Source organism: Saimiri boliviensis, chromosome 1 (genome assembly GCF_048565385.1).
Source record: "Saimiri boliviensis isolate mSaiBol1 chromosome 1, mSaiBol1.pri, whole genome shotgun sequence".
NCBI classification, from domain to species: domain Eukaryota; kingdom Metazoa; phylum Chordata; class Mammalia; order Primates; family Cebidae; genus Saimiri; species Saimiri boliviensis.
The window spans coordinates 126,815,407-126,919,583 of NC_133449.1; the positions used below are offsets into that span (position 1 = coordinate 126,815,407).

The 104,177-nt window shown below is 47.2% G+C and overlaps 2 protein-coding genes across 6 annotated transcripts; one reads left to right on the top strand and one right to left on the bottom strand.

The window, feature by feature from the left end:
* Positions 1-1,467: 1,467 nt before the first annotated feature.
* Positions 1,468-66,576, top strand: FER1L5 (fer-1 like family member 5). Its single transcript, XM_074403641.1, has 52 exons — positions 1,468-1,712; positions 4,722-4,774; positions 5,386-5,477; positions 6,099-6,207; positions 8,238-8,292; positions 8,801-8,910; positions 10,729-10,857; positions 12,487-12,549; positions 13,273-13,323; positions 17,979-18,009; positions 19,384-19,499; positions 19,726-19,849; positions 20,297-20,349; positions 21,238-21,306; positions 26,067-26,110; positions 26,206-26,288; positions 26,363-26,457; positions 27,703-27,831; positions 30,722-30,899; positions 45,451-45,575; positions 46,436-46,536; positions 47,047-47,224; positions 47,302-47,457; positions 48,886-49,017; positions 50,224-50,387; positions 50,680-50,794; positions 51,519-51,621; positions 52,212-52,375; positions 52,471-52,638; positions 52,848-52,983; positions 53,122-53,199; positions 55,034-55,215; positions 55,437-55,598; positions 55,888-55,992; positions 57,024-57,170; positions 57,251-57,413; positions 57,561-57,586; positions 59,435-59,695; positions 59,953-60,072; positions 60,586-60,747; positions 60,957-61,048; positions 61,450-61,620; positions 61,824-61,972; positions 62,222-62,361; positions 63,846-63,934; positions 64,197-64,292; positions 64,493-64,634; positions 64,872-64,971; positions 65,047-65,240; positions 65,418-65,527; positions 66,100-66,247; positions 66,352-66,576. The coding sequence occupies exons 1-52, from the start codon at positions 1,628-1,630 to the stop codon at positions 66,574-66,576; spliced, it is 6,273 nt and encodes a 2,090-aa protein (XP_074259742.1). The 5' UTR covers positions 1,468-1,627.
* A 764-nt stretch (positions 66,577-67,340) lies between these two features.
* Positions 67,341-102,800, bottom strand: LMAN2L (lectin, mannose binding 2 like). 5 transcript variants are annotated; one of them, XM_074403630.1, is made up of 10 exons: positions 102,590-102,800; positions 100,647-100,765; positions 99,526-99,606; positions 96,822-96,939; positions 95,937-96,019; positions 75,665-75,697; positions 74,434-74,595; positions 74,228-74,342; positions 69,625-69,744; positions 67,341-69,283 (listed from the first exon to the last, which is right to left on the bottom strand). In XM_074403630.1, exons 4-10 carry the CDS (start codon positions 96,829-96,831, stop codon positions 69,141-69,143), a joined length of 666 nt encoding a protein of 221 aa, XP_074259731.1. In that variant the 5' UTR covers positions 96,832-96,939; positions 99,526-99,606; positions 100,647-100,765; positions 102,590-102,800; the 3' UTR covers positions 67,341-69,140. The 5 variants fall into 5 exon arrangements, with proteins under 5 accessions (XP_074259731.1, XP_039330221.2, XP_074259726.1 ...); XM_039474287.2 differs by lacking the exon at positions 99,526-99,606; XM_074403625.1 differs by lacking the exon at positions 99,526-99,606 and having other exon boundaries at positions 67,341-69,199; positions 102,590-102,787.
* Positions 102,801-104,177: the final 1,377 nt, after the last annotated feature.

The window sequence follows — 104,177 nt, forward strand, 5'->3', positions numbered from 1 at the left end:
ACTTCTAGGAAGCACTTTTTCTTTTTGAATCTGCTGCACTAGAAAGTGGTCAGCACCGCCAGGCGCAGTGGCTCACGCCTGTAATCTCAGCACTTTGGGAGGCCGAGGCAGGTGGATCACGAGGTCAGTCAAGAGATCAAGACCATCCTGGTCAACATGGTGAAACCCCGTCTCTACTAAAAATACAAAAAATTAGCTGAGCATGGTGGCGCGTGCCTGTAATCCCAGCTACTCAGGAGGCTGAGGCAGGAGAATTGCCTGAACCCAGGAGGTGGAGGTTGCAGTGAGCCGAGATCGCACCATTGCACTCCAGCCTGGGTAACAAGAGTGAAACTCCATCCCAAAAAAAAAAAAAAAAGAAAGAAAGTGGTCAGCACCCTGATCACTGATCCAGCATTTCAGCCTTTGAACCCCAGTCATCTCTTAGAATGCGTGGTACACTTACTGCTAAGTAGTTTCATTAATTAATAGATAGTTCTTAAATATTCTTTGCATGTATGTATGTGGGGTTTGTTGTTGTTGTTGTTGTGTTATTGTGACAGAATCTTGCTCTGTCACCTAGGCTGGAGTGTGATGGTGTAATCTTGGCTCATTGCAGTCTCCGCCTCCCAGGTTCAAGCGATTCTCCTGCCTCAGTCTCCTGAGTAGCTGGGATTGCTGGCACATACCACCACGCCCAGCTAATTTTTGTATTTTTAGTAGAGACGGGGTTTTGCTATGTTGGCCAGGCTGTTCCCAAACTTCTGGCCTCAAGTGATCTGCCCGCCTTGGCCTCCTAAAGTGCTGGAATTAACAGGCATTAGCCACCGCTCCCAGCTTTTAAATATTCATTAGTTTTCATTCTAACTATTGGATAAGATGTAATTTATACAATATTCAACTCTAAAGCCGAAAAAGCCTTGCTGTGGACAATAAGCGTTAAATGCCCTAGCTCCATCTTCATGCACAGAGCCTTGACAGCCATAAAGACAGCCACAGCAAAACTGCATTGGCTTCTTCGACATTCCATATGAGCTAATTAATTCAAAAGCTAATTACCCTTTGTCAAAGAGGGACTCAAATCTAAACTTAGTTGTTTGTTACTAAAAAGGAGGCTTCCACATTTCCCTGAGACTTCATAGAAACAGCCCTCGATTTTCCTATCCCTTTTCTCAGATCACTTCAGTGTTTTCTTATTTTCTCATCTAAATTATGTGACTTTGGCAATGATTCACTCCAGACAACTTGCTTATACAAAGAGAAAGCATCAGCCTTGTGTCTGATCTTGAAATCAAAAGGACAGCAAGGAGGGCAGGAGTGGGGTGGGAAAAAACAAAACAAAACACCACACACCAAAAAACAGCAGAATAGGACAAAAGAGAAAAGAGGTGATGAAAGCAGCCAGCTGTTGTTGTTTCTACAGACCCAGTCACCTAAACCCGGTTCCTCCTCCCTCCTCTCTTTCCCATTAATTCCTCTCCAGAACCAAGAACCCTCACTTTTGTGACATTCTCTCTGTTGCTAAGCAACAGACAGGAATGGGGCTCCATTTACCCCAGGATCCCTAGGAGAAGCCTTGGATTGAGGAGCTCCAACAGGGAAGCTGTGGAGCTGCAAAGAGAAGGAGGGAAGAAAGTAGATCTCCAAGATGCTGCGGCTTGTTGTGCAGTCGGCCAAGATTGACCCACCACTGGCCCCTCTACCCAGGCCCTGCGTGTCCGTCGACTTCAGAGGTGAGAGCCTCCCTGTGTTCACGTGGGAGAGAGGATCCCCAAGAGGCAACATGCATTCAGTGAAAAAATAGGTGTATGGCACTACGTAAAAGATGTTCTGTGTAACGCAAAGTGGACAATTAGAGGTTGTCCAGCTCTCTCAAAACTTATTGCTATAATTTGATTGCAACTTCTCTGCCTCCCACTTTTCCTGGGGAATGGCTATGGAAAAAAAGAGAAGACTAGTACTTCTGGATCTTCTTCTACGACCTAAAGATGTGCCATAAATTAAGGTTTAAGAGAAAAGTCCCTGCTTCCTCAGATTGATGTGGGAGTTTAAAAACATGTGTACAGCTACAGCTCTAAGTACAACTTCTAGTAAAAACTGCTTGATCATATTAGTTCCGTTTGCAAGAGCTTTACAATCGACAAAGCCTTTCCATATGTACAATGATGTTTGCCCCTCACAGCAATTCCAGAGGTATATGAAGCAAGTTTTATTGTCACCACCTTTTTTTTTTTTTTTTTTTTTTGAGATGGAGTCTCACCCTGTTGCCCACGCTGGAGTGAACAGTGCCATCTTAGCTCACTGCAACCTCCACGTCCCAGGTTCAAGTGATCCTCCTGCCTCAGCCTCCTGAGTAGTTGGGATTATAGGTGTCTGCCACACACCCAGCTAATTTTTGTTATTTTTTGTAGAGACAGGGTTTCACCATGTTAGCTAGGCTGATCAGAACTCCTGACCTCAGGCAATCCACCTGTCTCTACCTCCCAAAGTGCTAGGCTTATAGGCATAAGCCACCACACCTGGCCCATTTTTTTTTTTTAAGATAAGAAAAAAGAGGCCGGGTACAGTGACTCACACTGGTAATCTCAACACTTTTGGAGGTTGAGACAGGCAGATCACTGGAGGTCAGGAGTTCGAGACCAGTCTGGCCAACATGGTGAAACCCTGCCTCCACTAACAATACAAAAATTAGCTGGGTGTGGTGTTGTGCACCTGTTATCCCAGCTATTTGGCAGGCTGAGGCAGGAGAATCTCTTGAACCCAGGAGGCAGAGGTTGCAGTGAGCCAAGATTGCACCACTGCACTCCAGCCTAATCAACAGAGCAAGATGAGATGCAGTCTCAAAAAAAAAAAAAAAGAAAGAGAGAGAGAGAGAGAAAGAAAGAAAGAAAGAAAAAAAAAAAAGGTAGAGAAAGAGGCCGGGTGCGGTGGCTCACCCCTGTAATCCCAGCACTTTGGGAGGCTGAGGCGGGCAGATCATGAGGTCAAGAGATTGAGACCATCCTGGCCAACATGGTGAAACCCCATCTCTACTAAAAATACAAAAAAAAAAAAAAAATAGCTGGGCATGGTGGTGCGCACCTGTAGTCCCAGCTACTCGGGAAGCTGAGGCGGAAGAATCGCTTAAACCCAGAAGACAGAAGTTGCAGTGAGCTGAGATTGCACCACTGCACTCCAGCTTGGCAACAGAGCAAGACTCCATCTCAAAAAAAAAAAAAAAAAAAAAAGAAAGAGAGAAAGAAAGAAGGGTGAAAGTCTATAGGTGGAGATACAGGATGATGGATACAGGCAAATAGGTTTTACAGGGAATGTCAACAGGGAGAAAACCAGGCCCAGGAGAAAAAAGGACCCAGTAGTTCCTACAAGAGATGTGAATAAAGAGTGAAATTTCTTTATTTTATTTTTTGCTGTTGTTCTGTGAAACTATGCTTATTGAACATAGCAACATTCAGAGATTGAACATTTGGAACTCCAGGTTCACAAGGTGATACATGCTGATGTCCTCAGTCTGCAGGTTTCAAGATGAGCTGTGAGAGTTTAGGATGTATTTGCCCTGATTGACTAATTTTACAGTTAGCCAGGCAAGGAACTAGCAGTTCTTCTCTGATTCTGAGCCATCTGCCCCGCCACCTCATGAGCACCATCTTTCTCATTCCAGAAATATCTCCCACAAAGATATCAAAAACCCAGAACCCTGGTTTCACCTACAGATTCTTATGATTACATGTTTATGTTTGATGCTTTGTATTCCTTTTGTCCTTCCCAGCCTTTTCCTTCATATGCCATCCACTAACCTGCTCTGCTTCTCACTATTTGGAGGAGTTTTAACCTGTTATGGATGTTTCAGAATGTCTTTGTTAGGGTACACTGGGCTTTGCTCCGGCAATAAATAAACCCTTAGGTTTCAGTGGCTTAACAATGAAAGTTCACCTCTTGCTTACACCAAGTCCTGCGTGGATGGTATTGGTCAGACAGCTCTCCTAGGTAGCTCCTACAAATGATAGTTTAAGGACTAGCCAGCCACTTACACCTTGTGGCTGCAAAGTCAGAAGGTCATGAGGGTGGCTGTGAGGAGAGGAGAGAGGAGAATGAAGAATCTCATGGAAATTAAGAACCAGACCTGGGAGTGGCAAATATACCCACATCCCATTCATCAGAGTGAGTCACGCAGCTCGACTTAGCTGCAAGGCACTGAAAACTAATACTCTAGAAGAAAATGAAATGGGCTGGGCATGGTGGCTTTTGCCTGTAATGCCAACAATTTGGGAGGCTGAGGCAGGCAGATTGCTTGAGTCCAGGAGTTTGAGACCATCTTGGGTGACACAGTAGAACTGTCTCTACAAAAAATACAAAATTTAGCCAGGCATGGTGGCCTGTAGTCCAAGCTACGTGGGAGGTGGGAGGATGGCTTGAGCCTGGGAGACAGAGGTTACATTGAGCCCAGATCATGCCACTGTACTCCAGCCTGGGTGACAGAGTGAGACCTCATCTCACAAAAAAAAAAAAAAAGAAAGAAAAAGAAAAACAAAGAAAATGAAATGAACATATAGCATTATCTGTCACACAGTGATAAAATCAAGAAATTCTGAATCCCCCCCAAGAAAGAAAGAAGTGATACGATATCACACCTGCCAATGTAGACTTGAAGTTTTCTTAGAGTGTCCTACTTCTCTTTACCCCACTCCAACCCAGACATTGAAATATTTCCTAACATCAATGCCAGTCCCTTGGTTTCTTTGCAGATGTCAAGAAAAGAACTAGTGTGGTGGAAGGGAATGAACCCGTGTGGAATGAGGTAGACACAAGGGCAAGCCCAGAAGAAGAAATGACAACCCCAACAGCAAGGGGGCAGGGATGGGGTCCAGGCAGCTACTCGGAAGTCTAGGGAGAGGATGGGCAGCCTCAAAGGCTTTCCTCAAGGCCGAGGATCTTGGCCTGGCGTAGTAGTCTCTGACCTGACAAGGCTGTGAAGGCCACACCTGCCCACAACTGTTCTTGGCCCTTCTCCCCAACCCTGGGGATGGACCATGGTATGGCCTATCAACTAGTCCAACTGGGCCATCTTGATGTTCCTAGAAGCCTGAAGCAGAGTGGAGGCTCCCTGTGCAGGACTCCTTCTGATCTGCCATCCCACCATGCTACCCCTCACCCCATTCCCAGTCCCCAAACCCTTAATTCCCAACATGCCCATGATACTGCAGTTCAAGTCACAGAAGCCCAGGTGGGATGCCCACACCTTGGTGAAAAGTAGCAAACGCCACCTCCTGAGGAAATTAGACATGAGGGAGGTTCCTCAGTCTTAGAGAAATGCAGTGCCAGTCCATTCCCCACGTCTTTCCTCATTTTCTAGAAACATGGGATGGGAAGGGCAGAGGAAGGATGCTGACCTCTCTATGCCCCCCACAGACCCTAATCTGGCACCTCTGGAACCGCCCCCTGGAAAATGACTCCTTCCTGCAAGTCATGCTTCAGGACATGGGCTCACAAAAGAAAGAAAGGTGAGGCAGAGAGAGACAGGAAGAGCCTAGCTCCTGCCCAACGCAGCAGCATGTTATGTGACCCTTGTCTCTAATCCGTAACTCACTCAGATGAATGACTGGAACCCACTCCGGCCAGCTAAAGGGAAAAAAGAGAGGCAGTACTAAAAGGGTAGCCAAGGCAAGACTGCAAATCAGCTGGGACAGGATCTTGGGAACCCAGCAGCAGCTCTGTCCATCTGAAGCCATGGATCTCAAATTTCTGCTTCTCTTTACCCAACCCCGGCTTCTTATCACAGTCTCTTCTACTGCCCAGCTGAGACTCACATGCCCTGAGAATGAGGCTATGCCATCCCAGGTCAAAATTCCTAGGACAGAGAATCCTATTGGCCCAGCTCTAGCCAGGTGTTCACCCCTGGTACAATCAACTGTTACTTGCCTAGAAGCCCCAAGACAGTTCCCAGAGCCAGGAGCCCTGGGCCCTGTGGTGGATGCCCAGCCCCACTGCATTCTTCTCCAGCCTCTCTCTGAGGACAGCACACCCCTGGTAGGAAACTGCCTCTAACTAAAGCCCTGCCTGGGAGAGAGGAGGACACCCTTTCCCCTGGCTCATGAACTCACACCTGCTCCTTATCTCCCTAGGTTCATTGGCCTAGCCACAGTACTGCTCAAGCCGTTGTTGAAACAACCAAGTGACGTCCTTTTTGTGAAGGACTTGACCCTGCTCAACCATTCTATGAAGCCCACAGATGTGAGTCAGGCCCAGGAAGGCCCAGGCATGGTGGCTGGAGGAATGGGGGCAGCTGGTGAAGTGCCCCACACCACGAGAGTGCTTCCTGCCCTGGGCCCCCATCACACTGCCTTCCTCTCCTGACCCCCACTCTTGCTGTTATCAGCAAATGAATTGATCACCTTCCGCAGGGAGTCAAGCACTGTGCTAGGCCCTATGGTACAAAATCGCGTGAAGCCCACAGTCTGTTGGAGTAGGCTGCACTCCAAGCGGCAGGCGCTCCAGCACACACGGGACAAGGTTCAGTAAAGCAAGGCCACTGGCTCAGATCAGGAGGGAGCGAATGATTCCTCTCAGGAGGTCATGGACAGCTTTACAGAGACGGTGATGTTTAAGACATATGGAAATGTAGAAAGACCACCCAAATGAGAACAAGTAAAGGCTAATTTATTCAGAGCTTGTGCTAGCAAGGGACTTGGCCGTCATCATTTGTGTTTTGGCAGAGACTCAGAGGCAGGCAGGGGAATGGAAGAGCTTCATAATGGAAAGAAGGGAAGGCTGCATGTGTGCCCTGATTGGAGGCTATGGGGGAGCCCAAGGCAGGCTAACTAGAAATGGGGCCTCCCATGTGATCAGTTAGAGGGGCATGTTTGGCTCTCTCTAATTGGTCCTAAGTTGGAAGTAAGAACAAAAATTAAGGCAGCTGTCAGTCATTAATCAGGTCCTGGCCATTCGGAGCTGATCGTTATTGTTTGGCTTCCTGGATTATTGCTAGAGACAGCAGTCTAACCTCCTACCAGTCTGGCTCAGAGCAGGTTTGCTTCCTAGGCTGGTTACTGTAAATAACAGGTTGATTTCCTGGGCTGGTTGCTGCAGATATCAAGAAAAGAACTAGTGTGGATCTGAATTAGTTTGTTTTGTTTTGTTTTGTTTTGTTTTTGAGACAGAGTTTTGCTCTTGTTGCCCAGGCTGGAGTGCAGTGGCACGATCTTGGCTCACCACAACCTCCACCTCCCAGGTTCAAGCAATTCTCCTGTCTTAGTCTCCTGAGTAGCTGGGATTACAGGCATGCACCACCACACCCGGGTAATTTTGTAGTTTTAGTAGAGACCAGGGTTTCTCCACGTTGGTCAAGCTGGTCTTGAACTCCCAACCTCAGGTGATCCACCCACCTCAGCCTCCCAAAGTGCTGGAATTACAGGCGTGAGCCACCACGCCTAGCCTGAGTCTTATTTTATATGTAGTTTGGTCATTGTCCATTTGTATACAGATAGTCTGTGACTCACAATTGTTGACTCGTGGTCAACAATATTGTGTGGTTTATCAGGATGTGATTCATAAGTCAAGGAGCTTTCAGTCTGTCAGTCGAGTTGTAAGGAGGGGCATGAGTCTTCCCATTGGACAGGAGAGGAAGACCAGCCCAGCAGGGGCATAAAGTGGGTGGAGCAGGAGGCAGGGTGAGGGAGGTTGTGCTGTACTGTTGGCACATGGTGGGGGTAGGAGTAGGGGTGGGAGAGCTGAGGCTGTGTGGGTTGTGTGGGCTAGAGGTGAAAGGCCTTGTGGTCCACACTGGTGAATTGTGACTTAACTTTGATCATTTAGACACTTAGGGGTCTGGAGGCTGGGTAGGTAATGGGAGCACATGAAGGAAGGAGCTCAGTTAGAAGGCAGGAGTGTACAGGGGCTCCCATATGAGCTCATGAGGTGCTGGGCTAGGGGAAGAGCTGCTAGCATCTGTGTTCTGGGCTCAAGTCACCTCTTCCTCTCCTCCCCATCCTTCTGCATCCTCTTCTGCCACCATCATCACCATGTGGCTGCTTTATTCAGCAAACATCCCCTCCACTGTAACTCATTGCTCTCTTCTCACCCCTTTATAACCTCCCTCCACCCAGATTGTGCAGAGGCCAAATAGTGTGGCCCCATCCCATGGCTAGCATCAGGCCCCACACCAGGAGGACCAGATGTGAACCCAACCAGGCTGCACAGGGCTTGAGTGCTCCGTCCAAGGATGGCGGGGTCTGGCTTACAGCTCCCCTGCCTTTGTCTTGCAGTGTACTGTCACCCTACAGGTGGCCTACATAAGCAACCAGAATATTGAGAAAACAGGTATGTCCTTCCCTGGAGCTTACCCTTAAGGGCTTACCCTGCCCCATGCACAGTTGGATGGGTTCTTGGAGACCTTCAAGACCCAGTCCTTGAGGCCTACAGAAGGAATGTGACCAGGCTAGGGTCCCTGGAAGCTACAAGGTCTAGAGGCCAGCTCTCCAAACATCTGGCTGAGGCCACCCCAATATGCCCATTCATCATCTCTAGATATAAGACCTGTAAGATATAAAACATAAGTCTCCAAGAGGCTGCAGAGAGGTGAGGATGGTCATCTCCAAAAGCCCCAGTGTGTGGAATGGGGTCCAGGGATCTGTAGTTCCTGAGGGTGGAGGAGCCCATTTCAATGTTCTAGGGTGGACACGTGTCCCTGTTGTGGCCTCTTGGTCACGCTTTTAGTCAGGAGATGGTCATTGGGACAGATGACCAGGTAAAATGATGGAACGGGTAAAATGCCTTAAACCTCCTGGGCCCCAGGCCTCTGAGCCCACCCTGGACTGTGTCTCTCCAGGAGCTGAAGACCTCCTGGGCATAACGGCAAGAGAGACGGCCAGGCAGAAACTGATGGTCCCTGGCTCCACCGGGCACCGGGCTCTGTCCTCAAAGCCTCAGCACTTTCAGGTGAGGACTCTCCAGATTGCAAATTCATGTGACCCACCTGACACCCTTGTTTGCTGTGTTCCAAGGTCATCCTCACCCCTTCCCAAGGTCGTGGTAGAAGGGCAGAGCTTCAGACCCAGCTTCGGGCCCTCAGATCCTCGCCATATCCCCTGCTCCTCCCATGGCCGTTCAGGAAACTTCTGCCTGTAGCTGAAGCCACGTAACTCCAGTGAGGCAGTAGGAGGGTCAGTTGTGCACTGGCAGGCCCTGGTACCTGCTAGGAAAGCAGCACAGATGACAGGGATCCTGCCCTCCCAGAGCCCTCGGGTTGTTGGCAAAACAAAGTGGGGCACAGACAAAGTTAAATTAACTGCACAGGAGAGGCTGGGGACTGTCTGATCTGAGGGGACCTATGGGAAAGTCCACATTTCCATGTGAATTCAGGAACCCTCATCCCACGGCTTATCAACTTCCCTCTGGCTTCTAGCCTGAGGCCTAACATTCCTGCCATAGTTTTACCTGCTCCCCAGCCTGCTCCTTGCCCAGGAGGCTGGGAGTCTCCTGGACCACTTCTCTTCCTGCATCCAGGCAGTGGCCAAGTCCTAGCGCTTATCATCACCCAGCTGCTCCCATTTCTCCCTCACCACTTCCGTTCCCTGGCCTGAGCCACCACCATCCATCCCCTGGACCACATCAGTAGCTTCTGAACTCCCAGCCTCCAGCTCTCTGTCCATTCTTCAACCAAAGTGGCCTTTCAAAAATGTCACTCTTTTGTTTTGTTTTGTTTTGTTTTTTTAAGATGGGGTTTCACTATGTTGGTCAGGCTGGTCTCGAACTCCCAACCTCAGGTGATCTCCCGCCTTGGCCTCCAAAGTGCTTGGATTATAGGCATGAGCCACCACTCCCAGCCTGTTTTGTTTTTTTTGAGGCAGGGTCTTGCTCTGTCGCCCAGGCTGGAGTGCAGTGGTATGATCTTGGTCCACCGCAACCTCCCCTCCCAGATTCAAGTGATTCTCTTGCCTCAGCCTCCTGAGTAGCTGGGATTACAGGTGCACACCACCATGCCTAGCTAATTTTTGTATTTTTAGTGGAGACGGTCATGGGGTTTCACCATGTTGGTCAGGCCGGTCTCCAACTCCTGACCTCATGAACCACCCACCTCAGCCTCCCAAAGTACTGGGATTACAGGCGTGAGCCACCTCGCCTGGCCAAACAAGTCACTCTTATCATGCCAAGCACCTTCTTCAAAAGCCCCAGTATCCTCCGCACGAGATCCAGTTCCTTTTATTGCTTCCAGGCCCTAAATAACCCAAGTCTGTCTCTCCAAATCCATCTCCTCCTAGCCTTCTCCAGTGGATTGTCTCTTTACTGTGGCTAGAGCTAGAATGTTTTCTTTCATTTTCTTTTCTTTTCTTTCTTTTTTTTTTTTTTTTTTTTTTTTGTTGTTGTTGTTGTTGAGACTGAATCTTGCTCTGTTTCCCAGGCTGGAGTGCAGTGGCATGATCACAGCTGACAGTCTAGACCTCTGGGCTCAGGTGATCCTGCCTACCTCAGGCTCCCAAGTAGTTGGGACAATAGGCATGCACCACTATGCCCAGCTAATTTTTTGTTTTTTTTTTGTAGAGACGGGGTTTTGTCATGTTGCCCAGTCAATCTGGTCTCAAACTCCTGGGCTCAGGCAATCCTCCCACCGCAGCCTCCCAAAGTGCTGGGATTACAGGCAAGAGCCACTCACTGCACCTCACCTAGAGCATTTTCTTATCAAAACAATTTTGTCCCACCTCGGAGAAGGTGGGGCCAAGGCCTTCAATATCAGCTCCCCATGTGTTCTCCTCTTAGGTTCGAGTAAAGGTGTTTGAAGCCCGACAGCTCATGGGCAACAACATCAAACCAGTGGTGAGGGTGTCCATTGGAGGCCAGCAGCACCAGACACGTATCAAGATGGGAAACAACCCTTTCTTTAACGAGGTGGGCTGAACAGGGCACATCAGGCAAGGAGCCAGCCAAGGGGTGGGCATTCCCAGCGGGAAGCTGGCAAGCTTGCTCCTTGACTAGGGTATCTTCATGTGTTTGTTCACAAGCATTTACTGAGGGCCAAGCACTGAAAATACAGAACAGAATAATTCAGAGCTCTGCATCTGAGGAAGTGGTGAGCTGGTCAGGGCATAGCTCATGAACCTGTAAACAATTACAGTGGAGCAGATAGTGGTTGATCGAGGTTTGGGGGCATTGTTATTGGAATCTTGAAGCACAGACCCAGACCACATACATCCCATTGCTGCTGGAGCCTCAAATTGTAGCACTGTCTGATACACAGTAGGTGCTCCATAAATACTTGTTGAATTAATTAGTAAAGGAACAAATAAAAGATAAAAGCAGAGTGGAAGCTGGGAGGAGGAAGTGAGTAATGAGGCTGCGGGTGGTGGAGAGGACTCAGTAGGGCTCCAGCAACTCTGAAGGAAGATTTTACCAGGAAAAGACAGACAGGATGAGAAAAGATAATTCAGGAAAAAGTCATGGTGTTTTCAAAGCCCTAGAAGCAAGCAAGCCGCAGACTTGACAGCAGAACTATTGCTATGTGTGTGGCTTGAGGAGACTGGTTGGAGGGGAGCCTAAAGTGTGGGCGGGGTCCCATCCTAGACAGCACTTAGGAGCCATGGAGGACTTAACAGGGGAGTGACAAGCCTAGGTTTGCATTTGGGAAAAGGGTTTCTGGCTGCCACAGAGAGCAGAGACAGAGTGGACTGGCAGGGCAATCTAGAAGAAGATGTGAGCTCAAATATCCATCCTGGGCAGCTAGCTAGGCCCTGAGTTCTCCAGGGATCTCCTAACCTTCCCCATTCTGGGCAGAAAACTCTCCAGGAGGCTGGGCACAGTGGCTCACACCTGTAATTTCTAGCACATTGGGAGGCCCTGGTGGCTGGATCACTTGAGGTCCGGAGTTTGAGACCAGCCTAACCAATATGGCAAAACCCTGTCTCTTTTGTAAAAATACAAAAATTAGCCAAACGTGATGGCAGGTGCCTGTAATCCCATCTATTCAGGAAGGTGAGGCAGGAGAATCATTTGAACCTGGGAGGTGGAGGTTGCAGTGAGCTGAGATTGCACCACTGCACTCCAGCCTAGGTGACAGAGCAAGACTCCGTCTGAATAAATAAATAAATAAATAAATAAAACCCTCCAGGAGCTCAGGAGGCCTCTGCTTCTGAAGTGTAAGAGTAGTAGTGGCACAAGTTGAGTATCCCTTGCCCAAAATGCTTGGTATTAGAAGTGTCTTAGATTTCAGATTTTTTTTTTTTAGATTCTGAAATATTTGCATTATACTAGTTCAGCATTCATAATATGAAAAGCTGAAACCCAGAATGCTCCAGTGAGGATTTCCTTTGAGGGTCATGTTGGCACTCAGAAAGTTTCAGATTTTGGAGCATTTTGGATTTCAGATTTTTGGATTAGGAATACTTAACCTGTACTTACAAAGCCATTAAGAGGGTAAAGTTGTGGGAAGAAGCACATTATTCTGAGTTTTCAGGTTTACTGAGTGCTTGTGTGAAGTAGTGGAAGAAATCATCCACTCTACCCCAATTCTTTCTGCCTCAGATCTTCTTCGAGAATTTTCATGAGGTTCCTGCAAAGTTCTTTGATGAGACCATCTTAATCCAGGTGAGGAGCCAAACTGGTCCCCAGCAAAGTGTGTTTTTTGTCCCACTTCAATACTGGGAACCATTGCAACTTCCAGCCTTAGAGCCAGGGTCACTTCAAATTGTCTTCTGACCCCCGTCACTTTCTTCAGCCCTTTGCACACAGAATCCTCATTCATTCAACAAACATTACGGATTCCCAACTGCCAGGCCCTGAACTGGGTGCCAAGGTGAACAAGGCTGCCTCTTCCCATATGCTAGGATTCTCAAGCCACCAAAGGCCCCTCCAAATGGAATACTCTGTTCCTTAACCAGAGGGAGCCCAGTAACAATGGTGAACATGTGGTTACCAAGTGCCTACTGTGTGCCCAGCACAGGGCTAAGGAGAACAAAGAGGCCTCTTCTTTTGAAGAGTTTACATGTTCTTGGGAACAAAGGCATAGAGGAAACAACCAGGAGAGCATGTAATGGATAAAGTTAAGTGTAACACCTTGCTTTGGGTTGCCTTGGGGCAAGGAAATTGGCCTCTCTGATCAATTTCCTCATCAGTAAAATGGAACTAAAAATCTGAACATCACAGTGTTCCTCTGAGAGTTAAATGAGAAAACCCATGTGCAAGTGTCCGCCATTAGGAAGCATTCAAGACATTGGGAGATCCTGGATGGGCCTTTGCTATTCCTCTTACAGGAGTTGAGGGAAATTGGGATTGTGAATAATTAAAATATTTCCAGGAACTTCCTTGCAGGTGGTAAACTCCTCAGCAATGAGATACAAAGCAGAGATCGGGAGATTTCAAGTGAGTACTGTACATGGTAAGAGATTTGGTGAAACAGTTATAATAGAGACCCACACTGGGCTCCATGCCCAAGTCTAGGGGAAAGGACTTGGATTTACATACAGAAAGATCCAGACTTGAATCCACCTACCAACTGGGTGACTTAAACAAGTTATTCTGAGCCTCTACTTCCTCATCTATAAAAGGGGGATAATAATATACTCAATCTGGAGGTGATTGTGAGGATTAAAGTATATAACATTTATGAAAGCTCAGAGCGCCTTGTTGAATTCCCTATACCCATAATACTGTGGACACAGTTCAAATCTCTGCCTCCAGAAAGTAAAAGCAAAGGAACCAAAAGGTCAACCTACATGTTAGAGAAACTCGGAAAGATTGCTGCCTGTGAGGGCAGAGTGATAAGATGTGATTTAGAAAGACAGGCTAAGAGATTGGGAGAGTTTACAGTTATGATGGGCTAAACTAAGATTCTCCAAATCCAAAAGGTAGGTTGCTAGGTTAAATACGGGATGCCTGGTTACACTTAATCTTAGATAAACAAAAAATACATTTTTTTTTTGTTTTTTTTTGTTTTTTTTTGTTTTTTTTTGTTTTTTTTTTTTTGAGACGGAGTTTTGCTCTTGTTACCCAGGCTGGAGTGCAATGGCTCGATCTCGGCTCACCGCAACCCCCGCCTCCTGGGTTCAGGCAATTCTCCTGCCTCAGCCTCCTGAGTGGCTGGGATTACAGGCACGTGCCACCATGCCCAGCTAATTTTTTGTATTTTTAGTTGAGACGGGGTTTCACTATGTTGACCGGGATGGTCTCGATCTCTTGACCTCGTGATCCACCCGCCTCAGCCTCCCAAAGTGCTGGGATTACAGGCTTGAGCCACCGCGCCCGGCAAAAAATACATTTTAAATATAAGTATGTCCCAAATATTACAAGGCTTCTCACCAAATATTGCAGGGGACATATGTGTATTAACAAAGTAGTAATTGTTTATCTGAAATTTTAACTGGGCATCTTCTATTTTTTATTTACCAAATCTACAATGTTAGCAAAGGGGCACCACCGTTGCAAAAGGCAAAACTCACACACACACACACACACACACACACATGCACACTCAAGAAAAAAAAAACACAGAGAGAGAAAGAGATTCTAGAAATTTTAGATGGTAGGAGGTAAAAAATGTTGTGCTCTTGACAAAGGCCATTGCATGATTTCCAGACAATGACCAACGACATAAACTGACCAAGTTATAAAGGTCAGAGAAAACCTGAGCTTGACTGAGCTTCCTATTTTTTCTTTTTGAGACTGGATCTTGCTTGTCACCCAGGCTGGAGTGCAGTGGTGCGATCATGGCTCACTACAGCCGCAAACTCACAGGCTCAAGCAATCCTCCCACCTCAGCCTCATAAGTAGCTGGGACTACAGGTGTGCGCCACTGCACCTGGCTAATTTTAAATTTTTTTGTAGTGAATGGGTCTCACTATGTTACCCAGGCTGGTCTAGAACTCTTGGGCTCAAGCCATACTCCTACATCAGCCTTTCAAAGTGCTAGGATTACAGGCATGTGTCTATCACACCCAGCCAAGCTTTTTTTTTTTTTTAATATTTCTTTTTATTTTGATATCATGAACTCCCATATCATCACTCAACTTCACCAGTTCACAGTCAATTATGTTTTACCTACACCTAGCTCCCTTCCCCTTTACAACTGGATTATTTGGAATCAAATCTCAGGCATCATATCATTTTATCTTTCTACATTTCAGTATGTATTGCGAAAACAAGGATTTTATTAAGCATAACGACATACAATTATCACATCTAAAAACCTTTCTAATTCCTAGGTAGAATTAAATGCCTAGTCAGTTCAAATTCCCGTAACTGTTTTACATTATTTCTTTTACAGTTTGTTTAAATCAGGAATCCAGGGTGGGTGCGGTGGCTTAGGCCTGTAATCCCAGCACTTTGGGAGACTGAAGCGGGTGGATCACCTGAGGTCAGGAGTTCTAGACCATCCTGGCCAACATGGTAAAACCCCGTCTCTACTAAAAATACAAAATTAGCTGGGCATGATGGCACATACCTGTAATCCCAGCTACTCAGGAGGCTGAGGCAAGAGAATCATTTGCACCGGGTGGCAGAGGTTGCAATGAGCCAAGATTGTGCCACTGCACTCTATACTCTAGCCTGAGAGACAGAGAGAGACTCTGTCTCAAAAAAACAAAAACAAGGGCGGGCGTGGTGGCTCACACCTGTAATCCAAGCATTTTGGAGGCCAAGGCGGGCAGATCACCTGAGGTTGGGAGTTCAAGACCAGCCTGACCAACACGGTGAAACCCCGTCTCTACTAAAAATATAAAAAAAAATTAGCTGGGCGTGGTGGTGGCACGAGCCTGTGGTCCCAGCTACTTGGGAGGCTGAGGCAGAAGAATCACTTGAACCCAAGAGGCAGAGGTTGCAGTGAGCCGAGACTGGGCCACCGCACTCCAGCCTGGTGACAGAGCAAGACTCCATCTCAAAAAAAAAAAAAAAAAAAAAAAAAAAAGAAAGAAAAAGAAACAAACAAAAACAAAAAACAAATTAGAATTCCAAACCAGGTCCATTCATTACAAGTGGTTAATATGCATTTTAGTTTCCTTTTACTCTGTTGGTTTCCTCTGTTCTCCCCACCTCCTCTTTTTCTAAAATTTGCAACTTATTTGTTAAAGAAACTGGGTAGTTGGACCTGTAGCATTTTCTCCAGTCTGAACTTTGCTGATTTCATCTTCAGGGGATCGTTTTGCATTCTCCCACCCCATTTCCCCATTTAAAGCTTAGATCAGTCTGGGCCAATTAGTTGGCAAAGTGACTTCAGCAGAAGGCACAGAATGTCTGTTGGTTCTCTTTTTTTTTTTTTTTTTTTTTTGAGACAGAGTTTCGCTCTTGTTACCCAGGCTGGAGTGCAATGGCGCGATCTTGGCTCACCGCAACCTCCGCCTCCTGGGTTCAGGCAATTCTCCTGTCTCAGCCTCCTGAGTAGCTGGGATTACAGGCACGCGCCACCATGCCCAGCTACTTTTTTGTATTTTTAGTAGAGACGGGGTTTCACCATGTTGACCAGGATGGTCTCGATCTCTTGACCTTATGATCCACCCGCCTCGGCCTCCCAAAGTGCTGGGATTACAGGCTTGAGCCACCGCGCCCGGCTCTTTTTTTTGTTGTTAACAGCTATTGATGACTACCTGGATTTGTTGCTTTGTTAGAGGTAACTGAGTTTTTGTTCTGTTTTATTTATTTTATTTTATTTCATTTATTTCATTTTATTGAATGACAGAGTCTTGTTCTGTCATTCAGGCTTGGGTGCTGTGGTGCGATCTCGGCTCACTGCAGCCTCCACCTCCTGGGTTCAAGCAATTCTCCTACCTCAGCCTCCCGAATAGCTGGGATTACAGGTGTGCACCCCAACACCCGGCTAACAGGTGTGAGCCACTGCACCCTGCGGTGTATGTTTAACTTTTTAAGGAAATTTTCTAAAAAAAATTTTTCCAAAATTCCAAACAGGCTCTGTTATTGTACATGCCCACTAGCAGTGTATTAGAGTTTCAGTTGCTCCACATTCTTCGCAGTACTTGATCTAGTCTATTTTATTCATTCTAATGGTGTGTAGTAGTATTTTATGGTGATTTTAATTTAAACCTTCCTAATGACTAATAATGTTGAGCATCTTTTCATGTGCCTGTCATCCGTATATTTTCTCTGGTGAAATGTCTGTTCAAATCTTTTGCTTGTTTTCATTGGATTGTTTGTTTTCTAACTATTGACATATGATTAGCAAATATTTTCTTCCAGAATATGACAGCCCTTTCATTTTCTTAACAGTGTCTCTCAAAAGCAGACATTTTTCTTTTCTTTTTTTTTTTTCAGATATATATATATATATATATATATATATATATATATATATATATATTTTTTTTTTTTAGAGACAGGGTTTCACCATGTTGGCCAGGATGGTTTCGATCTCTTGACCTCATGATCCGCCCGTCTTGGCCTCCCAAAGTGCTTTCTATTACAGGCGGGAGCCACCGCGCCCAGCCGAAAACAGACATTTTTCATTTTTATGAAATCCAATTTATCAGGCTTTTCTTTGATGGGTTGTGCTGTGTTGCTGTGATAAGAACACATTATGGGTGGCTATAATGTTCCGTGGCAACTTGTCCCACATACATCACTTCCATCCCAAGCCACATTCCTCAAACCGAGGTAGGAAACTATCTCCAAGAGGAAAGATAAAACCTGTAGTTTCTTTGTCAACTCCTACCTCTTACCTTTACCATCCTCTTCCCCCAGAACTGGTGAATCCCTTCCCTGACCCAGGGGTAGGGTAGAGTCAGGGCTGTGTTGGTCGAGAGGGTGGCACAGCACAGCGTTAAGGACCTTTTCCATGCAGGCTTTCTCACTGACTGGTTGTAAGACTTTGGGCACCTCTCTCAAACTCAGTATCTTTTTCTGCAGATTAGAGGGGAAAATGGGCCTACCTTCCAGGCTGCTATAAAGATGAAAGGAGTTAGGGCAGAGAACATGCTCAAGCACCAGCAGCTAGTAGTATTCTCAGGTTAGCTGGTATTACAAATATTGGCTAGAGGCCCTAACTAATCCTCACTCCACTCTTGTCTTTTCAGACAGATATTGGGTTTATCTACCATTCTCCAGGTAGGTAACATTTATGGCAAATATTTATGTCTTCTGAGAAAAATCAGGCCAGGGGTCAGAATACCTTAAAATCCCCATATGTCTAACACATAGGTGGAGGGGAATATTAGAGGTTGTATTTTTTTATTTTTTATTTTATTTATTTATTTTTGAGATGGAGTTTTGCTCTTGTTACCCAGGCTGGAGTGCAATGGCACAGTCTCGGCTCACCACAACCTCCGCCTCCTTGGTTCAGGCGATTCTCCTGCCTCAGCCTCCTGAGTAGCTGGGATTACAGGCACGTGCCACCATGCCCAGCTAATTTTTTGTATTTTTAGTAGAGATGGGGTTTCACTATGTTGACCGGGATGGTCTCGATCTCTTGACCTTGTGATCCACCCGCCTCAGCCTCCCAAAGTGCTGGGATTACAGGCGTGAGCCACTGTGCCCGGCCTTAGAAGTTGTAAATTATTTTCTGTATTTGATAATATTTTACTGTACATTGTGGTATTTTTATTTTATTTTATTTTTTGAGATGAAATCTCACTCTGTCGCCCAGGCTAGAATGCAGTGGCACAATCTTGACTCACTGCCAGCTGGGTTCAAGCGATTCTCCTGTCTCAGCCTCCCGAGTAGCTGGGATTACAGGCATGCACCACCACACCTGGCTAATTTATATATTTTTAGTAGAGACATGGTTTCACCATGTTAACCAGGCTGGTCTTGAACTCCTGACCTCAGGTGATCCGCCCGCTTGAACCTCCCAAAGTGCTGGGATTACAGGTGTGAGCCACCATGCCCGGCCTGTTTTACTTTACATAGATATATAATATATATTATTGTAATAAAAGGCTAGCATTTGACCCAAAAGTATGTCCTGAGTTTTTCAGAGAAAGATACTATATATATATATAATAATATATGTATAATATATATATAATAATATCTTTCTCTGAAAAACTCAGGACATACTTTTGGGTCAAATGCTAGCCTTTTATTACAATCCTGGCGTAGACTTCTATTTTTTGAGGCCAGTATTGGGAGATTAAAGTTTGAGTGGAAGTTTCCACCTTACCTGGCTATAACATACACACCAGGTTGAGGAAAATGCTTGCCTCTACAGTGTCTGGTTCCAGACCAGGCCATAGTGCGAACAGTAGGTTCCCAAGGCATAAACAGGGGTCCCTGTTTCCTAGAGGCAACAGCTGGTAGCCTTGTGAGCACACTATCATTGCTTCATAGTGTGAGTGACTCCCCTTTTTCTCTGCCGCTGGATAGAAAACAGAATGCCTGAGACATATTTCCACCTCCCCCTCCTCCTTAAACAAAGACTGCTTTCAGGGGAGAGGGAAGGAGACTGGAGGCGGATCTCCCATGGCCCTTCTGCCTCACCAGGTCACACACTCCTAAGGAAATGGCTAGGCCTCTGCCAGCCAAATAACCCCAGCAGTGGTGTGAGAGGCTACTTGAAAGTCACCATCTGTGCCCTCGGTGTGGGAGATCAGGCCCTGGTGAGCTGCCCCTAATGCCCCAGGAAACTTTCCTGGCTGCCTCCTGGGGGTACCCCTGGGCCCCACCCTGGACATTGACCATCACATCTCTCCTTTGTCTGCTACATCACTGCAGGGTTTGTCCCATCCCCACTGCATCAAGTGGGAGGTTGGGGAAGCAAAGTCTGGTGGCTTTGCCTGTGACCTTCCCAGGACCTTGACCATATCAGCTCTCTGGTCTTTACAGGTAGATCAAAAGTTGCTCTATGGGGCTGATGACAGTGATATTCAGATCTTCAAGTCAGCGGCAGTCCCGATCAACATGGCTTACTTACAGTTCTTCATCTACTGTGCAGAGGACCTTCACCTCAGTTAGAGTCTGGGTGCAAGGGAGGGAGCAGCCCTGAGGTTCCCTACACAGTGGTACCCTGGATCCTCATGGAGTTTCCTCATTCCTTTTCACACTAAACTAAGATTTGGGGTTGGGGGACAGAGTGAGACTGGAATGCCCCAAGACTTGTCCTGTGGAGGTGCCATGGACACCCTTTCAAATGGGCCTCACACCCACAGCCTGTCTATGATGGCCAGATGCAGACTCAAGGCTCCCCATGTCCCCCTACCCCATCCCATTGTGTGGAAGAAGAAGGGGCACAGTGGTAACTAGAGACAGGTCTGCCCAGGGGGCACCCCTCTAAATTGTAGAGGAGGGTTTCCAGTTGCTCTATCCTATTTCAACTGTTTTCAGTTGTTCCACCCTATTTCCTCCTCCTGAAAAAATATGCTGCTGGCTCAGATGTCTTTTAACTTCTTGTTCATAGAGAAACACCAGTCAGTGAATCCTCAGTTGGAGGTGGAACTAATTGGGAAAAAGGTAAGTGTAGAAATTTTCTGAGACCTAGAGAGATTGGCACCTATAAAAAGTAGTGTGGGCTGGGCAAGGTGGCTCATGCCTGTAATCCCAGCACTTTGGGAGGCCGAGGCAGGTGAATCACAAGGTCGAGAGATCGAGACCAACCTGGTCAACATGGTGAAACCCCGTCTCTACTAAAAATACAAAAAATTAGCTGGGCATGGTGGCACATGCCTGTAATCCCAGCTACTCAGGAGGCTGAGGCAGGAGAATTGCCTGAACCCAGGAGGTGGAGGTTGCGGTGAGCCAAGATCGTGCCATTGCACTCCAGCCTGGGTAACAAGAGCGAAACTCTGTCTCAAAAAAAAAAAAAAAAAGTTTAATTAGGTCAAGTATCATTAATTCGAGAAAGATGTTCAGGAAAAAAAAAATAAGAAAAAAAAATAAGGTCAAGTATCACTTGGTTTCTTAGATACCACTGATTAAAAATGAAGTCAATTGATGGTTTTAAAAGAGGTATGCTGCTGCCATTAAAAAAACATGCTGTGTTTTTGCCCTTTTTTGGTGGGGGGGGATCCTAGAATTTATCTAACAAAGTCTATGTGTATATACTCATATATTAAGGCTAATAGCCCTATATCAATTTAAAAATGAAGTCTACTGAAAGCTGACTTGGAAAAATATGAGGAATCTGAATGTGGCAAACACTTCAGATAAACACACAAAGGACTGATGCTATTGCTGCTGAGAAGTTGTACAGGTGTCTTGAGAGCAGGGATTAGCCCAGGCACCTCTGTGCTGTAGACAGTATCTGCTGGGGGTGGGGGCTGGACAGGAATAGCTGGAAGGTGAGGCCAGTGGAGGGAGGCGGGGGCAGGCTGACACCAACACTGCTTTGGGACATTCCAGCTCAGGACACACATGCAGACCCAAACTGACAACCCAATATGGAACCAGATCCTGACCTTCCAGATTCAGGTACAGTGCCTCCATCATGCCCGCCCTTCTCCTACATCCCCCAACGTAGAAGGGAAGTTTGGATGTTTGTGTCGGGGTGAAGACAGAAGGTGGGAGCCAAGAAGCACATCAAGGGGGACTCTGCCTGATAGGGAGCATGAGGAAGCCCAGAACATACTGTGGAAAACTTTACTTTTTACAGCTTTACTGAGGTATCATTGACATATAGTGACTTGTACATATTTAAAATGTACAATTTGGCTGGGCACGGTGGCTTATACCTGTAATCCCAGCACTTTGGGAAGCTGAGGCAGGTGGATCACTTGAGCTCTTGAGTTCAAGACCAGCCTGGCCAACAATGGTGAAAACTGACTCTACTAAAAAGATAAAAATTAGCCGGCCGTGGTGGCATGCATCGGGGGGTGAGGCAAGAGAATTGCTTGAACCCGGGAGGTGGAAGTTATAGTGAGCTGAGCCCAGGTAGTATCACCGACTTATCTGAGCAAACACTTCAGCTAAGTAGGTGATAACAAACAGCCTGTTGACAAAGTTGGAGCCACTGCACTCCAGCCTGCACAACAGAGGGAGACTCAGTCTCAGAAAAATAAAAAATAAAAAAGAAAGAAAGAAAATGTGTAATTTGATACATTTTTAAATATGTACACATCCAGGAAACCCATCATCACAATCAACATAATGAATATATCATCCCCAAAAGTTGCCTAATGCCCCTTGGAAATCCCTCCCTGTGATTCCCATTCCACCCCCTCTCATCCCCAGGCAACCACCAATCTGCTTTCTAGTTATTACTTATTACCTTGCATTTCCTAGTATTTCATAGAAATGGAATCATTCAGTAAGTACCCTTATTTGTCTGACTTCTTTTACTCAGCATAATTATTCTCAAATTCATCCATGCTGTTGCTGTCTATCAGTGATTCATTCCTTTTTGTTGCTAATATTTCATTGTATGGATGTACCACAGTTTGCTTATCCCTTCCCTTATTTAAGAACATTTCCAGTCTGGGGATGTTACAATGAAGCTGTAAACACTTGTGTACAACCCTTAGTGTAGACATATGCTTTCCTTTCTCTTAGGTAAATATGTACACACAGAATGACTAGATTCTGTGATAGGTGTATGTTTAACTTTATCCAGTATTAAGCAATGAATGGGTCATACAACTGAACTCTCTAGATAACTTAAATGTGCCCTTTTACCCACACATAAAAACAAAACCAGGCCGGGTTCAGTGGCTCACACTTGAATCCCAGCCCTTTGGGAGGTGGAGGTGGGTGGATCAGCTGAGGTCAGGAGTTAGAGACCAGACTGACCAACATAGAGAAACCCCGTCTCTACTAAAAAAATACAAAATTAGCCAGGTGTGGTGGTGCATGCCTATAATCCCAACTACTTGGGAGGCTGAGGCAGGAGAATTGCTTGAACCCGGGAGGCAGAGGTTGCAGTGAATGGAGATCACACTATTGCACACCAGCCTGGGCAACAAGAACAAAACTCCATTTCAAAACAACAACAAACAAACCCCTTTAAAGACACATTTTAAATGATAATATGTATTTTCTTATCTTCTCAGCAACGAGCCTTGAATATAATTAGAGCTTTTTGTTGATGGCCTGGAGCCATTGTGAGAGCATAGTTATTATCCTGGGCTATCTGCAGTACCAGACTGTTTCTACACTAAGTGGCTTCAAGCTGCCCTTTGTGGGGTTCTGTAATCTGATTTTGACCATCTTTCAGTCTGTCTCGGTCACCTGTCAGCTGTTGTGGATGACAGTTCTCTTGAAGGTAGAGCCTTACTGGCTTTTGACTCTTAAATCAGGCTTCTAAGAGCTGTGTGTAAAATAAGAGCACAGTTCCGAGAGATAACTTGAGCTCTCTCATAAGTGCAGGCATGCAGAAATTTGTGTGACATGGATTTGGCAAGCCAGAAAGTGTTTTGCTTTCTCATACCTGACGTTGTGAAATACGAAATTAGCTAATGAGCTCCCCTTCTCTGTCCTGTGAATTCCCCTCCTTGCTGCTTCTAGTAGCTTCCCAGTCTGCCTCCTTGTGAGTCATGATTTTCAACCATTCCTCATGATCCCTGCCTCCTTGGATTATTTTATATACTCTGAAAGTAGGAAGACATTTCAGAGGAGGCCTAGTCCATCCCCCATCCTTGCCAAGCTCCCTCCCGCCTTTTCCGGCCTGTGGTGAGGGCTCAGATGCTCTGTGGCTCCTCATAGCCTTGGGAAATCCTTGTGTTCATCCTTTTTTTTTTTTCCCTGAGACAGAGTTTCACTCTTGTCACCTAGGCTGGAGTCCAATGGCGCAATCTCAGCTCACTGCAACCTCCGTCTCCTGGGTTCAAGCTATTTTCCTGTCTCAGCCTCCCGAGCAGCTAGGACTGCAGGTGCCTGCCACCACACCCAGCTAATTTTCATATTTTTAGTAGAGATGGGGTTTCACCATGTTGGCCAGGCTGGTCTTGAACTCCTGACCTCAGGTGATCCACCACCTTGGCCTCCCTAAGTGCTGGGATTACAGGTGTGAGCCACTGTGCCCAGCTGTGTTCATCTTCTTACAGGCCAATGGCACAGGCTGGGCCAGGCGTCGTGGCTCACGCCTGTAATCTCAGCACTTTGGGAGGCCGAGACGGACAGATCACCTGAGGTCAGGAGTTCAAGACCAGCCTGGCCAACATGGTGAAACCCTGTCTTAAAAAAAAAAAAAAAAAAAATTCAGCATTGGCCGGGCATGGTGACTCACGCCTGTAATCCAAGCACTTTGGAGGCCAAGGCGGGCAGATCACCTGAGGTCGGGAGTTCAAGATCAGCCTGACCAACATGGTGAAACCCCATCTTTTTTTAAATTTTAAAAAATTAAAAAAAAATAGATTAAAAAAAAGAAAATGGAGAGCTGAGAGGTTTCCAGCCATACCCCAAGAACTGCCATAAGAAGAGGCCTCAGCTCAGAGGATTGAGGATTTAGGGTCCCCACTCTGGCCTCAGTCCAGCAGCTCTATTTTACACATGGACACATGGATTTTTTTCTTGTATTGCTTTTTCTTTCTTTCTTTCTTTTTTGAGACAGTTGCCCAACCTGGACTGCAGTGGTGCGATCTCAGCTCACTGCAACCTCCACCTTCTGGGTTCAAGCCTCCCGAGTAGCTGGGACTACATGTACGCGCCACTATGCCCAGCTAATTTTTTTGTATTTTTGGTAGAGACGGGGTCTCACTATGTTGCTCAGTCTGGTCGTGAACTCCTGGTCTCAAGCAATCCTCCCACCTCAGCCTCCAAAGTGCTGGGATTACAGGCATAAGCCACCATGCCTGGTCTCTTTTCTTTCTCTTTTTAAAAATAATTGAGGAAACCATATTGCAGAGTGCAGATAGGACACAGAAGCTTGGGTTGGAATCCTGACTCCGCCCCTTACTATGTGACTTTGAGCAAGTCCCTCTGCCTCTCTAGGCCTCATTCCCCATCTCTTTATAGGGACAATCACAGCCTTCACAGGATTACAGCATAGTGGTTAGGAGCTCTGAGGCTTCAGCAACTGCATGTAGTATAAGAAATTCAGGAACTCAACCTCTCTGTATCTCAGTTTTCTCATATGAAAATGAGAATAAGAATAGCACCTAGTTTATGAGGTTTTTGGGAGCGCCCACCCAGCTCGTCTATGGAATTTATTTAGCACAAGCCAGGGGCAACAGACACCCTCCTAAAGCAGTAGCTATTATTTACTCTTTGGGGAGACAAAGAGTAAATAATAATATACAGTAAATAATAATATAATGTCCGCCACAGTCAGGGCGGACCCAGGTCTCTGAGAGGCCTGAAGCTTATGCAATTAAGGGACTTTTTTTTTTTTTTTTTTTTTTTTTTTGCTTTTTGAAACAGGGTCTCTCTCTGTCACCCAGGTTGGAGTGCAGTGGCACAATCATGGTTCACTGCAGCCTCAACCTCATGGGCTCAAGCAGTCCTCCTACCTCAGCCTCCCGAGTAGCTGGGACTATAGGTGAGTGCCACCACACCCAGCTAAGTTTTGTATTTTTTGTAGAGAGAGGATTTCATCATGTTGCCCAGACCGCTCTAGTGATCTGCCCACTTCAGCCCCCAAAGTGCTGGGATTACAGGTGTGAGCCACTACGCCTGGCCGGGGGGCCATTTTAAGGATGAAAATACAAAATGATTATGTGACAAGTTCCAGGCCCCACCCAGAACCTTGCAAGGGACCCATTCAAATGGGAGGCCCAGCTGGGCAAGGTGGCTCGCATCTATAATCCCAACATTTTGAGAGCCTGACACAGGAGGATTGCTTGAGCCCAGGAGTTCAAGACCAGCTTGGGCAACATAGTAAGGCAGTCATCTCTATTAAAAAAAAAAAAAAAAAAAAAAAAAATTACTTTTAAATTAGCCAGGCTTGGCAGCACGTGCCTGTAGTCTCTCTCAGCTACTCATGAGGCTGAGGTGGGAGGATTGTTTAAGCATGAGAGGTGTAGGCTGCAGTGAGCTATGATCATGCCACTGTACTCCAGTCTGGGCGACAGAGACCCTGTCTCAAACAAAACAAAACAAACCCCCAGAAAACAAATAAGAGGCCCTAAAGCCAAAGCTCCACTCACTGGGTGGTAAATCCAGCTTTTCTATGGTGCACTGGTATCTGAGCCAGGACTTGGATCCACACCTCCGACTCCCTACCTGCTCTTAAAATCTCCACGAGGACCAGCCCATGCGAATATACACCCATTGCTCCTCTCTCCTTCCCACCCCCGCAGCTACCCTGCCTCTCCAGCTACATCAAGTTCAGAATCTTGGACTGGTAAGCAACCTGGTGGAGGCTGACGCACACAGGGAAGGAGGAAGGAAATGAGAGCTGGGCCGGGGCTTCAGCCTGTGGAGTGTGTTTCTCCCCAGCCACAGGAAGGACTGCCCAGATGAGATTGGGACTGCCAGCCTGTTCCTCAACCAGATCTCGTCCACCGGAGAAGAGATTGAAGGCAAGCAAAGCCTCAGGCCCGCTTCCCATGCCCCTCGTCCTGCGCTGGACTCCTCTCACCCTCTCTCCTTTCAGGAGTGTACTCTGGCTTCCTGCCCTGCTTTGGCCCCAGCTTCCTGACTCTGCACGGGGGGAAAAAGGCCCCTTTCAGGATCCAAGAAGAAGGCGCTGTAAGCTTCTCTCGTCAGCTCTAGGAGGAGGTAGAACCGCCCCATGTAAAGCACTGAGGTCTGGGACGTGCCCTGAGAGCCCGGCCCTGGTTTCTCTCCCCCGTGGTCTTACGGAGGACACGAAGCCCGTCCATAAGCAGCCACGTGCATGTGGGACAGGTGTGGGGCCACAAGAAAGAGGCAGACGTTTCTGTCTCCGTCTAAGCCAGTTCGAGTTGGGTTTCTGGCATTTCCCGCCACTCCTGAATAACCCGGTGCTTCCTCACGCTTGCCTGTGCTGTGTCCTCTGTCCTGTGCGCCCTTCTCACCTACTGAAAAGGGGCAGGGGGCCCTGATGGAAAAGATAAGGTTTCAGTTTAGGAAATGCCTAATCTGGGCCAGGCGCGGTGGCTCACGCCTGTAATCACAGCACTTTGGGAGGCTGAGGCAGGAGGATCATTTGAGACCAGCCCGGGCAACATGGTGAAACCCCATCTCCACTAAAAAGAAAAAAAAAAAGGTTTACCTGGGCGTGGTGACGCACACCTGGAGTCCCAGCTACTGTTCCTTGAGGAAGGGGCTTTAGGAGATGACCACGGGTAAGATTTTCAGCAGGTGGGAAGGGCGCGAAGAACAGAGGACACACGGCACAGGCAAGTGTGAGGAAGCACGGAGTTATTCAGGAATGGCGGTAAATACCAGAAACTCGATACAAACTGGCTTAAACGGAGACTAGAACAAGGCTGGATAGGATGCTGAGGAAGATCAAAAGGCACCGTGCTTCGAGGCCACTAGGAGGCTCTCACTTGCTGGCCCTCGCCTCATTTCCTCCTCCCTCATTCAGGCCTCTGGCCTGGGAACTTCATACGCAGCCTGCAGCAGAGAAGGCCAGGGAAGCATTCTAATTGGTCTCCTTAGGTCATGTGTGCTCCCCTTGGACCAATCACTGTTGCCGAGGAGGCAGGGCAGGCTGATTGGCCAGGCGGAAGCACAGACTCATCACAGTTCCTGCCCAGCCGGAAGCTCTGTGGGAGCTTGGTCCTTGATGCGGTGGGCCGGCGCCTAGGGTGCAGAAGAGGGCTCAGTGCCCACAGGTTTCCTGGCGTGCAGGCATCTGAGGTGTCTGGAATTCTTCTCTGGGATTGTGGTTGGAGTCAGCCCCAGGCCAGCAGTGACTGGACAACCTTGTCTTTGCCTCAGGGGTTTCAAAGGAGATTGGCCTGTTCTTTTTCTCTCATACCTTTGTTTTCCTCTCACTTGCCCCAGTGTATTCCTGACTCTGTTAGGGATGGTTTAGCTTATCGAGGCCGAGTCTTCCTGGAGTTAATCACCGAAATCAAGTTCCATCAAGACTTCAGGATAAAGGATCTCTCCCATGAAGTGACCAGGATAGAGGTAACTGCGGGAAACAGGTAACCCAGGGGAAGAAAAAGAGCCCTGTCTGCCCCTGATCTACTGTGGATCCCAGTTTCTGGCCGTGGCCACAGGCTGTTGGGTGTGTAAGGATGCTTAATCAATTGGTCTGATTATATACTAAGCCCCTACCGGTGGCTTCGTGCTGCATCAAATCCCAGGTGGTTAGGGGATCCTGATGGAAAAGATAAGGTTTCAGTTTATGAAATGCATAATCTGGGCCAGGCGCGGTAGCTCACTCCTGTAATCCCAGCACTTTGGGAGCTTGAGGCGGGAAGATCACCTGAGCCCAGGAGTTTGAGCCCAGTCTGGGCAATATGGTGAAACTCGTCGCTACTAAAAATAAAAAAAAATTAAGGCTGGGCGCGGTAGCTCACGCTTGTATTCCCAGCACTTTGGGAGGCTGAGGTGGGCGGATCACGAGGTCAGGAGATGGAGACCAGCCTAACTAACACGGTGAAATCCCATCTCTACTAAAAATACAAAAAATTAGCTGGGCGTTGTGGCGCGCGCCTGTAGTCCCAGCTACTCCTGGGGGCTGGACTGAGGCAGGAGAGAGAATAGCTTGAACCTGGGAGGCAGAGATTGCAGTGAGCCCAGATTGTGCAACTGCATTCTAGCCTGGGCGACAAAGCCAGACTTCGTCTCAAAAAAAAAATTTAGCTGGGCATGGTGGCACACACCTGTAGTCCCAGCTATCCAGGAGGCTGAAGCAGGAGAATCGTTTGAATCGGGGATGCAGGGGTTGCAATGCAAGAATAGGACAGAGGTTGGTAACAGAAACAAGAGGAGCTCATTCGATGGACAGGAGGCCCAAGATCAGGCCACTACCTTCAGCCTGGGCAACAGAGCAAGACTCTGTCTCAAAAAAAAGAAAGAAAGAAAGAAAGAATTGTCTAATCTGGTTCAGGCACAGTGGCTCACACGTGTAATCCCAGCACTTTGGGAGGCCTAGGTGGGTGGATCACTTGAGGTCAGGAGTTTGAGACCAGCCTGGCCAATATGGAGAAACCCCATCTCTACCAAAAAAATACAAAAATTAGCCAGGCATGGTGGCTTGCACCTGTAGTCCCAACTACTCGGGAGGCTGAGGCAGGAGAATCACTTGCACCCTCAAGGTGGAGGTTGCAATGAACCAGGATTATGCCACTGCACTCCAGCCTGAGTGAGTGAGTGACATTCATGCCCTGAGTGACTGGGTGACAGAGTGAGACTCCATCTCAAAAAAAAAAAAAAAAAAAGAATGCCTGATATGGTTAAGGAGAAATTGTGTTAATTCATGACCTAGTTTCTCAGGGCTTTGTAAAACAATCTAAGGGATTTGGGTTTCTTCCTGAAGCTAGTGGAGGGCTACTGAGGCAGGAAGGGGCAGAAGGAACAGTAACAATAGACTGGAGGAGAGTAAGTTGGGGCCACCCAGTCAAGAGAGACAGGGATACAGCCTCGTTGGTAGAGAGCTGGAGAGGAGGTGAGTAGGTTTCAAAGACCCTTTGGAAACAGAATGGTCAGAGCCAGTCATCAACAGAACATAAGAAGTGAGGCTGACTCCCCTCGCTGAGACCCATTTTCTGCCGTGGGTGACAAGGTGGTCAGGGGTGCAGTGCAGCAAGGTGGGCTCTCTAAAGAAAGGCAGGTGTGAGGGAGATGAGGAACTCCATCTCTGACATGTGTTGTGAGACATCAGTATAGACCAGCTCTGGAGCCTGCTAGACACATGGATGTGACATCAACACCAAGGTTTAAACCTGTGGTGGGGGAAGAAATTGCTCAAGGAGAGTAGGTAGAATGAAAGGAGAAGGAAGCTATAGAACAGCAGTCTAAGAAGCAGGCGAAGGAGGAGAAGGGGTTTGCAGAAGAGGTTGGAAAGGAGAGTTGCAGAAAGGAGTGATCAGCAATCTTGAATGTGGCAGAGAAAAAGGGTGAGGACTGAAGGTATCTGCTGGTAATATTAGGAAGATGTCAGTAGCCTTGGGTCAGGAGAGAAGCTAGGCTGCCATAGATGGGAGGGAGAGGTAGGAGCCAGTGCACAAAGACAAAGCTTCTAAGAAACCTGATTGAAAAGCCAGGCATGGGAGGCTGAGATAGGAGGATCACTTGAGCCCAGGAGTTTGAGACCAATCTGGGCAACATAAACCACATCTCTAAAAAATAAAAATGAATTTTTTTAACTCAGAAGCAAGAACAGGTGGTAGCTAAATAGAGGCTCAGATGGCAGAAGAAGAGTTATTATTTTTTAATAGGGGAAACCTGAGCTAGTGAACAGACTGGGGGAATGCAAGAATAGGGCAGAGGTTGGTAACAAACAAGAGGGGCTGATTCGATGGACAGGAGGCCCAAGCAAGCACCTGGTCAGAACAACCGAAGCTGGGGGGGATAGTGGGCAGCTGGAGCAGGAAGTGGGAAGGTTCAACCTTTCTGGGAATATGGAGAGAGAAAGAGAGAGAGAGAGAAAGAGAGAGAGTGTGTCTGTGTGTGTGTGTGTGTGTGTGTGTCCTCAGCTCTATACCCCACCCACACTGTTTCTTCTGAGGGAAGGGGTTTAGGCAAAAAGGAAGAAGCATCTATACTTGGAATGGAATGGGGATGGGGTGGCCCAACTTAGAGCCTACCCTGACAAGGGAGGAGACCACTACCTACCCCGCCACCTGATTTCAGAAAGGGAGGCTGACTGGGTGGAGGGGCTAGGTGATGGAAGTCCTGGGAGGAAATTCCCTGGATCAGCCTGGTGCAAGGGAGCCTATGAAGGTCTTTGAGAGGGAAAGAAGGGAAGATGGCTTTGAAAGAAAGAGAGTACCTCATCCTTGCCTCCCTGCCTGTCAATATAACCCTTGGCTTATGTACTGGGGATGGGGGTGGGTGGTTATTGTTTTAGAAGCACCAGAACCGCCAGAAGTATGGGCTGTGCGTCATCTTCCTCTCCTGTACCATGATGCCCAGCTTTAAAGACCTGATCCAATTCGAGGTCAGCATCGGTCACTATGGGAACAAGATGGACCTGAATTACAAGCCTCTAGTCTCAAGCACACAGTACAGCCCAGTGATACATGATGGTAATTGTCAGACTCAGGCAAAGAATAGAGAGCAGCCACTGCATCCAGGCCCTATGCTAGGCTCTCTCAGGGGTATTAGCTCATGAAAGAGTCATAGGCATTATTTGCCTGTATTTCACACATGAAAAAATGAGGTTCAGGGAGGTGAAATCACTTGCCAAACTGTAGCTAGCTGGTGGTGAACCCAAGAGTCGAAACTAGGTATTGACATGAAGTCCTTCCTACATTGCTTTCCACACTACAACTTCTCCAAACCCATCTTTTCCCCTACTACTGTGAACCACCCCCATCCATCTGTCCTCCAACCACCAATGCATGAATCCATCTATTTTTTATCCATCCATTCAGCCACTCAACCCCCACCCACCCACTTACCCAAACATCCAACCAACTAACCTTCCAGCCATTCATTCACTCATCCAGTACCTACTTATTGAACACCTCTATTGAGCACTATAGAGCAGCGGTTCTCAGAGAGCAAACCCTGGGCCGGCAGCATCAGCATCACCTGGGAACTTGTTAGAAATGCAGATTCTTGACCCCACACTAGATCTAGAGAATCTGATAACCTGGGGAAGAGGCCCCACAGTCTATGTTTTATCAAGCCCTCCAGGTGACTGGGGAGCATGCTTCACTTTGAGAACCACTGCTGCAGAGCATTACGGTCTCACTTTCATCTTTTTTCAGCTTTACCATCTCATCACCCATTCTGAGCCTTTCCGTGCATCCTACTTCCCTACCTGTCTTTTTTTAAAGCTTTATTGAGATATAATTCACAAACCATACAATTCTCCCATTTAACTTTGTACAATCGTTTTTCAGTATATTCAGAGTTGTACAACCGTCACCACAAATTTTAGAACATTTCCTCACTAGAAAAGGAAACCTATGCCCATTGGCATTCAGCCCCCGCTTATCTCCCACCTCCCCAGCCCCAGGCAACCACTAATCTATTTCTGTGATTGTAGATTTTCCTATTCCAGATATGTAACATATGGAATATATAATATGTGGTTCTTTGTGAATGACTTCTTTCACTTAGGGTGATCTACTTGATTTTTGTATTATGAAATATATACACAAAAGGCATATGAAATGTGTATGTGTAGTTTAAAGAAGATTAATAAAATGAGGGAGACTGAGGTGAGAGGATCACCTGAGCCTGGGAGGTGAAGGTTGCAGTGAGCCAAGATCAAACTGCTGCACTCCAGCCTGGATGGCAGAGCGAGACCCTGTTTAACCAAAATATAAATAATAATAATAATAAAATGAGTGCCCATGAACTCAGCACCCAGCTTAAAATATAGAAAACTATCCGCATCTTTGAAGGGGTCTCTGTTTACTCTTTCTAGGTCCCTTCACCCAAGAAGTAACCATGACCCTAACTCTTGGATTCATCATCTTGCTTTTCTTTTTAATTCTTCACCTATGAATTAAATTCTAAACATCATGCTGTTTTTACATTTTACATAAATGGACTTTTTCCATCTGTATTCATCTGTCTTACATTTTCTGCTCAGTATTAAACTTTGTATGTGGGTTATGTGTACTGCAGTTGATTTTCACTTCTGCATATATTCCACAGTGTGCTTTTACCGCAAAGTATTGGTGTCTGTAGACATTTAGGTTGTATCTTTTTTGCTATTACAATAATTCTGTTATAAACATTCTTGTGCATGTCTCCTGATTACAAATCTAAGACTTCCTCTAAATTATATACCTAGGAATGGAAGAGAAACTCAAAGCAAAAGTGATTATACCAAATTACACTCTCCTATGTGTGGTATGAGAATTCCTGTTATTCTGCATTCTCACCAGTACTTGATATTGCTCAGCGTGGTTTTTTAAAATTATTATTATTATTTTTTTGAGATGGAGTCTTGCTCTATTCCCCAGGCTGGAGTGCAATGGCATGATCTCAGCTCATGGCAACCTCCACCTCCTGGGTTCAAGCAATTCTCCTACCTCAGCCTCCTGAGTAGCTGGGACTACAGGTGTGTGCCACCATGCCCAGCTAATTTTTGTATTTTTAGTAGAGATGTGGTTTTGCCATGTTGACCAGGCTGGTCTCAAAGTCCTGAACTCAGGTGATCCGCCCACCTCAGTGTCCCAAAGTGCTGGGATTACGGGTGTGAGCCACTACCTTTTAAGTTTTTCCCAATCTGGTAGATGTGAAATGGTATCCCACGTGGCCTTAATTTGCATTTTTCTGATTATAAATGAGGGTTGGGCATCTTTTCATATGTATACAGACAGTTGTTTTTCCTTATCTGTAAAAAAACCTATGTATATCTTTTATCCATTATTACATTTGGCTATATGTTTCTTATTTATTTGTACATTATTTGTTCCAGGAAACAATCTTTTACCAAGATGTATGTTATAAATATGAAATATATTCTCCAAGTTTGTGAAGTGGTTTTTTATTCTTTTAGTAGCAACTTTTTTTTTTTTTTTTTTTGAGACTGAGTCTCATTTTGTCACCCAGGCTGGAGTGCAGTGGCACGATCTTGGCTCACTGCAATCTCCACCTCCTGAGTTCAAGCAGTTCTCTGCCTCAGCCTCCAAGTAGCTTGGATGACAGATGCCCACCACCATGCCCGGCTAATTTTCATATTTTTAGTAGAGACGGGGTTTCATCATCTTGGCCAAGCTGGTCTTGAATGCTTGACCCCATGATCCACCTGCCTCAGCCTCCCAAAGTGCTGGGATTACAGGTGTGAGCCACCTTGCCTGGCCCTTTTTTTTTTTTTTTTTGGAGACAGGGTCTCACTCTGTCACCCAAGCTGGAGTGCCACTTCTCAGCTCACTGCAACCTCCACCTCCCGGGTTCAAGTGATTCTTATGCCTCAGCCTCCCAAGTAGCTGGGACTACAGGCATGTGCCACCATGTCCGGTGATTTTTGGTATTTCTTTTTTTAGTAGAGACAGGATTTCACGACGTTTGCCAGGCTGATCTTGACTCCCGGCCTCAAGCTATCCACCCACCTTAGTCGCCCAAAGTGCTGGAATTACAGCTGTGAGCTAACACACCCAGCCTAGACTTTGTATTTTTAAAATTTGTTTTGTTTTGTTTTGAGATGGAGTCTCACTCTGTTGCCCAGGCTGGAGTGCAGTGGCACAATCTCAGCTCACTGCAACCTCCACCTCCTGGGTTCACTTGATTCTCCTGCCTCAGCCTCTGGAGTAGCTGGGACTACAGGCCTTTGCCATTATGCCCAGCTAATTTTTGTATTTTTAGTAGAGACGGGTTTCACCATATTGGCCAGGCTGGCCTTGAACTGCTGACCTCAAGTGATCTGTCCACCTCAGCCTCCCAAAGTGCTGGGTTTACAGGCATGAGACACTGTACCCCGCCTATTTTTAAATTGTTTATGGAGATAGGGTCTCACCATGTTGCCCAGGCTGGTCTTGAACTCCAAATGATCCTTCCACATCAGCCTCCTAAAGTGCTGGGATTACAGGCATGAGCCATCATATCCTGCGTATTATTTTGTTTTGAGGTATTGTTTACAAAAAATAAAATGCACAGGTTTAAAATGTACTGTTTCAGCCAAGTGCGGTGGCTCATGCCTGTAATCCCAGCACTTTGGAAGGCCGAGGAGTGTGAATCACCTGAGGTCAAGAGTTTGAGACCAGCCTAACTAACATGGTGAAACCCTGTCTCTACTAAAAATACAAAAATTTGCGGGGCATGGTGGTGAGCACCTGTAATCCCAGCTACTTGGGAGGCCAAGGCAGGAGAAATCTCTTGAACCTGGGAGGCAGAGGCAGTGAGCTGACATGACACCGTTGCACTCCAGCCTGGGCGACAGAGACTCCATCTCAAAAAATAATAATAATTAATAATAAAACAAAATATACTGTTTGATAATCTTTGACAAATACAACTGTGTAACAACCATGGGTAGAGATTTCCATCACCCCAGAAAGCTGTTGTGTGTTCTTTTTCAGTCAGTTCCCTCTGGGGCAATCATTGTGATATTTAAATAGATTCCATTGGCTTCTTTTACAACATCATATAAATGAAATCATACATACAGTACTCTTCCTGTGGCTTATTTTGCTTAGTGTGGTGTTTTAGAGATTCATCTGTGTTGTGGCATAGACCAATATTTTCCTTTTTATTTCTGTTAGTATTTCATTATATAATTATGATAGTTTATTCATTCACCTGTTTGTGAACATTTGGATTGATTCAAGTTTTGGAGTATTATGAATAAAGTTGCTATGAACATTCTTGTACAAGTCTTTTATAAAGATGTGCTTCCAGTTCTCTTAGGTAAATACTTAGAGATGGAATTTGGTTTTATAGGAAAATGCCTAACACTTTCAAAAGTGGCTGTACTATTTTACACCCCCATTGTAATGTTCGAGAGCTCCATTTGCTCCACATTTCTTCCAACTTGTGATATTTCTATGCTTTTTCATTTCAGTCATTCTAGTGGGTGCAAAGTTACACCTAACTATAATTTTACCTTGCATTTCTTTATTTCTTTTCTTTCTTTCTTTTTTTTTGAGACAGTCTCATTCTGCCACCCAGGCTGGAGTGCAGTGGCATGATCTGAGGTCACTGCACACTCCACCTCCTGGATTCATGCAATTCTCCTGCCTCAGCCTCACAAGTAGCTGGGATCACAGGCTCCCACCACCACACCTGGCTAATTTTTATAGTTTTAGTAGAGACAGGGTTTCGCCATGTTGGCCAAGCTGGTCTTGAACTCCTGACCTCAGGTGATCCACCTGCCTTGGCCTCCCAAATTGCTGGGATTACAGATGTGAGCCACTGCGCCTGGTCCGACCTTGCATTTCTCTAACCACTAATGATGCTGAGCATCTTTTCCCGTGTTTATTGGCCATAACTTTTTTGTTTTTGTTTTTGTTTTTGTTTTTAGATGGAGTCTTGCTCTGTTGCCCAGGCTAGAGTGCAGTGGCGCTATCTCAGCTCACTGCAACCTCCACCTCCTGGGTTCAGGTGATTCTCCTGCCTCAGCCTCCCAAGTAGCAGAGATTACAGGCGCCTGCCACTGTGCCTGGCTAATTCTTGTATTTTTTTTTTTTTTTTTTTTTAGAGGGAGTTTCGCTCTTGTTACTCAGGCTGGAGCGCAATGGCGCGATCTCGGCTCACCGCAACCTCCGCCTCCTGGGTTCAGGCAATTCTCCTGCCTCAGCCTCCTGAGTAGCTGGGATCACAGGCACGCACCACTATGCCCAGCTAATTTTTTGTATTTTTAGTAGAGACGGGGTTTCACCATGTTGACCAGGATGATCTCAATCTCCTGACCTCGTGATCCACCCGCCTCAGCCTCCCAAAGTGCTGGGATTACAGGCGTGAGCCACCGCGCCCGGCCCTAATTCTTGTGTTTTTAGTAGAGACAGGGTTTTACCATGTTGGCCAGGCTGGTCTCAAACTGCTGACCTCATGATCCACCTGCCTTGGCCTTCCAAAGTGCTAGGATTACAAGTGTGAGCAACCGTGCTGGCCAACTTTCTTTTCTTTTTTTAAAAAAATTTTAGGCCAGGTGCAGTGGCTTATGCCCCCATACCCAGCTAATTTTTATATTTTTAATAGAGATGGGGGCAGGCTGGTCTTGAACTCCTGACCTCAGGTGATCCACTTGCCTCAGCTCCCCAAAGTGCTGGGATTATAGGCGTGAGCCACCACGCCCAGCATATCTTTATTACACATTTTGGAATTGGTTTGCTAATATTTTGTTGAGCCTTTTGCATCTATGTTTATGAATAAAATCTTATTTTGTTAGTAATTTATTTAGTGATGTAATTTACATACCACAGAATTCTCTTGTTTTGTAGTCACTCCCCTGTTCCTACCCCCAGGTCCACACAACTACTAATCTACTTGCATCTCTGCGTATTTACTTTTCCTGGATATTTCATATAAATGAAATTATACAATATGTCATCTTTTGCATCTGGCTTTCTTCACCTGGCATAATGTTTTCCAGGTTTATCCATGGTGTAGCATATATCAGTACTCCACTCCTTTTCATTGCCAAATAGTATTCCATCATATGGGTGTACCATCCATCATTTGTTAATCCATTCATCAGTTGATGGACATTATTTCCACTTCTTAGCTATTAAGAATAAAGCTACTAGGCCAGACATGCTGGCTCACACCTGTAATCCCAGCACTTTGGGAAGCTGAGGCAGATGGATCACCTGCGGTCTGGAGTTCAAGACCAACCTGACCAACATGGAGAAACCCTGTCTCTACTAAAAATACAAAATTAGCCAGGCATGGTGGCAAGTGCCTGTAATCCCAACTACTTAGGAGGCTGAAACAGGAGAATCGCTTGAATCCGGGAGGCAGAGGTTGTGATAAGCCAAGATTGTGCCATTGCACTCCAGCCTGGGCAACAAGAGCGAAACTCCATCTCAAAAAAAAAAAAAAGAATAAAGCTGCTGTGAACATTCATATACAAGTCTTTGTGTGGACATATGCTTTCATTTTTCTTGGATGGATACTTAGAAGTGGAATGGCTTTTTTTTTTTTTTTTTTTTTTTTTTGAGATGGAGTTTCACTCTTGTTACCCAGGCTGGAGTGCAATGGCATGATCTTGGCTCACTACAACCTCTGTCTCCTGGGTTCAAGCAATTCTCCTGCCTCAGCCTCCCAAGTAGCTGGGACTACAGGCGTGCGCCACCATGCCTAGCTAATTTTTGTATTTTTAGTAGAGACAGAGTTTCACCATTTGACCAGGATGGTCTTGATCTCTTGACCTCGTGATCCACCCATCTCAGCCTCCCAAAGTAGGAATGGCTTTTTAAGAAACTGCCAAGCTTTTCTTTTTTTTTTTTTTTTTTTTGAGACAGAGTTTCCCTCTTGTTACCCAGGCTGGAGTGCAATGGCGCGATCTCGGCTCACCACAACCTCCGCCTCCTGGGTTCAGGCAATTCTCCTGCCTCAGCCTCCTGAGTGGGTGGGATTACAGGCACGTGCCACCATGCCTAGCTAATTTTTTCTTAGTATTTTTAGTAGAGACGGGGTTTCACTATGTTGACCAGGACGGTCTCGATCTCTCGACCTCGTGATCCACCCGCCTCGGCCTCCCAAAGTGCTGGGATTACAGGCTTGAGCCACTGCGCCCGGCCGAAACTGCCAAGCTTTTCTAAAGTGACCACACCATTTTATATTCTCCCAGCAATGCAAGATGATTTCAGTTTCTCATCCTCATCAATGTTTGTTACTATCTGTCTTTATTTATTATAGTAGGCACACAGTAGTAGCTCATCGTTGTTTTAATTTTCATTTCCTGTAATGACACTGAGCATCTTTTCTCTTTTTATTTAATTAATTAATTTATTTACTTTTTGAGACCGAGTCTTGCCCTGTGGCCCGGGCTGGAGTGCAGTGGTGCAATCCCAGCTCACTGCAACCTCTGCCTCCTGGGTTCAAGCGATTCTCTTGCCTCAGCCCCACCAAGTAGCTGGGACTACAGGTGTGTGTCACGACGCCCAGCTAATTTTTGTATTTTTAGTAGAGATAGGGTTTCACCATGTTGCCCAGGCTGGTCTCAAACTTCTGGGCTCAAGCAATCCACCCACTTCGGCCTCCCAAAGTGCTGGGATTACAGGTATGAGCCACTGCACTTGGCCTATTTTTATTTTTTATTTCTTTTTTTTTTTTTTTTTTTGAGACGGAGTTTCGCTCTTGTTGCCCAGGCTGGAGTGCGATGGCGCGATCTCGGCTCACCGCAACCTCCGCCTCCTGGGTTCAGGCAATTCTCCTGCCTCAGCCTCCTGAGTAGCTGGGATTACAGGCACACGCCACCATGCCCAGCTAATTTTTAGTATTTTTAGTAGAGACGGGGTTTCACCATGTTGACCAGGATGGTCTCGATCTCTTGACCTCGTGATCCACCCGCCTCGGCCTCCCAAAGTGCTGGGATTACAGGCTTGAGCCACCGCGCCTGGCCTATTTTTTATTTCTTAAGACAGGGTCTCACTCCAACACTGAAGCTGGAGTGCAGTGGTATGATCATGGCTCACTGCAACCTCCACTTCCACGGCTCATGTGATCCTCCCACCTGATGACCAAGTAGCTGGGACTACGGGCATACACCACCACATATGGCTAATTTTTGCATTTTTAGTAGAGACGAAGTTTCTCCATGTTGTCCAGGCTGGTCTTGAACTCCTGGGCTCAAGCAATCTGCCCACATCGGCCTCCCAAAGTGCTGGGATTACAGGCATGAGCCACCTGCTTGGCCACATCTTTTCATGTGCTCATTAACCATTCATTTACCTTCTTTAGTGGTATGTCTGTTCAAATGTGTCACCTGTTTTTAAATTGGGTTGTTTCGAGGGCCGGGCGCGGTGGCTCAAGCCTATAATCCGAGCACTTTGGGAGGCCGAGGCGGGTGGATCACGAGGTCAAGAGATCGAGACCATCCTGGTCAACATGGTGAAACCCCGTCTCTACTAAAAATACAAAAAGTTAGCTGGGCATGGTGGTGCATACCTGTAATCCCAGCTACTCAGGAGGCTGAGACAGGAGAATTGCCTGAACCCAGGAGGCAGAGGTTGCGGTGAGCCGAGATCGCGCCATTGCACTCCAGCCTGGGTAACAAGAGCGAAACTCTGTCTCAAAAAAACAAAACAAACAAACAAAAAAATTGGGTTGTTTCTCTGGCCAGGCGCGGTGTCTCTTGCCTGTAATCCCAGCATTTTGGGATGTTTCTCTTATTCTTGAGTTGTAAGAATTCACTATATATTCTGAATACAAGTCCTTTATCAGATACGTGATTTGCAAATAGACTGTGGCTTGTCTTTTCATTTTCTTAGTTGTGTCTTTTGAAGTGCCAATATTTTTAATTTGATAAAATCCGATTTATTTTTTCTTTTATTTATATTTTTTTAATTTATTTTATTTATTTATTTTTTTTTTTGAGACAGAGTTTCGCTCTTGTTACCCAGGCTGGAGTGCAATGGCACGATCTCGGCTCACCGCAACCTCCGCCTCCCGGGTTCAGGCAATTCTCCTGCCTCAGCCTCCTGAGTAGCTGGGATTACAGGCATGCACCACCATGCCCAGCTAATTTTTTGTATTTTTAGTAGAGACGGGGTTTCACCATGTTGACCAGGATGGTCTCGATCTCTCGACCTTGTGATCCACCCGCCTCGGCCTCCCAAAGTGCTGGGATTACAGGCTTAAGCCACCGCACCCGGCCCTATTTTTTCTTTTATGATGTTATATAAGAACTCTTTGGTTAGCCCATGATCATGAAGATTTTTCTCCTGTTTTTTCTTCTAAGTTTTATAATTTTAGCTGGGTGTGGTGGCTCACACCTGTAATCCCAACACTTTGGGAGACTGAGGTGAATCACTTGAGCTCAGGAGTTTGAGACCAGCCTGGGAAACATGGCGAGGGCCTACAAAAATTTTTTTTTGAATTAGTGGGGCATGGTGGCACACACCTATAGATCCAGCAACTGAGGAGACTGAGGCAGGAGGATCACTTGAGCCCTGGAGGTCAAGGTTATAGTGAGCCATAATCACACCACTGCACTCCAGGGTGGGCAGCAGAGTGAGACCCTGTCTCAAAAAATTTTTTTTACAATTTTGGTTCTTACTCTTATCTGTGTGATTCATTTTGAATTCATTTGCATGTGGATATCCAGTGTTCAAGCACTATTTGTTAAAAAGGCCACCCTTTCCTTATGTGTTTTCTTAGATTACATGTTAAAATACTTATTCTGTTCCATTGTTTAATTTTCTACATCAGAGACTCCATTTATAGTTGAGTGATTCTCCTTGGTTTTATCTGTATCTGTCATTTTCTCCCTGATCCTTTTTTGACCCATTCTTTCCATTTCATTTTGGTCACTTTTCGTATTTCTTTTTTTTTTTTTTTTTTTTTGAGACGGAGTTTCGCTCTTGTTACCCAGGCTGGAGTGCAATGGCGCGATCTCGGCTCACTGCAACCTCCGCCTCCTGGGTTCAGGCAATTCTCCTGCCTCAGCCTCCTCAGTAGCTGGGATTATAGGCACACACCACCATGCCCAGCTAATTTTTTGTATTTTTAGTAGAGACGGGGTTTCACCATGTTGACCAGGTTGGTCTCGATCTCTCGACCTCGTGATCCACCCGCCTCGGCCTCCCAAAGTGCTGGGATTACAGGCTTGAGCCACCGCGCCCGGCCCACTTTTCGTATTTCTATCCTTATTTCCATGCCCTAGAATTGTCTGCAGCGGCTAATCTCCTCCTGTGGACTACTTGTGTTACCTTCCCATCTCTGTTGTTTTTGTTTTTTCTTCTACTTGTTTTCTGAGGTTTGCGGGCTCACGTTGCCTCATGTGTGTCCTGAGCTCCTTCAGGGAGTGTATTTTTGCTGGCAGTTTCTAAGATCTGCTCCTACTCAGCGTGCTTCCCTCTGTCTGTCTTGCTCATAACGTCCCCCAGGTGGCTGCTGCTGCTGCGCTTCACCCGTCGGCTTCGGTGGCTATCACAGTTGCTTTTGGCAGTCCTTAGGTGTATTTTTAGTCTGCAGATTATATTTGTCTCCTTGTTTTGCTGAAAATTGAGTTATTTTCCTTCTCCTTGTTGCTTTTGTAAGTTCTCCAAGAGTAGGAGAGGAAAATTGCTGTTGTATATCCTTGTACTAAGAGCCCCAGGCATGCATCTCTGCTTATTTATCATTCCAGTCTTTCACTCAAAGGCCAGGATCTGAAACTGGTGGCTTCCAAAAATTCTGGAAAATTATATTTTCCCTTTGAAAATTGCCTCTTCTCCTCTGTATATCCTTCTGGAACTCACTGTGTCCTCTGTGGACCTTCTCATTCTGTCCTTCAATTTTTTCTTTTTTTTTTTGAGTTGGAGTCTGGCTCTGTCACCAGACTGGAATGCAGTGGCATGATCTCGGCTCACTGCAACCTCCAGCTCCCGGGTTCAAGCAATTCTCCTGCCTCAGCCTCCTGAGCAGCTGGGATTACAAGCACATGCCACCATGCCCAGCTCATTTTTGTGTTTTTAGTAGAGACAGGGTTTCACCATGTTGGCCAGGATGGGCTCAATCTCCTGACCTCGTGATCCTCCAGCCTCGGCCTTCCAAAGTGCTGGGATTACAGGTGTGAGTCACCGCTCCCAGCCTGTCCTTCACATTTTTAAATCTCTTCCATATTTTTCATCTTGTCCTCTCTCTGGGCTGCATTCTAGATTATTTCTTCTAGATCTCTGTAGAAAGTCCTTAGGTGACTATTCTATTTAAAATTACTCGGCATCTCCCTTTTTTCCTTCCCCACTTTTCTTCTTAGCATTTTCCATCTTTGACACACTGTTTTTTACATGATTTTGGGAATTTTGTCCCACTATTTTTTAATTTCTCAAGTAAACTTTCAATTCAAGTAGAACATACCTATGGAAAAGTACACAAACCAAAGTGTCAAGCTCTGTGAATTATCACAAAGCAAACATGCCCATGTAATGGCATGCAGATCACAGAGCAGCAGCACTCCAGAAGCCCCTATGCCCACCCCACCCCACCAAGGCAGCCACTCCTCGTCTCCATGGCATGACCATAGTTGACTACAGCCTTGAACTCCTGGCCTCAGCCTCCCAAAGCACTGGGATTACAGGCAGGAGCAGGCAGGAGCCACCATGCTCTGCCTCTTTAAAAAAAAAAACCAAAAGCCAAAACAAAAAAAGCTTTATATAAAAAATCATATTGTGGCTGGGTGTGGTGGCTCACACCTGTAATCCTAGCACTTTGGGAGGCTGAGGTGGGTGGATCACTTGAGGTCAGGAGTTTGAGACCAGCCTGGCCAACATGGCGAAATCCCGTCTCTACTAAAAATATACAAATTAGCCAGGCATGGTAGCACATGCTTGTAATCCCAGCTACTCAGAAGGCTGAGGAAGGAGAATTGCTTGAACTGGGGAGGTAGAGGTTGCAGGGAGCTATGATTGCACCACTGCACTCCAGCCTCTGGGAGTGCTCCATCTCAAAAGAAAAGAAAATATCATATTGTGTGTATTCTTTTGTATCTGGTTTCTTTTGCTCACCATTCTATTTGTGCAATATGTTCACAGATCTAGATGACATATAGTCATAGCTCATTCGCTGACTGCTGTGTATTATTCTATTGTGTAAATGTACCATAATGCATTTTATCCTTTCTGCTACTGAGATTTTTGAGACTTTATTTATTTATTTATATTTATTTATTTATTTAGAAGGAGTCTTGCTTTGGCCCAGGCTAGAGTGCAGGGGTGCAATCTTGGCTCACTGCAACCTGTGCCTCCCAGGTTCAAGCGATTCTCCTGCCTCAGCCTCTCAGGTAGCTGGGATTACAGGCACCCACACCACGCCTGGCTAATTCTTTTTTTTTTTTTTTGGAGATGGAGTCTCACTCTGTTGCCCAGGCAAGAGTACAATGGTGCCATCTCAGCTCACTGCAACCTCTGCCTCCTGGGTTCAAGCAATTCTCCTGCCTCAGCCTCCTGAGTAGCTGGGATTACAGGCATGCGCCACCATGCCTGGCTAATTTTTGTATTTGTAGTAGAGACAGGATTTCACCATACTGGCCAGGCTGGTCTCGAACTCCGGACCTCATGATGCTCTTGCCTTGGCCTTCCAAAGTGCTGGGATTACAGGCGTGAGCCACCGTGCCCAGCCAAGAGATCTTTTGAGAGAGATTTTGACTGTTTCTAACTTCTGGCTATTATAATGAGAGCTGCTATGAACATTTTCTTCCATGTGTCTCAGTGATGCTATATATTTGCCCTTCTCTTGGGTGTATACCCAGGAGTGGAGTTGATGGGTTAGGAGTGTGTACACTAGTTCTTAGCTGCTCACTTTCTTGGAACTTTGTGGGCATTCTCTGAGGTCTGGCTAAAATTTCATTCTCCAGAGAGGATTGGCCTTTGCTTCTTTCAGTTTCCTGGGGCACTGCCAAGCAGGGACCACTTTATTTTTATTTATTTATTTATGACTATTTATTTTATTGATTGGTTGAGATAAGGTCTCACTTTGTCACCCAAGCTGCAGTGCAGTGGCATGATCATGGCTCGTTGTAGCTTCAAACTCCTGGGCTCAAGCCCACCGCAGCTTCCTGAGTAGCTAGGACTACAGGTATGAGTCGCCATGCTTGGCTAATTAGAGACAGGGTCTCACTGTGTTACCCAGGCTGGTCACAAACCACTTGAGACCACTTTAAATTAAATTTTTTGTTGGACATTCTTCAGGCTACACAGATAACATGAACTCTGAATGCCAATGTCCATGAGGCGCCACTTGCCACAAATTTTCGGAAGATTTTCTTCCCGCTCCACCCAGAGAGCCACACTGGAGACAGCCAAGCTTTCCCAGTCCCTTCCTGTGTGATGGCTCAGTTCTTAAACCCCAATCCCAAGGGCTTAGGGCTTGGAGCACCTGCTCTGCATGGTGTATTACTATTGTAACAAAGTACTACAAACCGGGTGGTTTAGACAACAGAAACTAATTCTCTCACAGGTCTGGAGGCCTCAAGTTCAAAGTCAGAGTGTCAGTGTTGATCCCTGCCGAGGGCTCTGGGGAAAATCTGGCCACAGCTCCCTCCTGGCTTCTGGCAGTTGCTGAGGTCCTTGGTGTTCCTGGGCTCGCAGCTGCATCCTGCCAGTCTCTGCCTCCGTCCCATCATGGGGTCTCCCTCCTCCTCACACAGTGTTGTCCTCACTGTGTCTCCCTTCTTATAAGGACATGAGTCATTAAGGGCCCACCCTGCTCCAGTATGACCTCATCCTAACTCATTACCTCTGCAAAGACTCTCTCTCCGAATAAGGCCACAGTCTAAGGTCCTGGGGTTTGGGACTTGAGTACGCCTTTCCAGGGGGACACAACTAGCCTGTAGCACGTGGGTCCCTGTTAGACTGTCCACCCTGATCAGCCCTAGGCTTTCTCTTCTGCCTCTTGGTCTCGCCGTTGCCAAAGAAAAGCACAAGTTCTCCAAGAAATTTGGAGAACAAAACTCAGCTTTGGCTTTCGCTTGCCTCACAAATTTTCTGCATATTAAATGTTTATTTTCTGTGGATTTCTGCCTCTAAGGCCTACTCAGCAGCAGTGCGGTTCGGAATCCTTTATGTTTGGTCTCACTTCCCCCTCATTTCAATGAGGCACAGGGTGAGGGAACCCAGTCTGTGGCACCCATCAGTGGTGTCTATCTACACTTGCTCCCCCTCCCCACATCCCACCCAGATGTCTGCCCTGTGCCCCTACCCCTGGCATCTCACCAGAGATTCAGAACCCAGGGCTCCAGAGCTAGGCGCTTGTGTTATGACTGCCTGGCTGTGCCACCTCAGGGAAACTGCTTCCCATTGCTAGCCTGGATTTTCCCACTGTAAACTGGGGACTCTGGAAGACCATGTGACCATGAAGGGTCAAAGTGCACACATCCTCAGTTGGGCCCCAGCCCAGCCTCCCAGCTGGAGGGGTCCAGTTAGCATTGCTAGCAGATCGCATCTTTGAGGCTGAAGTGGTCCGGGGTTGGAGGGGACACAGTGAGAAGAGGCCTCCCAGAATCCCTCAGACACTCCGTTTGTCTCTGTGTCTCAGGGAACATCTACCATTATGTGCCCTGGTATGACATCAAGCCTGTCGTGGCTGTGACCTCCAACTGGGAGGACATCGGCTTCCGAATGAACTGCCTTAACCTCCTCCACTTCACTCGGGACCGCCTGGTGAGTGGTGTGGGAGCTTATGCAGGGAAGGGTTCAGTGTGGCTGGGAGACTTGGGAAACTGCATTACAGTGGCAGGAAACTGGTCACACAGCTCATTCATGCATTCATTCCACACTGTTGAGAAGAACGTGCCAGAAGCAGGGCTAGGCACTGAAGAATCAAAGATGATTAAACACAGCCCCGTCCTCACTGTCTAGGGAAGTTGGACATGCAGGCAGTGACCATGCAGTACAACTAGGGCTATGATGGAGACGCAAGTACCAAGAGCTATAGGGTCAGAGAGAGAAGGTAGGGAGAAGAGAGGAAGAGAGGATAGTCAGAGGAGGTGTGCACAAAAGAGATGACACATCAGCGGGGTTTTGAATAATGCCTAAGAGTTTATTAGGAGGTAGGTGGGGGTAGAAGGGAATAACATGTGTAAAGCCATGGCAATGTGCTAGTTTTTGAAGTTCGGCAGGGCCGGGGGAGGTGACATGAAGATAAGGCCATAGAAGCTGGAAGGAGTGAGATCACAAATGGTCTCAAGGGCCTGTTGGGAGTGTAGGTCTCGGAAGCCACCTGGGGCTGGCATCTCCAGCATGACTTTCTCAGTCCTATGTGGAGGTCAGGGCTCTGCACTGCTTCCCAGTCTTACCCCATCCCGCTTCTTGCCACTTGTTTCTTCTGTTGGGTAGCAGGAAAGGTGTCGGGGGTTTCTAGCCTCGGGCCTGTAGATAACCTTGAACTGATATCATCAAGTTATCCCTCAAAGGTCCCAAGGTCCTGGCTGAAAACATCTTGGGCCAATCAGACCTGTGAGCTGCCCAGCTGGGCTCCATGTTAAGGCAGGCTCTCTTACCGTTTCTCTCCTGCTGGGCAGAAAGTCAACCTGGACACCCTGAAATCCATTCGGAATCCGAAGGACCCAGCTCTGCTCCACCAGTGGGAGAAACTGCTGAGGGAGCTGGCGGAGGACTGCAAGTAGGAGTGGGGGCACTCCTGGAGTGCTGGCCTGGAGCTGAGCTACATTGAGGCCCGGGGGCTCAAAGCAGTGTCCTGAACACCTTCCCCCACCACCTCCTCAAGGAAGAGCACTGCTCAGACCTCTCCCCAGCGAGAAACCCCAACAGTTACTTCTCTGTTCCCATTCAGGCCCCTTGACTGCCCCATCAGAATGGTCCCTGCTGACCCACACCCATGCCCAAGGCGCCTGCCAAGCCAGCCTGTCCCCTTCCTCCAGACAAGCCTGTACAGCCCCATCTTCCTGCAGGGGCTGGGAGGATGGGAGAGGGCTGGATGAGAACTCAGGGCCAGATGCACAGCAAGCAGGCTTCCTATGGAGCTATGGGGAGGGCTCCTGGGCCAGGTCAGCAGTGGATGAGGGCAGGATGTTGACGCCAGGAGGGACATGCTGGCCTAAGGCAGGGCAGGGATGGTGACACTGGGGGGCAATAGAGAGATCCAGCCCCTGCTACCCTGTCCCGGCCACAGGCACCCTCTGCCCTGCATGACCGATCAGCCCAAAGCCACCAGTCTGGACAGGAAGAGGTGGCAGCTCCGCAGCCTCCTCCTGCAGGAACTGACCCAAAAGGCCAAGCAAGCCAAGCCCAGGGACATGGTGGCCACGGTGGAGGACTGGCTGTACCGCCTCAACGCTGTGCTCCCCGAGGTGGGTTCCACACACACTGACCCAGAGCAGGGATCGAAGCCAGCCACGTAGGGCCTGATAATCTCCCACCTCGGCAGCCCCAGATGGGCCTCCCTGACGTGATGATTTGGCTGGTGGCCAAGGAGCAGCGAGTGGCCTATGCACAGGTGCCCGCCCACTCCGTCCTCTTCTCCCCAGCAGGGGCTCTGCACTCCGGCAGGCTCTGTGGGAAGATACAGACACTTTTCCTACAGGTGGGAATCGGGGTCCTCAGGGGAGGACAGGGCCCAGAAATGCCCCCAGGGGAGGTCCTGAATTCGCAGGGCAGTCCCCATGGGGCCTGTCTCCCTGGTCCCTTAACCACATGGAATCGGGTTGAAACAGTCCCCAGAGGAAGAGAGGGGTCTGCAGCTGACAGTATGTGGGCTGATGCCAAGTCCATGTACCTCTTAAATGTTCCCCAAATCCACCTCCTCATTGGGTGTGGTGGCTCACAACTATAATCCCAGCACTTTGGGAGAGTGAGGTGGGTGGATCACCTGAGGTCAGGAATTCAAGACCACCCTGACCAACATGGCTAAAACTCATCTCTCCTAAAATACAAAAAATGAGGCGGGCATGGTAGCACATGCCTGTAATCCAAGCTACATGGGAGGCTGAGGCAGGAGAATTGCTTGAACCTGGGAGGTGGAGGTTGCAGTGAGCTGAGATTGCAACACTGTGCTCCAGCCTGGGTGACAGAGCAAGACTTCATCTCAAAAAAACAAACAAAAGAAACAAATCCACCACTTCTGTCATCCTCATGGATGCCACTTGGTCCAGCCCCTTATCATTTCTTCCCTGGACCATGGCTGGGTGATCTCTAGTCATGGTCTATAAGGTTTGGCACCAGCCTAAACACCCTGACCACCATTCTTGTGACCCCCCCCAGCCGTGACAGTGGCCTCCCTGCTTCTAATTCTCCCAGGGGGGATGTGGGGGCCACTCCCTCCCTCCTCAGAGACTCCCTGACTCCCCACTGCCTCTTGAAGGTGCCACCTTGCTGGCCTGGCCCCAGGCCCCTGTTCTACATGCATTCTCTCTGGCCCATACTCTCAACAGTAAGGACACTCTGCGCTTTCCCCAGCCCCAAGTATACCTGCCCTTTGGCCTCTCCACCAATGTGCAAGGCTCCTTCCATGCCCTCCAAAGTCCTTCACATCCTGCAACAGCCCCTGAAACAAGAATCCTGGCTCTGCGTGGCCCCAGGCCAACTCCTGACCATGCCCAGGCCTTGGTGTACTGCTCTATAGAATGGGCCTGGCAATTACAATGCCCTCCTCATGGTGGGATGTGAGGATTCTGGCCTACAAGCCACACTGGGCAACTGGCACAATGCCAGCACACAATACCAGTTAATAACAAGCACACAAGGAATGTCCATCAGTCCCATTATCGACATCCCCACCACTCCCCCTGTGAGGCACTCCCAGCCTCTCTGCTTCATGGCTCCCAGGGTGGAGCCACCATGCCCTGGAGGGCAGAACTCCATGCCATTCACTTATAGCTCCAGCACTCAGCTCAGTGAGGGCCCCACTCCCAGGGCTCGGGGGAAATGGGCAGGTGTGGCCCACTGAAGGGGTGATCAGGGTGGTGTTCAGGGTGTTTAGTGCCCCTGTAGGACCAATCGGCCTCTGGCTCAGTACCCAGAGGGTGAAGGACAGAAGGATGTGCTCCCAGCCCACCTCCGGGTCTGCATGTGGCTTGGCAATGTCACACACAGCAAGGACCTGCAGCTGCTCCGCCAGGGTGACACAGCAGTGTATGCCGAGATGGTGAGTGGTGAGCAGGGGCCCAGGGCAGCACGTGGGGGTGGGGTGGTGGCCTTGCAGGAAAGAGATGGCCTCCCTGCAGTGCATTTGGCCTGAGGAGGGAGGGTGAAGCTGCAGCAGCCCTGCACTGAAGAGGGAGAAAAACATTCCTGACCAAATCTGATAGAGGAGGAAGAGACTAAAGCAATCTTGGACACTGCCAGCTCAGGTCTCTTGTTGATCCTCCATACATGTGTGGTGACAAAGGGGATGACTGAGTGGCTTTTAGGACCTGGTCCCCATCTCGCGGATGTAGGTTTACTGAGAGCTTTCTCCCAGTTCATCAACAGCATGTGAAGTGAGCAAGGCTCTGACTTGCAGGGGCCTCATCCATCACCAACGGGGCAGCCTGGGACGCCTGCAGGCCCAGCAGGGTCCCACGAGGCCTAGAATGGTAGAGGAACAGGATCTGAGGCATCTGCCTACAGAACCATCAGCCTGGGGAGGAGGCAGGTGGTGGTCAGGGACTGCTCTAGAGTCAGATGAGGGGAGATGTCCTTGTCTTCCTGGGGGAGGAGGTAGCTCAGGAAGCCAGGTGGACAGCAGAGGGGAAATAAGGTTTGAGTGTCAGGCTTTTTCACTTACTGAATGAAAACAGTGTCTAAGTTGTACATGTAGATGGATACATCATAATATGTCTAACCAGCTCCATAGGTCTTGGAGGCACAGAGGCGGAGAGGGGTTCAGGGCAGGGGGCTGGGAGCAGGGCCTGTGTGTCTCAGCAGACACCGGAGGACTGGGCTGGTACCTTTGATGCCAGCTGCCCACTCTCATCACTGCAGACCCTGGGGACCCCAGCCCTTCTACACCACTTGACCACCATTGCCACCTCTGGGCCTTTTCATCCATACTCCCCCTGCTGAGCACACAATCCCTGTTCCCTCCCCCTCACCCCAGCCCCTCTCCACCTCTTTGCCTCCAAGCCCTACATAGACGTCTCTGTCCACACATGCAGCGGCCACCCCACTCTGCCAGCTGAGTAACCAGGGCAGGGTTGACCTCTGAGCCTCAGTGCTTTCACCTGTGCAATGGGGACGTGGCCCTTTCTTGCCTGGCTGCCACATTTTTAGAATGCCCCTGTAGCACAGAGTCAGGGGGCTCAGGGCAGGCCCATGTCCCTGCACACTGTGCTAGAGAAGGCAGCAGCCCTAACAAGCTTCCCTCCTCTAGTATGAGAATCAAGCCAAGCATAAAGACCAGTGGGGACAGCAGGGGCTATATCGCTGCCCCAACTTCTCGGATGTCATGGGGAACAAGACCCTCCCCATGACCGATTTCCAGCCACCCCTGGGATGGCACTGGCAGGACAGCTGGACAGTGGACCCTCAGAGGAGGTAAGGCTGGAGGGGGCAGGCCCCACTGGAGGAGACACTTTTCACGTGGGAGGGCCAGTCTCCAGCAGCCCAGAAAGATGGGTGCCCAGCCCCTGAGCCTGGTGCCAGAGAGCCAAGGCGCACCAGGCCGAGGGCCCTGCCCACCACCCTGTCCTGGAAGCCAGGCCCTGCTGGCTCTGCCCTTCCCAGACCAGGTGGAGATGTCAGGTATGGGAATGCCTGGCCAGCACAGGACACCTCCCTGGGCTGCTCAGGGAGGTGTCCTGGGAACTTGGGGTCTTGCTACCCCCAGACTCCTCCTGGACATAGACATCAACAAGAGCCAGGTGTTGGAGGAAGTATATGAGAACCAGGTCCGCGATGCCAGAGGCACCTGGGGGCCTGCCACCATCCCAAACACAGACGTGGTGAGCAGGGCTTAAGCTGCCTCAGGGGTTGGGGGTCAAGCAAGGCCACCAGGTGGGCCACCTTGGAAGCTGGGGGATCCCAGTGGAAAGACCTATGGTCTGAGCTCTATGCCATCCCAGGGGTGGCTGGAAATCCGTCATGGGGAGGGTCTTATTTCCTCAGGCCCTCTCTCTCAGCACTGATGGGGTGAGGGGTTTGCAGAAATATCTTATATAAGACTGAGAAACAACAAAAGAGAGGTAATGGTTCCTCCTAGGCCTCCTTCAAAGGTGTTGCTTACCCCGAAGGAGAGAATCTGCCTGTGGTAGGCTAACCCAGCACTGTCCAGTAGGACTCTCTGTGATGATGGAAATGTTCTGTATCTGCAAATGTGGCTACTGAGCACTTGAAATGGGGCACTAGTGAGATGAAGGAACTAAACTTTGAATTTTAACTCATTTAAGTTAGAACAGCCCCAGGCGGCTGGTGGCTACTGTATTGGGCAGTGTAGGTTTAACTGATCTCAAAAGCATGAGGAGGAGGAGTTTCCAGCAGGGAAAGGCAGGTCCTTGGTGTATATTCAGTGACGGCTCAGGTTTCCGGAATGAGGTGTGGCAAGCACAGTCTGGCCCAGAGAGGGAGGCCGCTGCGGCCACAGCAGACATGCACACAGGTGTGGGAAGAGGGAGGGCGACCTCCTCCCAGTTCATGTGCCCCTTGCGCACCCTCTCTGTCCTCCTGCAGAATGGACAGCCCATGGATGCCCGGGAGAATGTGAAGTGCCCCCAAGGCTGGCACTTTAAGAAGGACTGGGCGGTGGATCTAAACCATGCAGTGGACAGTAAGGGTCAGTCGTTTGGTCAGGGTTGGGATCGGGAGAGACCAAGGCCTCAAAATCATAGCAGCCAGCCGGGTGGGATCAGAGCAGCCAAGCCCTCAGTGGGATAGGCCTGAACTCCTGGAGTCCCTGGCCTCCAGAGCTGGGTCTCCAGCATTTCCCTACACATGGGCCCCAGTTTTGAGACAGCATAGGCCCTCAGTGCATCCTGAAGCCAGGCCCAGAGCAAGGCGTGGCAGATGCTGGTGAACAGAAGGCTGTCATGTGGCGGCTGAATTCACCCACAGCAGCTCCAGGGCGGAAGTGATGATGAACTGTAAGTCTCAAGGCCTGGGCTCAAGATGCAAGCTTTGCTGCTTATGGGCTGTGTGGCCTTGCGGGAGTCACAGGACTTCTCTGAGCCTCACCTGCCTCATTTGTAAGATGGGCAGCTGGGCCCAGGTCACTCAGGTGACACAGCGTAGCCACACCCTCCTTTCCACACCTCAGGGCCAGAGAGACCTGGATGTTGCAGCTCTAGGGCCCATCTCCCGGGTCTGTCCAGGCCTCCCAACCTGCAGACACCCGGGGACTCAGAGGCCATGGTCCCCCAACTGCAGGCTGGGAGTATGGAATGGACATCCCAACCTCAGGCCAGCACCAGGTCTGGAGCCCGGTAGAGAAGACCTACCACTCATGCCGCCGACGGCGCTGGGCACGTGTGCGCTTCCGGAATCATGGGGACCTGAGCCCTGAGCAGGAGACCCTCTCTTTCCTGAAGCTGGTGAGGGGCCTACGGGCAGGGGCCCTGGCTGGAACTGACGGCAGGGCTGCCTTGGCTTCTGCAGGAACATGACCCTGCTCTCCTCCCCACCACAGGGCCCGGCCAAGGGCGAGGAGGAGGGCTGGGAGTACGGCACCTTCGGCTCCAGGTTCCACCTCAACCCTCAGCCGCAGAGCAAGTTCCGCCGTCGCTGCTGGCGCCGCAGGCTGGCCCCCAACAAGGACAAGGGCATCGCGCCCATATTTCTCCTGGAGGGGTCCTTGGTAAAGCCTCACAGGCTGGGTAACACCTGCCTGTAACCCCTCCTTCCAGAAAAGCCGGGGCCTGAGCTGGCTGGGGCGCTGACTGTGGAGGAAGGGCCCCTGCTCCTCCGGCTTTCGAGGGTGGTGGTGTGAGGGAGGATGGCTGGGCTTGGGCTAGAGGAGACAGGAGCAGCACCCAAGAGCCTCAGGGGAGACTGTCCTGGGTACAGGCTATGGATGTGAAATATGCTGGGAAGGAGGAGGACAGCAAGACATGGCCATCACGTCTGGACAGACAGTTCAGGGACCCCCTGAGGCAGGACACCCAGCCCCCCAACATGCCCTTCATCTACTGCACCTTCAATAGTAAGCACTGACTTGGGAGTCTGCTTGCATGGCCCCAGGCCAGAACCCTAGGGCAGGAAGTGGGGAAGGGGTGGGGGCAGTCAGAGGGGGTCTCTAGGGTCCTGGGGCAGGTGACAGGCATGCTTCCTCTTTCCCCAGAGCCCCACTACTACCAGCTCTTCTGCTATATCTACCAGGCCCGGAACCTGGTGTCCAACCAGATCCTGACATTCCAAGGTAGGTGGCAGGCAGCCTTGTGCCCAGTCCCTGGGTCTGGTGTCATAGCCACTCAGCAGTGTAAACAGAGGCAGGGATAAGGGTGACAAAAACGTAGACCCTTCTCCCAAGCAGCTCATGGCCTGGTCTAGGGAAAAGACACAAGGCTGCTCTTGAGGCGCGACCCCAGTGCTGTGGAATAAGAGGGAGCTGAGAGGGCTCCATCCCAGTGGTGGCCACTTAGCTGGGCATGGAAGAGGGAGGAGCTTGGCTGTCAGTACTGGTAGGGCATGAGGGCAAGAGAGCGAGCGACATGCTTGAGAACCATGTGCCACTCATGTTTGGACAGAGGTGGAGGGGCCAAGAGGGCCTGTGCGGAGGAGGGCCTGTCCTCGGTCCTGTGAGGATGCCCCACTAAGTTTCAGGAGACAAGCCATGTGCTCCAGCCTGGTCGTCAATGTTGTTTGTAGGGAGTGCAGACAGTAGGTAGCAGGGCTCCAAGGATGTCCCCTGGGCCCGTGTCCCTTGGGCTTGACCATCCATATCGAGAGGGCCATGTGACACTCCCTGATGCCAGGCCACTTGCTGCTGTGATGAAAGGGCAGCCACAGGGGCAGGCAGTGGTTCATGCCTATAATCCCAGCACTTTGAAAGGCCAAGACAGGAGGATCACGAGGTCAGGAGTTCAAGACCAGCCTGGCCAACATTGGACACCAGGTTCCGGGCCTGGTGAAACCCCATCTCTACTAAAAATACAAAAATTAGCCAGCCATGGTGGTGAGCACCTGGAATCCCAGCCACTCAGGAGGCTGAGACAGATTTGCTTGAAACTGGAAGCTAGGCCGGGCGCAGTGGCTCACGCCTATAATCCCAGCACTTTGGGAGGCCGAGGTGGGTGGATCACGAGGTCAAGAGATCGAGACCATCCTGGTCAGCATGGTGAAACCCCGTCTCTACTAAAAATACAAAAATTAGCTGGGCATGGTGGCGCGTGCCGGTAGTCCCAGCTACTCGGGAGGCTGAGGCAGGAGAATTGCTTGAACCCAGGAGGCGGAGGTTGCGGTGAGCCGAGATCGTGCCATTGCACTCCAGCCTGGGTAACAACAGCGAAACTCTGTCTCAAAAAAAAAAAAAAAAAAAGAAACTGGAAGCTGGAGGTTGCAATGAGCTGAGATCTTGCCATTGCCCTCCAGCCTGGGCAAAAGAGCAAAACTGTCTTTAAAATAAAAAAATAAAAAGGCGAGGCCGGGCGCGGTGGCTCAAGCCTGTAATCCCAGCACTTTGGGAGGCCGAGGCGGGTGGATCACAAGGTCGAGAGATCGAGACCAACCTGGTCAACATGGTGAAACCCCGTCTCTACTAAAAATACAAAAAATTAGCTGGGCATGGTGGCGCGTGCCTATAATCCCAGCTACTCAGGAGGCTGAGGCAGGAGAATTGCCTGAACCCAGGAGGCGGAGGTTGCGGTGAGCCGAGATCGCGCCATTGCACTCCAGCCTGGGTAACAAGAGCGAAACTCCGTCTCAAAAAAAAAAAAAATAAAAAATAAAAAATAAAAAATAAAAAGGCAGCCACAGGTGGCCTCATCCCTATAACTCCTCCAGAGGAGCCCTTGCCCTCCATCTCTGTGAAGCCCAGGTCTCAACCCTGGGAGGCACGCAGAACATGTGGATGGGACCAGATGATGCCTGGTGCTCTGCGGCTGACTCTAAGGAGGCCTCTGGCCTCTGGGACTCAGTGGCTGCCCTGCCCGACCCTCCTGGGCTCCACTGGGTCCAGTGGCTGCAGCAGCAGAGGAGAGGAGAGCCCCCCTTCCCAGCTCAAGACACTATGCTCTCCTCCCCTACCCCTCCAGGACCCTTCATTCGGGTGGTCTTCCTGAACCACAGCCAGTGCACCCAAACCCTAAGAAGCTCTGCAGGCCCCACATGGGCCCAGACACTCATCTTCCAGCACCTCCTTCTGTACGAAAACCCACAGGACACCAAAGAGAGCCCACCACTTGTGGTGCTGGAGCTGTGGCAGCACGACTCCTGGGTAAGGCAGACTGGGCAGAGCAGGAAGAAGAGTACCCACCTTGAAGAGTGGGAGAGGGGATTTATTTTAGGGGAAAATGTATGGAAAGTGCTCCCATGAGGCCTGACGTGTAGAGAACCATGGAAACTTACCTGCCAGCTATCGCCTCTGCCTTGAGAAGCCCAGGTGGAGCTGGGCCCTGCCAGCTTGGCCTCCATGCTTTGTGAACTTCCCCCATCCAGGGCAAGAAGAGCTTGTGGGGACGGAGCATGTGGCCCCCGGTCGTCTGGCTGGATCTCCAGGACCGGATCCTGCCCCCCATGAGGTGGCACCCCCTTGTAAAGGAGTTGGGGAAGGAAGAGGGCGAGATCTTGGCATCCTGTGAGCTGATCCTTGAGACTGAGGTATTCGGAGAGAGGGTCTGGCTGGGAAGTGTGGCACTGAGCACCCCTCCCCAACCCACCCCCAGCCAGTGGGGCCAACTCTACCCCATCAGGAAATGCCAGGGGGCCCAGGATCCAGCGCTGTGGGCTTGGCGATGCTATCTGCCCAACCTCTCCCCTAAGTCCCCCTCCCAGCCCCTACCCACAGGGCTCTGGGATCTTGATGAGGCCTCTGAGGGACCTGCTTGAGGTGGAGGTGAGGGCAGCAGAACCAGTCCAGAGGACCTCATGCTCCCTACCCCTCTGCCAGAAGCTCAGAGAGAAGCAGCTGCCAATCTTAAGCATTCCCTGGAAGAATGGGGCATACACACTCCCCAAGAACATCCAGCCCACGATAAAGAGGATGGCCATTGAGGTGCTGGCGATATGGGACGGGAACAGTGGGCAGGGCAGGTGGGGGTAGGGGTTTGGAGTGTGCTGCAGCTTTGCTGGTCCTCCTTGACTACAGGATCCAAAGCTCGCACCCCAAGAAAGACTACCTGGGAGGTGGAGGGAGACAGGAGAGAAATTAAGGGGCTCTGCTGTAACACTGTGTATCATTTAACTGCAAACCTCTGCAGTGCGTAGGCAAAGGGCTGTAGCATGCGTGATCGCATTTCGGACTCACGCTGCCCCCGAGTAGTAGGAACTACTTTTCAGAGAAGAAAATGGAGGCTCCGAGAGACAATGCATTCCATACACAGTAGGGACTAAGTGACAGGGTTGTTTAGGCCCAGCCCTGTCTGACTCCAAATGCCAGGATGTTTCTCACCTCTCTTCTGAGAGTAGCATGGGGGGTCCTCAGGACCTGTGTGCCCTGCTGCAAATTTGGCAAAGAGTACAAGGTGGTCAGGCCTCTGGGGACTGGAGGCTTCCCCAGGATCAGGCAATTTGGCTGATTCCTGCTTTGGGCCCTGAGGCGGCCCTCCCGAGTCAGGGTGCAGCTATTTCCAGGCAGGGTGCCAGGTCACTGAATGGCTATGGGGTCTTCAATGAGCTAGATGGCATAGGGCCCTAAGAAATCCAGGTACTTCTTACTTCTGGGGGCCTCAGAGGCAGTTGGCCTCAAGAACTTATGCCTGAGAACTGATGAGGCCAGACAAAGCAGTGGGTGAGGAGGGGCAATGCCTGCAGGCTTTGGGGGTCAGTGGAGGATACAGCCAGTGGCCAGAGGGCATCTCCCTCATGGGTGGGGGGACACCCGTCTTATCCCAGAGGACAAGCACTAAATCCCTCATGGGATGGGGAGGCCTTGTGTGTCCTGAGACGCTGGCTTCTCTGCAGCCCCATTCCCTGGCCCAGCAGGCTCCTGCTGTACCACTGTTGCCCCTCAGCCCCCTTCTCTGGCCAGGACCCCATTACAGAGGTGCTGCCTGCCCCTTCTCCTGCCCTCCTTGGTTCTGGCAGATCCTGGCCTGGGGTCTTCGGAACATGAAGAAGGCAAGCTCCCCTCGTCTCCTGGTGGAATTCGGGGAAGAGTCCCTGAAGACAGAACCCATCAGGGACTTTCAGACCAACCCCAACTTCCCTGAGTCGGTCCTAGTCCTCATAGTGGTAAGAGGCCTTGGGGAAGGGGGTGGGCAGCCCTCTTCTTCTCTGGGTCTCACGCTTCCCATGTCTCCTCGGGGCTGCAGCTCATGCCAACAGAGGAGGCTTACGCACTGCCCCTCGTGGTGAAGGTGGTGGACAACTGGGCCTTTGGCCAGCAGACCGTGACGGGCCAAGCCAACATCGACTTCCTCCAGCCCTACTTCTGTGACCCCTGGGCTCCGGACTACGTGCACCCAAAGCTTCCAAGTACGGCCCTTCCTCCATGCCCTTCCCCAGGCCTCATAAGTGAGCCCACAGTGGGAGTGAGGCAGGCCCTGCTCCCCTGTGGGGTTGGCACCTCCTCCTCAGCCCTCTCCCTGTCCTGAGACTCATCCCTGCACTCTCTCCGCACAGCACTGTCTGAGAAGAAGCACCAGGACGTGAGTAAGGGCTGCAGGGCCACCTCCTCCCACACTGCTGACGGGGCATAACTCTTGGGCCTAAGAAGGCTGTTCATTAAACAGAGTCCTGATACCTGTGCCCAACTTCGAGGCCTACCTCGCACTGCAGGGTCCTTAGCCTGTAGGGTCTCTGTAGGTCTCTCAGCCTGACTGCACATTAGAATCACCTCAGAGGTTTTTTTTTTTTTTAACTTTTAAATCTTTTTTTTTTTTTTTTTTTTTTTTGAGATGGAGTTTTGCTCTTGTTGCCCAGGCTGGAGTGCAGAGACTCGATCTCAGCTCACTACAACCTCCACCTCCCAGGTTCAAGCGATTCTCCTGCCTCAGCCTCCTGAGTTGCTGGGATTACAGGCGCAGGACACCATGCCCAGCTAATATTTTGTATTTTGTATTTGTAATAGACATGGGGTTTCATCATGTTGGCCAGGCTGGTCTTGAACTTCTGATCTAAGATGATCCACCAGTCTCGGCCTTCCGAAGTGCAGAGATTTAAGGTATGAGCCACTGTATCTGGCTTTAAATCTTAAAAAAAAAATTTCTGGCCCAGCGCATTAGTTCATGCCTGTAATCTCAGCACTTTGGGAGGCCAAGCTGGGTAGATCACCTGAGATCAGGAGTTCGAGACCAGCCTGGCCAACATGGTGAAACCCCGTCTCTACTAAAAATACAAAAAAAAAATTAGCTAGGTGTGCCGGCACATAATTGTAATTCCAGCTACTTGAGAGCCTGAGGCATTAGAATCATTTGAACCCCAGAGATGGAGGTTGCAGTGAACCAAGATCACACCACTGCACTCCAGCCTGGGGTGACAAAGCAAAGACTTCCATCCTGCTCCCCTACCTAAAACAATTTTTTTTTTAATTTTCTTTTCTTTTCTTTTTTTTTTTCAAATAGAGATGGGGTTTCATCATGTTGGTCAGGCTGGTCTCAAACTCCTGACCTCGTGATCCTCCCGCCTCAGCCTCCCAAAGTGCTAGGATTACAGACATGAGCCATGGTGCCCGGCCATAACAATTTTTTTTTTTATACAGATGGGGATCTTGCTACGTTGCCCAGGCTGCTCTTGAACTCCTTAGCTCAAGTGATCCTGCCACCTTGGCCTCCCAAAGTGCTGGGATTACAGGTGTGAGCCACTGCACCCAGAGTCACCTGAGAGTTTTAAAACTCCTAAGGTTAGCTGGGCATGGTGGCACGTGCCTGTAATCCCAGCTACTTGGGAGGCTGAGGCAGGAGAATTGCCTGAACCCAGGAGGCGGAGGTTGTGGTGAGCCGAGATCGCGCCATTGCACTCCAGCCTGGGTAACAAGCGAAACTCCATCTCAAAAATAAATAAATAAAAAATAAAAATTTGGCCGGGCAAAAAAAAAAAAAAAAACTCCTAAGGACTAGGCCACTGATCTATTCCATCACAGTTGCTCGGGTAGGGCCCAGGCATCAAAATTTTTTCCAAACCCTCTCACAAAGTTGACTCCAATGTGCTCTCAAGGTTCCCAACTAGCACCTGCCAAACTTGAATGTGCAGGAATCCTCCAGACATCAACACCAAAAGCAGACTCTTAATAGGTCAGGGTGGGGCTTGAGGTTCTGCATTTCTGAGCCCCTTCCAGAATCCAGTCTGTAGCTACGGGCAATGAAGATGAACTACGTGTCCCCTCCTTCTTGCCCCCTCGATCCTATGTCTAAAGACCCCTGAATTAAAAGGTCTATGTGAAAGGCAAGGGCAAGGGCACCAGGGAAGCCCCAGCCTCGACCCGCCCCGCCTCCTCCATGAAGTCAGAGCCCATGAGTGAGCTATGGCTTTCCCCTGCTCACCCTCTCCTTTTTCAGTTCCTAGGCTACCTCTACGAAAAGTTCTGGTTCAAGTCCAGTAAAGCAGAGGTGATGGAGGCTCAGCCCCAGGGAATAAGGAGCAGCCCTAGTCATTGCAGGGAGGGGGTGGGGGATGCTGCCCCTGCTCAAGGCCAGAATGATCCTCTTCCCTGCCAGGATGAGTATGAGCATGAGGTGGACTGGTGGAGCAAGCTGTTCTGGGCCACAGATGAGCACAAGTCCCCGAAGTACAAGTACAAAGACTACCACACCCTCAAGGTTTGAAAGAGGGAAGAACACTGAAAGAGGGATGGAATAAAATCTTCCACTGGAGGAGGCCAGCAGAGTTAGCCTTGATTGCTCTGGGAAGCACCAAATGGGGGGAGTTCCAGCAGCCACCCTATCTAAAGCACACAGTGCTGGCCCCAGGGCCACTGACTGCTAGATGCTTTGGAGCGAGCTGGGAGCTAGTGCTCCCTCCATCTCCTAATCCTGGGAATGGTCCCCACCAGCCAGGGTTCCACACACCCCTGCAGGTGTATGACTGTGAGCTGGAGGCTGTGCCAGCCTTCCAGGGCCTGCAGGACTTCTGCCAGACCTTCAAACTCTACCAGGAGCAGCCCAAGTTGGACAGCCCCGTGGTAGGGGAGTTCAAGGTGTGTGTCCGCCCCAGCTCAGCTGCCCGTCTCCTTGTGCCCCTTGTGTCCCCAGAAGACTAATAAAAGCCCTGGCTCTGTCTGCTCATTGTGAAGATGGAGCAGGGCTTGAGAAAGTTCTGGGAATGGAGGAGCAGAGATTCGCCTCCACAGGGACTTGGGGAGAGCTCCCCTTCCCCGCCCCACTCTGGCCTATGCTGGTCTCCCAAGGCCACAAAGCCACAGAGAGCAAGCCCGAACCTGAAGGGATAGATGGGCTGAAATGAGTCCACAGTGGTACAAATGGGGAACTCACCTAATGTCTGCGGTTCCTTTGCCAACATCCCCCTTCAGCCTAGTGGTCTCTGCTGAACACCTTGCTGTACCAGCCTCCACAGTCCTCAGGGCCTTCTATCCCTGCTACCCTCAGCCCAGCCCTCTCTCTCCTGAACATGGACTGGGGCACTTCCTGGAGGGCTTTACAGAGCTGGCCAGCACTGCCAGGCTGGGACCCCAACACCCTCCCTCTGCCAGGGCCTTTTCCGCATCTACTCCTTTCCTGAGAATCCAGAAGCCCCAAAGCCCCCGCTCCAGTTCTTGGTTTGGCCAGAGAGAGAGGACTTCCCCCAGCCGTGCTTGGTGCGAGTATACGTGGTGCGAGCCATCAACCTGCAGCCCCAGGACTACAATGGCCTGGTAAAGAACAGTCCCTGCCCCACACAGGTACCCCACACTCCCCTCTCAACCAGTCTCTGGGGGCCCCCTCCGACTGCTGACACCCAGAATGTCAACTCCCCACAGGCTCCTTATGTGCAAGGGGCTTGTTTCCACCCTGTTCCCACCCTCCCTGACAAACCTGGAGGCTCCCCAGTTCCTATCCTTCCCCAACTTGTATCTGACCCTAGTGTGACCCTTATGTGATCCTGAAACTGGGGAAGACACAGCTTGGCAACCGGGACACATACCAGCCCAACACTCTGGATCCCATCTTTGGCACGTGAGCTGCCCCAACCCCCAAGACCTCTTTTCCACTCCCACCCACACCACCCTGGGAGTCGACTGCAGAAGGCACACAACTCTGGCACTCCTGTCCAGCCTCCAAGTTCCCACCACAGCGTCTTACACATCCTGGTGCTCAACAGATAGAAGACAAATGCATGGGTGGGCCGGTTCTACCCTGGTTCTCACTCAGCTCAGAGCCCAACACCAGGGCTGTCCAAAGTCATTTTCAACTGTAACCAGGGGATGGCAAATGGCAGAAGGCAGCCTACTCCATGCTCTGCTCTCCACAATCTCCATGAACAAACAAGGGACCCATGGGGCCAAGACGCCAGTGAGGGAGCAGGGCATGGAGACATGGTCCACAGCCTCTGCAGTCTCCAACACTCTCATCCCTAGGATGTTTGAACTCACCTGCAACATCCCCCTGGAGAAAGACCTAGAGATCCAGCTCTACGACTTCGACCTATTTTCACCTGATGATAAGATAGGAACCACAGTCATCGACCTTGAAAACCGACTCCTGTCTGGCTTTGGAGCTCATTGTGGGCTCTCCAAATCCTACTGCCAGTGAGAGTGGGTCTGTAAGGGAAGGGAGTGGGGTGGGGTGGAAGAGTGAGCTCACAGCTCCCTTGGGACAAGCCTGCATCCTGGGCAGGAACCAGGGCCCAGACCTGCCCAGTTTCCACCCAAGTGGTCACCTGTGGTCACCCTGCAGCTCACAGCGGCAGGACCCAAACCTCCAGACCACTACCTCTCAAATCGCCCCACAGGTCAGGGCCCTTTAAATGGCGGGATCAGATGCCCCCAAGCTACCTCCTAGAACGATATGCCAAGAGGAAAGGGCTGCCTCCGCCTCTGTTTAGTCCTGAGGAAGATGCTGTTTTCTATAATGGGAAAAAATTCAAGCTGCAAAGCTTTGGTGAGCAGTATAGAACACTACCAGAAAGCAGACACAGGCCTCTGGAAACTGTCAGGCTCCAGAATGGAAGAGCTGCAGACTTGGGGGAGAAAGGGGAGGACAAGGAAAGAGCTCCCTGGAGCCAGAGGGCAGCCCACCCACTTCCCCATCACTCCTACCCAGGCTGCGGTGCAGAGGATGAGAGCCTACCTAGGAGATAGGAAGGCTAATGACCTCACAATCCCCTCCTTCCATCTCCCTCCAATCCAGAGCCCCAAACCCCTACTCTTCATGGTTTGGGACCCAAGAAGGAACGCCTTGCACTGTACCTCCTGCACACCCAGGGGCTGGTACCTGAGCATGTGGAGACCCGCACGCTGTACAGTGACAGCCAGCCAGGCATTGACCAGGTATGAGACTGGAGGGGCCACTCCTGCCACCTATAGGAGGAGCTAGATCAGGAGATAGAGAGGCCCATCCATCCAGGACATGGCCCACCATGAGAGGGGAAGGACAGGTCAAACATTTGTAATGTATATGCACAGAAGACAAGCATGCTGTGCACATTAATAAGCAAGAAGTTCTGGTGTTGTCACTTAGAATGGAGAATTTCAGAGCTGGAAAGGTCATCTACAAGAATCATAGGCACCAGCTGTGGCAGGCACTAGGGAGCCGACCAGTCAATGTCTCCATGGTCTTAAGTCTCTCCCAAGGGGTGGGAAGGTGGTGCTCAGGTCAGACGGTGCAGACGTGACAACGCCAATTCTGGCTGTTAATTACAGGATGTGTCTTCCCCATGGCAAGGAATCCCAAACAGAAATAAAAATCCCCAAAGATACCTAATTATCATGTACTCCGCAGTCACCATAATGGCTCATTTCATTCTCTAAACCTCTCAAGCTGACACCACATTCCAGACACAAAATCCTCTGCTGGGCAAAATTTTTAAAAAACCATTCTCTGGCCACACGTGGTGGCTCATGCCTATAATCTCAGCCTGTCAGAGGCCGAGGCAGGCAGATTACTTGAGGCCAGGAGTTTGAGACCAGTCTGGCCAACATGGCAAAACGGCTTTACTAAAAATATAAAAATTAGCTGGGCATGGTGGCGGGTGCCTGTAATCCCAGCTACTCAGGGAAATTGAGGCATGAGAATCGCTTGAGCCTGAGAGGCAGAGGTTGCAGTGAGCTGAGATTGTGCCATTGTACTTCAGCCTGGGTGACAGAGGGAAACTCTGTCTCAAAAAAGCAAATAAAATAAAAAAGTATTCTCATTAAACCTGTTTTTTTAAATGAGGTCAACTTCAAAGTAATATAATTAGGTCAGATAGTTTGAAAGGCAAAATATATTTGTCTATTCTTCAAATGGTTGCAGTTCTGCCCTTTTTCTTTCTTTTTCTCCTCCTTTTTATCCCTTACCTTCTTTCTTCTATATGTGTAGCTAACTTAATACCCTTGGGTTGTAGTTCCTAACATAAAATGACCTGAAAATCTGGACTGGTATCTAGTTTCCTCATACTTGAGGCTATCAAGCAACACCAAGCTGCTTGATAAATGAAGCCCCAAGCCCAATCTGGAGCCCCATCCAGACAGGCCATCTAGCATGACCTGGGGAGTGGCAGTCACCCTCTAGACCTGTCGTAAGTGGAGTCCCAGTACCGCCATCAGCTTCAACGCCATCATGTCCCAATCTCACTGCACTACTCTCTCAGCCAAAAGAAAGGGGGAAGCTGGTGGGTGGTCACCTGTAGCCTCACAGATCTCTCTATACCCCACTCCTTGCTGTTGGGAACACAACCTCAACAGACCTCAGAACCTGGGACAGGGAACCCCAGGCCAGCCTGCTGAGAACAGAGCCTAGCAACCCCCAACCAGCCAATGTATCCTGGCTCTAGGGAAAGGTGCAAATGTGGGTGGACATCTTCCCCAAGAAGCTGGGGCCTCCTGGCCCCCAAGTCAACATCAAGCCCAGAAAGCCTAAACGGTGAGTCACATCTCACTTCCCAACTGTTGCAGTTCACAGTTCAGCCTCCCCCCAGGGCAGGGCAACACTGTCCTCGGGTACTGAGCTGCAGTAATTCATTTCTCTACTGGGAAGAGAGGAAGCTCTGCTGGGAGCTTTCTTCCCCTGAATTCCCCACACTGAGCAAGAACTCACAGGGCAGCCTCCCAGGACTCTCTGCCCTCACTGAGGCTGCAGCTGGGGAGCTCCTCCTCAGCAAAGCCTCAGAGCCCAGTGGCCGCAGGTATGAGCTGCGCTGCATCATCTGGAAGACTGCCAATGTGGACCTGGTGGATGAAAATTTTAGTAAAGAGAAGACAAGTGACATCTACATCAAAGGGTAAGGAAGAGGAGTCAGGCTCCAGCAAGGCCCCTTGGTTCCCCAGTTCCATCATCCTGCTGGCACAGCCCAGTCCTGAATGGAACACCTTTCCACCTATACTTGTGCCTGGCATTGGCTGGGCAGCCCTTCCCAGGGAGCTCCAGCTGGGGGATGGGGACAGTGCACATGAGCCGCAGGTGAGAGGACTCTGGCACCAGGTGGTTATATGGGCTGGAGAAGGACATGCAGAAGACAGATATCCACTACTACTCGCTAACTGGGGAGGCCAACTTCAACTGGCGGTTCATCTTTAAAATGGACTACCTGGCGACAGAGCACATGTGTGTCCAGAGCCAGAAGGTAACAGGCCTGGGGCGTCAGGGGCGACAGACCACACATGAACAGACTCAGGCTCCTGGAGCTCCTCCCCCAGACCCTCCAAGGGCCTGCAAGCTGTCCCAGAACATCAGAAACATGTCCTCAGGTTGAAACCCTCTTCCTTGATAGTCCATCACTGCTGGGAGGAGGGCCACTAAGGGGTGCAAGGAAAATGTCCAGGAGACAGGTCAGTAACATGCCCTTCCACTCTTCCTCCAGGATTACATATGGAGCCTGGATGCCACATCAATGAAGTTCCCAGCCCGACTCATCATCCAGGTCTGGGACAATGACACCTTCACCCCCGACGACTTCCTAGGTGAGGTCCTGACATAGGGCTTGTGACCACAGGACAGGGAGGTCCTTCTTACTGATGTCATTTTTCTGGGCTCAGGGGTCCTGGAGCTGGATTTGTCTGACATGCCCCTCCCAGCTCGGCACGCCAAGCAGTGCTCCATCAGGATGATGGACGCTAACCCCAAGTGGCCCTATTCCCTTCGATACGAGCACGTCTCCCTCTTTAAGAAGAAAACTGTGACTGGCTGGTGGCCTTGCCAGGTCCTCGATGGTGACAAATGGCGCTTGTCGGTAGGAGCTGGGGAAGGTGTCTATTGATTAGCACTGCTATGCGACATGTTCTGTCTCTAACAGACATCTAGAGACCTAGTTAAATCCCTTTTGCTTTCTTGATCCCGGGAAGAGGTCCTAAAACCACCCAGCTCCTTTGTCCAAACTCAACTTTACCCCTACCCATGGTGTTCCTAGGGCAAAGTGAAGATGACCCTGGAGATTCTGTCAGAGAAAGAAGCTTTAATCAAGCCAGCCGGGCGAGGCCAGTCGGAACCCAACCAGTACCCTACACTTCATCCTCCTCTGTAAGGGTCCTTGGGGCAAATGCACCAGATCTTTCTTGCTCCTCAATGTGTATGGGGTGATGACTAGTGGGCCCACAGTGAAGAGGTGGTAATTACTTCCCACCCCACAGCTCCGTACTCAGTTACAATCAGTAAAGAACAGACTTGGGGTGACAGTAGGGGTAAGCAGAGGTTTTTTGTTGTTTTTGTTTGAGACATTGTCTCACCGTGTCACCCATGTTGGGGTGCAGTGGTGCAATCTCAGCTCACTGCAACCTCCACCTCCTGGGTTCAGGCAATTCTCCTGCCGCAGCTTCCCGAGTAGCTGGGATTACAGGCGCCCGCCACCACATCCAGCTAATTTTTGTATTTTTAGTAGAGGCAGGATTTCACCATGTTGGCCAGGTTGGTCTCAAACTCCTGACTTCAGGTGATCCACCTACCTTGGCCTCCCAAAGTGCTGGGATTACAAGTGTGAACCACCGCACCCGGCCCAGAAGATGCTTTTTTAAAAAAGAAAGCTTCTTGCATCTGATTACTTGTCCTGAAGGTTCTCTCTGCCATTCTCTGATATCTCCCTGGTTCCTGGACAGACGCACCAACATCTCTTTCATGTGGTTGCGATCACCAGTTCAACATTTCTGCTATGTTTTCTGGAAACGGTATCGCTTCAAATTCGTAGCCTTTATGGTCATATCGATTATAGCACTTATGCTGTTCAACTTTATCTATTCGGCTCCGGTGAGTGCAGCCATGGGGGCAGGGACAGAGGTGGTCTCGGGATGGCTCTGGGGAGACAGTCTTCACATTGCCTCCCCAGGCTAACTGTTGTCTGTTCTCTCTAGCACTATTTGGCCATGAACTTGATCAAACCTCACCTTCAGCTGTATCCTCCCATTAAAATATTCAATATCATCACTTCGGTAAACACCAGCAATGCCAGCTCTTCCATCCTTCCCACCCAGGATCCAAACCTAAAGCCTACAATGCACCATGAATGGAAACTCCACCCAGGTCCCAGGAATCACCTGAGTGACATTTTCCCAGAACTTCCAGCCCCACAAGACTAATTTGCCCATGCTGCCTGGCTTTCCTCCTGCTACCAACAGCCCTCCCCTTAGGCTGCCTACCAGTTCTTTGTTTCTGTCTTCTAGGATATATGCAAGGTGCTAGGAATATTCTGGCTATTGTGTTCAGAAATCACTTCCAACAAGAAGAGCAGAGCTGTAATTTTCCACTGAAATAAACAAGTTTTATAACAGAGAGCCACCTTGTAATTTGGGGCACTGAAGACAACATGAAAGGCTGAAAATGTCAGCCCTTCAGACAAGATTCACAGGGACAGGACTGATGTCATCTTTATGTACCAGCTCTAGTCCACAGGGTCTCTTCATGCTAAGAGGCTCTGAATCAAAGGGCAAAGGAGGGAAAGGGTGACCGTGAGAAGTCGCCCTTATGGGTAAGCAGCAATCCGAGGCACCGACTCTCACCCCTAGCATGCATGCACAGAACAGCCCTACCATGGACCAGGCGTCTCCCTCCTCTAGCACACAGCTGGGATGACATTGTTCAGGACAACATTCCGCCCATTCATGATGGGAAATACTTGTTTCTAGAACAAAAAGCCGAAGCATGACATCCTATGCCAGGTCAGGTGGTTTTCTTGTACTAAACATTTCTCTAAAGGACCCCAAGGCAGATGGGGACTGCATTTCATGTCTTCCCTGCCCTCTTTAAAAAGCCTCAAGGTACTTATGAGCTGGAATCAAACACACCCCACAGGTTCCATCTCTCTCACTCTGCCCTTCCCCTTCCACCTGCACTGCTGCCTTGGTCATCTCAAGAGCCTACCTAGGTCCTTCCCACAGGTTCATATAATCTCTCCTTGAACTCAAAAAAGACAAAACCACCATTTTCTTTTTCAGTTCTCTCTGCTCCCAAGGCCAAGTTCTAGGTCACAGTTTGTCCTTTGACACCCTGGAGCCATCCTACTATGGGGGGGAGGTGGTAGGAGGATGCTTCATTTCTGCCCCACCTGAATCCCACCTGCAGGAGAGCACTGCAGCCTGTGCTATTTAACTAACTGCAAGGGAAGAAAAGAAAGCCTGAAGAGACAGAGACCTGTGCCTAGCCAAGGTGATCCTCTTTTCTTCTGAGCTGAGCTGAGGGCTTTTCCAACCCAGAAGAAGGCAGAGCAATGGTTGATAGGCTTCAAGCTCAGAAAAAAGGTCTGAAGTTTCCCCAAACCCACTCCTAGAAGAAACGACACTGAATCAGAAGCTCATGTTTGGTTCCATCAGCGATTTTAAGAATTTCATTTAGGCTACAGAGGTCCATAGGAGGACTGAGAGTTCCAGGTCTTCCAAGGAGACTCTCACCTGTAACCAATTTAATCCCAGGGCAGTAAAGTGAGCAGCATGTAACCCCTTGTCAGATAAGGCAGTGGAATAAGGGTTGACACACAGACCACAGCACTCAGACTGTGCTGCTCAATGACAATGAACTCTTCCAGGCACAGATGATGAGGGTCTGTTGCTCCCAGACTTGGAACATGAAAACAGCAACTATTTCTTGTCCATTAAGAAAAAAAAAAAATAGTCAAATTTCTTCTTTGGACAGTATCCAAGCCCAGGATATAAGAAGAAAGCTTCCTTACACTTTCAATACTCAAAGTGGGATTCCAAAAATCGTAACTATAAACCATGCAGCTAAGCAGGCTCTAGCAAGTCCAGAAACATCTCCACATGGTCAGACCACATGACAAATGTTGCTTTTGGTATCTAACCTGGAGCTGGTCAGTTTCACAGTTAATCCATGGCATCCATGATGTCTTCCAGGCTTCTCTTGATTTTTATACCAACTTTTAGCCAAACCTGACTGAGGACCCGAAGAGACTTGATTGGGAAGGCCATGGACACACCAATAGACCCAAGACCCATGCTAGAGAACAGAAGCTGGAACAGTGATCCAAAGCGAAAAGACCTCTCCCTAGGGCCACCTAATGAAGGCCAATGAAACCTACGTGCACTCTGCAGCCCCAGGCCCCAACAGAGAGGCATCCAAATGCCTTTCCCAGCTCAGGTTGCACATAGAGAGGACAATGAATGGAGTGAGAAAGAACGGCGAGGCAGAGAAGAAGTTTCCATCCTGGTTTCCAAAGAAAGCTCCTCAGGTAGGCAGAGGCTTAGGTAAAATGCAAAACCCAATGAATGGATGGCCGGAAGGTATGTGGTGTTACCAGTGTTCAATTCTTTGTGGATTCAAAAATGAAGTAGAAGGTCCCTCTGAGCCAAACAACAAGGCAGCCTGGGCTATGCAATTCTGTTCTGTGATTTTGGTATCACAACGGCATAAATTATCTTCATGCCTCTTTGTTCCCACATGGAAGTACTGCAGGGAAAGGCACATCACAGAGCATTGCCCTGGGGTGGGTGGCTTCCCAGACCAGAGTTAGATGTCCCCATACATGACCATGGGGATGCGGGGTCCCTGCATTCAAAACTCCAGTGACAGAATATAGTCCCCAGCCAGCTGCTAGAGACAAGAACATCATCCAGGCTGTGTGTTCAGGCCAGTGCCTGCTCCTTCCATACCTCATAGGTGACAGTCACAGAAGTGGTGGCAGCAGGAGGGCTCAGTAGAAGCGCTTTCGGCTCTGTTCCTGCCATTTGTTGTAGAGTATGATACCAATGACTATGGCAAACACAGAAAATACCAGAGAGAAAAAGACGATGAGGAAGAGGGCCAGGCCACTCAGGGGCGGCAGTGGAGCTGTCACTGAGGAAGCAAGAGAGAAGCAAGTCAGAAAACAGGGAGCCCACCGAGTAGGGAAGGATCAAACTACAGGCCATCTAATCCCCAGTTTCTGACACCTATTTCTGGGAAGCCAGAGTTTAGACTCCCTCTTTCCAACTTAGAAACAAAGCAGCCTTCCTGCTACTCATCTGTATTTTCAACACAAGGGGAAAGGCAGATGCAAGCGCTCCCTACTCTTCAGAGGAAGCACACAGAACAGAGACTGCCCTGTAAGCTGTGGATGCAAGGCCCCTCAGAAGCCATGCAGCATTGCAAGCTCCTCCCCAGCTATGGGACCACTTCCCAGGGGACCCTGTGCTCACTCTCAGGCAGTTTCATATTGTCCACTGAGGGCAAGAACACATCTCGATGGAGCTTCTCCTCTTCTGGGGTTCTCTCCACTGTCAGCTCAAACAACTTCAGGGAAATGACATCATGATTATCTAAAGAAAAATGGAACAATTTGAAAAAGAGGTATGTTTCTTGAAGTCAGTATCTTAGTTCAAGCCTCTGATCCACAGCTACCAGCAGTGACCTTGAAAAAAAATGGAAACCTCTCCATTTCTCAACTAAAAATAAGGACGGGGAAGAAGGCATATTCTATGTTCTTCTGTATTTAAGTTTTTATGAACAAGCATGCATTACCTGTATAGAAGATCCCTGACTTAAAATGGTTTGACTTACAATTTTCCAACTTTATGATGGTGTGAAAGTAATCTGCACTCAGCAGAAACCATACTTAGAATTTTGAGTTTTAATCTTTTCCTGGGCTAGCAATGTGTAGTACAACACTCTGTACTGAGGCTGGGCAGCAGCTGTGAGCTGTAGCTCCCAGTGAGCCATACAATCGCAAGGGTAAACAACTGATACAACATAATGTACTGTATTCAATATATTATTTCAGACATTCAACACTTTGCTATAAAATAGGCTTTGTATTAGATGATTTTGCCCAACGGTTGGCTAATTTAAATGTCATAAACACATTTAAGGTAGACTAAGCTATGATGTTGGGTAGAATAGGTGTATTTAATGCATTTTCAACTTACAATATCTACAACCTAAAATGAGTTTATTGGGACTTAATGCCATTGTACGTCAAGAAGCATCTGTATAATTAAAAAATTTAGAGGGCCGGGCGCGGTGGCTCAAGCCTGTAATCCCAGCACTTTGGGAGGCCGAGGTGGGTGGATCATGAGGTCGAGAGATCGAGACCATCCTGGTCAACATGGTGAAACCCCGTCTCTACTAAAAATACAAAAAACTAGCTGGGCGTGGTGGCGCGTGCCTGTAATCCCAGCTACTTAGGAGGCTGAGGCAGGAGAATTGCCTGAGCCCAGGAGGCGGAGGTTGTGGTGAGCCGAGATCGCGCCATTGCACTCCAGCCTGGGTAACAAGAGTGAAACTCCGTCTCAAAAAAAATTTTAGAGATAAAACAAGAATTAAATCCTGTATGTTAAACCTTCTAGCACAGTAAGAAGAGACACAGTAAGACTGCAGCTTTCCCACTGGTGAAGATCACACACACATGCACAACAGGAAAGGGTCTCATGGCAGCTGTTTAATGGGCTATGGGCAGGGCACAGCTACGGCCATGGAATACACTGCCCTTCTGGACTATGCCTGTTTCTCTGTGGCTCCTTCTAATTGTGACTCTTAATCTCCCTAATAATTACTGGAGAGAAAATCAAGCAGTTAGGGACTAGATTTCTCTCTTTAAAGTATCATTATAAACTCATACATTTAAGCATATCTGATGTGTTGCAATGCACTGAGGTTAGAATCTTATTGATGCTCAACTCACCTGTCTTTGTCCAGTAGGAACCTATTCAGTTTCGCTCCTGAGTCCCTTTACATAAACCCAGAAGTTTTTTTGTTTTTCTGTTTTTTGGTTTTTTGAGATGGAGTTTCCCTCTTGTTGCCCAGACTGGAGTGCAATGGTACGATCTCAGTTCACAGCAACCTCTGCCTCCCAGGTTCAAGCAATTCTCCCATCTCAGCCTTCAAAGTAGCTGGGATTACAGCCATGTGCCACCACACCTGGTAACTTTGTATTTTTAGTAGAGACGGGATTTCTTCATGTTGGTCAGGCTGGACTCAAACTCCTGACCTCAAGTGATCCGCCTGCCTCAGCTTCCCAAAGTGGGGGGATTACAGGCGTAAGCCACCACGCTGGTAACTTCCTTTGCTTTTCTGGGAAGTTCCAACTCACAGATTTCCTACCTCAGACCTTGTATCAGCTATTTTTAAGGACGCTATAGTTCCTTTTATTTGGAATTGGTATTAACAGACCACAAATCTGAGTACTAGGGGTGCTCATTGCTACTAGGTTGGTTATTGACTGCGGCCTGGACCTCTGGTCATTTATATTAGGGAAGCATCCACAGCTGCTTGGATTGATACACTCTTTAGCAGATTCTCAGGTAGTAAAAAACTGGATTCATCTTCTCTTGGAAAAATGTTAACTTTCAGAGCTCAGTTTAAACCATGAGACAGGATAGGCTGGATGCTGTGGCTCACGTCTGCAATCCCAGCACTTTGGGAGGTCAAGGGGGGTGAATCACGAGGTCAGGACCATCCTGGCTAACACAGTAAAGCCCCATCTCCACTAAAAATACAAAAAAATTAGCCGGGCATGGTGGTGGGCACCTGTAGTCCCAACTACTCAGGAGGCTGAGGCAGGAGAATCGCTTGAACCCGGGAGGTGGGGGTTGCAGAGAGCCGAGATCACACCACTGTACTCCAGCCTGGGTGAGAGAGTGAGACTCTGTCTCAAAAAAAACGAAACAAAACACCATGGGACAGGATAAAAGGCCAGGGCAATGCTCTCCATGCAATGCAGGGCATTAAAGCCTGGGACAGCTGGGAAACATCCTAACTTTCTTGGCAGTTTTCAACAACCCACTGCACAAGTGAGAAGATGGCAACAAGAAAGACCTCAAAGGAAAGAAATAATTTGCATTTGGGATATCCTATGGGTAGAGAACACAGACTTACTAACCTGGGTATTCTCACTGAAGACCTAGGGCAAAAAACTTAGAATAAACAAAAAATTATTATCTCCTGCCATTTCTGACAGTTGGGAACTTTCAAGTAAAAAGTACTTCAGAAGGTTAACTCAGAAACCTGTAAGCTCAAAGGAAAACATGTAGTCATATAATGATTATATAGCAAAGATCTCCAGCCTGTGCCTGCTATCCCCCTGCCGAGGCTAGATTTGTCCCACAGGTATGGCCCGCTCAGTACTTAGAACCCAGTTGCCAAAACTAAATTCCCTACATGACAAAAAGCAGATCAATGGTTGCCGGGAATCCCAGGAGGGGAGGAATATTACTAAGGGGGATAACAGGGCTTTTGGCAGGTGATGGAAACATTCCCTATCTTAATTGTGATGGTGACTACATAGGTGTAAATATTTGTCAAAACTCTTCAAACTGTATTCTTCTGTTGTATGGAAAGCATACTTCAATAAAATTGATTTTTTAAAATCAGATACCAGAGTTTTAAAGGTCAGCAGATTGCATTTTAAAAATCCAGATTTCTAGCTTCTCTTGAAAAACTGGAAGATTTGGCCTCTGAGCTGATATTTCCTTTTAGCTACAATGGCTGAAGCTCACTAGCTGTCAGCTGTTTCAGATGGGTATCTGCCTTTCCATTTTGCCACAAGAAAGTTCTATTCCAAACTAGCTTTATCCAGAACAAATTAATCAAAAGAAACAAAAGTTCAGTTCTCGGCCGGGCACAGTGGCTCACGCCTGTAATCCCAGCATTTTGGGAGGCCGAGGTGGGCGGATCACCTGAGGTCAGGAGTTCGAGACCAGCCTGGCCAACATGGAGAAACCCCAGCTCTAAAAAAAAAAAAAAAAAGTTCAGTTCTCTTTCTCTTCCCAAAAGACGTTACGATTCGGGCTAAAGCAAAGAAAGTGTATAAACGAGATAGTAAGAATCGGGCACAAGTAGAAAAAGAAACCAGAGGACACAGAAAAGGATAAGAACCAGGTGCTGTTAATGTCACATAAGTCAAGAAGGCAAGAGTTGCCGGGCGCGGTGGCTCATGCCTGTAATCCCAGCACTTTGGGAGGCCGAGGCGGGTGGATCACGAGCTCAAGAGATCGAGACCATCCTGGTCAACATGGTGAAACCCCGTCTCTACTAAAAATACAAAAAATTAGCTGGGCATGGTGGGGCGTGCCTGTAATCTCAGCTACTCAGGAGGCTGAGGCAGGAGAATTGCCTGAGCCCAGGAGGCGGAGGTTGCGGTGAGCCGAGATCGCGCCATTGCACTCCAGCCTGGGTAACAAGAGCGAAACTCCGTCTCAAAAAAAAAAAAAAAAAAAAGGCAATAAGGAGGACAAAGATTGAGAACGAGAATAGAGTACTGAACATGGCAAGGAAGCAGAATGACCTTTCATGAGAACGGTAATATAATAGCAAGGTAGAGCACAGGTCTGAGGGCAGCATGCTAAGGAGGTGGACAGCTAGGAAACAAAAACATCTGTACATACAACACATTCAAAAGTTTCAGCAAAATGAGAGTCTGGGGTCAGAAGAGGGATGGCAGAGTCAAGGAGAAGCTTTGCTAAGGAAGGGGAACGAGGAACATTAGTGGGTGGATGGAGAGGAGCCTAACAGCAGACATTAGAAAGCAAGGAACTCACAATACAGGATAGAAGAGCCAGCTTAATGAAGGGGCAAATGCTGCTTTCTATTGGCACCAACCATCTTCTAGTAACAACTATACTAGGAAAGCCTGGGCCTGGGCTTTTTAAGGAATGTGGATATAAGAATGCAGAAAGAGAAGCAATCTTGGGGCACCTGCTTCCAGAGCACTGCTCCTCTGGTTCTCCCCTGTGAGAAGCCTCACTGAGCCCTGGGTATTGAGAAGAGGCCACAGTCAGGGCAAATAAAGAGTGTGTGTGGCAGTACCTGAGAGATCCCCAGTGATGGAGGAAGTGCCAAAGTAGTAGCCACGGGGCAGGCGGACTCCGGGCACTTCAATACAGTCCCTCCACTCATGCTTGCCATCAATATCCATCATTATCTAGAATAAAAGGGGAGATAAATCAGGGTCAGGCCATGGGAGCAAGAGCAACACAGCCCATACCACCATCTGGTCTGGGACAAGGACTCACCGTTAAATGCCTCTTGACATAGCGAATCACAAGGAAGGTGTCGTAATGAAGATTGCGGACAATGGCTGTGCAGCCTCCCAGCTCTGTAGGCCGCCCATCCCGCTCATGATCATAGCTGAGGGAGCCGTTGTTCACCATGGCTGAGATGTAGGGGAATACCCGCTGGGAAGCAGGGGGAAAAGCAGATGCTAAGGAAGAGCACGTAGGAACGCCTGTACAAACAGCAACAGGAATTCTGCACATACAAGTTGAGCCCCTTACAGCAGACCAGGTGGCCACTTGGCCTCAATGACAGCAGCCCCTGAGAGCCCACATTCAGATGGCCCCCCAAGGGAAATGGGCCCAGGAAGCAACTACACTTGGTATTTGCCTTCAGTAATTCTCTTGGCTCTTGAACTGGGGTGGGCCTGAAATGGCACCCCTAAGACACTGGAGTCTGACTTGAATGCTCCCCAAGGTCATCATTTGGCATTTATAAACTGCCTAATACTATATGTACCTATCTCCCCAACTGCCACATGAGCTTCTTGAAGAAAAAATGCATTCATTATACGTCTTCACATGTCTGCACTTCAGCCCCATCTCCTCCCAATCACGGTTCTGCACACAGTGGGTATTCTGAAAATACCTGTTTGAGCAGGGAAATCTTTCCATTCAGGATAGCTCTTTTCAATTCTAAAATTCTAGAAGCATATGAGGCTAAATTGATTAGAACTCAGAAAGAACACAGAATGGGGTTGTTGGATGGGCTCAGCCAGTCACAATGACTGTCCTTAGTCAAGACTTTCCAGTCCACTTAAGCCTCCTCCACATATAACTTCTTCCAATAATAACAATAATAGGGCAAGGTTCTCCCCTAACAGGGAGAAAACTGCAGGTTTCTCCATAAACCACTCATGTTCCCATCAATTTCAGAGGCCCTCTCTCCCCAACAGAGTTGTAGGAGCAATCCTTCCTTCGAAATGGTGAGCTAATCATTCCAGAAAAACCCCAATGCCAAGGTAGTGTAGAGAGGCAGGGTGGTGAAAGGAAGGGGAAACATGAGGCATGCGAGTCCTTTGGGGAGTTTCTGTCCCTTTGTCCCACACAGTCAACATGCAAGGTGGAGATGCGGTCGAGACCAGAGACTGGGGACTCCTGACACAACAACCACATGGACTTGAAACGGCAACAAATGTTGGATAGACACAAGGGAATGAGGGATGCTCATGATGGGTCAAGAACTGAGTACCTGGACTCCTGGAGAATATCGCCTCTTCTGGGCCTGAGAGAGTCCAGCAGGTTATGATAAAAACAAGATAGGGCACAGAAGACAGGAGACCAAGTCAGAGAGACACAGCCACAGAAGAGCTATGACCCAGCTTTGTTGGATGAACCAACTTAAATTCCCAAACAGAATTTTAGGGTCCCTGAAGGGCATTCGTGAAGTCTTTGCACCCCTCAAGATGATAGGCAAAACTATATGCACAGAAGAAGCTTGTATGTTTTTCTGAGGAAAGGGTCTGTTACTACATCAGATTCCCCTAGGAAAACCACTCTAACCCATGGAGCATCCTGAAGGCACTTTATAAAACACATAGCAGTACGCTGTCTAGGCATGCCCCATTTATGTCTCTGGGAGTCAGTCTCAAGTTTATCTGCACCTAGCCTACTATATTTCTATAGCAAAGGGAAAGAAGAGACAAACAAAGCTAAATTCTTCCAAATTCAAAATGTCCTTTACTATCCAAGATCCCAGGATACAGCTCATGCCCAGAAGACCAAAATCCTGCAACTTGAGAGACTATGAAATTAATTCGAATCCAGAGGGATCATTAACCCTTGAACTGAGCCTTATGGTCATATATTTCCAAATAACTATTGTCATTCTAACCTACAACACATGGGCAAGGAAGAAGCTCCTTGGGGGCATTGTAGAATGACAGATTTAGAAGAATCATCAGGCATAAGGCTATCAAGCTCTGCTCCAGGAAACAGCCGCAGTTCTAAGCCATTAGCAACAAGAGGTACCTACACAAGCTCAGCTCAGTTCTGTCTTGTGGGACAGGTAGGCGAGGGTACAGACCTCAAAGCTTTCAGGGTGAACTACTACAAGCCAGGTACTGTTCCAGATGCTTAGGGTCCAATGAGAAACAAGACAGACAGGTATCTGCTCTCATGGAACTAAGATTACAGCGGAAGAGACAACAAACAAGTAAATAAAATTATTTCAGATAGTTATAAATGCTATGATTAAAAATAAAATAGGTAATGCAAGAGACTGGTGAGGGAACCTCTCCCTGAGGAGGCAACCCCTGAGCTGAGACTCAAGTAGTTAGAGGGAGTCCACCGAATTTGAGCGCACAAGAAGCATGAGGGGGATACACTCAAGCAACTGGAAGCCAGATGAATCAGAATCACAGCTCATGAGAAGAGGCTGCAGTGAGGTAAGGCAGCAGCCACAGCACTGGGTGCCATGGGCCACAGCCAGGAGTTCAAGAACGCAGTGGAGCTCCCCTGCTGTCTTCCTCTTACACCACTGGCAGAATGCATACAGAACACAGAAACACATGACATCAATCAGTGTAGAATTAAATTGGCATAAAGCTACTCTTCAACAACTACCATTCAGAACAAGGAAACAATGAGAATGTCATCAGGCAGTTTACAGAAACTGGCATCTGAGAGAATGCTCAAAATTTCAGTGACAATTAAGGAAAAGGGATTAAAAATGCCCTGTAGAGCTCTGATGAACCCAAGACTTGCTTTACTCATCACCTCCAGTAACCTGGATTAGAAGTTTAAGTTGCAACCTCCTGTGTTAGCTTGCTTAGAAAATAAATAAACAAATAATAAAGAGACAGCAATCCTTAGCCTAAGGGTGCATTACTCTTCCCAAGGCTGTATGGACTCAATTCCAGGTAATAGCCAGAGGCAAACTGGGCCTTGGGATCACCTGAAGAAGACTGTTAACTATACATATACATGGGTCCCTCAGTCAGAGTCTCATTCAGTAGAGCTAGACTGAGGTGCACGATTATGCTTGTTTGTTTGTTTGAGACAGTCTCTCTCTGTTACCCAGGCTGGTGTGCAGTGGGGCAATCTCAGCTCACTGCAACCCCGCCTCCCAGGTTCAAGCAATTCTCCTGCCTCAGCCTCCTGAGTAGTTATAGGCATGCGCCATCACGCCCTGATAATTTTTGTATTTTTAGTAAAGATGGGGTTTCACCATGTTATTCAGGCTGGTCTCAAACTCATGACCCACCTTGCCTCCCAAAGTGCTGGGATTATAGAGGCCCAGCCAAAACTATGTATTTTTAAAAAGCACCACAGAAGACTGTGATGTGCAGCCAAATTGAAGAAACACTTCACCAGACAGGGAGCCCTACAGCTTTGCAGCTAGACAGAATCTGTCTACTTCAGCAACACACGTTGGCCTTCAACTTTTAACCTCACATTACTGTAAGTCATTAAATGCCATCTTATTTTCTACTCTTAGTCAAGAGTTCTTGAAGTATGTCTTAGATAACCACTAATTTCACACAGCAGCAATTTTGTTTTTCCCCTAGAAAGCAGCCTATAAGTTAGAACCAAAGGCTGAAGAATCACACTGGTTCAGGCAAGGTGATAGTTTCATTCCTAATTTAAGAGTCACCAGAAATGAGAAACTCTCACCTATTTTTTTGAGACAGAGTCTTGTTCTGTCACCCAGGCTGGAGCGCAGTGGTGCGATCTCAGCTCACTGAAACCTCTGCCTCCTAGGTTCAAGTGATTCTCCTATTTCAGCCTCCAGAGTAGCTGGGATTACAGGAACCCGCCACTACGCCCAGCTAATTTTTGTATTTTTGGTAGAGATGGGATTTCCCCATGTTAGCCAGGCTGGTGTTGCTCTCTTAACTATGTGATCCACCTGCCCTGGCCTCCCAAAGTGCTGGGATTATAAGTGTGAGCCACAGCGCCCGGCCTATTTCCAACTTTTTGTACTACAAGATTACTTTTTTTTTTTTTTTTTGAGACGGAGTTTCGCTCTTGTTACCCAGGCTGGAGTGCAATGGCGCGATCTCGGCTCACCGCAACCTCCACCTCCTGGGTTCAGGCAATTCTCCTGCCTCAGCCTCCTGAGTAGCTGGGATTACAGGCATGCACCACCATGCCCAGCTAATTTTTGTATTTTTAGTAGAGACGGGGTTTCACCATGTCGACCAGGATGGTCTCGATCTCTTGACCTCGTGATCCACCCGCCTCGGCCTCCCAAAGTGCTGGGATTACAGGCTTGAGCCACCGGGCCCGGCACAAGACTACTTTTTAAAAAGTATTTTTTGAAGACCTCTACAGGGTAACTGTACCTTCAGCATATCTTCATGGAAAAGACATCCATTAGATTGTGGATTTATGGATTGTAGGCTAAAATTACAAATGGCCTCTGTAATTAGGGAGACCTGAATTCTTGTTTTTTTTTTGAGACGGAGTCTTGCTCTTGTTGCCAGGAGTACAGTGGCACAATCTCGGCTCACCACAACCTCCACCACCCAGGTTCAAGCAATTCTCCTGCCTCAGCCTCCCAAGCAGCTGAGGATTAAAGGCATGTCCCACCATACCCAGCTAATTTTATATTTTTAGTAGAGATGAGGTCTCGGAATCCCAACCTCAGGTAATCTGCCCACCTCGGCCTCCCAAAGTGCTGGGATTACAGGCATGAGCCACCGCACCCAGCCAGGGAGACCTGAGTTCTAACTGCAGTTATGTCACTCAGAGCTGTGTAACCTTGGGTGGATTACATCACCTCTTTGAGATTCCATTTCTTCACTGTAAACAGGGAGAACAATACAAACCTCACAGGGTTCATTATGAACATGAAATGAGATATGCAAAGCATTTAGTACAATGTCTGGCATTCAGGAGGCAGTCAATAAACATTCAATCAGTGACTAATGTATTTCTAGATACAAGTATTATTCACAGGAACTCATACATATATAAGCACAAAGTCAAACACAGATTTTTTTTTTTTTTTTTTTTTTTTTTTTTTTTTTTTTTTTTTTGAGACGGAGTTTCGCTCTTGTTAACCCAGGCTGGAGTGCAATGGCACGATCTTGGCTCACCGCAACCTCCGCCTCCTGGGTTCAGGCAATTCTCCTGCCTCAGCCTCCTGAGTAGCTGGGATTACAGGCACACGCCACCATGCCCAGCTAATTTTTTGTATTTTTAGTAGAGACGGGGTTTCACCATGTTGACCAGGCTGGTCTCGATCTCTTGACCTCGTGATCCACCCGCCTCGGCCTCCCAAAGTGCTGGGATTACAGGCTTGAGCCACCGCGCCCGGCCCTTTTTTTTTTTTTAAATAGAGATAAGGTTTCACCTTGTTGGTCAGAGTGGTTTCGAACTCCTGACCTCAGGTGATCCACACACCTCGGCTTCCCAAAGTGCTGGAATTACAGGCGTGAGCCACCACGCCTGGCCGGAAAACACAGATCTTCTAAAGCACGAATTCCCAGAACACTGGCTGCCATTAACCATTAATATTTCCAAAAACATTTTGGAAAGTATTAGATTTGTTTTCTTTTTATTACCTACTAAATATTAAAATACAATAATGACAGAACAATAATCAATAAAAAACATCATTTTATAAAATGATACTTTAACACCAAAAGATGAGAGAGAACCATGTAATTTCACAATGCAACAACTGAATACGTTTAGCACTTATGAAAAACAACTTCACTATTATGATTTTTGCACCAGCGAAAACTCTGTTACCAAACAATACACTAGTAAATGGGAACCACTCTTTAACAGTAGTGTTTTCCATTTCAAACCATACCACAGTCTAGTAAGCTGACCGTATGCTTTCTGGAAACCAGATGCGAAGAAAAGAAGGGTGGGAGGGGAGAAGAAGACAGAACAGAACTAAAATGTTTGCAAAATGTCCCTTAGGAATCCACTGAATGGTGTGAATAATAGCGTTTATTGAGCACTTACTCTGTGCCAGGTACTGAACTCAGTGATGAGCACATTTGCATTTATTTAATTTTCACAATCCTATGAAGTAGTATCAGTACTCCTCATTTCACAGGTTAAAAAAACTTGCCCAGGATAACATAGGCATTAAGCAATAAAATCAGGATTTGAAACTAAGTAGTTCAGCTCCAGACCCCTGACTCAATCACTGGGATACACTGCTTTCAATCTCTCTCAATATGGAAAAATGTTTCATATGTACTGTTTTTTTAAAAATCAAGTCTAAACAGCATGTACTCTGAAGCACAAAGAGAACACTGCAAAATAGTTCCAGATTAAAGGGGAGGAGAGATGTAATAACTGAATACAACACAGTTTCTTTCATTATGACGGACATATCGAGACAACTGGTGAAATATGAGTAAGGTGCGCAGATTAGATAATGGTATTGTTATAAATGTTAACTTCCTGATTTTGGCCCAGGTGAGGTAGCTCACACCACTTTGGGAGGCCAAGGTAGGCGTATCACCTGAGGTCAAAAGTTTGAGACCAGCCTGGCCAACATGGCAAAACCCCGTCTCTGCTAAAAATACAAAAAAATTAGCCAGGCATGGTGGTGCACACTTATAATTCCAGCTACTCGGGAGGCTGAGGCAGGAGAATCACTTGAACCTGGGAGACAGAGGTTACAGTGAGCTGAGATCAAACCACTGCACTCCAGCCTGGGTGACAGTGGGACTCTGTCTAAATAAATAAATAATAAATAAATAAATAAATAAATAAATAAATGTTAACTTCCTGATTTTGATCACTGTGCTGTGGCTACATAAAAGAATTTTTTTTTAAACACACACACACACACACACACACACGCAAAGTATTTAGGATTAAGGAGGCATCATGACAGCAATTTACTCTTAGTTCAGAAAAAAAGACACACCAGCACAAACAGACACACAAGACACACACACGCAGACACACACACAAGAGGTTAAAGAAAAGAACGGCTGGGTATGGTGGCTCACACCTGTAATCCCAGCACTTTTGGAGACAGAGACAGGACTGCTTGACCCCAGGAGTTTGAGACCAGTCTGGGCAACATGGCAAAATCCTGTCTCTACAAAAAATTAGATGGGCTTGGTGGCATGCACCTGTAGTCCCAGCTATTTGGGAGGCTATCTATTGAGCCCGGGAGGTTGAGGCTACAGTGAGTTGTGATTGTGCCACTACACTCCAGCTGCCTAGGTGAAGAATAAAGCCTGTCTCAAAAAAAAAAAAAAAAGTTAAATTTTTAAAAAAAGGACAAAGCAAATGCAGTAAAACATTAACATTTTTGGAAATCTGGGTGAAAGACATTCCAAAATTCTCTGTTGTACTTCTTCCCCCGCAAAGAGCCAACTAGATCTGTTGTATTCTTATAACTTAAAGTATGAAATTATTATCAAATAAAGATTAATCTGAATCTAGTATTTATCATACTCTCAATTTTTCTTTTTTTCTCAATTTTTCTATATATCTGTATATTTTCAAAATTTTTAAAAGGTTTTAAAAATATTTACATGACGCAATGCCTTTGATTTTAAAAAGATGTTTGTACACTTTTGTTCTCTTTTCAGCATTTTCTGATTTTTCTGTAATGTATATAAAAATAATTAACAAATGCCTTCTACTAGATACTACTAGATGTGAAGCACTCCCACTACACCTCCATTTCATCCTACCTAGGACCACTAGCAGAACACACTGTCACTTCCACAGGTAGACCTGTCACTTTTCAGACTTTCAAAGCTGTGTAAGCTGCTGTTCATACAGTCATCTTCATCCAGCTCTTTATACAGAAATCTGGACAAAGAGGAGACAATATCCATTCTATTTAAAGTGAAAAGAAGATCAGTGAGATTCTTTGTACGTTACTAGGCAGCCTGAGAAGGCCCTCGCTCAGTAAGCCCTCAGACTCCCATTAAACTATACTAGGGACTCTGTCCTAGGACTCACAGCTTCTCAACTGGAGGACACAGAAAAGTGGCACTTCCAGGTCTAGAAGATCTTCATATACCTGAATATCATCACAATCTCTTAGGAAACTCACAGGCCGGGCATGGTGGCTCATGCCTGTAATCCAAGCACTTTGGAGGCCAAGGCAGGTGGATCACCTGAAGTCAGGAGTTCAAGACCAGCCTGACCAACATGGTGAAACCCTGTCTCTGGGAAAAAAAAAAAAAAAAAAATTAAAAAAAAGAAAAAAGAAACTCATGGAATAATTTTAACCTCATTTATCTTAGTTGTGACCCTACTAGAGCAAACTCAAATCAAGTAATTTGAGGACTTCAAAAGAGTACTCCAAAATCTAATTTTAGGAGACTAAATTAGAGGTGTGCCCTAACCACTAACCTTTATAACCTACTCACCCAGATTACAAATACCAAGTTTTAGAAGACAGCCCATTATGTATGTGTTAATTTCACTGCTGACCATCATTCTGACAGTAGGTCAATACTTTTTGTTAATGAGAAGAGCCATCAATTCTATACAGAAGGGATCTTCAGATCTCCTAAAATCATGTCAACTCCTATATGTACGAGCCTCTTTCCGTGGGTCCAACACTTTAATCAGAGTCTCAAAAGGGTCAAAACCCAAAGAAAAGTAAAGAATTAACCTAGAGATAAGCATCTTCTGGAGCACTGGTCCTTACTTTCTTCCTCTCTCCCTCTTTCACTGTCTCAGAAAAGAAATATATGTAAAATTCTCTGCCAAAAGTAAAGAGACCATATTGGGATCAGTGTCTTGATCAAGACAAAGACTTGAGGGGGGCCGAGCGTGGTGGTTCATGCTTGTAAACCCAGCACTTTGGGAGGCCAAAGCAGAAGGTAACTTGAGTCCAGGAGTTCAAGACCAGCCTTGGCAACATAGCAAGACACCATTGCTACAAAAAAATAATTTTTTTTCTTTTTTTTGAGACCAAGTCTCACTCTGTCACCCATGCTGGAATGCAGTGGCACAATCTCAACTCACTGCAACCTCCACCTCCTGGATTCAAATGATTCTCCTGCCTCAGCTTCCCAAGTAGCTGGGATTACAGGCATGTGCCACCACGGCCAGCTAATTTTTGTATTCTTAGTAGAGATGGGGTTTCACCATGTTGGCCAGGCTGGTCTTGAACTCCCGGACCTCAAGTAATCCACCCACCGCAGCGTCCCAAAGTGCTGGAATTACAGGTGTTGGCCACTGCACCCGGCCAAAAAAAATAAAAATTAACGAGGTATGATGGCACACCTGTAGTCCCAGCTACTCAGGAGGTTGAGGCAAGAAGACTGCTTAAGCCTAGGAGTTCGAGGCTGCAGTTAGCTATCATTGTGCCACTGCACTCCATCTTGGGCAATAGTGCAAGACTGTCTCAAAAGGAAAAAAAAAGAGACTTGAGAAAATGTTTTTCTAACTGAATGGCATGGTACTGTTAATTTTCTTCCAGTTCAAAGGAGGTAAAACCAATCATCACATCAAAAAAAAAGTACGGCGAGTACCTCAAACACGAATCCCAAGTTGGCTAAATCTAGGAAGACCAGAAGGCTGTTCTCCCCAATCTCTAGCTGCTTTTTGCCTCCCCAGGAGTGAGGCCCAAACATATCACAGAAAAGAATGAAGGCCAAGATTGCAATGGCTGCACTCTGTGCTCTCATTCAGGAAGGCCTCTTCTCATTCATTACACTCTGATTTCAACGAAAACACATTGTAGCTCCAAGATTGCTACTGAGTTGCCTGCAAACCTTTCACCAATATCTGGGTTCATGTGAGAAAGTGATGATCATCAGCAATGACTTGATAGTGACAAGAAAAGACATTCAGGTTATTTTTATCTCTTTTTAAGATTTTTTTTTTGTAGAGACAGGGACTTGCTATGTTGCCTAGGTTGATTTCAAATTCTTGGACTCAAGTCATCTTCCTGCCTTGGCCTCCCAAAGTGCTGGGATTATAGGCATGGGGTATTATGCCTAGCCGCAGGTCATCTTTTAATCAACATTAAAAAAATAACTACAATCCGAATCACAGCACCAAAAAAACAAATAAATAAATAAAATAAAATTTTAAAAAATTTTTTAAAGAAAAAAATAACTACAATACTGCGATATAATTCACAGACCACACAACTCACTTAAAGTATATAATTTAATGGCTTTTAGTATATTCAGAGTTAAGATGATTACTACAACCAATATTAAAACATTTTCATCACCTGATACAGAAACCCCATGCCTACTAGTAGTCACTCTGCTCATATCCACCCCACATCACTCCAGCCCTAGAAAAACACTAATCTACTTTGTCTCTACAGATTTGCCTGTTCCTGACATTTCATATGCATGGGATCATACAATATGTGGGTCTTTTGTGACTGGTTTCTTTCACTTAAAATAATGTTTTCAAGGGTCATCCATGTTGGCGCATATACCAATACTTAAATTTTTTTTTTTTTTTTTTTTTTTTGAGATGGGGTCTTGCCTCCCAGGCTGGAGTGCAGTGGTGTGATCAAGGCTCATTGCAACCTCAAAGTCCTGGGCTCAAGTGATCCACCCACCATGGTCCCCTAAAGTGCTGGAATTACAAGTATAGTATAAGTCACTGTGCCTGCAATTACTCCAATCACTTCCACTTTTTTTTTTTCTTTTAACAGTCTTGCTCTGTCACCTAGGTTACAGTGCAGTGGCAATCACAGCTCACTACAACCTTGACCTCGCTGACTCAAGCAATCCTCCTGCCTCGGCCTGCCAAGTAGCACCACAGGCATGTGCCACCATGCCCGGCTAATTTTTTTGAATTTTTTTTGGTAAAGATAGGGTCTCCTATGTTGCCCAAGCTGGTCTAAAACTCCTAGGCTCAGGCAATCCTCCCATCTCAGCCTCCCAAAGTGTTGGCATTATAGGCATGAGCCACCACACCCAGTGACACTTAATTCTTTTCAATGCTGACAATTCCATTGTAAGAATGTATCACATTTTGCTTATTCTCTATTCTAGTGGTCCTCAACCTTTTAGGCATCAGGGACTGGTTTGGTGGAAGACGATTTTTCCATGAACCAGGAGTAGGGAGGAATGGTTTTGGGATGATTGAAGCACATAATATTTATTGTGTACTTTATTTCTATTATTATTACATTATAATATATAATGAAATGATTATACAACTCACCGTAATGTAGTATCAGTGGAAATCCTGAAGGTGTTTTTCTGCAACTAGACAGTCCCATCTGGGGGTGATGGGAGACAGTGACGGATCATCAGGCATTAGATTCTCATAAGGAGAAACCTAGATCCTTGGCATGCTCAGTTCACATAGGGTTTGCACTTCTACGAGAATCTAGTCCCACCACTGATCTGAGAAGAGGCAGAGCTCAGGCAGTAATGACAGCAATGGAGAACAGCTGTGTTTCTTCACTTGCTCACCCACCACTCACCTCCTGCTGTGCAGCCCAGTTACTAACAGACCTTGGACCCGTATCAGTCCGTTGCCTGGGGGTTGGGGACCCCTGCTATAATCAGTTGATGGACATTTAAGTTGTATCCATTTCTTGGCTTTTACGAACAATGCTGCTATGGACATTCACATAAAAGTTTTTGTGTAGGCCAGGCACAGTGGCTCATGCCTGTAATCCAAGCACTTTGGGAGGCCAAAGCGGGCAGATCACTTGAGGTCAGGAGTTCGAGACCAGCCTGGCCAACATGTCGAAACCCCATCCCTACTAAAAATATAAAAATTAGCCAGGCGTGCTGGCATGCACCTGTAATCCCAGCTGCTTGGGAGGCTGAAGCAGGAGAATCACTTGAATTTGGAGCCGAGATCATGCCAGTGCACTTCAGTCTGGGCAACAGAGTAACACTCCATCTCAAAAAAAAAAAAAAAGTTTCTGTGTAGATGTTTTCATTTCCCTTAGGTACATACCTATGAGTGGAAATGCTAGATCAAACTTTTAGTGGAAATGTCAAACTTTTCCAAAGCAACTGCACCATTTTACATTCCCACCAGCAGTGTAGAGGGTTCCAATTACTCCATATCCTTGCAAACATCTGTCACTGTCTTTTTTATTTTAGCCATTCTAGCAGGTGTAAAATAGTGTCTTATGGTTTCAATTTGCATTTCCCTGATGGCTAATGATTCTGAGCCTCTTTTCACGTTTCTTGGCCATTTGTATTATCTCTTTTGGGGAAATACCTATTAAGATGTTTTGCCCATTTTCTAATTTGGTTGTCTTATTAATGAGTTGTAATAGTTCTTTATGTTTCAAACAAATCCCTAATAAGATATGATTTGCATATATCTTTTCCCATTCTGTGGGTTATTTTCACTTCCTTAATGATGTCCTATGAAACATATAAGGTTTCAATCTTGATGAAGTCGAATTTATCCTTTTCTTTGGTTGCTTTTGCTTTTAGGGTCACATCTAACAACTGCCTGATCCAAAGTTAAGAAGAATCAATTCTATATTATTTTTCTAAAAGTTTTATTTTATTTTATTTTTTTTTTAGACAGAGTCTCGTTCTGTTGCCAGGCTGGAGTGCAGTGGCGGGATCTCGGCTCACTGCAACCTCTGCCTCCTGGGTTCAAGCAATTCTCCTGCCTCAGCCTCCTGAGTAGCTGGGACTACAGACACATGCCACCACACCCAGCTAATTTTTGTATTTTTACAGGGTTTCACCATGTTGGCCGGGATGGTCTTGATTTCTTGACCTCATGATCCATCCACCTTGGCCTCCCAAAATGCTGGGATTACAGGTATGTGCCACCGTGCCCAGCCAAAAGTTTTATAGTTTTAACTTTTACATTTAGATCTCTCATCCATTTCAAGTTAAATTTTCTGTGTGGTGTGAAATAGGCGATAACTTCATTATTTTGCAAGTGGAAAATAAGTTGTTGAAAATAGTTGTTGAAAAGATGATTCTTTCCCGCACTGAATTATCTTGGCACTCTTGTTGAAAATTAATTGATTAAATGTGACAGTTTATATCTAGAATCTCAGTTCTATTCCACTCATCTATATGTCTATCCAGATGCTAGTAGCACACTGTCTTTATTACTGTAGCTTTGTAGTAAGTTCTGAAATCAGAAAGTTTAAGTACTACAATTTCATTCTTCTTTGCCAAGATTAATTTTGTTATTCTGAGTCCCTCGAATTTCCATATGGATTTTAAGATCAGCTTGTCAATTTTTGTAAAGAAGCCAGCTAAGTTTTTGAGAGGTAGGGACTGCATAGAGCAATGTGGGGAGTACTGCCATCTTTACAATACTAAGTCTTCCAATCCACGCCATGGGACATCTTTCCATTTACATGGATCTTCTTTAATTTATTCCAATAATTTTTTTTTTACTTTATTTCATTTTTGACACAGGGTCTTGCTCTGTCACTGAGGCTGTAGCGCAGTGGGGCAATCATAGCTCACCGCAGCCTCAATCCTCAACCTCTTGAACTTAAGAGAACCTCCACCTCAGCTTCCTGGATAGCAGGCATCACCCAGCACACTAGGCTAATTTTATTTTTAGTAGAGACAAGGTCTTGCTATGTTGCCCAGGCTCATCTCAAACGCCTGTCCTAAGGCGATTCTCCCACTTCAGCCGTCCCACAAGTGCTGGGATTACAGGTGTGAGTTACCACACCTGGCTCCAACAATATTCTGTAATTGTCAAAGTTTTTCTGTTAAATTTACCTCTAAGTATTTTATTCTTTTTGATATTAGTGCAAACAGAGTTATTTTCTCATTTCATTTTCAAATTGTTCACTGCAAATATATAGAAATAAACCTTATTTGCTGGGCACGGTGGCTCACGCCTATAATCCCAGCACTTTGGGAGGCAGAGGCAGGTGGATCACGAGGTCTGGAGTTTGAGACGAGCCTGACTAACACGGTGAAACCCCGTCTCTACCAAAAATACAAAAATTAGCCAAGAATGGGGGCACATGCCTGTAATCCCAGCTACTCAGGAGGCTGAGGCAGAAGAATCACTTGAACCCAGGAGGCAGAGGTCGCAGCGAGCTGAGACCATGCCACTGCACTCCAGCCTGGGCAACACTCCAGCCTGGGCAACAGAGTGAGACTGTCTCAAAAAAAAAAAAAAAAAAAAAGAGAGAGAAATACACCTGATTTTTGTATACTGATCTTGTATCCTGCAACCTTGCTAATTTCATTTAGTAGTTCTAATGGGTTTTTGTGTGTGTATGTGTGGTTTTCTTAGGATTTTCCATATTGTCATCTGCAAATAGAAACAGTTTTACTTCCTTTCCAATCTGGATGTCTTTTATTTCATTTTTATGTCTACTTGCCCTGGCTAGATCCTCCAGTATGATATTAAACCGAAGTGATAAGAGTGAATATCCTTGTCTTATTCCTGATCTTAGATTATTCAGTTTTTTACCATTAAATGTGTTAGCTGTGGGTTTTTCTAGCCAAGCACAGTGGCTCACACCTGTAATCCCAACACTTTGGGAGGCCGAGATGGACAGATCACCTGAGGTCAGGAGTTCAAGACCAGTCTGGCCAACATGACAAAATCCCATTACTACTAAAGATACAAAAATTAGCTAGGCATGGTGGCAGGCGCCTATAATCCCAGCTACTCAGGAAGCTGAGGCAAGAATATTGCTTGAACCCAGGAGGCGGAGGTTGTAGTGTGCAGGGATCATGCCACTGCACTCCAGCCTGGATGAGAGCGAGACTCTGTCTCAAAAAAATAAAAATAAAAAATAAATGTGTGTGTAACACACACATACTCATACACACATACAAACACACACACATTAGTTGTGAGTTTTTCATAGATGCCCTTTATCAGGTTGAGGAAATTCTCTTCTATTCTTAACTTGTTGAGTCTTTTAATTATCAAGAGATACAAAATTTTGTCACTTTTTCTCTATCTATTGAGATTATTATATATTTTTTGTCCTTTAGTATATCACTATGGTATATTATATTAATTTTCAGCTGTTAAACCACATTTCAGGGGCCGGGTGTGATGGCTCATGCCTGTATCCCAGAACTTCGAGAGGCCAAGGCAGGCGAATCACCTGAGCATAGAAGTTTGAGACCAGTCTGGACAACATGGAGAAACCCTGTCTCTACAAAAAATGCAAAATTTAGCCAGGTGTGGTGGCGCATGCCTGTGGTCCCAGCCACTGGGAGGGAGGCTGAGGTGGGAGGACTGAGTCTAGGAGGTGAAGGTTGCAGTGAGCAGTGATCATGCTACTGTACTCAAGCCTGAGTGATAGAGTGAGATTCCATCTCAAAAACAAACAGAAAAACCAAACTTGAATTCCTGGGATACAAACACTTTCTTGTTCATGGTATATAATCCTTTTTATCTGTTGTTAGATCTAGTTCACTAGTATTCCACCAAGGATTTTTTGTCTGTATTCATTAGACATACTGGTCTATAGTTCTCCTGTGATGCCTTTGTCTGGCTTTGGTATCAGGATAATACTGGCTTCACAGAATGAGTTAGTGTTCCCTCCTCTTATATTTTACATAAGGTTTTAAAAAAATTGGTATTAATCCTACTTTGTATGTTTGGTAAAATTCACGAGTGAAACCATCTAAGCCTGATTAGTCATTTTCTCTATGGGTCATTTTTATTACTAATTCAATCTCTTTACCTGTTATAGATCTATCTAGATTTTCCAATTCTTCTTTATTATTTTAACAATTATTTATTATCTGGCAACCTCCCTGTGGCATGAGTGATACCTTGTTTTCCCCAATATTGATGCTCTCCGTTTACCCATGCAAACTACAATTGCTATACTGCTGATGGGAACACTGAAGATATGTATCTTTGAATAATACCTCCTGACTTCAGAGTGCCAAGCCTAAACTCTAATTATATACTGAATTATCTCACCCCCTTCTCATATGCATTACTGGGTGCTATGATTTTCCCAATATTTCCTCATGAACAAATGTGGTAAGAGGTTGAGCAATAGGGTCATGTTGACTCTGGTGACAAGGAAACAAGACACCAGAAAAACATTTTCACCACTATCTTGAGGAATTTCATGAATTGTACCACACACCCTCCTGCCTACTCCTTGTCTTCTTTGTCTAGGACATATTCTGCACATATACCATGGTCATTCGTAAGTTCTCAAAAGGTACAGTATTTATCACCCTCTTTTTATGAGCTCAAAATAATAAAGCGACAATAATCAGACTGGAATCTCTGGAGTCAGACCCACTACGTGTGTGACACTAATAAGTTCTGTAATCTTTCTATATGCCCTTCAGTTTCTTACCCATAAAATAGAGCTAATACTATCATCTACCCTAAAAGGTTGTTAGGATAAGTAAATAATATATGTGAAAGTGCTTAGAACAATGCCTGGCACCTTTATGTATATCGAAGTAGACCATGCCACTGACAAACACATTTGATTTTATCCTCTTAGACAGTTCTAGGGTGTTGAAATGTAGAAAGGAAGACACTTTCTATACTCACTGGATGAAATATACGCTCTAAGAACTGAAATTGCATAGGACAGCACATAAACACAATATTAACAGGCCAGGCACAGTGGTTCACGCCTGTAATCCTAGCACTTTGGGAGGCTAAAGCAGATTACTTGAGGTCAGGAGTTTGAGACTAGCCTGGCCAATGTGGTGAAACCCTGTCTCTACTAAAAACTCAAAAATTGGCTGGGCGCAGTGGCTCAAGCTTGTAATCCCAGCACTTTGGGAGGCCGAGGTGGGTGAATCACGAGATCGAGAGATCGAGACCATCCTGGTCAACATGGTGAAACCTCGTCTCTACTAAAAATACAAAAAATTAGCTGGGCATGGTGGCGTGTGCCTGTAATCCCAGCTACTCAGGAGGCTGAGGCAGGAGAATTGCCTGAACCCGGGAGGCGGAGGTTGCGGTGAGCCGAGATCGCGCCATTGCACTCCAGCCTGGGTAACAAGAGCGAAACTCCGTCTCAAAAAAAAAAAAAAAAAGAAAAGAAAAACTCAAAAATTAGCCAGATATGGTAGCATGTGTCTGTAATCCCAGCTACTCCGGAGGCTGAAGCAGAAGAATCACTTGAACCCAGGAGCCGGAGGTTGCAGTGAGCTGAGACTGCACCACTGCACTCCAGCCTGGGAGACAGAACAAGACTCAATCTCAAAATAAATAAATAAATAAATAAAACAAAATAATAATAATAAATGTCTCCATTCTCTTTTTTTTTTCTTTTCTTTTTTTTTTTTTTGTTAAATAAAGACGGGGTTTCACCATGTTGGTCAGGCTGGTCTTGAACTCCCGACCTCAGGTGATCCGCCCGCCTTGGCCTCCAAAGTGCTTGGATTACAGGCGTGAGCCACCACACCTGGCCAAATGTCTCCATTCTCAAGAAAGAAGTCAACCTGACAGAAAAAAAAAAATCAATGGGAGATGGTAGAACATAATAGATAAAAGCATAGCTTCTGGAGCTGGTGGACCTGCACTTCACTTTATATTGGCTAATACCTTGAACCAGACACTTAACCTCTCTAAGCCTCTGTTTACTCACTTGTAAAATGGGAAAAATACAGACTACAAGGAGATTTGATAAGGATTAAGACAATATTTGCAATGTACCTGGCATACAGCAGCCATCTAATAAACAGGAACTGATTTTATTAGTTCTTCTTTTTTTTTTTTTGAGACGGAGTTTCGCTCTTGTTACCCAGGCTGGAGTACAATGGCGCAATCTCAGCTCACCGCAACCTCCGCCTCTGGGTTCAGGCAATTCTCCTGCCTCAGCCTCCTGAGTAGCTGGGATTACAGGCACGCGCCACCATGCCCAGCTAATTTTTTGTATTTTTAGTAGAGACGAGGTTTCACCATGTTGACCAGGATGGTCTCGATCTCTCGACCTCGTGATCCACCCGCCTCAGCCTCCCAAAGTGCTGGGATTACAGGCTTGAGCCACCGCGCCCGGCCTTAGTTCTTCTTTTCATTTTTTTTTTTTTTTTTTTTTAAATAGAGGCAAGGTTTCACTATATTGCCTAGGCTGTTCTTGAACTCCTGGGCTCAAGTGATCCTCCTGCCTCAGCCTCTCCAAGCGGTAGGATTACAGGCATGAGTCACTGTGCCCGGCCTTATTGGTTTTTTAAATTTAGGTTTTTGTTGTCGTTGTTGTTTTTTTTTTTTGACACAGAGTCTCGCTCTGTCACCCAGGCTGGAGTGCAATGGCGTGGTCTCGGCTCATTGCAACCTCTGCCTCCCAGGTTCAAGCGATTCTCCCACTTCAGCCCCCAGAGTAGCTGGGCCTACAGGTACCCGCCACCACGCCTGGCTAATTTTTGTATTTTCAGCAGAGACAGGGTTTCACTATGTTGGCCAGGCTGGTCTTGAACTCCTGACCTTGTGATCTACCTGCCTCCACCTCCCAAAGTGCTAAGATTATACAGGCATAAGCCACTACACCCAGCCTTAAATTTAGGTTTACAAGGAAACAAGAAACCCATGTTAGTCCAGGGGGATTCTCAACCTCAGCTATACATGTGAATCCCCTGGAGAGCTTTAAAAAAGTAAGGCTGCCTATACTGCACTTCAGATGAACTAAATCTAAATATCTGGGGTTGGGACTGGATGTCAATATTTTTAAAAGTTGTCCTGGGGGCTGGGTGCAGTGGCTCACGCCTGTAATCCCAGCACTTTGGGAGGCTGAGATGGGTGGATCACGAGGTCAGGAGTTCAAGACCAGCCTGGCCAACATGGTGAAACCCCATCTCTATATTAAAAAAAAAAAAAAAGTTGTCCTGGGAATTACAATGTACACTTGGAAGTGAGAATCACAATAGCTAGCCAGAAAAGATGTCTCAATCTTTACCATCTAAAATAAATATTTTTATTAACATCTACAAAATCCTTACAAAATAAACCCAAATCAGAATTTCTACTTTCTCAAATCAGAATTACTACTATCTGATGGTGAAATGGAAGCTAACAGAGTTTGAACAATTTGTTTCTGGAAGATTCAGAGAGACAAGTTTAAAACTCTTGTCGGCCAGGCGCGGTGGCTCAAGCCTGTAATCCCAGCACTTTGGGAGGCCGAGGCGGGTGGATCACGAGGTCAAGAGATCAAGACCATCCTGGTCAACATGGTGAAACTCCGTCTCTACTAAAAATACAAAAAAAAACTAGCTGGGCATGGTGGCTCATGCCTGTAATCCCAGCTACTCAGGAGGCTGAGGCAGGAGAATTGCCTGAACCCAGGAGGCGGAGGTTGCGGTGAGCCGAGATCGCGCCATTGCACTCCAGCCTGGGTAACAAGAGCGAAACTCCGTCTCAAAAAAAAAAAAAAAAAAAAAAAAAAAAAAACTCTTGTCAAGCCTTAAAGCTTACAACTCTTATTCAGATACATTTCTAACTACCACTATTTCCTCAGCATGACTACAAATCCGGACATGATACTCTCCTCAGTGAAATCCTTTAATGCACCTAACCCTTCAGAATCAAGTCCGGACTCCTCATCAGGAACACAGTCCTTCAGAACTTGGCCCCACGTGGTGTATGGTAAGCATGAGTCACAAACATTCAGCCTGCTGTGGCTCTGATCTAAACAGTCCAACCACCAACCACCCAAGCAGACACTGCTCAGTCTCAGGGGCTTGCTAATATGCCACGGCTACAGTGTTAACACCATAGAATACAAGGTGAACAGCAGCCCCAGGAACTGTGCAACATGACAAGACTATTGGCCCTGCTTTTCATCCTAGCCTCATCTGTCTCCGATTCTACTTTATTTCCACACACTCATCAACCCCTCTCTAAACCTTAGGATCGCAAGCATGTTTTTCCCTCGGCATGGAACACTGGTTCCTCACTCTGCAGACCTCAACCTAAATGACACTTCCTGGAAGAAGCCTTCCCCACCACCATCACCACCACCACCGCCCCACTTCAGGTCAGAAGCTCCTGCTATGTCCTCCCACAGTGCCCCAGAGTTCCCCATCAGCATTCTCAGTGCTACTGAGTACAAGGACTATGTTATCATGCTCACTCATTCCCAGGGTCTGGCACCTAGGAAGTGGTTAATGTATGCGGAATGAAGAACAGCCCAGAAGGAACACAGAGAAGCAACTGTAACTGATCCACAACAAAAGGTTATTCTCCTAACTCAGGTCTCACGTTCCACCTTCTCTAAAGTGAGCTTTGTGGGAAATGTGAACTGTTGAATCTGAGCATCACAAATACAATGATCATTCTCTATTCTAATTTTTTTTGTTGTTTGTTTGTTTTGGTGACCATCTTGCTCTGTCGCTCAGGCTGGAGTGCAGTGGTGTGGTATCAGCTCACTGCAACCTCCACCTCACCCTCCCGAGTAGCTGGCATTACAGGTGTGTGCCACCACATCCAACTAATTTTTGTATTTTTAGTAGAGACAGGGTTTCACAATGTTGGCCAGGCTGGTCTCTAACTCTTAACCTCAAGTGATCTGCACAACTTGGTCTCCCAAAGTACTTGGATTACAGGTGTGAGCCACCATGCCCGGACTTCCAATGTTTTTTAAGTTTGAAATTTTTCATAATAAACCTTTGGGGAAAAAAATGAAGTGACCTTTGCCTCTATTTCTAATCCTGCCTTCCTCGCTAGGTATTACTTAGCTACAGGACACCCAGCAACAACCTATCATAATTTCCTTACATCTGATGAGAGTGCCATAGGACACAGAGAGAGTATAAACCCACTGCCAATATAAGCACTGAAAAACCCTTAGGGTCAGGTAACAAAAAGGCCTGCCAACAGCTAGATATTAGGTTCCAACAAAATGCTGGGCTTTCATCAATTTCCTTCTAATTATAGCCTTTTCTTTTGAGACAGAGTCTTACTCTGCTGCCAGGCTGGAGTGCAATGTCATGATCTCAGCTCACTGCAACCTCTGCTGCCCCGGTTCAAGCGATTCTCCTGTCTCAGCCACCCAAGTAGCTGGGATTACAGGTGCCCACCACCATGCCTGGCTAATTTTTATATATTTAGTAGAGACAGGGTTTCACCATGTTGGCAAAGCTGGTCTCGAACTGCTGACCTCAGGTAATCCACCTGCCTCCGCCTCCCAAAGTGCTGGGATTACAGGCGTGACCCACCATGCCCAGCCAATTATAGCTTTTTCTATAGGCGAGGAGAACTGTTCTTCAGGTCTGAGAAGAGGGAGAAGAAAAGACGCTGAAAAGCATGTGCAAGTTGCAGAAGAGAACACAGCATTGATGGATTAAAAGTCAGGGGAAGCTGAGTTACATTAATTTCGCTTGCTCTGGTGCTAGTCTAGCAGCAAAATCACCAATCAACAAAACATGCTCAATTTCAGCAGCTATCTAACAGGCACAAGAGAGAACATGATTAACACTAAAGAAAAAGCCCCTGTTCAAGACAGCTATTCTCAAAGGACTGTGCACTCATAAACAGTTCTCTCTAGAAAAAAACACTGACAAGGACATTAGCTTTTGAAGTTCAATAGATGAAGAACCCCTCACTTTCTATCCGCTTTGTTCCCTCTTGCACAACATTCCAAGGCAAAGAACTGCGATGTCAGTGCAGCTGACCTAGGCTCTGACACTTGCCATTACCTCTTGCTGCTTCTCCTCATTGGGGTAGGTGTCTACAAATACTCCCAGCCCCACAAATTTGTCCATGTTTCCAAACACAGGCCCTAGAGAGAGAGAACAGATGACGAACAATGAAATAAAGCTAAGAGTTGATAAAGGAATAATATATCACTATGACGGAGGAAAAAGTAAAATTCAAATGACTCCCAAGCCTCTCTAAAGATGAGAAAACATATGTAAAAGTACCCAGCAAAGTTCATAGCCTGTAACAAGTGCCCTGTAAATAACTGTATTTGTATGTTGTTGGAGGCAAGGGAAAGAGAGAAGGCCACTGCAACCTTATTTAGCACTCAGGCAGCTTCCTGATCCAAACTGGTTGCTAAGGCACCCCTACAGTATTCTGCTTTACAAACACTTGGTAAAGCCTATGCCCCCAAGAGATAACTGAATTCCCTAGTTCTACTTCTTGTTGTAAAAGAGATCAGGTCAAATCAGGTTGAGCCTGCCATCTATGTGGAGAAATAGCTCCTACACAACAAGAAAAATAGATTACTTTTCTCTTGACTCAGCAGTGCTGAGATCATTCACTGTAAATGCTTGGAAGAAATCAGCTCACCCAGTCGTGTTCAGGAGAGCCTGTGCTTTCATCCAGCCAATAGGCCAGTTAGTTTCACAAAGAGACTCAGAAAGAACTAACAAGCAGGCAGCTTCCCCAGGATGAGTCAAATTCAGCTGCTTATAAGGTTTCAGACCCCATTCTAGAAACTAGATAGGCTAGTGTTCATCCATGTACATTAAGGGAGAGGGAAAACAGCTGGCACAGTGGGGAAGGAACCTTTTCAAAAAGAGGGCACATGAAAAAGCAGGCTGTCACACCCACAAAAGAGTAACACAGGGTCCCAATACCTGGCTGCATCCGATCCTTTGTGTACCAGATTGCCAAGCCATCCCCATGCAGATTCTTCTTTCCTTGTCCATGAATTTTGAAATGCACCTGCAACTCCCAGTCTCTCAGGAAACATGGCTAAAGTGAGAAAGACATTGGAATCAATGAGAAGCATGAAATGCAAAACCCCTCAAGACCATACCAGCAATCTACACACTTGGAAAACACAAATGCAGGTAACACAAGGCTAAGGGTTAAAACCTAAATCTAAGACTTGCTATGTGTTCATGTCATAAAATTAAATGCATTGAACTGTTTAGAGATTTAATATGAAAATGAATAAACCTCCCCATTATCATCAATATTTCCCAACAGAAACAGGACAGAACTCCAAAACTGGAAAAGACAAGAGTATACCAAACTCTACTCCTGTGATCCTACATCCACCAAGCACAGTAGCTCAGCTTTTAGAGTAGAGATAGCTGAATTCATACTCATTTATAACTCAAGATCACCCCTTAGACAGAAAGACTTTGAAAAGCTGGATTTAAAGAAAGGTCAAAGCCTAGTTTATTATAACAGAATAAGAAAAGCTAAGGTATTATGCAAAGGCTTCCAGGAATAATTAGCAGATACTACAAACAACTCTAATTAGCTAGATGTGGCCCTCTGCCAAGCTGAGGGGTAAGCCAGAATTCTCACAAGAGCAAGTTACAGCCCCTCAAACCCTCCCGTCCATGGCCAAGAAGCATAAATGCACTAGGAGAATGATGCAAGTGGATGGTTAAGTGTTTTAAACAGTTGAACAGTTTCAAGAAAAAATCAGAGTGGGTACTTCATTTAGGGAGGCTTCTGGTTAAAAGTCTATTGTGAAGACAAGTTCAGGAGATTGAGACCATCCTGGCCAACATGGTGAAACTCCATCTCTACTAAAATACAAAAAACTAGCCAGGCGTGGTGGCTCACACCTGTAGTCCCAGCCACTCGGGAGGCTGAGGCAGGGGAATCGCTTGAACCCGGGGGGCGGAGGTTGCAGTGAACCAAGATTGCGCCACTGCATTCCAGCCTGGTGACGGAGCAAGACTCTGTCTCAAAATAATAATAATAATAGTAATAATAATAATAATAATAATAAATTTAAAAGTCTACTGTGAAGAAAGAAGTGAAGGAAGAACAGACAGATCAGCTGAGTTCAGCCAAAGGCTCTCCAAATAGACTGTTCTGGGCAACATATTATCAGATCATTTTCAGTTTTCATTTTTTTTATGTCTGGGGTATTTTCCAAAAGTGTTCATATTAGAAGTACATAGTCAAAATGAAAGGGGGTTGGGTACTCGTGCATTTAGCAAGGGGTCCTGAAATCTCCAATAGGTTATCCTACTCTGATGATCCAGTCTCTGTCTTGTCACTCTGGATTCTTATCTCTCTGCTATTCATTAAGATTTCAGAGAAAGGCCAGGCACAGTAGCTCACACCTGTAATTCAAGCACTTTGAGAGACTAAGGTGGGAGGATCACTTCAGCCTGAGAGGTCCAGGCTGCAGTGAGCTGTGATAGTGTCACTGCACTCCAGCCTAGGTGACAGAGTGATAAGACCCTGTCTCAAAAAAAAAAAAAAAAAAAAAAAAAGGTTTCAGAGAAAGATTGAAATTCAGTGGGGCAGGAAGCTGCCAGTAGGTAGGTAGATATTATGCCCCCAGGAAGAGGGTAGTCACAGAAGTTCTCAGTGAGCCAAGAGACGTCTGTCATTGATTCTTGGCCTCCCATAGCAAAATGTTTTGCTCAGGACCATGTCTCTAATAGTGGTTCTGAAATTCTGCCACACAATGGATTTACCTAATGAGTTTTAAAAAATCCCAATGGCCAAGCTGCACCCTATTCCAATTAGATCAGAATCTCTGGGGGTGAATCCAGGCATCGATTCCAATAGATAGCCAAATTTGAGAACCACTGCTCAAACAAATGCATCCTATTAACTCAGAAACAAGCCCACAGCCATAGTGACAGCCAGATAACAGAGAATAGTTACCAGAAATCTGAAAAAAGAAGAATCAGATGCCATACTAGAACTGCTGCTAAAAGTTATGTAGAGACAGCGACCCAGCAAGACAGCAGCAGAGTATCAGGCCTTGAACATAATCATTCGGTAACCCACAAGAGCCCCATCAACAACCCTATAGAAGTGTAATAACATAACACATATTTCTATAACCATTTTAACTTGCCACAGCTTTTCCATGTCTATTGCCTTATTTTATCCTCACAACAACCCTGTGGGCAAGTAAAACAGGTATTCTGAAGCTCCTTTATCAGATGGAGAAAAGGAAAAGTAAGAGGTTAAATAATCTGCCTAGGGCTCACAGGAGGACTGGGACAGAGCTGGACCAACAACCCCAGTCTTTCAACTGTCCTTTATCTCTCCTACTAGAACACAGTGCTCTGTACTCTGTCCAAAAATGAGCTCAGCACTATGATCTAGGTTAAGGGGCCAGTTTGTGCAGATGACTGATGCAGAAAATTCTCTTGCCTTCCTAAAGAGGAAAAAGAAATCATTCTCTTTTCTCAATTATCTACAACTAACAAGAAAAGCCATGTAAAAGTAAGTTCTTAGTTTAGGAGAGCTCCAGATAAAGTATCAAAGGATGCCAAAGTCATCCCCAAAAGTAAACTGGTTGTAAAAGATGTAGAACAAGCCCTGGAAACAGAAAAGAAAGCATCATCTTACACTTGTACAAAATCACAGTGCAGCCACACCAGGAATACTGCATTCACTTCTTGCCGCCATAACTCAAGGAAGACAATGCAGCTAGAAAAGGTCCAGAGAAGGACAAATAAAATGACCAACAGCTCAGAGTGGCTTTCACATGAAAATAAAATTTTATATCAGATTCTTCAAATTGAAATAACAAGGTGGGGATACAGGGATAAGGTCTGGGATCTTTAAAAGAGTACTCTTAACCAGGCATGGTGTCTCACACCTATAATCTCAGAGTTTTGGGAGGCCAAGGCAGAAGAGTTGTTTGAGGCCAAGAGTTTGAGACCAGCCTGGGCAACATAACAAGACCCCATCTACAAAAATAACTTTAAAAATTAGCCAGGTGCAGTGGCACATATCTGTAGTGTCAACTACTCAGGAGGCTGAGGCAGGAAGATCCCTTGAGCCCAGGAGTTTAAGGCTGTAGTGAACTATGACTGTGCCACTGCACTCTGGTCTTCTTGCAATCTTCTTACAAAGTAGCTAAGCAGGAGTTAAGTTATTATTAAACCCTAAGAAGTAGTACTATTGGGTCAATCAGGAATTAGACATTTCAGGGAAAAAAAATGATTTGCTATAATTAAGGCAATAGAGAGCATTTTCCTAAATACCTGATTTATTTATTACGAAGGTCAGAATAATCTCAAAAATAAAGATCCTTGATATCCACAGAAGACAGAATACTAGGGGGATAAACAGTAAAATTTTTTTTTTTTTTTTTTGAGACGGAGTTTCGCTCTTGTTACCCAGGCTGGAGTGCAATGGCGCGATCTCGGCTCACCGCAACCTCCGCCTCCTGGGTTCAAGCAATTCTCCTGCCTCAGCCTCCTGAGTAGCTGGGATTACAGGCACGCGCCACCGTGCCCAGCTAGTTTTTTTGTATTTTTAGTAGAGACGGGGTTTCACCATGTTGACCAGGATGGTCTCGATCTCTCGATCTCGTGATCCACCCGCCTCGGCCTCCCAAAGTGCTGGGATTACAGGCTCGAGCCACCGCACCCGGCACAAACAGTAAAATTAAATCAGTATGCCACTGCTGAAACGTCTAGGCCTTTCTGGGTCACCAACACAGGAGGGAGAAAGATTCTTACCACCCGGTTCCACAAGGCACCCTGTTTACTTTGCATATCTGGGGTAAGGCGGATATACTGGGTCATCACCATGGCATTGCCCATCAGATTCCACAGTGAGGAACTGCCTGTGCCCACACCTACAGGAAGGAAGTAGATAAGTTCATACTCTTCAACACCAATCCATTCAGAAAGCAGCTACCCCAGAGCCTCTGAAAGCTGAGCCATCATCTTTTTTCCCCTTTCATTTCACTCAATCCCCCATCTTTTTTTTTTTTTTTTTTTTTTTTTTGAAACGGAGTTTCGCTCTTGTTACCCAGGCTGGAGTGCAATGGCGTGATCTCGGCTCACCGCAACCTCCACCTCCTGGGTTCAGGCAATTCTCCTGCCTCAGCCTCCTGAGTAGCTGGGATTACAGGCACGTGCCACTATGCCCGGCTAATTTTTTGTATTTTTAGTAGAGACGGGGTTTCACCATGTTGACCAGGTTGGTCTCGATCTCTTGACCTTGTGATCCACCCGCCTCGGCCTCCCAAAGTGCTGGGATTACAGGCTTGAGCCACCACGCCCGGCCTTCAATCCCCCATCTTATGCCACTCATGAATCTTAAATCCTTACCATCTCTACAACTTTCACAAGGTCTTTATCAGGTGAGGACCCCAAAGCACATAAAATCTATCACTTTGTCCATGCTACAGTAACCATAGCTCACATCCATTCTTCCCATTTTATATGTGAGTAAACTTTAGCATCTTAAAAGACAAAAATTTTCCTGGGTTCCATCAAAAGGAATTTGACAGGCCAGGTGCAGTGGCTCATCCCTGTAATCCCCACACTTTGAGATGCCGAGGAGGGCAGGCGTCTTGAGGCCAGCAGTTTGAGACCAGTCTGGGCAACGTAGAAAGACACCGTCTTTACAAAAGTAAAAATAAAAATTAGCCAGATGTGGTAGTCTGTGTCCATAGTTCTAGCTACTCAGCAGGCTGAGGTGGGAGGATTGCTTGAGCCCAGGAGGTTGAAACTGCATGAGCCACGGTTGTGCCACTGCACTCCAGCCTAGACAATAGAACAAGACACTGTCTCTAAAAATATATACAAATAAAAATAAAAAGAACTTTCATTCTTTTAAAAAGAAGATTCTAGGGCTTAATCACATTCTTTCTTTAAACAATCCTTAAAGTGTGAAGCTACTCCCTGCACTTTCAATTATAAACTCCTTAAAGGGTGAAACTTTGTGTCTGCATAATCCATAGTATTAGCAAAGAGATCAGCATAGAGGCACTCCGTGTATCTAAGTGAATAAATGATTACCCTTAGTAGTAGCATATACTCTTGCATTTTGAATTGTTTTCTGTCCCACTACCTATACCTCATTAGGGAAAGACTTGTGTTAGTTAAGCCATCTGCACTGGTTTGTCACTGTTTTGCAGCTAAGTATATCAATTTTCTGGCCAATAAGCTGGGCTTAGAGTTCTGTGAACTCTAGCCTCTTTCAATAGGGTCCCTAGGCAGAAGAAAAGGTGGTTCTACCTAGCAACGTAATTTTATCATCTGTCTTCTCATTCAGTTCAAGTTCTACCCCAGTTCTTCCTGTTGCTTTATTTCTAGCACATCCACAGGTCCATCTAGAGACTGGCTCATTGTTAGCTGTCCTCAATCACTCTTCACCACTCTCAATCCTCTCCCCTTCCCAAATTCCTCCTGTCTAACTCCAGGCCTAGCACTAGTGGCACCCGAGAGCCCTGCCTTTACCTGCTGGAAACTTCCAGAGTCTGGCGGGCATACCTAGTAACTCCTGCCTTTCAGACCTGTGGCTCCCATACGCAGAGGGAATCCCCGTGGGCCTCACTGCCGCCGGCAGTTTCCTCTGGGCCACGAAGCCCTTCTCTGCCCCGGCCTCTACCCATTAAATCAGGTCCCGAAGCCCTCCGCACTGCACGACCACCTCACCCTGGGCGCCTCACCCTGGTAGGGCTTCGACAGCGAGTGCTCCCGTTTCAAGTACTCGAACGTTTGACCCGCCCCGACTTGCTGTGGCCCCTGCCCAGACCCCAACAAAAGAAGAAGGAGCAACATCCTGGACCCATCCCGAGCCGACAAACACCGCCGCCACTGCTGCCACCACCCAAGGGATCCCAGAGACGCCGCCATCTTTCCCACCGCCGACCCTTCATCAAAAGCCCGCCCCATCACCCAACCCATTGGCCCGAAGAACCATCTGCTCCGTGTCCTATTGGCTCTCGTCAAGTCCCCGCCCCCGCAGGCGAGCATATCACCGATTGGCTGGCTTGGGTATCAGTTGCCTTGCCAACCCAGAAAAGGGGCGTAGCCCAATGCTCAGACTCCCTTATTTGCATTTGCCATGAGTGCCACTAGGCTTGCTGGGATGTGTAGTTTATTTCTATTTTGTTTTCTGCGTACGAGAGTAAATATAAGGAGATAAAACGTTTCTTCTGGTCCCAAACAGCGTTCTATCTTCTCTGCCATAGTACGCTCCTGACTGCAGCTCTCTGAATCAATTTGGAAGATACAGCAGTGAAAGGAGAAATAGACAAATTCGTAAAATAGCTGGAAAATCATCAAATTTATAAAAGAGTTGAACAGCCCTATCAAGTAACTTGACCTGATGATACTTATAGAAACTCTGCCTAAGAACAGCAGAAGACATTCTCTTCAAATGCAAATGACTCGTTTGCCGTGATAGTCTGGGCCATCAAGCAACTTACAGATGTAAAAATAGAAAGCACACAAATTAATTAATTCTCAAAGACCTCACCTTCTTTCTTCCCTTCTTTTTCTTTTGTTTTGTTTTGTTCGTGTGAGACAAGGTCTTGTTCTGTCGCCCAGGCTGGAGTGCAGGAGCACAATAGCGGCTAAAGCGATCCTCCTACCTCAGCCTCCTGATAACTAGGACTGCAGGGACGTTTCTTCATCTTTATCCGGCACCACAACAACGTGTCCAGACTGGTTTCCACGTAGCCACTAAAGTGATCAAAACCATCCAACCATGGTGAGTGTCAGGGTTAAATGAGTCAATACTGGTAAACCTCCTAGAACAGTGCCTGGCATGTAGTAAGCACTATTTCTTCCGTTTTTTCTATATTTGTGTGTATGTGTGTGGTTTTTTTGTTTTTGTTTTTGAGACAAGGTTTGTCTCTGTTGCCCAGGCTGGAGTGCAGTGGCATGACCACAGCCTCCACCTTCTGGACTCAAGGGATCTTCCCACTTCAGCCTCTCAAGTAGCTGGGACTACAGATGTGTGCCACCACACCTAGCTAATTTTTTATTTTTTGTAGCAGTGGTGTGTGTGGGGTGTCTCACTAAGTTGCCCAGGCTTGCCTCAAACTTCTGGACTCCAGCAATCCTTCCTCCTCAGCCTCCCAAGGTGCTGGGATTAGAGGTGTGAGCCACCACAACCAGCCATAAGCGCTATTTCATCATCATCATTCTTATTAACCAGGCCTTTGATGGTTCATGGTCACCTGTAGGGAGGAGATTCAAGCCCCTCAACTTGGCACACAAAGCCCCCTGCCATCTGGTCCTGGCCTTATT

Coding starts and splice junctions, on each gene's coding strand:
- FER1L5 (XM_074403641.1), top strand. CDS start 1,628: ATGCTGCGGCTTGTTGTGCAGTCGGCCAAGATTGACCCACCACTGGCC. Junction 52,984..53,121: donor CATCTACTGCACCTTCAATA/GTAAGCACTGAC, acceptor CTCTTTCCCCAG/AGCCCCACTACTACCAGCTC. Junction 61,621..61,823: donor CTCTCCAAATCCTACTGCCA/GTGAGAGTGGGT, acceptor ATCGCCCCACAG/GTCAGGGCCCTTTAAATGGC.
- LMAN2L (XM_039474287.2), bottom strand. CDS start 102,776: ATGGCGGCGTCTCTGGGATCCCTTGGGTGGTGGCAGCAGTGGCGGCGG. Junction 100,766..102,589: donor GCTGTCGAAGCCCTACCAGG/GTGAGGCGCCCA, acceptor TCCTTCCTGTAG/GTGTGGGCACAGGCAGTTCC. Junction 74,343..74,433: donor ATGTCAAGAGGCATTTAACG/GTGAGTCCTTGT, acceptor CTTTTATTCTAG/ATAATGATGGATATTGATGG.